This window comes from Pinus tabuliformis, chromosome 2_2, assembly GCF_031772625.1.
Source record: "Pinus tabuliformis cultivar Carrire ecotype Pingquan chromosome 2_2, CPIR1, whole genome shotgun sequence".
Taxonomy (NCBI): Eukaryota; Viridiplantae; Streptophyta; class Pinopsida; order Pinales; family Pinaceae; genus Pinus; species Pinus tabuliformis.
This window is the reverse complement of record NC_142300.1, coordinates 1,168,186,060-1,168,330,238: the sequence shown is the minus strand read 5'-3', so window position 1 is coordinate 1,168,330,238 and position 144,179 is coordinate 1,168,186,060. Positions and strand designations below refer to the sequence as shown.

At 40.2% G+C, this 144,179-nt stretch overlaps 1 protein-coding gene across 1 annotated transcript; it reads right to left on the bottom strand.

Annotated features, from left to right (window-relative positions):
* Positions 1 to 112,981: 112,981 nt before the first annotated feature.
* On the bottom strand, positions 112,982 to 115,030 carry LOC149197605 (UDP-glycosyltransferase 74E1-like). Its single transcript, XM_089405900.1, has 2 exons — positions 114,315 to 115,030; positions 112,982 to 114,164 (listed from the first exon to the last, which is right to left on the bottom strand). Exons 1-2 carry the CDS (start codon positions 114,802 to 114,804, stop codon positions 113,188 to 113,190), a joined length of 1,467 nt encoding a protein of 488 aa, XP_089262026.1. The 5' UTR covers positions 114,805 to 115,030; the 3' UTR covers positions 112,982 to 113,187.
* Positions 115,031 to 144,179: the final 29,149 nt, after the last annotated feature.

Sequence of the window (144,179 nt, the reverse complement as noted above, 5' to 3'; positions counted from 1 at the left end):
TCAAAATGATGACAAGTGACCAAGATTTGTGTATGGTAGAAACTAGAGCTCAAGTCGTGGCCAACGAGAAGATCGAGCACCTTGAATAAAAGTTGGATTCTTTCCAGGGCCTAGTAGAACAGATGTAGAAATTCATGGCACAATTCAATATGAGCACGTCAGGGTTGCATCCAGAGGCACATGGTATTAATGAAGACCTTGAAGGAGAATATAGCCATATATTCAATTCCATGGAAATCACCAACATTCCCACCCTCAGCCACCCAAGTTGGACATGTATAAATTTGATGGCTCTAATCCGGCAGTATGGGTAGCACAAATGGAATAATATTTCATTCTGAATGATCTCCGAGATAATAAAACTAAAATACGTGTGGGATCCCTTTACTTGGACCAAGAGATATGGCAATGGTGGTAGTGGCATCGGAAATGCTATCCCGTGAACATAACTTGGCAGGTGTTCTCAAAATCTCTTTGTGACCGCTTTAACAAAGAATCTGATTTTTTGGGTCCTCTTACTAAGCTCTGATAGATAGGCACAGTAAAAGACTAAATTGCAGTCTTTGAGACATTGTCCATCCACACAGAAGGTTTGAGAGATGAATTCTACTTGGACTGTTTTATAAGTGGTCTCAAAGAAGCCATCTAATCCCATGCCTGGATGCACCACCCACCTACATGGATGGACACTTGCACAAAGGCTATCGAAGTGGAACATCCTTTAGCTGCCCAGTCATGTCGTCCAAATTTCATAGCCAAGGGATGCCCCACCTAGGCTTAGGGCCCTACCCAAACACTTATGGTTCAAACAGTGTCTCCAGCAGAAATGGATGAAAGAAGAAAATAAGGATTGTGCTACTACTGTGATGACAAATTCTCCCCGAGGCATAAATTCAAGGAACCCAAATACTTTCAAATTGATGTTATTGACCATAACTCATCTGAGGAAGCCCCACCCATTGAGGGAATAGAGGATGAAGTTGAGGAAACCCAACAAGACAATGAGCTCCCGGCTACGCCAGAGGAACCAGTTATCTCACCACATTCTTTAACGGGCATTTCTGCACCCCAAACTCTCAAAATCAGAGGCTTTATTAAACATGGCCTTGTATTAGTATTGATTAATAGTGGCAACACTCATAACTTTATCCATCATCTAGTCGTCGATGCTGCTCATTGTTTTGTCAGGGAAGTCTCTAATTTCCAGGTCTAGATTACTAATGGGGGGATAATGAAATGTGAAGGCCACTGCGAAAATATCAAACTTCAGATGGGAGACTACCACCTAAAGACCCACAGGTTTGTGATTAATAGGGGTGGTTGTGACATTGTCTTGGGTGCTGAATGCCTTCCTACACTATGTCCAATCACAATGGATTTCCAAGAGTTATATATGAGATTTAAGTAGAACGGTCACATGCATACCCTTCGTGGACTCCAGGAAGGTTCTCCTTCTATCATCAGCTTGCATCGAATGAAAAATTTGTTGAAAAAGGCCCATCATGGAGTTACCGCCCAGTTTAATGCCATCCAGACAATAGAGCCCACTACTCTTTATATTCAGCCTGAGATGAAACAGGTCTTAAACTTCCACCAGTAGGTATTTGACAAACCTAAAGAGATTCCACCCTCTAGAGGGGAATATGATCATAGCATCACTTTGGTCCCAGGGGCACAGCTCCTGAATGTGTGCCCATATCGATATCCTTTCGTCCAAAAGAATGAAATTGAAAAAATCATCAAGGAGCTCCTTGAAACCGGTGTTATTCGTCCTAGCATCAGTCCTTATTCATCACCAATGGTCATGGTGCTCAAGAAAGATGGGGAATGGCACATGTGTCAAAACTTCAGGGCCCTCAACAAGCTCACTGTTAAAGACAAATTCCCTATCCCGGTTGTTGATGATCTACTTGATGAACTACATGGTGCTCAATTCTTTACTAAGCTAGATCTTTGCTCTGGTTATCACCAAATACACATGAAAGAAGTAGACATTCCCAAGACTTCTTTCCGAACTCTTGAAGGCCATTATGAATTCTTGGTAATGCCATTTGGTCTTTGTAATGCCCCATCAAATTTTCAAAGCCTCATGAATCACCTGCTGAAACCATATCTCCAAAAATTTGTCCTCATTTTCTTTGATGACATTCTCATCTACATCCTAACCTAGGAAAAACATCTTCAGCATGTAGAACTACTCTTGCAACTGCTATGGAATCATAAATTATTTGTCAAATTGTCCAAGTTCTCTTTTGGCATGGAAGAAGTCGAGTATTTCGGCCACATTATGGGTCATGAAGGTGTCTGGGTGGATCCCAAAAAGATATAGGCAATGCAAGATTGGCCCCAACCAAAAACCTTGAAGAGTTTGAGGGGATTCTTGGGTCTCATGGGCTACTATCGCAAATTTGTCCACAATTATGGTCGCATTGATAGACCCCTCACTAAAATTCTTAAGAAAAATGCATTCCTCTAGACTGATGCAGCACAACAGGTGTTTATGGCTCTCAAACATGCCATGTGTTCCACTCCTGTATTGGCACTACCCGACTTCACCAAATCTATTGTGATCGAATGTGATGCTTCAGGTACTAGTATTGGTGATTTCTTAATGCAGGAATGTTGACCCTTGGCTTTCACCAGCCAACAACTGAGTGGGAAACATATGGGACAATATACCTATGAGAAGGAGATGATGGCCATCTTACATGCAGTAGATACCTGGCGACCATACTTATTGGGGCATCATTTCCAAATCCGCAGAGACTATGATCCAGGTGGATATTGGTGGCCACCTGCCAGGTCCACCTGGACCCCCACCATTGTCTTTCTCAGCATTTTCAGTTTCCTTAATTGTAGCACAGTTTACTATTTTTAGCAATTTTTCGGGTCCTGAACTTCCGGAGCCGTTTTGAGGCCCTAAACGACGTTTTTTTTGGAATTCTGGGGCGACCGAGCCCTATGTTGCCTCCCAAAGTGATAGTACTCGGATAGATCTTTCTAACGAGCTATCGTACGCGTCAAACGGAGATCGTATGCCAAAGTTACGACCCCGGGAAATTGATGTACCAATTTACCCAAACGGGGCCCACAATTTGGCGTTTCATCTTCTAGGGTTAGGTTTCGGTATGTGAAGGGTTTTCCATTGTTTCTCAACAATAAATAGGCCTTCGAGCCTCATTGTAATAGAGTTCAGAACAGTTTAGAGGCATGTAGCCATCACATCTCTTCTCAGAGATAAGCTACCATCGCCCTAGCTAGTTTATTGCCATTTCTGTTTGTAAGCATATGTCAGTATTTTCCATTAATGAAATGAAGTATTATTTCCGCTGCATCTTTGTGTATATGGTTATCTCTGTAATTTGTTGCATTCCTGTTTAAATCTGGATCAGTGGTATCAGAGCGGTCTGCTTTTTCTCTGTTTTTCTTTGCATGTCCCCAACAAGGTCGGGATATAAGGAGTTAGGGCTTGAACTGGTTGAACCTTTGCAAGACCAGCCTCGCAAATCCCGACGGCCTCCCATGGCGGACGAGAAGAAAGACGAGGGGGCAGGAGATCCCATCAAAATCTTGCTCGAAGAAGCGCTCGAGCAACAACGGAACGCGATGATGGACAGCTTTGCGCAGATCCTTCAGCGGCTACCCAGAAGCGGCGCATCGGCTTCCAGCAGCTCCTCTGGAAACGCCACACCCTTTAAGGTACAAGTTAATTTTGAAATCCCCATATTCGAGGGTCAGATAGACGCCGATGCCGTAGATAAATGGTTAAATCTGCTAGAGGGTTATTTTTCTGTTCATGAATTTTCGAGTCGGGAAAAGATTGTTTTTGCTCTTCTCAAAGCAGCCCCCCACGTCAAGGACTGGTGGGAAACCTACTGCGAGCAGAAGGATGAAAGTACTGGCTCACTATTTTCAGCCGCACCCACCTGGGATTCGTTCCGGGATGCCATCAAGGAGCAGTACTACCCTGTCGGAAGCTATGAGGATGAATACATAAAGTGGACCACGCTGTGGCAGGGAAGGGACCAAGATGTGCCGGAGTTCACCAATCTTTTCCATACCCTTCGCACAAAGTTGGGTATCAAGGATTCGGAGAAACATTTGATACTCAAATACCGTGGCTGCCTGCACAAGTACATCCAGGAAGAAATACAGTTCCTAAACATCCCCTCGCTCGGCGCAGCATACCGGTATGCCGTCAAAGTCGAGCAGAAGTTTAAACAAAAGAAGCGAGACTTTGGATCTGCGAATCCAAAGCAGGGGAAAGGTGCCCCTAAACCACAGAACAAAGGACAAAGCCAAGGCGGGACAGCCCAAGACAACCAGCTGAAGCTGCAAGCAAAGAGCAATGCCGAGAAGCCGAGAAAGGACACTGGAAAATGGTGCGAGTTCCATAAGAGCTCCACTCACAACACAAGTGAGTGTCGGGCCAAACAGTCACTGGTGGCTGAGCTAAAGGTTTCAGAATCAGATGCATGTTCCGACTCTGAGTCAGAACCCGATAAGGGGTATGAAAAAGGGAAGCAGATCATTGATGCGGATCCCAGCGCCACTGTTGCTACCGCAAAGATCCAGAAAAATGAACCCGAAGATCCAGAGGAGGAGGAGCGTCTCTTCCACTCCCAGATGTGGGTCAAGGGCTCCCCGATACAGTTCATTGTTGATAGCGGGAGTCAAAAGAACCTCATTTCGGCAGAGGTCGTGAAGCGGTTGGGCTTACCGACCACAGCACATCCACAACCATACACCATTGGGTGGCTTTACCAAGGGCGAGATCTTCGCGTGAGCCAGCAGTGTCGCCTTCCATACAACATCAAGCCCTTCACGGATGAGGTATTGTGTGACATTGCTCCCCTTGAAGTTTGTGATGTATTACTAGGACAACCATACTTGTGGAAGCGACATGCTGTGTATGAATCAAGGCCCCGTGCTGTTATTATTACATTGGGAAATAAGTTGTTCAGGATACCAGAGGTACCACCACCTGCCGCCATCTCTTTGATTACTGCAAAACAATGCAGTAAGATCATTTCCAAAACCAGGAAATTTGTTTTCCTGATGATACGCCCTCAAGGGAAGAAGAAGACAGTGGCCGCGGCCTCCAAACGAGGTCCCTCTGCACGGCAGCTACAAATGGACAAGATTGTGGAGGAGTACAAAGACATCTTCACCTCCCCGGCAGGGGTTCCTCTGCACTGTCAAGTCAAGCACTCCATTGATCTGACCCCAGGTGCGCCGCTACCCAATGGACCAATTTATCGGCGCTCCGTTCTGGAGAACAATGAAATCAAGAGGCAGATTCAGGAGCTCCTACAGAAAGGTCACATCCGTCCGAGTTCTTCGCCCTGTGGGAGCCCGATAGTGTTGGTACAGAAGAAGGATGGGACGTGGAGACTCTGTATTGACTATCGGGCGCTGAACAAGATCACTGTCCGTAATAGGTACCCGATCCCGCGGATTGATGACCTCCTAGACCAACTAAAGGGGGCGAAATATTTCAGCAAGATCGATCTGAAGTCAGGATATCACCAGGTACCAATTGAACCCTCAGATGTGTGGAAGACTGCCTTCAAATCCAAGGAGGGCCTCTTCGAATGGTTGGTCATGCCTTTCGGATTGACGAATGCTCCTGCAACCTTTATGAGGCTAATGGATGACATCTTGCGGCCATTCACCAACTCCTTTGTAGTAGTATACTTGGATGACATTTGATCTTCAGCCAGAGTTGGGAAGAGCACCTCCACCACATCCGACAGGTTCTCCAAACACTGCGGCAACACAAGCTATGTGCCAATTTGGAGAAATGCACTTTTGGCATGACCGAGGTCCAGTATCTGGGATACATCATTGATGAACAGGGGGTGCATGTCGATCCAGCCAAGGTCCAAGTCATTCGGGATTGGCCCTCTCCAACCACTCTAACAGAGCTCCGCAGCTTTCTAGGTCTTGCCAACTTCTACCGCAGGTTTGTGTTGGGATTTTCTCATATTTCTTGGCCCTTGAGTCAAGTCACCAAGGGCGGGGCGAAAGCAAAATTCTTTTGGTCTGAATCTCAACAGAAGGCATTCAGGGAGTTGAAGGATCGCCTCTGCACGGCACCAGTGCTCGCGTTACCAGATTTACAACAACCATTTGAGGTCGAGACAGATGCCTCTGACTATGCTATTGGGGCAGTCCTTACTCAACATGGACATCCAGTGGCATATCACAGTGAAACACTTTCAGACACAGTCCGGAAGTACCCCACTTATGATAAAGAGATGTATTCCATTGTACAGGCCTGCCGACAATGGAAGCATTACATTTTGGGGAAGGAAACGGTCATCCACACAGACCACCGACCTCTGCAATTCATACAGACCCAAGGGAAATTGCAGAATGATCGCCATCAGAAGTGGTCTACATACCTGCAACAGTTTCACTTGAATATCAAGTATAAAAAGGGCAGCACCAATAATGTTGCAGATTGCCTCAGTCGACCACCGATCATGGCGCTAACCACCGTGCTCAACTCTTGCGGGCACGAGACTTCTGATTGGCCACTTCTCTACAAAAGCGACCCAGAATTCGGCCACACATACCAGACACTCTTGGAGGGTCGGCAGGTTGCAGATTTTCACCTCCAGGATGCCCTATTATGCCACCTCGGTCACCTTTGTGTTCCTTCAAGCGAGCGTGCCAAGATGATTTGGGAAGCACACTACAGTCGGGCTGCTGGGCATTTCGGGGTCGAGAAAACAGTGGCAGTACTGCAAAACTATTTCTATTGGCCGAATCTTCGACAGGATGTTGGGAAGTACATCCGATCATGTACTGCCTGTGCCATTGCCAAACCGACCATTAAGAAGCAAGGCCTCTATACCCCGTTGCCTACCCCTAGTCGACCTTGGGAATCCATCTCCATGGATTACATGTCAGGCCTTCCTTCCACTAAGCATGGAAATGACTGTGTTTTTGTGGTCGTCGACAGGTTCTCAAAGATGGCCATTATGATGGCCTGCAAGAAGAATATCACAGCAGAAGCCACTGCTAAACTCTTCTTTGAACGAGTGTGGGTGCACTTTGGGATCCCACAGTCTATCATCTCAGATCGGGACAGTCGGTTTCTCAGCACATTTTGGTCCAGTCTCTGGTCAATGCTGGACACCAAACTCACGAAGTCCACAGCCTTCCATCCTCAAACTGATGGCCAGACAGAGGTTGTCAACAGGATGATTGTGCACATTCTGCGCATGTATAACTCAAAGCATCCACGCACATGGGACGAGAGCCTCCCCTATGTTCAGCACAGCTACAACCGAGCTCTTCACAGCTCCACTGGCCATAGCCCTTTTCAGGTGGGTTTAGGATTCCAGCCACTATGCCCCATTGATGTGGCCATGCCACTTGCAGCTACTCACATGAATTCAGCTCATGTCCAGTCCGAAACAGATAAGGCCACCAGCTTCATTGAGCGCATCCAACATATTCGCCAGCAGGTCCATGACATTCTTGAGAAATCAAATGCCAAGTACAAGCAGCGACATGATCAACACCGGGTGCCACACAAGTTTCAGGTGGGCGACAAAGTCTGGTTGCATTTGCAAAAGGAACGCCTTACTGGAGCCTATCGGAAATTGAGACCACTTCGATATGGTCCTTACACCATTACTAAGGCTATGGGAGACAATGCATTTGAGCTCAGCATTCCCCCATTCCTTGGCCTGCACCCAGTGTTCAATGTGGACCGCCTTCGGCCATACTTTCCACCATTGCTAGACACATCCGACATTGCAGAACAGCTCAAACCCACAGAATTAAATCCAGATTGCATGGAACAAGCTGCAACTGATCGGATCATGGACACACAGATCAAGAACACTCGCCAACAGCATATCCAACTGTATCGAGTTGTCAAAGCAGGCCAACTCCTTCAGCAGGGCAAGTGGCTCACCAGGGAACAAGTTCAGCAGAGGTTTCCTCATCTCATGGAGGAGCTCAACGCAATGGGGACCATTGCTTCCTAAGGGGGGAGGAATGATCCAGGTGGATATTGGTGGCCACCTGCCAGGTCCACCTGGACCCCCACCATTGTCTTTCTCAGCATTTTCAGTTTCCTTAATTGTAGCACAGTTTACTATTTTTAGCAGTTTTTCGGGTCCTGAACTTCCGGAGCCGTTTTGAGGCCCTAAACGACGTTTTTTTTGGAATTCTGGGGTGACCGAGCCCTATGTTGCCTCCCAAAGTGATAGTACTCGGATAGATCTTTCTAACGAGCTATCGTACGCGTCAAACGGAGATCGTATGCCAAAGTTACGACCCCGGGAAATTGATGTACCAATTTACCCAAACGGGGCCCACAATTTGGCGTTTCATCTTCTAGGGTTAGGTTTCGGTATGTGAAGGGTTTTCCATTGTTTCTCAACAATAAATAGGCCTTCGAGCCTCATTGTAATACAGTTCAGAACAGTTCAGAGGCATGTAGCCATCACATCTCTTCTCAGAGATAAGCTACCATCGCCCTAGCTAGTTTATTGCCATTTCTGTTTGTAAGCATATGTCAGTATTTTCCATTAATGAAATGAAGTATTATTTCCGCTGCATCTTTGTGTATATGGTTATCTCTGTAATTTGTTGCGTTCCTGTTTAAATCTGGATCAGTGGTATCAGAGCGGTCTGCTTTTTCTCTGTTTTTCTTTGCATGTCCCCAACAAGGTCGGGATATAAGGAGTTAGGGCTTGAACTGGTTGAACCTTTGCAAGACCAGCCTCGCAAATCCCGACGGCCTCCCATGGCGGACGAGAAGAAAGACGAGGGGGCAGGAGATCCCATCAAAATCTTGCTCGAAGAAGCGCTCGAGCGACAACGGAACGCGATGATGGACAGCTTTGCGCAGATCCTTCAGCGGCTACCCAGAAGCGGCGCATCGGCTTCCAGCAGCTCCTCTGGAAACGCCACACCCTTTAAGGTACAAGTTAATTTTGAAATCCCCATATTCGAGGGTCAGATAGACGCCGATGCCGTAGATAAATGGTTAAATCTGCTAGAGGGTTATTTTTCTGTTCATGAATTTTCGAGTCGGGAAAAGATTGTTTTTGCTCTTCTCAAAGCAGCCCCCCACGTCAAGGACTGGTGGGAAACCTACTGCGAGCAGAAGGATGAAAGTACTGGCTCACTATTTTCAGCCGCACCCACCTGGGATTCGTTCCGGGATGCCATCAAGGAGCAGTACTACCCTGTCGGAAGCTATGAGGATGAATACATAAAGTGGACCACGCTGCGGCAGGGAAGGGACCAAGATGTGCCGGAGTTCACCAATCTTTTCCATACCCTTCGCACAAAGTTGGGTATCAAGGATTCGGAGCAACATTTGATACTCAAATACCGTGGCTGCCTGCACAAGTACATCCAGGAAGAAATACAGTTCCTAAACATCCCCTCGCTCGGCGCAGCATACCGGTATGCCGTCAAAGTCGAGCAGAAGTTTAAACAAAAGAAGCGAGACTTTGGATCTGCGAATCCAAAGCAGGGGAAAGGTGCCCCTAAACCACAGAACAAAGGACAAAGCCAAGGCGGGACAGCCCAAGACAACCAGCTGAAGCTGCAAGCAAAGAGCAACGCCGCGAAGCCGAGAAAGGACACTGGAAAATGGTGCGAGTTCCATAAGAGCTCCACTCACAACACAAGTGAGTGTCGGGCCAAACAGTCACTGGTGGCTGAGCTAAAGGTTTCAGAATCAGATGCATGTTCCGACTCTGAGTCAGAACCCGATAAGGGGTATGAAAAAGGGAAGCAGATCATTGATGCGGATCCCAGCGCCACTGTTGCTACCGCAAAGATCCAGAAAAATGAACCCGAAGATCCAGAGGAGGAGGAGCGTCTCTTCCACTCCCAGATGTGGGTCAAGGGCTCCCCGATACAGTTCATTGTTGATAGCGGGAGTCAAAAGAACCTCATTTCGGCAGAGGTCGTGAAGCGGTTGGGCTTACCGACCACAGCACATCCACAACCATACACCATTGGGTGGCTTTACCAAGGGCGAGATCTTCGCGTGAGCCAGCAGTGTCGCCTTCCATACAACATCAAGCCCTTCACGGATGAGGTATTGTGTGACATTGCTCCCCTTGAAGTTTGTGATGTATTACTAGGACAACCATACTTGTGGAAGCGACATGCTGTGTATGAATCAAGGCCCCGTGCTGTTATTATTACATTGGGAAATAAGTTGTTCAGGATACCAGAGGTACCACCACCTGCCGCCATCTCTTTGATTACTGCAAAACAATGCAGTAAGATCATTTCCAAAACCAGGAAATTTGTTTTCCTGATGATACGCCCTCAAGGGAAGAAGAAGACAGTGGCCGCGGCCTCCAAACGAGGTCCCTCTGCACGGCAGCTACAAATGGACAAGATTGTGGAGGAGTACAAAGACATCTTCACCTCCCCGGCAGGGGTTCCTCTGCACTGTCAAGTCAAGCACTCCATTGATCTGACCCCAGGTGCGCCGCTACCCAATGGACCAATTTATCGGCGCTCCGTTCTGGAGAACAATGAAATCAAGAGGCAGATTCAGGAGCTCCTACAGAAAGGTCACATCCGTCCGAGTTCTTCGCCCTGTGGGAGCCCGATAGTGTTGGTACAGAAGAAGGATGGGACGTGGAGACTCTGTATTGACTATCGGGCGCTGAACAAGATCACTGTCCGTAATAGGTACCCGATCCCGCGGATTGATGACCTCCTAGACCAACTAAAGGGGGCGAAATATTTCAGCAAGATCGATCTGAAGTCAGGATATCACCAGGTACCAATTGAACCCTCAGATGTGTGGAAGACTGCCTTCAAATCCAAGGAGGGCCTCTTCGAATGGTTGGTCATGCCTTTCGGATTGACGAATGCTCCTGCAACCTTTATGAGGCTAATGGATGACATCTTGCGGCCATTCACCAACTCCTTTGTAGTAGTATACTTGGATGACATTCTGATCTTCAGCCAGAGTTGGGAAGAGCACCTCCACCACATCCGACAGGTTCTCCAAACACTGCGGCAACACAAGCTATGTGCCAATTTGGAGAAATGCACTTTTGGCATGACCGAGGTCCAGTATCTGGGATACATCATTGATGAACAGGGGGTGCATGTCGATCCAGCCAAGGTCCAAGTCATTCGGGATTGGCCCTCTCCAACCACTCTAACAGAGCTCCGCAGCTTTCTAGGTCTTGCCAACTTCTACCGCAGGTTTGTGTTGGGATTTTCTCATATTTCTTGGCCCTTGAGTCAAGTCACCAAGGGCGGGGCGAAAGCAAAATTCTTTTGGTCTGAATCTCAACAGAAGGCATTCAGGGAGTTGAAGGATCGCCTCTGCACGGCACCAGTGCTCGCGTTACCAGATTTACAACAACCATTTGAGGTCGAGACAGATGCCTCTGACTATGCTATTGGGGCAGTCCTTACTCAACATGGACATCCAGTGGCATATCACAGTGAAACACTTTCAGACACAGTCCGGAAGTACCCCACTTATGATAAAGAGATGTATTCCATTGTACAGGCCTGCCGACAATGGAAGCATTACATTTTGGGGAAGGAAACGGTCATCCACACAGACCACCGACCTCTGCAATTCATACAGACCCAAGGGAAATTGCAGAATGATCGCCATCAGAAGTGGTCTACATACCTGCAACAGTTTCACTTGAATATCAAGTATAAAAAGGGCAGCACCAATAATGTTGCAGATTGCCTCAGTCGACCACCGATCATGGCGCTAACCACCGTGCTCAACTCTTGCGGGCACGAGACTTCTGATTGGCCACTTCTCTACAAAAGCGACCCAGAATTCGGCCACACATACCAGACACTCTTGGAGGGTCGGCAGGTTGCAGATTTTCACCTCCAGGATGCCCTATTATGCCACCTCGGTCACCTTTGTGTTCCTTCAAGCGAGCGTGCCAAGATGATTTGGGAAGCACACTACAGTCGGGCTGCTGGGCATTTCGGGGTCGAGAAAACAGTGGCAGTACTGCAAAACTATTTCTATTGGCCGAATCTTCGACAGGATGTTGGGAAGTACATCCGATCATGTACTGCCTGTGCCATTGCCAAACCGACCATTAAGAAGCAAGGCCTCTATACCCCGTTGCCTACCCCTAGTCGACCTTGGGAATCCATCTCCATGGATTACATGTCAGGCCTTCCTTCCACTAAGCATGGAAATGACTGTGTTTTTGTGGTCGTCGACAGGTTCTCAAAGATGGCCATTATGATGGCCTGCAAGAAGAATATCACAGCAGAAGCCACTGCTAAACTCTTCTTTGAACGAGTGTGGGTGCACTTTGGGATCCCACAGTCTATCATCTCAGATCGGGACAGTCGGTTTCTCAGCACATTTTGGTCCAGTCTCTGGTCAATGCTGGACACCAAACTCACGAAGTCCACAGCCTTCCATCCTCAAACTGATGGCCAGACAGAGGTTGTCAACAGGATGATTGTGCACATTCTGCGCATGTATAACTCAAAGCATCCACGCACATGGGACGAGAGCCTCCCCTATGTTCAGCACAGCTACAACCGAGCTCTTCACAGCTCCACTGGCCATAGCCCTTTTCAGGTGGGTTTAGGATTCCAGCCACTATGCCCCATTGATGTGGCCATGCCACTTGCAGCTACTCACATGAATTCAGCTCATGTCCAGTCCGAAACAGATAAGGCCACCAGCTTCATTGAGCGCATCCAACATATTCGCCAGCAGGTCCATGACATTCTTGAGAAATCAAATGCCAAGTACAAGCAGCGACATGATCAACACCGGGTGCCACACAAGTTTCAGGTGGGCGACAAAGTCTGGTTGCATTTGCAAAAGGAACGCCTTACTGGAGCCTATCGGAAATTGAGACCACTTCGATATGGTCCTTACACCATTACTAAGGCTATGGGAGACAATGCATTTGAGCTCAGCATTCCCCCATTCCTTGGCCTGCACCCAGTGTTCAATGTGGACCGCCTTCGGCCATACTTTCCACCATTGCTAGACACATCCGACATTGCAGAACAGCTCAAACCCACAGAATTAAATCCAGATTGCATGGAACAAGCTGCAACTGATCGGATCATGGACACACAGATCAAGAACACTCGCCAACAGCATATCCAACTGTATCGAGTTGTCAAAGCAGGCCAACTCCTTCAGCAGGGCAAGTGGCTCACCAGGGAACAAGTTCAGCAGAGGTTTCCTCATCTCATGGAGGAGCTCAACGCAATGGGGACCATTGCTTCCTAAGGGGGGAGGAATGATCCAGGTGGATATTGGTGGCCACCTGCCAGGTCCACCTGGACCCCCACCATTGTCTTTCTCAGCATTTTCAGTTTCCTTAATTGTAGCACAGTTTACTATTTTTAGCAGTTTTTCGGGTCCTGAACTTCCGGAGCCGTTTTGAGGCCCTAAACGACGTTTTTTTGGAATTCTGGGGTGACCGAGCCCTATGTTGCCTCCCACAGTGATAGTACTCGGATAAATCTTTCTAACGAGCTATCGTACGCGTCAAACGGAGATCGTATGCCAAAGTTACGACCCCGGGAAATTGATGTACCAATTTACCCAAACGGGGCCCACAATTTGGCGTTTCATCTTCTAGGGTTAGGTTTCGGTATGTGAAGGGTTTTCCATTGTTTCTCAACAATAAATAGGCCTTCGAGCCTCATTGTAATAGAGTTCAGAACAGTTCAGAGGCATGTAGCCATCACATCTCTTCTCAGAGATAAGCTACCATCGCCCTAGCTAGTTTATTGCCATTTCTGTTTGTAAGCATATGTCAGTATTTTCCATTAATGAAATGAAGTATTATTTCCGCTGCATCTTTGTGTATATGGCTATCTCTGTAATTTGTTGCGTTCCTGTTTAAATCTGGATCAGACTATCAAAGCCTCAAATATGTTTTGGAGCAACGTTTATCCTCACCCCAACAAAATAAATGGTTGGCCAAAATGTTGGGATATTATTATGAGATAATTTACAAGAAATGGCGTGACAATGTAGTAGCAGATGCTTTATCACGCCAATTTGATGATGAAAGCACCCTGCTATCAATCTCTCTTCCCATACGAGACTGGATTGAAGAAGCCCTTAAGGAATGGTTTTCACACCCCTCTCTCTCACAACTCATTAATAACTCGAGAGCAGATCCTAATTCCTCAGTTGGATACTCTTGGGAGAATGAGATTCTTCACTACAAGGATAGAGTAGTTATATCATCGACATCCACCCTAAAAATGTGCATTTTGGTAGAGTTGCGCTCATCTCCCACTGCAAGCCATGCAGGCTTTCAGAAGACTTATGCTCGCACTCGTCATTCTTTCTTTTGGAGAGGCATGAAAAATGATATTATTACTTTTGTAGTTGAATGTGATGTGTGTCAACGCCACAAAGGAGAATCAGTCAAGTTACCAGACACCTTACAACCAATGCCAATCCCTGCCTCCATCTAGATGAATGTTTCTATGGATTTCATTATTGGTCTCCCAAAGTCAGGCGACAAATCAGACATCATCGTGGTTGTGGACAGACTTTCTAAATATGCTCATTTTTTCCCTCTACCCCACCCATTTACCCCCACTTTGGTGTCTCAATATTTCATGGACCAGATCTTCAAACTGCATGGCATGCACACTTCCATTATGTTTGATTGTGACTTAACTTTCACCACTAACCTTTGGTAAGAACTTTTCAAGCTACAAGGCACCCAAGTCCAACTCACTACTTCCTATCATTCCCAAACTGATGGTCAAACTGAAGTAGCCAACAAATGTTTGGAGACATACCTAAGGTGCTTCGCTTCATAAAAGCAACATCAATTGGTACAAAGGCTATCTTTAGTTGAATGGTGGTATAATACTAACTATCATGTAGCCACCAAGATGACTCCATATGAAGCAATGTATGGCCAACTTCCACCTTCACCTATTTCTTATATCCTTGGATGCTCTAAGGTGCAAGAAGTGGATAAAATCCTACAGAACCATGCAGCCATGCTAGCCCATCTCAAATATAATCCCCATCAATATTAGAATCGAATGAAGCAACAGGAACACCAACATCGTTCATAGTGCACATTTTAAGAAGGGTATTAGGTATTCCTACGGTTGTAACCATATAAGAAAATATCGCTCAAATTAAAGGGCTACCAAAAATTAGCTGCAAAATTCTACGGACCTTATCAAATACTTCAATGCATTGGAGTAGTAGCCTACAAGTTGGCCTTGCCACCAAATTTAGAAATCCATCCAGTCTTCCATGTATCATGCCTCATGAAACTTGTGGGGAAAAATTGCAGAATTCAAACCATTCTACCTAAATGGGATGACGAAGGTTCACTATGGCTCTAACCTGAACAGGTCCTCGATATGCAAGAACAATATCAGCGCAACCACAAGATCAAGGAATTCCTAGTCAAGTGGAAATACACCTCTCAAGAAGATGCAACCTAGGAACCAACCACTATTCTTCAGTAGTTTTTGCAGCGTCAGCCTTGAGGGAAAGGCTTCTTTTGATGGGGGAGGGCATGTTAGGGTCTAACCCCTTTATTTATCTAATAGTTTGAGTCATAGTTATAGTTAGTTAAAGAGTCAAAAAAGCCCGTATTAATAATTGTAAGTGGTGTTGGGTGTGGAGCCTGATTATCTTCTATAGTACCGGCATATTGGACCCCAGTTCAAAATGGGGCGGCAACGCCGCCTGTAAAATGATCGCTGCCGTGGGAGGTCCAGGGGGGGCGGCAGCGACTTTATGGAGCCCCCCCCTGGCGGGGGGTTTCGGGGGCAGCGCCCCCGAAGCTAAAAACAGCTGTAAAATTTCCTTGTAAAAGTATAGTAATTTCTAGTCAATCTGGGCCGTTCATTAGGTGGATGAAGATGAGAAACAGCCAGGTCCAAAGAGGAGTCATTGTCCAGCAAATGGAGCAGCGGTGGAGTTGCTACAATCAGTCTCCAAGTGGGAGATTGTTGGGTGTGGAGCCTGATTATCTTCTATAGTACCGGAATATTGGACCCCAGTTCAAAATGGGGCGGCAACGCCGCCCGTAAAATGATCGTTGCCGTGGGGGGTCCCCCCCCCCTGGCGGGGGGTTTCGGGGGCAGCGCCCCCGAAGCTAAAAACAGCTGTAAAATTGCCTTGTAAAAGTATAGTAATTTCTAGTCAATCTGGGCCGTTCATTAGGCGGATGATCTGACGGTAGAACTTATGTTTAGTTTAGGGTTTTTTTCCCTAGAAGGCAACCCCTCTCTTTATATGAGGGCATTGTATTTGAGGCTGTGATATAGATGTGTATTCGGTGAGCGAGAAACAAAGAGGTGAGACTGTGAGAGAAAACAGAGGATATTACAGCGGTTTTGTTGTAGGTTGTATCTCTTCATTTTGCTGGATAATAGAAAGGAAGGACTGGCTGTTCGGGGTGGACGTAGCCCAAACTGGGTGAACCACGTATATCTGTGTCTCTCTTGTTTTGTGCGTTTTCTGTGTTTATATTTCTGCAATATTATATGTGTTCCATTGCTCCGAAATATATAATTTTCTAACAACTGGTATCAGAGCCGAAGGTCTATTTGGCTGATAAACTCGCAGGAAAGAAGGGTTCCTGGTTCGAGTGGGAGCAATGGCGGAAGATGGTAAGTTTAGGGTCGAGAAATTTAACGGCCAAAACTTCTCGTTGTGGAAGATGCAGATGGAAGATTATCTGTATCAGAAAGATCTATACTACCATTGGGCGGAAAAACAAAGATGCCGACGGGTATGAAAGACAAAGAATGGAATCTTCTCGATAGAAAGGCACTCGGAACAATACGGTTGTGCCTTGCTGCGTCAATCGCCTTCAACATTTCGAAGGAAACCACGACAGAGGGTTTGATGCAGACGTTGTCGAAACTATATGAAAAACCCTCGGCCTCAAACAAGGTATTTCTTATGAAACGGTTATTTAATATGAATATGTCGGAAGGTGGATCTGTTGCAAACCATTTAAATGATTTTAATACAGTTACAAGCCAGTTAAGTTTTGTAGGGGTAAACTTTGATGATGAAGTTAGAGCTCTGTTATTCTTGTGCTCATTACCAGAAAGTTGGAATGGTTTGGTAATGGCCATTAGTAACTCCATTTCTGGATCTAGTACTTTAAAGTTTGATGATGTTGTCTGTGCTATCCTTAGCGAGGAAATGCGACGGAAAAGCTCCGGTGAGACATCGGGAAATGCTTTGAGTGCAGAGTCTAGAGGAAGAAAAATGGAAAGAGGAAAGAGCTCAGGATATCGCAGTAAATCAAGGAAAGGCAGATCCAAGTCCAGATCGGGGATAGTGTGCTAGAAATGTGGAAAGAAAGGGCACCTAAAGAAAGACTGTAGATCTCGGAAGGGAAAAGAAGGAGATGCACAGCAAGAAAACAATCATGAAGCAAATGTGACAGGTGAGGTGTTACAAGATGCTTTGATTCTTTCTTTCGAAAATATTACTGATTCCTGGGTGGTAGATTCAGGGGCTTCATTCCATGCCACACCTGATAAGAAATACTTTCATGACTATGTTCAAGGAGATTTTGGACAAGTTCATCTAGGTGATGATAAACCCTGTAAAATCATTGGAATGGGTAAGGTTCTTGTAAAACAGCAGAATGGAAACCAATGGCTATTAAAGGAGGTAAGGCATGTTCCAGATCTAAAGAAAAATCTGATTTCAACAGGGCAGTTAGGCGGTGAAGGTTGTGTGACAACTTTCACAGATAAAGCTTGGAAGGTCACTAAAGGAGCCCTGGTAATAGCAAAAGGCGAAAAGGTTGGTACATTGTATTTATGCAATGATATTTCTAACTCTGTTAATGCTTTAACTTCCAGAGGAGCAGATGCAGCATTATGGCATCATAGGCTCGGACACATGAGTGAAAAGGGGATGAAGATTCTTCACTCAAGGAATTTGTTGTCGGGTTTGAAGAATGTTGATTTGGACTTCTGTGAGAACTGCATTTATGGAAAACAGAAGAGAGTCAGATTTCTCAGAGTTGGGAAAGAAAAGAAGAACGAAAAATTAGAGCTTGTGTATACAGACGTATGGGGACCTGCTCAGGTATCATCTCTTGGTGGCGCTCGTTATTATGTTACTTTTATTGATGATGCAACTAGAAAAACTTGGATTTATTGTATTAAGAATAAATCTGATGTATTTGATACTTTCAAGAAATGGAAAGCTTTGGTTGAGATTGAGACAGGAAAGAAATTGAAGTGTCTTAGATCAGACAATGGAGGTGAATATTGCAGCAAAGAGTTTGATAGGTACTGTTCAGAGCATGGAATTCGCAGAGAGAAGACAGTTCCAAGAACACCACAAGAAAATGGTGTGTCAGAAAGGATGAACAGAACAATCATGGAGCGTGCAAGGTGCATGAGATTGCATGCAGGATTGCCTTTATAGTTTTGGGCATATGCTATAGACACTGTTGTTTATCTAGTAAACAGAGGGCCTTCAAGTTCCTTGGATGGTGGTGTTCCAGAGGAAGCATGGACAGGTAAAAAGGTAAACTACTCTATTTTAAAGCCTTTTGGTTGTGAGGCCTTTGTCCATATTGATAAAGAAAATAGAACAAAGCTTGAGGCAAAGTCAAAGAAATGTACCTTTATTGGATATGGTGTTAATGATTTTGGTTATCGCTTATATGATTACGAAAATCACAAAATCATTAGGAGCAGAGATGTAATTTCAATGAAAAGGTCTTGTATAAGAATCAATTGCAGGAAAAGAAACAGGAAAAGGAAAACAAGGAATACGCAGTCCTTGATGAAATCACTGAAAAAGTAAAGGTGCCTAAAAATAATAATAATCAACAACCACAACAACAACAACCACCACAACAGCAACAGGCACCCCAAACACCTGAAAGTGGTGTTAGAAGATCTACCAGGATAGGTAGACCTCCTGAACGATACTCTCCTTCATTATATTATTTATTGTTGACTGATTCCGGTGAACCTGAATGTTATGAAGAAGCAATGCAGGTTGAAAACAAGAAGAAGTGGGAGGTAGCCATGGAAGAAGAGATGGACTCCTTAATGCATAACCAGACTTGGGATTTAGTCAGGTTGCCTGCAGGAAAAACTACATTGAAGAATAAATGGGTTTACAGGCTGAAGGAAGAAGATGGAGGAAAGCAAAGGTACAAAACTAGACTTGTGGTGAAGGGGTTTGCACAGAAGAAAGGTATTGATTTTGATGAAATATTTTCTCCTGTTGTTAAAATGAATTCAATCAGAACTATTTTAAGTCTTGTAGCAGCTGAAGATTTGCATCTTGAGCAGTTAGATGTAAAGACAGCCTTTCTCCATGGGGATTTGGAGGAAGAGATATATATGCAGCAGCCACAAGGATATGAGGTGAAAGGGAAGGAGAAACTTGTGTGCAGGTTGAAGAAGAGCTTGTATGGTTTAAAACAGGCTCCAAGGCAGTGGTATCTAAAATTTGACAAGTTTATGTCTGAACAAGGTTATACTAGATGTCACTCTGATCATTGTGTTTACCTGAAAAAGCAAAATGATGGCAGCTATATTATATTGTTATTGTATGTAGATGACATGCTTGTTGCAGGATCTAACATGCAGAAAATAAATGTGCTCAAAAGAAAATTGGCAAATTCATTTGCAATGAAGGATTTGGGTGCTGCAAAACAAATCCTTGGTATGAGAATAACTAGAGACAGGAAAAATAGAAAAATAACATTGTCTCAGAATGAGTACATACAAAAGGTGTTGAAAAGATTTAACATGCAAAATGCAAAACCAGTTAGTACACCTTTTGCTAGCCATTTCAAACTTAGCAAAGAAATGTGCCCAAAGACCCAAGAAGACATGGATTATATGTCTAAAGTTCCATATGCATCAGCAGTTGGAAGTTTAATGTATGCAATGGTCTGCACAAGGCCTGATATTGCACATGCAATGGGAGTTGTAAGCAGGTACATGAACAATCCAGGAAAGGAACATTGGATGGCAGTGAAATGGATTCTCAGATATTTGAGAGGTACCACAAATCAGGCATTATGCTTTGGTGGTTCAAACATATCCCTACAAGGATATGTTGATGCAGATATGGCAGGTGACAGAGATAATAGGAGGAGCACTACAGGATATGTATTTACTGTCGGAGGAATAGCTGTCAGTTAGGTTTCAAAAATCCAAAGTGTTGTTGCACTTTCAACAACAGAAGCAGAGTATGTTGCTGCTATAGAGGCTAGTAAAGAAATGATTTGGTTACAAAGGTTTATGGGTGAATTGGGTAAGGAGCATGATATGGGCACATTATACAGTGATAGTCAAAGTGCCATTCATCTTGCAAAGAACTCATCATTTCATTCCAGGACAAAACACATACAGCTCAAGTACCATTTCATACGATCAGTATTGGAAGATGGAGAGTTGAAGCTGGAAAAGATACACACTAGCCAGAACCCTGCAGATATGCTAACAAAAGTTGTAACCAGGGCGAAACTGAGAATATGCTCAGTTTCAGTTGGTCTTCAAGGATGACGATGAAGATGAGAAACAGCCAGGTCCAAAGAGGAGTCATTGTCCAGCAAATGGAGCAGCGGTGGAGTTGCTACAATCAGTCTCCAAGTGCAAGATTGTTGGGTGTGGAGCCTGATTATCTTCTATAGTACCGGCATATTGGACCCCAGTTCAAAATGGGGCGGCAACGCCGCCCGTAAAATGATTGCTGCCGTGGGGGGTCCCCCCCCCCTGGCGGGGGGTTTCGGGGGCAGCGGCCCCGAAGCTAAAAACAGCTGTAAAATTGCCTTGTAAAAGTATAGTAATTTCTAGTCAATCTGGGCCGTTCATTAGGCGGATGATCTGACGGTAGAACTTATGTTTAGTTTAGGGTTTTTTGCCCTAGAAGGCAACCCCTCTCTTTATATGAGGGCATTGTATTTGAGGCTGTGATATAGATGTGTATTCGGTGAGCGAGAAACATAGAGGTGAGACTGTGAGAGAAAACAGAGGATATTACAACGGTTTTGATGTAGGTTGTATCTCTTCATTTTGCTGGATAATAGAAAGGAAGGACTGGCTGTTCGGGGTGGACGTAGCCCAAACTGGGTGAACCACGTATATCTGTGTCTCTCTTGTTTTGTGCATTTTCTGTGTTTATATTTCTGCAATATTATATGTGTTCCATTGCTCCGTAATATATAATTTTCTAACAAGTGGTTGACCTGCATTTAAGAAAGGGACTACAGTCAGTTGCAAATGGGCCATGGTATTATATAGATGGTATTGAGAGAACCATGGTAATGACCCATGGTACTGTATGTGCGAATCCTATAAAAAGGATAAAGACTCCCCATTGACAAATACCGAGTCTTATTTTGCAATTGAGCTCTGCTCTGCTAGAGGTTGCCCCCTCGAAGAGGCAAGTGAACGTTTCTTTCATCTTTGAACAATAAAATACTTGTTGTTTTTCTCCTTTTGATCTGTGTTCTGGGTTGTATTTCTTCACATATTTGGTATTCTGGAATTTCTTGCAAGTCACGAGCATAACACATTTGATCTACCATATCCCAAGTTACCTAATCTAGTCCAAAGTTTTTCCATTTCACTTTGACCTGCTCTATTACTCGAATCCACAACACAATTTTCCTCCAATATTAGATGCACATTGGTTCTAGTCAGAATTCTCCCTCAGATTCCACATGTGCCATTGATTAGTCAATGAAATGATTAGTTTCATATACATACTTTTTAAGAAAATAAACGTTAAATACTTTATGTGAATTTATATTAGGCGGTAAGGATAGTCTATAAGCCATTGGTCCCATTCTTTCCAAAATCTAAATGACCCACAAATATTTGGTGCTAACTTAGCACAAGACCAAAATTTCAGTGAGTTCTTCCTTAGTCTGATGTGGAGATACAAATTCTCTCTAACTTGGAATTCTTTGTAAATTCTCCATTAAACTGCTTAACCCTTTTTCCTATCCTAGGGAACCTTCAATTTTTGCTTGATATTGAGCACTTATTTCTCCATTTTCTTCCACATGTCAAGTCCAAGAACCACTCCATTCACTTAGTCATTGTAGTTAATTGGATTGTTACACTTTTGGTCAAAATGACTCATCTTTAGTGACTGATGATACCAATTTGTAGGAAAAATAAACTAATGGTAGGAATTAGTCCCACCTCATTGGATGATGCATAGAATACATCCTCAATATGTCCTATAAAATTTGATTTACCATTTTTGTTTGACCCTTTGTCAAATGGTGATATACTATACTAAAAAATAGCAGAGATCTAAGGAAAGAAAACGATGCCTTCCAAAAATTTGATCTGAATTGAAATTCTCAATCTAAAATGATCTTCTTAGGTATGTCATGTAATCTAAATATTTATTTCATGAAAGTTTGAGTTACAACACTAGATTTGTGGGTGGACTTGACAACTATAAATTGGGCTTCTTTGCCTAACTTATATACTATCACCATAATGGCATCATGTTTTTTGGATGTCTTCAACAATCCTATAATGTATTCCATAGATATGACTTTCCATTTTCACTCATGTATTGGGATTGGTTGAAATAATCTCACTAGGTGCTTGCATTCTACTTTAGCATGTTGGCACTCCAGACACTTAACAATGTACTCGTCAATATCCTTTTTATTCCAATCCAATAATACATTTTATTTATGGTTGTTACCATTTTCTCATAACTAAGATGACCTAAATAAGGTCTCTTATGAAATTCATCCATTATGAGTTTCTTCAAGTCAACTACACAAAGCACATGATTTGGCCAATCTTGGAACAACAACATATCATCATTGTGACCGTGCAATCCTTTCTTATTGTTCCCTTTGGTGCTTGTTGTAAACATTCCTTCACATTCTTGAAATTCTCATCATGCATCGATTCCCCTTTGATCCTATCTTTTGTTTCAACTTGACAAGTACTCATAGCTAGAAAGTCAACCACTTGTAGACTTCTACAAAGTATATATGTTACTTTGTTTTCCTTGCACTTAATATGCTTGACCTCAAAATCAAACTCAATAATAAGGTATAACTATATGGCTTGTCATGTGTTCGAATTGATTAAGGAAAATAAGTATATTTGTCCTTTATGATCTAACATCACAACAAACTTTCTTGCAAGCAAGTAGTTCCTCCACATCTATAGTGCATTAATGATATCTTCTAGCTCCAAGTCACGAGTGACATAATTTTTCTGGTAATCATTTAGTTTCCTTGATTCATAATATTTTACATGTCCTTCTTGCACATGGACTCCACATATTTCTTCCTTACATGCATCTATGTAGACCAAGAAGTTTTTTCTTTGTTTTACTATGTTCAAAATAGGTGACATGTGAGAAACAACTTAGGCTACACACTGTCATGTCCATTGAAATTTGAATCCTTTCCTTTGTAATGTTGTGATTGGATGCTCAATCTTCGAAAATATCAAATGAACCACCAGTAATATTCAACCAATCCCACAAAGGATCTAACCTCTATGACATCTCGAGGAGTTGGCCACTCTATTATGGCCTTAATATTTTCAAAATCCACTCTACTCCTTCCCTTGAAACAATATGTCTCAAGTATTGAATTTGTTATTAAAAGAAAGAACATTTTTTGAGCTTGGAATACAACTTATGCTTCCGCAATAAATACAACACTGCCTTCAAAATCTCTTCATTCTCTCTAATATATTTTTAGTCAGGAGGGATTTCATCAACAAAAACCAATACAAACTTTTCTAAACATGGGCTAAGTATGTTGTTCATCGGGAACATAAGTGTGGAAAGGGAATTTGAGAGCCCAAATGGAACCACAACAAACTTATGGTGTACATATATTTTCCTCAATGCAATCTTGTGAATTGATTCATCTTTAATTTGGACTTGATGATAACCAAATCTCATATATATTTTAGATAACATTGCATCCCATCTTATTTGATCGAATACACCATCAATTTTGGCAAGTGGGTACTTGTTTTTCACCGTAGATTTATTTAGCTTCTAGTAATCAATGAAAAACCACATCGTGCCATCCTTCTTCCATAGGAGAAACATTGGGGTTCCATGGGATGATACGTTTGGTTTGATATACCTATTATCCATCATCTCTTTTAGTTGCAACTTTAATTTTACTAATTCTGGTGTGCTCATAGGATATGGAGCTTTTAAACTTGGCACTATATAGGGATTCAACTCAATGGAGAAGACAATTTCCCTCTTGGGTGGTGATCCTAATATTTCTTCCAAAACTTGGTCAGTAATCTATTCCAAAATGGGGTTATCTTCCATTCTCGACTCATTATTCTATGTCATGATACTCACTTGGACCACATATAGGGAACATCCCTTCTAGTTGCATTTCTTTACTTATTTCACTGAGTTGTTCCTAACTAAGGCAATATTCCTTACTCATTGAACTACTCTTTCTTTGTCTTCATTATTTAGGCATTATGATGACTTATTATATAAATCCACCTTATTTAATGGGTTGATAGCTAGTCCATTCCATCGATAAATGATATGAACTCAATAGTAACAAAGTGAGGGTCATTGTTGTGGACATGCCACCCAGTTATAGGTGTCACTATTCCACCCAATATGCGACTTTCATTTTGGTCTTCATGTCTATTTGGATCAGACACAACTTTGCGTGGTGCTTTCTTTGCAATTTGCACATGCCTACAAATTTTGGACTGATATAATTGAAATTTGAACCTAAATTTATTAAACTTGAAATAGATATGTTGGTGATCATACCTTCCCTTTCAATCATCAACGCTTAATGATTTTATTTTGTGTTTTTCCATTTCCACATAAATATGAGGTATGTTTTGTGTCGCATCGTTCATTGCCTCTTGGACATTACACAACCTCTTGTTGTTTTTTTGTTGGAGAGGACAATCCTTCTTCTTATCAAACTATAATGGCCTTCTCTTGGGATCCTCATCCTCTTACCTCACCATTTAATAAGAAGATATCTACTAGCAACAGTGAAACCCTTACCAGGAGTGGGGAACTTAACATTTTTCCCTCCTTTCTTATGTCCTAAGGATTTTGGTCCTTCTCTTTTAAAACTAATTTTGTCCTTCTTCTTCAAGTCTATTTCAAATACAACCATATTCTTGGATTGATCATAACAATACTTAGCCTTTCGGATAGTTTCCTTAAATGTCCTTAGCTCATAAAAATCAATTCTATATTGGAAGGACTATGGTAATCCACTAAGTTACTTATGGATGTTCACCTTCTCATATTTAATATATTGCAAATACCTCAACAACTACACAAATCTATTGGTAGAAGCATCCAACATAGGCTTCCCTAGCTTATGTTCATGGGAATATTTATTTTTGTTGTGATAACACCTTTCAAACAGGTAGTTATAAAAAACAAAAAATCAAATTTTCTCCACGACAGTTAATTTTCTCTAATGCCAGGTTTAAGTGTCCTACAATTTGATCGACCCCGGGGCATGAAACCTAGCTCCGGAAAGTGGGCGAAATTGTTGCCTCTTTAATTCGTCTAATAACCCTTATGTTAGAAAAAATTTTAAAAATTCCCCATTTTAAATAAAAATAAAAATAAAAAATTATTAATGGGGTGGCGGGACACCACCCTCGCCACCCCCAAACTACATACCAAATTGTATTTAAATTTGGCCGATGGGACATGACCTTCATCGCCCCCCCCCCGGTTCACATCTAAATTGTATATATATTAAACATTTTAAATATGGGGTGGGCGCAGGCCAACTCTGGTGGACCTGGCCCATACGCCAAAAACTACCATTATATATATGCCGAGGGTGGCGGGGCTCGAACCCACCTGACTCGTGCGGCCAGCCTGCCTCTCGAGCACCCTCACACACTCCCCCATACACCATGTTCCATGACCCATGTACAACCCACGATACACCACAAAAACGAACCCCCAAAATATTTAATGCACCATTTTTGAAATGCGGGAGTTAAGGGGCGAGCCACCCAATGCAGACCCAACCCCCACCCAAAACAAAAATGCGGTTGTGTTTTAAAACAAAAAAATGATTAATATGGGGGGGTCAAGGTTTGACCACTCGACCTCCTCCTCATAATTCAAACCTTATACCAATCCATCCACAATAGATTCCTTGCTTCATCTACCCAAAAAATTTTATATTAACCTTCATTTCATCAGTGCTCAAAGGCATGGAGGAACCAGGAGCTAGCATGGAATTCGAGGCGATATTTTTTTAATTAATTTATTGCAGGTGGAACCATGATTAAGTGAAATTTCCAAGAGGGTGAAACTTTTGCAGTGTCCAAAGTGGACAAACTTTATGTCGATCTTACACCTCTCAGTGACACGAACCTGATGGAACAATTAGTTTCTTGATCTGAGCAGTGATTTGCAGAGGACTCGGAGGACGGAATCTTTAAGGAATCTATGGGGAATCCAAAAGATTGCTTAAGCCCTAGATTTCCACTTTCTCAGAATTCAAAAATTTGACAGTTGATCCTGCACTATTGGACACCATAAATCTGATGGTGTGTTTAGATTTTCCATTTTCTCATTCAATTTTTCGACCACTTTTCTAAGTGGAATGCACGTGTTAACATTCATGAGCGAGCAGTCATTTCCATGCGATCCGATGCCGTGAGGTTGATGGCACAAACAACTTCAACAATTTGACATCCTCTTCTTCAGATGGCCCCTGGATATGAGGTATATGCAGTGTGTTCATGTACTTCTTTTTCTATGCCTTGTGCTGCACAGATCCCTATTTAATGCTTGATGAGGGATCTTGTTTCTTACTTGTTTTCATGATTCCTGCTTGATGTGATGCAGAATCATTTGTGTGATGTACTTGTTGTCATGATTTGTAATGTTTTGTTTGAGATCCCTTTGTCGTTATGTTGATGGGATAGTCATGTGTCACCATGTATGTTTGCATTGAGATCCCTTTTATGCCATGTTAGCAGGATTCTCATTATCATCATGCATGAGTTTGTATCATGCTGATAGGAGTCCTTTTTCACTGAGATTTCCTGTAGCAGAACATCTCTCGGAGCCACTCCCGCATGAGGGCATTTTTCTTGTATCATAGTGACATCACCTCTTATGTACATCATCACTATTGACCGCACTTAATGTAGTGGCCTACACCATCTTGACATCGGGGCCTGGAGACGTAGTCCCTCCTGGACGAACTCCATTATCAACGGCTTATGTTTTCATGTGTTGATGAATGTCATGTTCGTATTCTTTATAGTATGCAGATGTATTCATTTATGTTCTTTTAAAAATGCAATTTAACACATCACAGAAGTAAAAGGTCTTGGAAGGGTCCTTTCTCACACCTGAACCGGGATCAGCTAACCCATAAGATGAAGAAGTCTCATCATTTTATATATCCATGCCATCATCCTCATCATCATTCATCCAAATGTTTTCCAGCTCGACCAATATCCTATGTTAACCTAACCACCATGATATTCCTTGACAAGATAGTCTAGCTATCCCACATGGCCTATTTGACATTTGGTCCATATTCAAAATATTTTCTAACAGTTTCTTCTCCACGCACCAACTTTCCTATTTTAGTAAATATCTTTCAATAATGCCTCATCATGTAGATTCTATCCACTCTTTCATAACACCTTTAGATCTTAACTTTCGTGATTTGATTCTACATAAAATTTTATATAGTTCAGGCTCTAATTTTTCTGCATGGTATTCCTCCTACATAGTGTCTACCTATCCCATATAATATGGAAACTTATCTTGTAGTGCATTGTATCCTCATATATAGGTAAAATTTAAGAAATTCTCAAATTTTACTCCATGGCGCCGACTAATACCCTCAATAATTTTAGAGCTAAATTGAGAAGTTATATGGATAAGAATGAAATTTTCATTACAGTGTAAGGAAGGAAATCATAGATGAATTTAGACCTTATCATATCTACAAATGAAAAAGCAACATAAGCTTGGTGCTCAATCCATCTAAACTATTAAATCAGGGATTAAAAACTAATAAGCATGAAAGTAAAGCCACAATGAGTGGAGAAACCTTTTACTTTCGTGATGTGTTAAATTACATTTTTAAACGAACATAAATGAATACATTTGCACGTTGTAAAGAAGAGGAACATGACATTCATCAACACATGAGAACATAAGCCATTGATAATGGAGTTCGTCCAGGAGGGACTACGTCCCCAAGCCCTAATGTCAAGATGGTGTAGGCTGCTACATTAAGTGCTATCAATAGTGATGATGTACATAAGAGGTGATGTCTCTATCATACAGGGAAATTTCCCTCACGTAGGAGTGGCTCCAAGAGATGTTTCCTTATAGGAACTCTCAGTAAAAAAGGACTCCTATCAGTATGACACAAATTCATGCATGATGATAATGAGCATCCCACCAACATGGCATAAAAGGGATCTCAATGCAAACATAAATGGCGATGCATGAGTATCCCATCAACATAACGACAAAGGGATCTCAAACCAAACATGACGAATCATGACAACAATTACATCACACAAATTATTCTGCAGTGCATCAAGCAGGAATCATGAAAATAAGTAAGAAACAAGATCCCTCATCAAGCATCAAACAGGGATCTGTGCAACACAATGCATAGCAAAAGTAGTACATGAACACACTGCATATACCTCACATCCAAGGGCCATCTAAGGAAGAGGATGTAAAACTACTGAAGTTGTTTGTGCCATCAACCTCACGGCGCCAAATCGCCTGGAAATTACTGCTCGCACATGAATGCTAACACTTGCATTACACTTAGAAAAGTGGCTGAAAAATGAAATGAGAAAACGGAAAATCTAAACACACCATCAGATTTGTGGCGTCGAAAAGTGAAAAATCGAATGTCAAATTTCTGAATTCTAAGAAAGTGGAAATCTAAGGATTAAGGAATATTTTAGATTCCTTAAAGATTCCCTCCTCTGGGTCCTCTTCAAATTGGCTGCTCAGATTAGGAAACTGACTGTGCCATCAGGTTCTTTTCACTGAGAGGTGTAAGATCGACATAAAGTTTGTCCAATTTGGACAATGCAAAAGTTTAACCCTCCTAGAAATTTTTCTCAATCATGGTTCCACTTGCAATAACTTAATTAAAAAAAATATCACCTTAAATTACGTGCCCGCTCGTAGTTCCTCCATGCCTGGGTGCACTGATGAAATGAAGATTAATATAAAAACATTACGGCAGATGAAGCAAGGAATTTGTTGTGGATGGATTGGTATAAGGTCTAAATTATGAGGAGGAGGTCGAGTGGTCAAACCCTGACCCCTCTATATTAAACATTTTATTTGTTATAAAACTCAACTGCATTTTTGTTTAGTGTGGGGGTTGGGTCCACATTTGGCAACCCACTCCTTAACTCATGCGTTTCAAAAATGGCACATTAAATATTTGGGGGGTGCGTTGTTGCAGTGTACCATGGGTTGTACATGGGTCATGGTACATGGTGTATGGGGGAGTGTGTGAGGGTACCTGAGAGGTGGGCCAGACGTATCGGCCGGGTGGGTTCGAACCCTGCCACCCTTGCCATCTATATATATATATATATATATATATATATATATATATATATATATATATATATATATATATATATATATATATATATATATATATATATATGGTAATTATTTGGGGGTGTGGACTGGGTCCACCTGAGGTGGCCCGCATGCACTCCATATTTAAAATGTTTAATATATATATGGTTTGGATGTGAGGTTTGGGGGCTGACGGGGGTCATGGCCCATTGGCCAAATTTAAATACAATTTGGTATGTAGTTTGGGGGTGGCAGGGGTGGTGGCCCGTCACCTCATTAATAATTTTTTTTATTATTATTATTTAAAATGGGGAATTTTTTAAATTTTGTCTAACATAAGGGTTATTAGACAAATTAAATAGGCAACAATTTCACCCACTTTCGGGAGATAGGTTTCATGCCCCGAGGTCAGTCGAATTGTAGAACACTTAAACCTGGCCCACAGTCCAACTTTGACCAGAAGTTTGATTAGCTCGTTCTCCCTCATACGAGCTCAAATTGACGAACCATTTGCACTACTACAATCAGGACGACGAGATCTACGCTCTGGTCCTAGTTCGAAATCATTCTGATGACTTTGATTTTTGAGCTTCCATAAGCCTTCTTTGTCCCGTGTGCATCTCTGGAGCCACCTGGATCAATCCTCCCTACTGAGGAGCTTTTTGTCCTCCAAAAGCATGAAAAATAATATGAAACTTCTCTGTACCTTGTCTACGTCACAACCATCCTGAAAGGTCTTGCTTCCATCTCCTTCACATTTGTTCTTCAAAGCCTTAAGCGATGAGTCAAAACCTACAACCTCTAGTACATTAGTTTGCAAATTACATGCTTGAATTTCATGACCAACTAATGAACCTAGCATCCCACACATGCCACGAGTTTATAACACATACTCGGTGGTCAAGTTTACATCATGATGGACACAATACCCCAACTACAAAAACAAGGCCAACATATCATTCTTTCTTCAACAAGTGATGGAAAACACATCATCACTCCAACACATGATTTACAAGAATAAGGCCAAACACAATTTTGTTTTGACAAGTGATGGAAACATGACATCACTTTCATAGTTTATCATGCAACTCAAAATAAGACTAGACATCATTATTGCTTAACAAGTGATGGGAACACATCATCATTTTTACATTTTAAAATGCAACAAATGATTTACAAAAGCATGACCATGAAAAGCTAACATATCTAGAAACCCTTTTTCACTTGTCAAGGTGAATGGGTCATCCCCCTGTGGTGGTTTTTCTTGTAAAATAATCGTTTCACTTGGTTCATGCACCGAGGCTTTGTCTTTAAGGCACTGCTTTGGATGGAGCCTCCAACATGTGGCCCTTTTATGGCCACTTTTGTCGCAATCACTACAATACATATTCTTCCCCCAGATCTGCTTAACATGTTTCTTTACATGTTGTTGAGAGGGTCTTTCATGTCTCCTCCTTTTTTGTGTTGTTATTCTTTTCCAACACTCAGAAAATGTATGGTTATGTAATCCAGAAAAGGTACATGTTTTTCGATGCCATGTTTTACATTCATTTTTAAAAAAATGATTGTAATTGAAATTGACATTCGAATGTTGAGAGTGGTTATAACTTTCCTTGTTGTCTCTGGTGTAAGTATGGCGATGAGAGCTTGCCTCAACTCTTTCCTTACGATGGGCACTACCATGCATTGATGGGGATGTGTTCCCATCATTCTCTTTCCTTGACGATTTCAACAATGTCTCGGAAGCATCTTACACCTTTGAGCATTCTCCCTTGGTGTATCTCAAGCTTGTAAATTGAGGTCCCAGCATAACCTCCAATGGTTGAGTTATGCCTTGCTCATTAACACCAAGTTATTTTTCCTCCCGTGTCTGTAATTGGGATCTCCAAATATCGAACAAAAATCATACTGTGTGAAGACGAAACCGAAAGGAAATCAACATCTTTTACCTCCTCTGTCAATTTATAAAGAATTGATGAGGGCTGCTCATCATCTATTGTTGGTGGTTCGCTAACGCATTCCCCAACTTATTTTCTCACATACCCAAGTCCTGTTCCACAGGGTAATTCTTCTACTTTGATGGGGTTGACAATGCCTTGTCCATTAATGCCCAAGCCTTTCCCTTCATGCTGAAATGTGACAACAAGAATATTCCAATTTAATTTGTCCTTGAATTAAATTGTGAATTAAAATCGAATTTAGTCTTAACAACTACTTGGAAATAATTAATCAATTCATTTTCAATTAATTGGTTGGAGAAATTCAAGTTAGAAGTCTTTCTAAAGTCATGCAACAGTTATCCCTTAAATTAAGGAGATAAGATTGAGTTATTTGAGTTGTAATTAGTTATATCAATTTACTAAGTTAAGTCCATTCCAATTAGTTCCAAATTGTTTTAGGAACTAATGGTGAGTTATCAGTCAGGGTATGCATGCATGCACTCAACTAGTGTACTCCAGTTAACTAAAGATTCCCTCATCAGTAACTCATGCATGTCTATTCTGAGAAGGACCTAGTTGAGATTAAAGACAAGGATAGTGTACTATCAGTTTCTTGTGTTTTCTTATAAACAAAACTCATGCATGCAATCAAGGAATCATTCCTTGAGGATTGCGCAGTTCAGAGAGTGTGTGAGAGTGATCATCCACCTGGTTGAGGGAGAATCATCCCAGAGGAACAATGCAAGGAAATAAGAGCTTGGAGGGTAGAAAGAAAGGCTTGAGAGAAGCTTAGATTGTCTGTGAGCATCTATGAGGATTTCACTTAGAGCTGGCTCACTGTGAGAGCTAAGGCTTTGTATAATTCCTATGTATTTTCACCTTGCATGATAATACATATATTGGGGATTTTTAGCTGAGGCTTTCCCCGAAGTATTTTCATGTGTATTGTGCATTGATTCTTCTTCTTCTAGTTATATTTGTTCAGCTCGATCTTTAAGCTTCTGCAAATTGATAGTAGAAGTAGGTTATAGTATTCTGCTTTGATTTATATTGCATTATCGAGTTAACCTACCGCATATTTTCTACATGGTAGCTCGGATCTATATTTATCCGAGTTGGATTTGTAGATAATTTCTACATGGTATCGGAGCCATGTTTATCAGATCTGTGAACAATATACTGAGAAGAGAATTCGAAGTTTGAAGTTAGGGGTTGCAGGTGCAAATCGAATTCATATCGTACTTCAAATTTAGCCAATGGAATTCTATGGCTTGAGACTTGAGTATGCCTTGGAAGGTAGCTCGAATTACATAGCATGGAAATATAGAATGGAGGTTGTATTAGAAAACAATGGCTTGAAGGATTTCATTCATCAAGAAATCCCAAAGCCAGCTTCAACTAATCCACAAGAGTTGGCTGAGTGGAAGGAGTTTGTGGTGAAGGCGAGACGGATCAGCCTTGAGGGAGTTCGAGACCATATTGTCTCGAGTATCCATGGGAAGGATACTCCGTTTTCAATGTGGAAGACATTGAAGGACCTCTACCAGAACAATAGTGACCAGAGGAAATTGGCGCTCAAGGATAAGCATCAAAGAATCAAGATGGAGAAGGGTGATACTATTTCCACATATCTGAACAAGCTCACCACCTACAGAGATGAGCTGGCAGTGTGGGAATAACTATTGCCGATGATGATATGTTAAGCCTCACTCTCCTTGGCCTTCCAAAGAGCTAGAATAGCTACGAGGACTCTATGAATGGAAGGGAGAAACTGTCAGATTGGGAATGACTATGGTCAGATCTTATGCAAGAGGAGATCATGAGGAGCACACGATATGGTTCTTCATCCAAGAATGATGATGAAGAAAATCTAGCCTTAGCAAGTAAGGCAAGGAAAGGGAAAAGTGAGGCTTCCCATTCCAAATCAAATTCCTCTCATGGAGGGAAGAACAGTGACATGTCTAAAGTGAGATGCTTTAATTGTCACGAGATGGGACATTATGCAACTAAATTCCCATCGAAGAGGTCCAAGAAGGGATCCTCAGAAGGATCGGAAGGTGAGGCATTAGCCTCTCAGTTCGAAATGGACTTTACCCTCATTGCATGCATGGTGTCATCGATGATGGGTTGTGTCTGGTATCCTCACAGTGGAGCCTCATTCCACTTGACCTACGATAAAATTTTATTCAGTGCCTTGGAGGAGAAAGACCTCAAGATGCGCATAGACATGGGTGACGATGGAAGGTATAGTGTTTCAGGAGTGGGCATAGTCCCTTTTCAGAGGGAGCATGGAGCTCCTATCACCTTGAAAAATGTGAAATATGTGTCTAGACTAAAGGAGAACTTGGCATCGGTCACGATGTTGGAGGACAAGGGATATGATGTTGTCTTTAGTAAAGGAAAGGCCTTCCTAAGACACATAGCCATCGGTTAGACCAAGAGGATAGGGATTTGGGTGAAGAATCTCTATAAACTAGAGGTAGATGATTGTGCAGCATTGAGTATGAAAGAAGAATTGGTACAAAGCGAAGATATTCGCGAGTTGTGGCACAGGTAGTTGGGCCATTTGCATCATGGAGCTTTGAAGATAATGCAACAGATATCTATAGGACTTCCCAAAGGTAAACTTGAGCAATTTGACAAATGCAAAGGTTGTACCTTGGGAAAGTACACCAAGTCTTCCTTTCATGATCGAGACAGTCGAGTAGAGGCTATATTAGAGCAAGTTCACACTGATGTGTGTGGACCATTCTCAATGGCATCCACAGTTAAGCAAAGGTATTATGTGATTTTCATTGATGATTATTCTCGTAAATGCTGGATTTATTTCATGCAGAAGAAGAACCAAACCTTCACAAAGTTTTGTGAGTTCAAAGATTTGGTCAAGAAAGAGTCAGGGAAGAAGATCAAGGCCTTGAGAAGCGAAAATGGTGGAGAATATGTCTCTCAAGAGTTTAATTTTGAAAATAGCAACAAGAAATGCTAAATATAGAAGTGCTAAATATAGCATTGCTATAAATAGAATTTCGGGATACATTCCAATTTTAGTTAGTCCTTGAACTAAAATTGAGAATTAAAATTCGAATTTGATCTTAGCGGCTGTTTGAAAAATAATTAATTAATTCATATTGAGTTAATTAGTTGGGTAAAATCAAACATGAAGTCTATGTGAAGACATGCAATAGTTTCCCCTTTGATTGAGGAAGTTATCCCTTGATTAAGGAGACTAGGATGAGTTGTACTTTGAGTTGTAATTAGTTAGCTAAGTTAACTGAGTTAAGTACATTTAGATTAGTTCCAATAGTTTTTTGAACTGATTGTGAGTTCAGGTAGTTAATGCATGCATGCATGTAACTACTGCACTTCATATAACTGAAAATTCTCTCATAAATAACTCATGCATGTCAGTTTAGTCAGAGACCCATTTGAGATCAAATGATGGGACAATGTACTATCAGTTGTAGGAATATTCCATTGAGGATATCTCTTGCATGCAGAAGGAATTCATTCCTTGGAGATTGCGCAGTTATTCTGAGTTTGGTGAGGTGTGTGAGGGGTGAATTCACACAGGTAGCAGCCAGAGGGCCCAAGAGAAACTGCGCAAGTAAATAGGAGGCTTGGAGGACTGAGGCAAGGCATATTTTTTGTCTATTCAGTCTATGAGCAGCATTTGAGGGATTGTACTAAGAGCTGGATAGCTTTTGAGCTAAATCTTTGTGTAATTCGAACATATTTCCACTTGTATGATAATATAGAGATCAGGGTTTTCAATTGAGGCTTTCCCCAAAGTATTCTTCTGTGTTCATGTGTGATTGATTTCTCATTCTCTGTTATATGTGTTCTATTTGATCTTGCCCAAATCGATTAAGCTTCTGCAATTTTGTTTATAGAAGTAGATCAAGTATTTCTCTTTAGTATATTGCATTATCAGGTGATCTATAGTGGGAAATTCTACACGGTATCAGAGCAAAGGTGATCAAAGCGAAGAACAATATACAAAGAAGGGAGAAGTTCAAAGTTTGAAGTTCCTGATTATAGAATTTGAATTCTTATCACATCTCAAATTTCACTAATGGCGTTCAACGATTTGAGACTCGAGTATGCCCTTGATGGCAGCTCAAATTATATAGCCTGGAAGGATCACATGGATGTGGTATTAGAGGACAACGGTTTGAAGGAATTCAGTTATCAAGAAGTCCCCAAGCCAGCAGCTGCTAATGCCTAAGAATTGGCGGAATGGAAGAAATGTGTGGCTAGAGCGAGGAGAATCCTTTTGGAGGGAGTTCGAGACCACATAGTCTCAAGTCTCCATGGGAAGGAGACACCATTTTCAATGTGGGAAACATTGAAGGATCTATATCAGAATAGCAACAATCAAAGCAAGCTAGTGCTGAAAGACAAGCTTTGGAAAATCATGTGTGAAAAGGGCGACACGATCTCTACATATCTGAACAAGCTCACCACCTGTAGGGATGATCTTGGAAGTGTAGGGATCACGACAGCTGATGATGACATGGTGATTCTTGCTCTCCTTGATCTTCCTAAGAGCTAGAATAGCTACCAAGACTCGGTAAATGGAAGAGATAAACTGCCAGATTGGGAAAGACTTTGATTGGATCTTATGCAGGAGGAGATAAGGAGAAGCACCAGAGATGGATCTTCATCAAAGCAAGATGATGAAGAAAATCTAGCCTTAGTGAGTAAGGTGAGGAAAGGGAAAGGGAAGGAATCCCATTCCAAATCTAGTTTTTCCCATGGTGGGAAGAAGATTTACAAATCGAAAGTGAGATGCTTTCATTGTCATGAGGCGGGCCATTATGTGAGGAATTGTCCATAGAAGAAATCCAAGAAGGGATCCTCAAAGGGATCCTCGAAGGGATCAGATGGTGAGGCACTGGCCTCGCAGCTCAAATTCGATTTCACCCTCATCGCATGTATGGTTTCATCGATGGTGGGGTGTGTTTGGTACATGGACAGTGGAGCTTCATTTCACATGACCGGCGACAAGAATATTTTCAGTACCTTGGAGGAGAAGGACCTCCAGATGCACATCAAGATGGCTGATGATGGAAAGTATTATGTTTTAGGTGAAGGTACAGTTGTGTTTCAGAGGGAGCATGAAGCTCCTCTCACCTTGACTGATGTAAAGTATGTGCCAAGTTTGAAGAAGAATCTTGTGTCTGTCACTATGCTCAAAGAAAAAGGTTATGATGTTGTATTTAGTAAAGGAAAGGCATATCGGCATTGGATAGACCAAGAGGATTCGGACTCGAGTAAAGAATCTGTACAAGTTGGAGGTAGATGACTGTGTTGCATTGATTTCTAATGCAAAGTTGGTGCAAAGCCAAGATATTGGCAAGCTATGGCATAGAAGATTGGGCCACTTGTATCATGGGGCCTTGAAGATCATGCAACAGATTTCTAAAGGACTTCCCAAGGGAAAACTGGAGCAACTGGATACATGAAAATGCTGTACCTTGGGTAAGTATGTTTAATATTCCTTTCAGGATCGAGACAGTAGAGCTGGAGAAAACCTGGAGCAAGTTCATACAAATGTGTGTGGACCATTCTCTACAGTCTCCACCGCTAAACAAAGGTACTATGTTATTTTTATTGATGATTTTTCTAGTATATTTTGGATCTAATTTATGCAGAAGAAGGATCAAACCTTCTCAAGGTTTTGTGAGTTCAAAGCCTTGGCAGAGAAATAATCTGGAAAGAAAAGAAGGGCCTTGCAAAGTGACAATGGTGGAGAGTATGTCTCCCAACAGTTTAAGGACTTCTGCGTAGCAGAAGGAATTAAACAGGAGTTGATGGAACCCCATAACCCACAGTAGAATGGGGTGGCTGAAAGGAAGAACAAATTGATTGTGGGAGAAGCTCGGGCAATGTTTCATGACTAGAGCCTACCACTACATTTGTGGGCTGAGGCATGCAATACAGTAATATACTTGCAGAACAGGAGCTCACCTCGTATACTGGGAATGAAGACACCAATGGATGATTTTTTCGAGAAGATACCAGATGTGAGTCACTTCAAGATCATTGGATCATCGGTTTATTTCCATGTGACCAAAGATCCTTGGAAGAAGCTAGATCCAACAGCTGAGTTGGGGATACTTGTGGGGTACACTGATACACCCCACAATTGTTGAGTGTTCTTGCTTACCAGTCAGAAGAAAGTGGTACGCAGAGATGTGAAGTTCAACGAGCAGAAATCCATGTGAGTATCACTTGAGAGGGAGCTCAAGTTGAATGCAGAGGAGGAACGTTTAGTTCCTAAGGAGGAGAAGCCTTAGACTGATGCAGAGCAGCTGCATGCAGAGGATCTAGGATTGGAGACATCCACTCATGTAGAGTCTTACAGATATGGGAAGAAACGCTCAAGGGAAGCTAACAGATCATCGGTGATGGATGCGAGAGCGAATGTGGGATAGCCATCCTCTCAGCACAGACAGAGGAGATCACCCGAGCGGTACACTGGTTACATGGCCCTGGTTGGGGAGTGTGTAGAGATCGAACCTTCTTCTTTTGAGGAAGCAGTGCAGCAACCAATGTGGGTTGATGCAATGGTGGAGGAGTACGACTCCATCATTCAAAAATATGTTTGGGATGTTATCCCAAGACCGGAGGACAAGTGAGTGGTGAGTTCTTGATGGCCTTACAAGGTAGAGTAAGTAGCTGATGGCAGTTTTGAGAAACATAAGGTAAGGTTTGTTGCCCATGGTTCCTCACAGGTTGTTAGGGTCCCACCTTAACCCCCTTATTTATGTAATGGGATCATGTCATAGTCAAGAGTCAATAAAGCCCATATTAATAATTGTAAGTGGTTAATCCGCAATTAATGATGGAACCACAGTTAGTTGCAAATGGGCTGTAGTATTAGATAGATGGTATTAATAAAACCCACGGTATTGGTCCATGGTATTGCATGTATGAGTCATATATAAAGGATAGAGACTCCCTGTGAGGAGTATCATGTCTTATTTTGTAATCGAGCTCTGCTCTATTGGAGTTTGCCCCTTCGAAGAGGCAAGTGAACATTACTCTCTGAATAATAAAATCATTGCTATTCTGTGTTATGGGTATCTTTTCTTCGCATATTCTGTATTTGGGTATCATTTTGCAGGTTAAGAGCATAACAAGTGGTATCAGAGCACTTTCCAAGGCCGGTGGGATCTCCATTTCTTAGCAATTTTTTTTTTTTTTTTGGCTAGAGACGTGTTCCGGCGTCTTTAAACCACGGGATCTGTCATTGAGCGCATAAACCTGCGGATTTGGGGAGGCATGCACGCAGGAAATACAAGAGGTGGTCACGTCTGTTGGACTCCCTTGTAACCCCTGTGGGTACCCCTTCGAGTAGTAGCGCATTAGACAGAACCGTGCACGGACTGTCTTCCATGTACCCTCTGGGTATATCAGAAGCCCCCTAGGCTCCCTTGAAACCTCTCCATAGATAAACCGTCGGCCGTCTTGCGGCTACAGTACACTAAGAACAGCACTCGGAGAGATTACTCGCCCGTACGATAGGGTAGTCGGGTTGTACGGCTAAGGGTACGGTCGATCCTCCTTAGTTAGAGCCCTGAAACATTGGGCCGAGTACTACTGCCAGACCCTTATGTATATTGCGATCTGTAGCACCTGACACTCCTCAAGACCATAGTTCCCTTTTCTATCGGGGGATAACACATCATCTCTTCCAGGTCCGCTTGTGCAAAGGGGTGCAACAGCAGCAGACATCAGTCCCGCAGTCTCAAGTTCGCAGATCAGCCATTCCTATCTATTAGATCCATTAGATCCACAGAAGCAGTCTGTTCCGCCACCCAGAGCTATCAGATCCACCATTCAGATCTCTCAGATCCACCAGATCAGAGTTGTTGTGAAGGGTTCCTATACCGGGGTATAATTTTCGCAGGACTTTTGGCCGCATTGACATTTTGAGGATTTGGCGACTGCAGTATTCATAAGGAAGGAGTAAAACTCCATTAGGAGTTTTCAGAAAAAAAAAAAATTAAATAAATAAATAAATAAATAATAAAAAAAAAAAATCAGGACGACGAGCTGAGCATGGTGGTACCATTCACTTCTTAGTGGAAATTTTTTTTAGGCGGTCCCAATTTTAAAAAAATCAGGTTGGTGTATGGTAGAAACTAGAGCTCAAGCGATGGCCAATGAAAGGATGGACAAACTTGAAGAATCAGTGCAAACCCTCCACATTCAGCTTAGCGGACTATGTAGCATGGTCGAGAAAATAATCCCGAAGGGCAAGGATCAAGCCCAGGAGGAGGAGTATAATGGCAATGGACACAATGAGGGTGAGTCTAGCCACTCTCCTCACGTCTGGCACACCCACCAACAACCCAGTCAGTGACCTCCCAAGTTGGATATGCATAAATTTGACGGTTCTCACCCATCGGCATGGATAGCACAAATGGATCAGTATTTCAAACTGAATCACATCTTAGATGATGAGACTCAGCTTATGTTGGGGAGCATGTACTTGGACAATGAAAGGTGGCAATGGTGGGAATGGCATCAACATTGCACTGGACCTTTTAGGACTTGGACCAAATTCACCAAAGCTCTTCAAGACCGCTTTAACCAGGAATCATCTTTTTTGGGTCGTCTTACTAAGCTCCAACAGACTGGTACAGTGGATGAATATATTACAGCTTTTGAAGCCTTAGCCTTCCGCACTTGGGGTCTCTCAGATGTGTTCTACACGGAATGTTTTATCAGCGGTCTTAAAGAAGCCATCAAAGCTCAAGTCCTACTACACCACTCTCCCAAATGGACGGAGGCTTACAAGGTAGCTCGTAACGTGGAATGTGCATTAGCAGCCCAATACAGTCGCCCAAATTTCGCTGCTAAAGGTCGCCCCCCACAGGCTCACAACATGACTCAAACACTTAAGGTCCAAAAGGTGTCCCCTACGGAAATGGCTGACAGAAGAAAGCAAGGACTATGTTACTACTGTGATGAAAAATACTCCCCAGGTCATAAATGCAAGGAGCCCAAATTTTTTCAAATTGATGCCACTGACTACAGCTCAACAGAGGAAGATCCACCACTTGAGGAACATGAGCTGCTAGAAGAAGACAACCAAAAGGACAATGTCTCTGACGAGCCAGTTATTTCGTTGCATGCTTTGGCAGGGATTTCTTCCCCTCAAACTCTCAAAATCAGAGGTTTTATTAAACATCGCCTAGTAGTATTCTTGATTAATAGTGGAAGTACACATAATTTCATCCATCAAAAAGTCATAGAAGCAGTGCATTGTTTTGTATGAGCAGTTTCTAACTTCCAAGTTCAAATTGCGGATGGAGGCACAATGAAATGTGAGGGCCGCTGTGGAAATGTCAAACTTCAAATGGGGGATTATCAGTTGAAAACCCACATGTTTTCCATACACATGGGGGGTTAAGACATTTTCCTCGACACTGAATGGCTCCGCACTCTTAGGCCAATCACAATGGATTTCCAGGAGTTATATATGAGTTTTAAGCAGAACAACTACACACATACCCTCCATGGACTCCAGGCGGGAGCCCCCTCTATCATCAGCTCGCATAGGATGGAAAAATTGTTAAAAAGGGGAAATCATGGAGTTGTATCTCAATTTAATGCCATCTAGGCAATCGAAACCAAGCCTCTACCAATTCATCCTGAGATGCAACAGATTTTAAATAACCATCTGCCAGTCTTTGACAAGCCTCATGAGCTTCCACCCTCACGAGGGGAACATGATCATAGCATCACCTTGGTTCCAGGGGCCCAACCCCCAAATGTTCGCCCATACAGATATCCATTCACCCAAAAGAATGAAATAGAAAAAATCATCAAGGAACTTTTGGAATCAGGGGTCATTCATCCCAGCATTAGTCCTTATTCATCCCTAGTGGTCATGGTGCTCAAGAAAGATGGGGAGTGGCGGATGTGTTCCGACTTCAGGGCCCTCAATAAGTTGACAGTCAAAGATAAATTTCCCATCCTGGTAGTTGATGATTTGCTGGATGAACTTAATGGGGCTCAATTCTTCACTAAGCTGGATCTTCGCTTAGGCTACCACCAAATTCGCATGAAGGAAGTCGACATTCCCAAGATTGCTTTCAGAACTCATGAAGGCCATTATGAATTCCTGGTCATTCCATTTGGTCTTTGTAATGCGCCCTCTACTTTTCAAAGCCTTATGAACCACATTCTCAAACCATATCTCAGGAAATTTCTCCTTGTCTTCTTCAATGATATCCTCATCTATAGTTGCACTTGGGCCGCACATCTTCAGCATGTATATCTACTCTTGCAACTGCTCCGCAAGCATAAATTATTTGTCAAGATGTCCAAGTGTTCGTTTGGCATGGAAGAAGTAGAGTATTTGGGCCACATTGTGGGGCGTGATGGTGTCAAGGTGGACCCCAAAAAGATCTAGGCAATGCAGGAATGGCCTCAACCTAATACCTTGAAGAGCTTGAGAGGATTTTTGGGTCTCACAGGATATTATCGTAGATTTGTCCACAACTATGGTCGCATAGCGAAGCCCCTCACCCAACTCCTAAAGAAAAATTCATTCTTCTGGAATGAGGAAGCACAACAGGCCTTTACAGCTCTAAAAAATGCCATGTGTTCCACTCCAGTCTTAGCACTACCTGACTTCACCAAATCTTTTGTCATTGAATGTGATGCTTCGGGTACAGGTATTCGGGCGGTCTTAATGCAGGAAGGGCGACCGTTGGCCTTCACAAGCCAACAACTAAGTGGGAGGAATCTGGGCCAATCTACCTACGAGAAGGAAATGATGGCCATCTTACATGCAGTCGAGACCTGGCGACCTTACTTATTGGGGTGACATTTCCAAATCCGCACAAATCATCACAGTCTTAAATATTTTTTGGAGCAACACCTATCCTCCCCACAACAAAATAAATGGCTCGCCAAAATGTTGGGATATGATTATGAGATCATTTACAAGAAAGGGAAAGACAATAGTGTGGCAGATGCATTATCTCGCCAATTTGAGGAGGAAAGTACTCGGCTAGCAATTTCCCTCCCCATTCCAAAATGGATTGAAGAGGCTTGCAGGGAATGGTTTTCACACCCCTGGCTCTCCCAACTCATTTCTCAATTGCAGGTAGATCCAAATTCCACCAAGGGCTACTCGTGGCAGGGTGATATTCTTCGCTACAAGGATCGAGTCGTAATATCACCAACATCCACCCTCAAAAGTCGCATTTTGGCATAATTGAACTCATCTCCCATTGCAGGACATTTAGGCCTTCAGAAGACGTATGCTCGCACCAGAAGATCATTTTTTTGGACAGGCATGAAAAAGGACATCCTTACTTTCGTAGCAGAATGCGATGTCTATCAATGCCACAAAGGGGAAACCGTCAACACACCAGGCACATTACAACCATTTCCCATTCCGACATCAATTTGGACGGAGGTTTCTATGAATTTCATTACAGGTCTTCCAAAGTCAGGGAACAAGTCAGTCGTCATGGTGGTTTTGGACTGACTGTCGAAGTATGCTCATTTTTTCACCCTACCCCACCCGTTTACACCAACTTTGGTCGCTCAATATTTCATGGATCAGATCTTCAAATTGCATGGCATGCCCACTTCTATTGTGTCCGACCGCAACCCGATCTTCACTAGTAATTTTTGGCAGGAACTCTTCAGGATACAAGGCACTCAACTAAAACTCAGTACTTCCTATCATCCGCAAACAGATGGTCAAACCGAAGCTGTCAACAAATGTCTAGAAACCTACCTTAGGTGTTTCAATTCAGAATAGCAACACATTTGGGTACAGTGGTTACCTTTGGCTGAATGGTGGTATAACACCAACTATCATGCCACCACCAAAATGACTCCCTATGAAGTAGTATATGGTCAACTCCCGCCTTCACCTACTTCGTATCTCAAGGGGTGCTCAAAAGTAAAAGCAGTGGATCAACTCCTACAACACCACGCAACCATGCTCGCCCATCTTCGAGAGAATCTTCATCAAGCTCAAAACCGCATGAAGCAACATGTAGACCAGCATCGCTGCGAGCCACAATTTCAAGAAGGGAATCAGGTCTTTTTATGGCTACAACCATATAAGCAAACATCACTCAAAGACAAGGGGTGTCAGAAGCTATCTCCCAAATTCTACGGACCATATCAAGTACTTCAGCGCATTGGAGAAGTGGCTTACAAGTTGGCCTTGCCACCTACTGCAAAAATCCATCCAGTTTTGCATGTCTCATGCCTCAATAAAGTGATTGGGAACAATTGTAGAATTCAGACCAGTCTACCTGAATTGGACGAAGAAGGGTCCATCTGGCTTCAACCTGAACAAGTCCTAGACACACGAGACAAGCAACTGCGCGACCGCATGATTAAGGAAGTCCTCGTCAAATGGAAAGACACCTCTCTGGAAGATGCAACATGGGAACCAGCCACTATTCTTCAGTAGTTTCCGCAGCTTCAGCCTTATCGACAAGGCTATTCTTAAGGGGGAGGGCATGTTAGGGTCCCACCCTAACCCCCTTATTTATGTAATGGGATCACGTCATAGTCAAGAGTCAATAAAGCCCATATTGATAATTGTAAGTCGTTAATCCGCAATTAATGACGGAACCACAGTTAGTTGCAAATGGGCCGTAGTATTAGATAAATGGTATTTATAAAACCCACAGTATTGGTCCGTGGTATTGCATGTATGAGTCATATATAAAGGATAGAGACTCCCTGCGAGGAGTATTGTGTCTTATTTTGTAATCGAGCTCTGCTCTATTGGAGGTCGCCCCCTCGAAGAGGCAAGTGAACATTACTCTCTGAATAATAAAATCATTGCTATTCTGTGTTCTGGGTATCTTTTCTTCGCATATTCTGTATTTGGGTATCATTTTGCAGGTTAAGAGCATAACACAGGTTGAGGGGATCGACTATGATGAGACTTTTGCTCCTGTAGCAAGGTACTCATCTCTCAGATTGATGTTTTCACTATCATCTCAGATGGGATGGAAGATCCATCAGATGGATGTGAAGACTGCGTTCCTGAATGGAAATATTGAGGAAGAGGTGTACATTGAGCAGTTGGAAGGATTTGAGACCTTCGATTGTGAATCGCATGTGTGCTAACTCAAGAGAGCTTTGTACAGGCTGAAGCAAGCACCTCGTGCTTGATACACCAGGATCGATAGCTATTTCACTGGGTTGGGCTTCACCAAGAGTGAAGCAGATGTGAACCTTTACCACATCATGGTATAAGGTAAGCCATTGATAATTGTTATTTATGTTGATGATTTGATATTGACAGGTGATGATCAGTTGATCAAGTCTTGTAAGGAGGACCTTGCAAGAGAGTTCGAGATGAAAGACATGGGTCTTATGCACTACTTTCTAGGCATGGAAGTGTGGCAGAAGGATGGGGAAGTGTTTGTGTCTCAAGGAAAGTATGCCAATGAGATACTGAGGCGATTCCACATGGAGAAGTGCAAGCCCATGCAGACTCCTCTAGCTAATAACTGGAGGAAGGAGGATGCTACTTCAAGTGAGGTGGTAGCTGCTACTGTTTATCGATAGCTTGTGGGTTCATCGATGTATCTAGTGAACACACGACCAGATTTGTGCTTTTTGGTGAACCAGCTGAGTTAAGCTATGGTTCAGCCTACCAAGCTGTTTTGGAAGGCGATGAAGCATGTGCTGAGATACCTCAAAGGTACATCTCAGTATGGATTGTGGTACAGATGGACAGAGGGAGTGAAGCTTCAGGGCTTCACAAATGCAGATTGGGTGGGAAGTCCATAAGACAGGAAGAGCACTTTAGGAGGAATTTTCAACCTTGGTACAACAGGAAAGAGAGGTTAGTTGCACATAGCAAAATAGAGGCTGAATACATGGCTGCCAGTCAAGTAGCATGTGAGGCCATTTGGATGCAGAAAATTCTAGTTGGATTGTTTGGTCAGAGGATGGATCCAACTGTGATCTATTGTGATAATCAGAGTTGTATCAAAATCTCTGAGAATCCAGTATTTCATGATAGGTCCAAGCACATCGATATCTGGTATCATCATCTTTGGGACTAGGTGGTGAATAGGATCATGTTGTTGTTGTATGTTTAGATCGAGGAACATGATGCAGATATTTTGACTAAGGCATTGTCAAAATGCAAGTTTGAGTTCCACAGAGATAGGATTGGGGTGATAGATAATCCCTTTCATGTTGAGAGGGAGTGTTGAAAATAGCAACAAGAAATACTAAATATAGAAGTGCTAAAAATAACATTGCTATAAATAGAATTTCGGGATACATTCCAATTTTAGTTAGTCCTTGAACTAAAATTGAGAGTTAAAATTCAAATTTGATCATAGCAGTTGTTTGAAAAATAATTAATTAATTCATCTTGAGTTAATTAGTTGGAGAAACTCAAACATGAAGTCTATGTGAAGACATGCAACAGTTTCCCCTTTGATTGAGGAAGTCATCCCTTGATTAAGTAGATGAGGATGAGTTGTACTTTGAGTTGTAATTATTTAGCTCAGTTAACTAAGTTAAGTCCGGTTAGATTAGTTCCAATAGTTTGTTGAACTGATTGTGAGTTCAGTTAGTTAATGCATGTATGCATGTAACTACTGCACTTCAGATAACTGAATATTCTCTCATAAATAACTCATGCATGTCAGTTCAGTCAGAGACCCAGTCAAGATCAGATGATGGGACAATGTACTATTAGTTGCAGGAATATTCCATTGAGGATATCTCTTGCATGCAGAAGGAATTCATTCCTTGGAAATTGTGCAGTTACTTCTGAGTTTGGTGAGGTGTGTGAGAGGTGAATTCACACAAGTGGTAGCCAGAGGACCCATGAGAAACTGCACAAGGAAATAGGAGGCTTGGTGTCCTGAGGTAAGGCATATGTTGTGTCTATTCAATATATGAGCAGCATTTGAGGGATTGTACTGAGAACTGGATAGCTTGTGAGCTAAAGCTTTGTGTAATCCAGACATATTTCCACTTGTGAGATAATACAAAGATCAAGGTTTTTAGCTGAGGCTTTCCCTAGAGTATTCTTCTGTGTTCATGTGTGATTCATGTCTCATTATCTGTTAGATGTGGTCTATTTGATCTTGCTCAAAATCGATTAAGCTTCCGCAAGTTTGTTTGTAGAAGTAGATCAAGTATTTTTCTCTAGTATATTGCATTATCAAGTGATCTACAGTGGGAAATTATACATTTAAGGACTTATGTGTAGCGGAAGTGATTAAAAGAGAGTTGATCGCACCTCATAACCCACAGTAGAATGGGGTGGCCGAGAGGAAGAACAGAACTATTGTAGGGGTAGCACGGGCAATGTTGCATCACCAAGGCCTACCACTCGACTTGTGGGCTGAGGCATGCAACACAAGTGGTCAATTTGCAAAATATAATCCTGCATCACATACTTGGGATGAAGACACCATAGGAAGCTTTCTCCAGTAAGAGACCAGATGTGGGTCACTTCAAGATCTTTGGCTCATAGGCATATTTCCATGTGACAAAGGATGGATGGAAGAATCTTGAGCTGACAACAGAGTTGGGGATACTTGTGGGATACACTGATACACCTCACAACTATCGGGTGTTCTTGCCTACCAGTCGGAGGACAATGGTTAGCAGAGATCTCAAATTTGATGAGAGGAAGGCCATGCGAGTTTCCCTTGAGAGGGAGATCCAACTACAGGCTATGGAGGAACTATTGGATCCTAAGGAGGAGGAGCCTCAGATTGATGTGGAGAAACTGCATTCAGGGGTTCCAGGAGTGGAGTCATCCACTCAAGCAGAGTCTTCCATAGATGGACAGAAGCACACAAGAGAAGCTGACAAATTGTTGAAGGATGCGAGAGATAATGTGGGAGAACCATCTTCTCAGTGCAAACAGAGGAGGTAACCTGAGAGTTACACTGGATACATCGACCTTGCTGGGGAATATGTTGAGACCGAGCCATATTCCTTTGACGAAGTAGTGCAGCAGCCGATTTGGGTTGATGCTATGGTGGAGGAGTATGACCCCATAGTTTGTAACAATGTTTGGGATGTGGTTTTGAGACCGGAGGACAAGTCAGTTGTGAGCTCCCGTTAGATTTACAAGGTAAAGCAAGCTGGTGATGGTACTGTGGAGAAGCATAAGGCAATATTTGTTACCCGTGTCTTTTCAGAGGTCGAGGGGATTGACTATGATGAGACTTTTGCTCCTATTGTAAGGTACCCATCTATCAGATCTATGTTGGCACTATCAGAACAGATGGGTTGAAAGATCCATCAAATGGATGTGAAGAATGCATTCCTCAATGGCTAGATTGAGGAAGAGGTGTACATAGAGAAGCTAGAAGTTTTTGAGACCTTCAATCATGAGTCACATGTGTGCCGACTTAAGAAAGTGTTGTACGGATTGAAGAAAGCACCTCGTGCTTGGTACACCAGGATAGACAACTACTTCACCAGGTTGGGCTTCACAAAGAGTGAAGCGGATGCGAACCTGTACCACATCATGGTGAAAGGTAAGCTATTGATCATTGTACTTTATGTTGATGATCTCATATTGACTAGTGATAATCAGTTGATCATGTCTTGCAAGGAGGACCTTGCAATAGAATTCGAGATGAAAGACATGGGTCTCATGCATTACTTCCTTGGCATGGAAGTGTCGCAGAAGGATGGGGATTTGTTTGTGTCTTAGGGAAAGTATGTCAACGAGATACTTAGGAGATTCCACATGGAGAAGTGCAAGCCCATGCAAACTCCTCTAGCAAGTAACTGGATGCTACTGCAGGAGAAGTAGTGGAAGCTAGTGTTTACAGGCAGCTTGTGGTTTCACTGATGTACTTAGTGAACACACAACCAGATTTGTGCTATGCAGTGAACCAGCTGAGTCAAGCGATGTTTTAGCCTACCAAGATGTTTTGGAAGGCGAAAAAGCATGTATTGAGATATGTCAGAGGCACATCTCAATATGGGTTATAGTACAGACGGACAGAGGGAGTGAAGCTACAGGGCTTCATTGATGTGGATTGGATAGGGAGTCCATTATATCGGAAGAGCACATCAGGAGGGATTTTCAACCTTGGGTCAACGACAGTTTCTTGGTACAACTAGAAACAAAGATTAGTTGCACTCAGCACGGTAGAGGCAGAATACATGGCTGCAAGTCAAGCAGCATGTGAGGCCATCTGGATGCAGAAAATCCTAGTTGGTTTGTTTGATCAGAGGATGGATCCAACTGTGATCTATTGTGATAATCAGAGTTGTATCAAACTCTCAGAGAATCCAGTATTTCATGATAGGTGCAAGCACATCGACATTCAGTATCATCATCTCAGAGAGTGTGTAGCAAGGAGGATCATGTTGCTACAGTATATTTTGATAGAGGAGCAAGGTGCTGACATTTTGACAAAGGCATTGTCAAAGTGTAAGTTCGAGTTCCATAGAGACAAGATCAGGGTGGCAGATAATCCCTTTCTTGTTGAGAGGGAGTGTTGAAATGTGGCAACAAGAATATTCCAATTTAATTTGTCCTTGAATTAAATTGTGAATTAAAATAGAATTTAGTCATAACAACTACTTGGAAATAATTTATTAATTCATTTTGAATTAATTAGTTGGAGAAATTCAAGTTAGAAGTATTTCTCAAGTCATGCAACAGTTATCCCTAAAATTAAGGAGATGAGATTGAGTTATATTTGAGTTGTAATTAGTTAACTCAGTTTACTGAGTTAAGTGAAGTTAAATTAGTTCCAAACTATTTGAGGAACTAATGGTGAGTTATCATTCAATTGATGCATGCATGCACTCAACTAGTGTACTCTAGTTAACTGAATATTACCTCATCAGTAACTCATGCATGTCTATTCTAAGAAATACACAGTTGAGATTAAAGACAAGGACAATGTACTATCAGTTGCTTGTGTTTATTCATAAGAAAAACTCATGCATGCACTCAAGGAATCACTCCTTGAGGATTGCGCAGTTCAGACAATGTGTGAGAGTGATCATCCACTTGGTTGAGGTAGAATCATCCCAGAGGAACAGTGCAAGGAAATAGGAGCTTGGAGAGCAGAGAGGAAGGCTTGAGAGAAGCCTAGATTGCCTGTGAACATCTGTGAGGATTGTACTGAGATCTGGCTAGCTGTGAGAGCTAAGGCTTTGTATAATTCCTATGTAATTCCACCTTGTATGATAATACAGATAATGGGGTTTTTTAGTTGAGGCTTTCCCCAAAGTATTTTCATGTGCATTATGCATTGATTCTTCTTCTTCTGGTTATATGTGTTCAACTCGATCTTTAGGCTTCCACAAATTGATAGTAGAAGTATGTTATAGTATTCTTCTTTGATTTATATTGCATATTCGGGTTCACCTACAACAGATTTTCTACATGGTATCTCGGAGCTAACTTTATCTGAGCTGGATTTGTAGAGAATTTCTACACTTCGTACCCCATTCTCTTCAACAGTTTGGAGCCAATTCGTGTGGTATGATTTTCAAAAAATATAAAACCATCATCAGGAAACATACATGAATTAAGAGAACTAATTTTTGTTGAAAAATGTACAACAAGAAATACTAAAAATAGAAGTGCTAAAAATAGCACTGTTAAAAATAGCAGTTTGGCCAATGAGCATTTTGGCCACCTTGGGTGAGAGGTGACACTGCTAAAAATAGAATCTTATAAAAATAGCATTTCTGGGTCCCTTCATATTTATAGTAGTCCCTAGTTTATCTATAGGAAGTAAAATCAAATTTGGTCTTAACAACAATTTGGAATATTAATTAATTAATTCTCCATGAGTTAATTAGTTAAGGAAAAGCAAACTTGAAGTCTTTGTGAGAACATGCAATTATTTCTCCACTGATTGGGGAATGTGTCCTTGATTTGCTCCACTGATTTAGGAATTAAGGATGATTTCTATATTGCGAGGATCAATTGACTTAGTCAAGTTCAGTTAGATTAATTTAACAAATTGTTAAATTAATGAGATATAGTTTGTTGATGCTTGCATGCATGTGACAACTATTATTTCAGATAACTGAGCATTTTATCATGGATAACTGATGCATGTCAGTTCAGATAGAGACCTAGTTGAGATCAGATGTGGGACAATGTACTATCAGATGCTAGGATATTTCTAGTAAGTATTCCTTGCATGGGAAGGAAGCTTCTTCCTTCCATGACTACGTAGTTGGACCTGAGGTGACAACAGGTATGATCAGGCCAATTTACATGTGTTTTGTGACTGGACCCCAATCAAAACTGCGCAAGGAAATAGGAGCTTGGACCTGAGGTGCAGCCTTTATATATAGGGCTAGGTAGTCCATGAGCTACATCATCAGAGTACAGAGAGAGAAGGATAGCTTTTGAGATGATTCTTTTTGTATGTTGTTGAGGATTTCCACTTGATTGATAATACAGAGATGGAGTTCTAGGCTGGTGCTTTTCCCGGATAAATTTTTCTGTGTTATGTGTGATTGATTCCTTCTTATGAGTTATATTTGTTCATGCTTGATGTTGCTCATGGTTGATTAGCTTCCACAAATTTTATGGTAGATGTAGATATAGTATTATGCTTTAGTACATTGCATATATCAATTTGATCTATAGGTGAAATTTCTACATGATATCAGTGAGCTAGCTGATTTGTAGAGAAAATTCTACATGGTATCAGAGCACAAGTGATCAAGGAAGAATAATATACAAGAAGCAATTCAAACTTTCTTATTCAAGATATAGATCTCAAGTTCTTATCACATCTATTTCACCTATGGCGTTCTATGGTTTGAGGATTGAGTATACCCTTGGTGGCAGCTCAAACTACATAGCTTGGAAGATTGCATGGAGGCAATATTGGAAGATAACAACCTTAAGGAATTCATTGATCAAGAAGTCCCTAAGCCTACTAATGCTACTCAACTGGCGGAATGGAAGAAGTGTGTGGCTAGAGCTAGGAGAATTCTCTTGGAGGGAGTGCGATATCACATTGTCTTGAGCCTCCATGGGACGGAGACTCCATTTGCAATGTGGAAAACATTGAAAGATTTATATCAGAATAGCAGTGATCATAGGAAGCTGGAACTGAAGGACAAACATCGAGCGATCAAGTGTGAAAAATATGACACGATCTCTATGTATCTGACCAAGCTCATCACATGCAGGGATGAGCTTGCAAGTGTAGGGGTCATGACAATTGATGATGACATGGCGAGTCTAGCACTCCTTGGCCTTCCTAAGAGTTGGCATAGCTACCAGGACTCGGTTAATGGAAGGGAGAAACTGCCAGATTGGGAATGACTATGGTCAGATTTAATGCAGGAGGATATCACACGGAGAACCAGAGATGGTTCTTCATCCATGGAGGATGAGGAGAACTATGCCTTAGCGAGTGATGCAAAGAAGGGGAAGGAGAAGGCTTCTCTTCCTGAATCCAGTTCTTCCAATGGTGGGAAGAAGGTTGACAAATCAAAAGTGCGATGCTTTCATTGTCATGAGGTGGGCCATTATGCTACAAATTGTCCACAGAGGAAATCCAAGAAGGGATCCGAGGAAGGATCTGAAGGTGAGGCACTTGCTTCAAAGTTTGAGTTGGATTTCACACTCTCTGCATGCATGGTTTCATCCATGGTGGGAAGTGGTTGGTTTCTTGACAGTGGAGCTTCTTTCCACATGACCGGTGACAAGAGTTTGTTCAGTAATTTGGAGGAGAAAGATCTCTAGATACTCATAGCGATGGGTAATGATGAGAAGTATAGTGTCTCAGGCGTAGGCACGGTTATTTTTCAGAGTGAGCATGGAGCTAAAATTACCTTGACCAATCTCAAGTATGTACCAGGACTAAAGAGAAACTTGGTGTCGATTGCGATGCTGGAAGATAGATGCTATGATGTAGTCTTCAGTAAGGGAAAGGTTTTCCTTAGACACATCATCACTAGATAGGTGAAGCAGATTGGTTCATGGTTCAAGAACCTGTATGCTCTTGAGGTTCAAGATGCATGCAAAGCCTTGAGCAGCAAGACAACTGATGGAGACTTGGTGGTTGAGAGGGAGGGTATATTGCCTCTCAACATGTAGCACCAGAAGAAGTCTTAGACGATTGTGGAGGAGCCACGATTGGTGCAGCAGCTTCAGGAGGTCGTGGAGCAACCACAATAGGGGAAGCTGAGTGGAGATCAAGTAGAGACATCTACTCATGCACAGACCTCTAGTAGGGGGAAACTTCGAGCTAGGTGGGCATATGGATCACATGAAACCATACCTCTAGGGTAGGAGGTGGGGTGATCTGGATTGATCGTTCCAAGGAGGAGGGGTAGCATCCTTGAGGTACCCAACCTCTTAGATGAGACCTTGCTACAGGAGCTCTGATGTGGAGTAGCAAGAACTGACTGATTGGGTAGAGACAGATGCAGATGGAGCAGCAGGGAGAGCTATAGTGCAGGGAATCCCAAGACAGTGCATAACATGCAGGTTGTAGCAATGCAAGAGGCACAAGTGTTTTGCACAGTGCTAGGTGGCATAGAGAGGTTTGCAATGGTGTGAGATGCATGGAGATGCTGTAGTAACACAGATGTTAGAGAGGGAGCACTTATCAGCAGCAGGTATAGCTTCAGCATCAGAGTATGTTTCTAGTGCAACAGAGTGGTCAGTTGGGAGTGTTTTTGTTCCAATAGTTGTTGGAGCAAGTAGACCTAGTGTATGTGTTGCATGCAAAACATTCTAGAGTTACAAGATTAGGTTCGAGAGGAAGCCTTTCTTGTTGACAGGGAGCGTTGAAAAATGTACAACAAGAAATGTTAAAAATAGAAGTGCTAAAAGTAGCACTGCTAAAAATAGTAGTTTGGACAATGAGCATTTTGGCCACCTTAGGTGAGAGGTGAAACTGCTAAAAATAGAATCTTATAAAAATAGCATTTCTGGGTCCCTTCCTATTTATAACAGTCCCTGGTCTATCTATAGGAAGTAAAATTGAATTTGGTCTTAACAACAGTTTGGAATTAATTCTCCATGAGTTAATTAGTTAAGGAAAAGCAAACTTGAAGTCTTTGTGAGAACATGCAAGTATTTCTCCACTGATTGGGGAATGTGTCCTTGATTTGCTCCATCAATTGAGGAATTAAGGATAAGTTCTATATTGAGAGGACCAACTGACTTATTCAAGTTTAGTTAGATTAATTTAACAATTTTTTAAATTAAAGAGATATAGTTTGTTGATGCTTGCATGCATGTGACAACTATTATTTCAGATAACTGAGTATTTTCTCATGGATAACTGATGCATTTTAGTTCAGCCAGAGACCTAGTTGAGATCAGATGTGGGACATCGTACTATCAAATGCTAGGATATTTCTAGAAAGTATTCCTTGCATGGGGAAGGAAGCTTATTCCTTCTATGATTGCGTAGTTGGACCTAAGGTGACAGTAGGTATGATCAGGCCAATTTACATGTGTTTTGTAATTGGACCCCAATCAAAACTACATAAGGAAATAGGAGCTTGGACCTGAGGTGAAACCTTTATATACAGGGCTAGGTAGTCCATGAGCTACATCATCAGAGTACAGAGAGAGCAGGATAGCTTTCTAGTTGATTCTTTTTGTATGTTGTTGAGGATTTCCATTTGATTGATAATACAGAGATGGGGTTTTAGGATGGTGCTTTTCCCGGATAAATTCTTCTATGTTATGTGTGATTGATTCCTTCTTATCAGTTATATGTGTAAATGCTTGATGTTTGCTCATGGTTGATTAGCTTCCGCAAAGTTTATGGTAGATGTAGATCTAGTATTATGCTTTATTACATTATATATATATCAATTTGATCTGCAAGTGAAATTTCTACATGATATCAATGAGCTAGATGATTTGTAGAGAAAATTCTACATTTTTTACCTCACATGGGTCACGCTGAAGCTTTTCCAAGGCCTCATCCCTTGCTTGCAGCTATCGTAGCAAACTATGTTTCTCCTCTTTCTCTTCATGTAGAAGCATAATTAATTCAATGTTCTTGGCTTGAAGATTCTGGTTGTTGTGCTTCAGTTCTTTCAGGGCCTCATACATGGCTCGCAACTGACGCTACAATCACTCCTTTTCCTTTATCTCTTTTTGTAGACTTTCATACATTATTTCCACCCTTTTGGAAATTTTGAGCATGGTCTCTGTTGCGCTCCAGTATTGTAGCAATAATGCTACAACTCCTGGGGCTTCCTATCTCTAATTTTATCAACCCAGTAGTTCGTACAAACCTGGAAGCGACGGTGATGTATGCACAAGTACTAGCTCTTGTCGCAGCTATCACTTGGTCAGCTGGCACAAGTCCGCTAGGGCTCAAGCCAACTTCTATATGCTCTCAGAAGAAGCTTTCTAAACGATGGACGAAGGCTATTTCAAGGGAAATTGATCTACTTTGCAAAAATGAACTGAAAGCCAACCAAAGCATGGAAACCCTAGTAAACCCTAATCTGACTAGTTTAACCTCTATGGTGCAATAGTGAGAGTGAAAATGTCTACAAATGATGCCATTACTTCTAATGATGTGAAATGCATGAACTCAAACTACTTCTATGAAAAAGAACATTGTTTTTGTATTTTTGCTTAAGTGGATGGAGTGATTATGAATTTGTTTCTTATTAGGGTTTGGCTGTGCAGAGGTGGTGCGAAGTGAGAGAAAGCTTGGGAAAGGTCAGGAGGGCTAGGAGAGGTTCTAGAGGGTCCCTAGCATTAGTCCACAGACGTCTACAACGTTCGGATGCTCGACAACCAAGTTTGTAGGCTTGTACAGGATGTCTGCAGGGGATCCTACAGGAAACTAAAGAATTCTACAGGAAGTCTGCTAACTTCTACAGGATGTGCTGTAAGTGGAAGTTTTGGGTGATGGTGAAGTGATGGAACGGTATGGGTGGATAGGTGAGGTGGAGATGGAGCTTGTGATGACTCAGGGGCAGAGAAACAGGGTGGAGAAAGAGTGCACGGAGTTGGTTGGTGGATAGAAGGATGGCAGCAACGAAAGGTCAAGAAGATGGAGCTACGTGGCAATGGATGAGTTGGAAGGTAAATGAGCTGAACAGAGGTCAAGTAGGTGGCTTGAGGAGAGGTTAAGAAGAAGAAGAAGGAAGTAGAATGATATGGAGCAGTGTAAATAAAACAAATTGCTTATGTCTTGCACCAAAAACGAGAATTCATTAACCAGTGCTACCTGTGCTATTAAATCAATAAACAGTGATGTAAATCATGAAGAAAAGTCGTGCATGGAATTGCAATGACGAAGTATGGCTCAAGAGAAAAAATGCATGGAAAGATCCACGATTAAACCGACTATGTTGCAGCTTGCATGAAAGTAGAAAAGACTTCGTTTTTTTGGTGGTTGGTATAGACTGCACCCCAATCTCTAAACAGAGATGGCAGTGGAGGCACTAACAACCTTTTCTTGGAGCTCCCGCGGATTACAAACCTCCTATCCTAATCTAAGTAACTGAAATTAATTCAACCATAAGCTAATCCTAAGTAACTGAAAGTAATTCAACCATAAGCTAATCCTACTCAATCTTATTACAGGAATCAAATCAGCAAACTGTGTTCTTGAAATGCATATCAAAACAAGGAAACAAGGTGCTGGAAGGAAAGGTAAATAACACTACAAGAAGAGGAGATCTATTGCTCTCAGGTTGGGCCCTAACCTGAGAGCTATAGCTCCCTTAAAATCTCTGAATTAGATCCAAATCTGCTTGCCTCTATTCATAATCAAAAGTCTAATGTCATGCCAAAACTGGCTTACAAAAACAAACACCGAGCTATGCTAAAAAATTACAATATCAGTCCAAAAGTTCAAAAAGCTCCTAACAAAGGCTGCGGCCTCCATATTTATACAAAATGAAGATCAAGCTGGCTTCCTCCATTCGTGGAGCTTGGCTGTCCAACTGAAAGTCAAACTGCTATAAAACGGTTGATCCTCTAGAACGTGTTGGCTACCTTTAAGCTCGGTGGGGAGAGCTGTTAGAGCTCGGAGTTAAGGTGAAAATCATGAGGAGGGTCATCAAGACTGTGGAAAACCTCCCTATGAACCTGCAATGTCACCTTTGCTGTCTCCTTGTCTCCATTTACGTGGTCTTTTGCTCTCTTTAATGCCAAAAACCTGAAATCAACATGTATTAGTAACATAGATATAATGTCTGCCCTTCTTCCTACAAACAACACGAATATACTAAGAAATGAATGCATAAGTGGTAAAAGATGAATGGTTGAACAAGGTAAGTAGGCCAATATGAGCCCAAATTGTACCAAAAATTGGGGCTCATCATCACCCCCCAGCTAAACTATTTGCTCATCCTTGAGCAACTTTTTTCCGGCTCCTTGTCCTTGGCCGAGAACTAGAGCCCGGAGCATGCTCTTCCTTTCCTGTTCTTGGTGGCCCTGCCTCTTCTGCCCTTGGCGGTGACGATGGTGGCTTTTCCTCCCCCTTTTCTGTTTCCTTGAGCCGAGCTTCGGAAGCCGATTGGCCTATTTTTCGTGTCCAGGAAGTTATTTTTGGGCTTCCCTTCTCAGGGGTGGCTGATCTTTTAGAGGGGGATCTTTTACTGGGTGAAGTAGGGACACCCCCTGAAATGGTTTGGCTGCTGGGTGGAGGCTGCGGCTTGCCCGTGTTTATTCTCTTACTTCTCCTAGCTTCAAAAGGTAGAGGGATCTCCCTCTCTCTCTTATCCTTCGGCTTTAGAGGTGTACTGAGGGCGGCCAGCGCAGCTGCTGCTTCCTTTTCGAGAATACCAGCCTTCTCTTTCATGCGTTTTGCTTTCTCAAAGCTCCTTGTAGAGGGCCCCTTCTTTTCAGATTTCAGGCTTCCTGTAGAAGACCCTGCTTTGCCCACTTCCAGGCCTTCTGTAGAAGATCCTTTCTTTACCAATTTTGGGCTTCCTGTAGAAGACCTTGTTTTAGCCACTCTCGGGCTTCTTGTAGAAGCCCCTGCTTTGGTAATCTTTGGGCTTCCTGTAGAAGCCTCTTTTTCAATGATTTTCGAGCTTCCTGTAGAAGCCCTTTTTGCCAATTTCGGGCTTCCTGTAGAAGACCCTTTCTCTGTTTTCGGGCTTCCTGTAGAAGCCTGTTTCTGCTTTCCTGTAAACACGGGTGTCACCACCTTTTCTTGCTTAGCTGCATGGGTTTTTCTTTTTGGTTTGCTTGCAGGTGCTGACGAGGTACTTGGGATGATGTGGACCACCTCAGCTTTGTCCGTTCTGCTCTTCAACCTCTTTTCTCTTGCTGACAAGATGGGTGTGCCACCTTTTTCTTTGTCATCCTTTTCCTCATGCTTCTTCTTTTTTTCTTTCTTTTGCACTATGGTCGGGGTCTTCTGGCCTTTTTCTCTCTTTCCCTCGGCCACTGCTTCTTGTTCCTCACTGCTGGAGGAACCCGTTTCTTCAATCAACATTTTTATGTCTCCATCTCTTGTCAAATTCCAGAATGATTCCCATGAGAGGGGAACTTTATATGAATGAAGCGCATCCTCCACAAGAAGTTTGATCAACCCATGGTGGGCTACCTGATCTGGTATGCCCTCTTTTAGCTTTGTGGCACACTCAATTAGAGACTGTAATAGGAAATAAGGAATGCTCAGTTTTTGTTCTATAGGAAGATCAACCTGGTGCCTCAATTCAGTGAGCAACCGAAAGTGATATGCGTATACGATGCTAAAACAACCTTCACAAGTTATATATTTCATGATTTGCAGGCTGACTTCATTCCATGGTGGCAGCAAGCTGGTTCTTCGCACCCCATTTTTGTCCTCCGAGAATTCCTCCTCAGGTGGAAAGAATTCTTTCTTGGCTTGCTGGCTCAACTTCCTTTCTTCCTTATCCCATGGAAAACCCATCAGAAGTTCAGTAATCTGACTGATATATTGCGGGGTGAGCTTGAGGCTTAGACCTCTGAAGTTCACTGTGGCCAGTGTCTTGGATTTCGGCTTCAGAGCCTGCAAAAATTCTTCTTCCACTTCATCATCGTACCCCTGCAATTTGTCACAAAAAGATATCCATTGAACCCGTGTGAAGAGCTCTACTACTTCCCGGTTTTCCCTTAATTTGGTTGAATCAATGGGTTCTCGTCTTATAAACCCACTCGGCATGATAAAACAGTTTTCTTGACCAGAGGTGGTGATTGTGGAAGAGATTTTGGTTTACTGAGACAGAGCGTAGAATGTCATGCACATAACCCACAAAACTTATCCCTGAGGACTTAACACAGTTTAATTACTCGACATCCTGTAGAATGACAGTATAGGCACAGCAGACAATAATTTCACCGGTTCTCTATGACCAGACTGTGGACGACAATTCTGCCACCTTTAATAACCAGTTGCATGAAGAGTTCAGGGTCACCTCTTTAATTGGCCACCTTTTTACGTGAGGCACCCGCTTTCCTGTAGAAAGTGGCTTCCCTGTAGGATGACAGCGTTCCTGTAGAATGCAGCGTTCCTGTAGAAGATCTGCATCTTCCTGTAGAAACTCTGCATTTTCCTGTAGAAAATCTGCGTCTTCCTGTAGAAGACTCAAGCTGTAATAAAATTGCACATACCTTGGAGAAAATGAGGATTCTTGGAGGAGGTGCTGGTGAGGTGTCCCGGCTGCATGATGAGGACCCTTGGCTTTGAGTTGAGAGGCTTCCTCTCCTCCATAGAACACCTGCATGCAATTTTACATAATGAATATGTTGACCTTGTTTTTCTTTTGTTTTTTTTTCTTTTTTCTTTTTTCTCTTTTTTTTTTGAAAGATAAGAGGGGCGCCTCATTGAGGTTTTCACCCCTACTACTTGCCTTGGGCACCTTAGAAAGCTTTTCACCCAAGGATCTTTATTATATATATATATATATATATATATATATATATATATATATATCTATATATATATATATATATATATATTAGATTCTTCAGGGTATGCCCAAAGCAGAGGCAGAACCCTTCTCTATGACCAACACTGCCTTCTCCATAGTTTTGATGAACTCTTGTCTTGAGGGAGGCTTCCTGTAGATCTTCAATCGATGCCCATTGACAAGCATGGGGATGGCTTCCTCATCAATGGTCCGAATAAGAACAGATCCATTGTCATGACATTTTTCCACTAAATATGGCCCTAGCCATCTGGTTCTCAGCTTCCCCTTGAAATCTTTGTATCTGGAGTCATACAAAAAAGCCCAATCTCCGGGCTGAAATTGCTTGTCATGGAGATGTTGGTCATGCCACACCTTTCTCTGAAGTTGAACCACTTCTGAGTGAAGGAGGGCTTGCATTCGGTGCTCATCCAGTCCATTCAGCTGCAATAGCCTTTCTTGTTGTGCATGGCTGAGATCTAGGTCCAGCTGAGCTGCCATCCTCAAAGTGTTGTATTCAAACTCAATGGGCATCAAAGCTTTCTTCCCATAGACCAGCTCATAAGGTGTGAAGCCGGTGGTGGTCTTCCAAGTGGTGTTGTAAGCCCATGTGGCTTCAACCAGGCGATTTGCCCAGTCCTTTCTGCTGCTGCTCACCACCTTAGTCAAGATCGCTTCTAATGCTCTATTGGTGACTTCCACCTGCCCATTTGCTTGAGGGTGATAGGGGGTGGAAGTCCTATGCTTGATCTTGTGATGAGCTAGTGGATCTTCAACCAGGTTGGAGGTGAACTGGCTCCCTTGATCGGTGACCAGCTCTCTTCGATAGCCAAACTTATAGAAGATGTTTTCTCTTAGGAACTCGGCCACCTTTTCTTCTGTTGCTGCTTTGATTGCTTTGGTCTCTGCCCACTTTGTCAGGTAGTCAGTGCACACAATGATGTAAGACCTTTGCCTCGAAGGAGGGTTGATTGGGCCCACAAAGTCCATACCCCACTTCTCAAATGGCTCAAGAGTCACCTGAGGTTGGAGAGGCATCTCATCCCTTTGGGTCGGTTTCCCCATTCTTTGGCATTGGTCACACTGGCTGACATATCTTCTGACATCTTGATGAAGTGTGGGCCAATAGTAGCCTGCCTGCAGGATTTTGAAGGCAGTTCTCTTTGCTGCAAAATGTCCTCCACAAGGCCCATCATGACAAGTGAGGAGGATATCAAAGACTTTCTCCTCCCTTACACAATGCCTTAGGATCTGATCAGGGCCAAGCTTGAAGAGATTGCCCCCGATCCAAGTAAATGAGGCACTTTTTCTGATGATTCTGCTCTTCTCTCTGGAAGATAGGTGCGGAGGGAACTGTGCTGAAACAAGGTAGTTTGCTATATCAGCAAACCATGGAGAGAGTACTGAAATAGCAAACAGATGTTCATCGGGCATCTGGTCATCCACCGTTCCATCCTCATCTGCAGATAAATCCAATCTAGATAAAAAATCAGCAACAACATTTTATCTACCTGGTTTGTCAACAATGGTCAAATCAAACTGCTACAATAAAAGTAACCATCTCATAATACGAGCATTCACATCCGGTTTATTCATTAAATATCTAATTGCAGCATGGTCTGTATGTACAAAGGTTTGATAGCCAGTAATATAATGTCGGAACTTGTTCAGTGCATGGACCACAGCCAATAATTCTTTCTCGGTTACAGTGTAATTCAGCTCAGCTTTGGACAAGTTTTTGCTAACAAAGTAAATGGCATATGGAAGTTTTTGCTCAACTTGTCCTAAAGCTGCACCTATGGCTTTGTTCGAGGCATCAGTGTGGATGTGGAAAGGTAGGGCCCAGTTTGGACCTCTCAGGATTGGGGCTGACACCAACTTGTCCTTCAATTCATTTAAAGCCCTCTGATAATTGTCAGTCCATTTAAACTCCACATCTTTTGCCAACAGGCCAAACAATGGCGAGGCTAGCTTGCTGAAATCTTTAATGAATCTCCGGTAGTATCCTGCTAATCCCAAGAAACTCCGAACATCCCTTACCTTTTGAGGAGGTGGAACCTTCTTGATGAGAGCAATTTTGTTAGGATCCACCTGCAACCCTTGGCAAGAAATGGTATGGCCTAGCACGGTCCCTTCAGTCAGTAGGAATTCACATTTTTCGGGACTAAGGGACAAGTTCATCTCAATGCATTTGGTTAGGACTTTTCCCAGGTTGGACATTGCTTCCTGAAAGTTGGCCCCATAAGGAGTGAAGTCATCCATATAGATTTCCACTGCATCATGGACCAGCTCCGGGAAGATGCTTAAGACAGCACTCTGGAAGGTAGCAGGAGCATTGCATAGCCCAAAGGGAAGGACTCGGTAGGCAAAGGTACCCAAAGGGCAAGTGAAGGTGGTCTTATCTTGGTCTTCCGGGCTGATTTGGATTTGGTTGTACCCGCTAAACCCATCCAGGAAAGAGAAGAACTTCTTTCCTGCCAGTCCATCCAACACTTGATCTATGAAAGGTAGAGGGAAATGGTCTTTCTTGGTAGCTTTGTTCAGTTCCCGGTAGTCCACACAGATTCTCCATTTCCCATTTTTCTTGGGAATCAACACCAGAGGGGACACCCATTCACTATCTGAGATGGGGTAGATGAATCCGGCATCCAACAGTTTTTGCAATTCTTCCTTGACAATGTCCTTAAGAGCTGGATTCATTCTCCTCTGGGGTTGCCTAACCGGCTTACAATCCTCTTTGATGTATATGTGATGGGTACAAACCGAAGGATGGACTCCTTTCATCTCCTTATAGCTCCAAGCAAAAGCATCTAGGTGACTGGCCAACAGGCTACACAGCTCCTTTTCCTGGGAAGGAGATAGGGAGGAGCTGATCTTCAACGTTCTCTCAGGGCCGAACTCCACATTCTTGACTCTGGGAGTGACAGGGTTGGTTGTACAAAGATCCACTAAGGTGCTAGCTTGGGCATCCTCCACCAATTTCTCTAAGGATAGTGCACTGGAAGGTGGATTCTGGATCAAGGTCTCAATCAAGTCATCCTCGGTTGGGGGGTATCTTCTAGTGGTCTCTAAGGTGCACAGAGGTGCTAAGTACACCTCATCTTCCTCTCCTTCTTCTAACCAGAGTGGTAAGTCATTCTCTACGGAGGGTTGGGCAGGAGGGTATAGGACTAGCTGTTTGGACATAGGACCATTTTTGATGGTCATATTTCCTGCATGGCAACTTATGTAAGCATCTGCAGTAGCTAACCAAGGCCTTCCCAAGATGAGAGGATATCTAGTAAGCTTTGCCTTGGGTTGCAGAACCAAGAAATCTGCAGGGTATTCCCAAGAGTCGATAGAGACCAAGACATCCTCCACAATCCCTTCGAGAGTCACAGTGGAGCGATCTGCTAATTGCAGTACTGTCGAGGTTTTCCTCAAGGAACCCTGAAGATTGAGTTTGAGCATGGTATCCCTGGTCATCACATTAATGGCAGCCCCAAGATCAATCAAGGTGTGAGGTATGATGGTGCCATTGATGTGGACATCTACTACAGGACTTCCAGGATCTAGGTACTTTGGGCAGATGACTTGTCCTAACATAAGGTCAGAAAGTTGTCCTATGACATTGATGGTTGAAGCATCTTTCTTCCGCCTGCCTGGGTGTTTGAAACACTTTTCCTTAACCAGTTTGTTGTATATTGGTACATCCTTGATGGCTTGGAGAAGTGGTATTTTTACACACAACGGCTTGAGCTCACCCAGAAGCTCATCCTCTTCTGGGTTGGGTTGTGTGGTGGCTGTCAGTCTCTTAGGAAAGGGTGGAATAGCCTTCGGTTCACTTTCCTGTTTATCTTCCTCATCCTCTGGGGGAGGAGGTTGGCGATCTGGTAGAGTATTTCCAGATCGAAGATTGATCTCCTGGATCTCCACAGCATAGGTAGGGCATGAGGTTTCCCTAGTGTATACCTGTCGGGCCTGTCTATTGTTAGGGTTCGGGTTCGGTTGAGCAGGCATTTGAGGTTTCCTTGGAGGAGCAGGAGGTAATGGTTGCGGTTGAACTGGTGGTGGAGGCAAAATGGCGGGAGGAGTATTGTACTGGGGCCTCCACCCCGACTGAGGTGCATTCCACTGAGCCTGTGGCTGGGCATGTGAATGATATGAATGAGAAGTAGGTTGAGTAGGGTACTGAGGTGGATAAGACAATGGAGGAGGCATGGACCAGGAAGGATAAGCAGGGGGACCCCAGGAAGGCATAGGAGTCGATTGATTGGGGCTATAATAAGCTTGAGGTGCCCCTTGCATTCCCTGCTGATAAGGTCTAGATCCTTGTGGCCTCCTTTGGTTGAGGTAATAGAGAGGTTCAGTGGGAGCTTCTGTCCCTTGGTACATGGCTTTAAACCCAGGTAAGGTTGGACACTGATTTGTGGGATGGTCCTCCTCACAAACGAAACATACTTCAACCGAATGCAATGGGCATTCGTTCTTAGGGTGTCTCCTTGTGCACCTAGGGCAGAAGACAGCCAAGGCTCTCTCAGCTTCTTCTTTCTTCTGTTGGATCCTGAATGTGTCCAGCTGCATGGCAATGGTCTGTCTCACCTCACTCTTGAGATCTTCTAATTGATTTGCAAGCTCATGTTTGGAGAAAGGGACACTAGTTGAGAGGAGGTTTCCCCTACCTCATTTTCGAGCTGCCCTGGAGTGGTTTCGAAACACAGTCTTGATGTCTTCATAAGGCAGTTGGTAAATGCCCCCCCCCAGCTAACATGTGAAGGGTATCTAAGAGGTCTTCAGGGACTCCTCGGAGCAGGACCAACTTGAGGGATTCAGGGTCAAGTGTGCACCTGGCCCGCTTATAGCTAAGTTGGAACCTCTCCTCATAATCCTCTAAGGACTCATCATTTCCCATGGTCATCCGAAAGATTTCTCCCTTGGTTTCCTTAGACCTACAATAATCCCTGTACTTGGTATTGAAAGCTTGCTGCATCTGAGCCCAAGTGGTGATACTATTCCCAGGTAAGCCCATGAACCAGCGTAATGCTACATCCTTAAGAGTTGAAGGGAAGAGTTTCAGCTTTTGCTCATCTTCAGTATAGTCATAGGTTCTACAAAGGACAGCAAACTCAAACAGGAAGGTATCAGGATCTTCAGTAGTCAGTCCATGGAAGTGAGGTAAGGCGGAGGGGATAATGTTCTTCATTTTCATCTCTCCATTGGTCTCTCGGATGGGGAAGGCACCTTCTATTCTCTCACCTTCTCTTCTATTGTCAGCCATAGCTTCAGATGGAGTGGTCTCTAACTCTTCTTCTACTATAGGATCTTTGTATATCTCGGGATGTTCACCTATAGGTTCTTCTGGGTCACTGTCACAAAAGAAGAGAGAAGGGTGACTCAGTGATGTGGTGGGGGTGTTGGGTAGGAATTTGCCTGATTTATCTCGGTTCCTACGAGGCATGAAATAGAAAAGACCTTTTTTTTTATTGTTTTTGTTTTTTTTTCTTTTGGTACCTGCAAAACTGAAACAGATTAATCTACAACTAACTGTAAAGATGCATGAAAGAACTAATTTACTTTGCTCAAATGAAATTGCAGGAATGGAAAGGCTAGTCTACGCTTGCAGAATTGAAACACTAGTCTACGCTTGCAGAAATGAAAGGCTAATCTACGAAAGCAGGAAATGCTAATCTATGAAAGCAGGAAATGCTAATCTATGAAAGCAGGAAATGTCTATGCTACTTTTGCAAAATGGAAATGAAATAAACTACTTAGCAGAAGATTGTAGTGGAAAATAGAAGAAAAGCAACAATTACTAATACTCTGACGCTTCCCCGGCAACGGCGCCAAAAAGGTGGTGGGCTCCAGTATTGTAGCAATAATGCTACAACTCCTGGGGCTTCCTATCTCTAATTTTATCAACCCGGTAGTTCGTACAAACTTGGAAGCGACGGTGCTGTATGCACAAGTACTAGCTCTTGTCGCAGCTGTCACTTGGTCAGCTGGCACAAGTCCGCTAGGGCTCAAGCCAACTTCTATATGCTCTCAGAAGAAGCTTTCTAAATGATGGACGAAGGCTATCTCAAGGGAAATTGATCTACTTTGCAAAAATGAACTGAAAGCCAACCAAAGCATGGAAACCCTAGTAAACCCTAATCTGACTAGTTTAACCTATAAAGAGCAATAGTGAGAGTGAAAATGTCTACAAATGATGCCATTACTTCTAATGATGTGAAATGCATGAACTCAAACTACTTCTATGAAAAAGAACATTGTTTTTGTATTTTTTCTTAAGTGGATGGAGTGATTATGAATTTGTTTCTTATTAGGGTTTGGCTGTGCAGAGGTGGTGCGAAGGGAGAGAAAGCTTGGGAAAGGTCAGGAGGGATAGGAGAGGTTCCAGAGGGTCCCTAGCATTAGTCCACAGAGGTCTACAACGTTCAGATGCTCGGCAACCAAGTTTGCAGGCTTCTACAGGATGTCTGCAGGGGATCCTACAGGAAACTAAAGAATTCTACAGGAAGTCCGCTAACTTCTACAGGATGTGTTGTAAGTGGAAGTTTTGGGTGATGGTGAAGTGATGGAACGGTATGGGTGGATAGGTGAGGTGGAGATGGAGCTTGTGATGACTCAGGCGCAGAGAAACAGAGTGGAGAAAGAGTGCACGGAGTTGGTTGGTGGATAGAAGGATGGCAGCAACGAAAGGTCAAGAAGATGGAGCTACGTGGCAATGGATGAGTTGGAAGGTAAACGAGCTGAACAGAGGTCGAGTAGGTGGCTTGAGGAGAGGTTAAGAAGAAGAATAAGGAAGTAGAATGATATGGAGCAGTGTAAATAAAACAAATTGCTTATGTCTTGCACCAAAAATGAGAATTCATTAACCAGTGCTACCTGTGCTATTAAATCAATAAACGGTGATGTAAATCATGAAGAAAAGTCGCGCATGGAATTGCAATGACGAAGTATGGCTCAAGAGTAAAAATGCATGGAAAGATCCACGATTAAACCGACTGTGTTGCAGCTTGCATGAAAGTAGAAAAGACTGCGTTTTTTTGGTGGTTGGTATAGACTGCACCCCAATCTCTAAACAGAGATGGCAGTGGAGGCACTAACAACCTTTTCTTGGAGCTCCCGCGGATTACAAACCTCCTATCCTAATCTAAGTAACTGAAAGTAATTCAACCATAAGCTAATCCTAAGTAACTGAAAGTAATTCAACCATAAGCTAATCCTACTCAATCTTATTACAGGAATCAAATCAGCAAACTGTGTTCTTGAAATGCATATCAAAACAAGGAAACAAGGTGCTGGAAGGAAAGGTAAATAACACTACAAGAAGAGGAGATCTATTGCTCTCAGGTTGGGCCCTAACCTGAGAGCTATAGCTCCCTTAAAAGCTCTGAATTAGATCCAAATCTGCTTGCCTTTATTCATAATCAAAAGTCTAATGTCATGCCAAAACTAGCTTACAAAAACAAACACCGAGCTATGCTCAAAAATTACAATATCAGTCCAAAAGTTCAAAAATCTCCTAACAAAGGCTACGGCCTCCATATTTATACAAAATAAAGATCAAGCTGGCTTCCTCCATTCGTGGAGCTTGGCTGTCCAACTGAAAGTCAAACTGTTGTAAAACTGTTGATCATGTAGAACGTGTTGGCTGCCTTTAAGCTCGGTGGGGAGAGCTGTTAGAGCTCGGAGTTAAGGTGAAAATCACGAGGAGGGTCATCAAGACTGTGGAAAACCTCCCTATGAACCCACAATGTCACCTTTGCTGTCTCCTTTTCTCCATTTACGTGGTCTTTTGCTCTCTTTAATGCCAAAAACCTGAAATCATCATGTATTAGTAACATAGATATAATGTCTGCCTTTCTTCCTACAAACAACACGAATATACTAAGAAATGAATGCATAAGTGGTAAAAGATGAATGGTTGAACAAGGTAAGTAGGCCAATATGAGCCCAAATTGTACCAAAAATTGGGGCTCATCAGTCTCGTACATCACTTTTTCATCCTCTATCACTGCACATTCCATTGTTCATGCTTTCAATTCACATCCATGCAAAGACTGCTCTGATACCACTTGATCGAGCTCCAGGTGTGACAAAGGAACCTTCCAAGACCTTTTACTTTCGTGATGTGTTAAATTACATTTTAAAAAGAACCTAAATGAATACATCTACGTGTTGTAAAGAAGAGGAACATGACATCCATCAACACATGAAAACATAAGTCGTTGATAATAGAGTTCATCCAGGAGGGACTACATCTCCGAGCCCCGATGTCAAGATGATGTAGGTTGTTGCATTAAGTGTTGTCAATATTGATGATGTACATAAGAGGTGATGTCGCTATCATACAAAGAAAATGTTATGAAACTAGCTCACAAAAAGATAGAAAAGATATATGAATGCCTTAGAAATAATCCTCTTCGAGGGGGCAAGCCCCTTTCCATTACACAAATGAACAATTCTTGTATGATACAAATGACAAGACCTCATTTCTATATATAGGAGTCTAAGGGGTCATAATATAATCAAAGTCATCATAACAATAATGATCTAAGGGCACAATAATAAAAATAGTGGGATTCTATGGGGCACAATAATAACAATATGGGGACTACATGGGCAGAACAATATAATAAGGGGTTGTACTAATAACAATAATGTTATAGACATTTTTGGGCACTGCAACCGCAATCATAAATGTCCATAAACCAAGGGCTATTAAGTCCCTAAAAGTGTTGTTCCAACCCCTAAAAGAACAAGGTCAACTGATTACATCATCTCCCAGAAGTTCTCCATGAAAAACTACTCATAACTGGTCAAAATTGGACCATCTCACCTGCTCCCTGGTCAAAGTGCGTTGCATCCCATCTAAATGCACACGGGAGGTGTGATGCATACTGAAAAGCCCTTCTACGGGGTGCGATGGGCGAGAGTGCACAAATGGCAGGGTCAATCTGTGAGGTGGAGGATCATGGAATCTTCCAGAAACTTCTCCTGTGACACTTGCCTCTCTGCATTCGCCCAGGGATAAGTAAGAGATCATCAATCTCCAAGTGGAATCAAGAACTATCAGAGAAAGGACACTAATCAAATCTCAAAAGCTGACTCACCCCCCTTGTAAACATCTATATATGGATCCCTCATCCCAGAGATCCAGAGGCTGGAATTTTGTATCTTGTAAGGAAGTGTTGTTGGTTTCTTGGTGTAACATCATAGTGTTGGGTGATCTAAGCTTTTCATGAGGTGAAGAAGGGATTTCTTGCTGAGAGGATGACGCTGGGTCAGAACATTTGGTTGTAATCCTCTTTGCTATTCTTGATTATTAATAAAGCTATTCAAGTTTTCCTCCACATTCTTATATGATTTATGATATATGCATTTGTGTGGTCAATATATATCTTGTCCTATATTGTTTATGATAGTAGATCTCTATTCTTGGATAGTGTTATGCTGCTTTGATTCTACAGGTGCTCTTTGAAGCTGGGTAGACGAGGAGGCGAGTGGAAAAGATCTATCAGAAGGGAGAGGAATCAAGCAAGGAACCAAGCGCAAGACACAGGTTGGTCTCCTTTGTTCCCCTCTTATCTACTTCTTATAAAGGAAAACGAAAGTGGTTTTAGTTTTTTTGTTTCTAAGGTAGCTACCAGCCTTAGTGGGACTAGCAGCTCTGCATAGACACTAGATTTCCCGATAAAAAAATGGCGACTCCGATGGGGAGCGAATAGATTGTTTGTTTGTCTATATTTGTTTGCTTTATAAACTTATAGATGGAGCCTGAAGTCAAGCTAGCTAGCCTTCAAACTACATTTTCTATGCAAGTGCAAAGTAGATCAATGGTGCTTCAATCTATCTCCAAGTTTTGTTTATGAACTGAACAATCGATTTACAAGCTCTCTAATTGCCCTTGTGGTGGCTCTAGTAACCTCCTTAGATCTACCCCTGTGATTTGTTTACTGATTACCACTTGCTCGGCCTAAATCCCTGAACTGTGATGCAAACTGTGCTCAAGAACTGGATCATAAGTCTCACACTGTACCATCGCACCCTCTCTTCAAGGATATCAGTATGCATCGCACTTCCCGTGCGCTGTAGGTGGGATGCAATACTGGAATCCCTGTGTAACAAGTGTGCTGATCAGAAAGGGATAATTTTGCCTCCAGACTTTGGTTTTTTCACTCTTTTCAGCTCTATTCAGGAGTTTTACTGTCTGTAGTCTGTACACCTCTGTTGGAAACCCCCTTCCTTGCCATTATTCTGCCTCCATTGTGCAAAGATTTGTAAATGTTTTTATGTATTGTGAGCCATTTTCAATTCTCTTTTACAAAGAAGTAGCGTAATTGAACTGTCGTTTCTTGATTTGGAAGTGTCGCAAGTGTCATTTTCAGTCATAGAAGAGAATTCGATTGTTCTTGATAGTCGATTGCACTGTTACTCTTGTATTTGATTTGAATTAGTAGTTTTTTCAAGTGTCGAAAGCAAGTTTTCAATTCCAAATAACAAAGTGTCGTCATTGTCTTCATTTTGTTTTGAAAAGAAGCTTGTTAGTAATGTCGCTTTGAAAAATAATTCAGATTTTCACTTAGCTTTCTTTTTATCATTCACACATTAAGAAGGCTGAAAACAAATACATGCATGTGCATTTGCATTTAGACTGTTTGTTGGTTTGATTTAGGACAGTGCATATAGTGTGTGCTCTCTGCTCTATGTTGAAAGAATATCATCTCTCTCTTTCCTTAGTAGCTAGGATTTTCATTGCAAAAAGAAGATTAAATGATTGTTTATCATCTTAGATTTCATTTTAGGAATTGTATATCTACATCACGCGGTGAACCTGAAAGGCAAATTTCTTAAGCAAGATCAACTGTAAAATAAATTTAATGAATCTAAAAATGCTTTGGAACCTAATGCACAACATTTAGAAGTATAGGCTAGAGACGTATTTCAGCGTCGTAAAGCCTGGTAACTGTTGTTTTCATTGCTGGTTGGGTGATTCCTCCACTTTGAGACGATAAGTGCCAGTACGGACTTGTGCTCCCACGTACTGTCGAGTATATATTGGGAGACCACTATAGGCTTTATCCTTTATCCATAGGAAGCCGTGTCTACCACCCTATTGATCGCAATGCACTGAACACAGCATTCGGGAGGATTGACTGCCATACCGTAAAAAGTATTCTGCGGTTTTGCGATTAGTTTGGTAATCCCTCTGTCTAGATTTCCAGAGTAGTATCTTTCGTTCCTTTTCAGACTCCTTAAAGGAAAAGGTCCATTTGAGCACTTGTCACTTCAAGCTCATTAAAAATTGAAGGCGACTAGAGTCATCTTTTGTTTTGTCTCGACTCTTAAAAATTGAAAAAACAAGTTGTGTCAAAGTGTCTAAAATTTATTTTAATCGGAATAAACATCACCTTTCCTACGTTGGTCTTAGGTTGAGAAAAATGGAGTCCACCAACCAAGGATTTCCCCTTGGAGGAAATCCTAGTCCTTTCTCCTCTTAGGGAGATGTTGGTGCACCCCATACGGCCACGTTGTCACTTCTAGGATTGACAATTGGCTTGCCCGTATGGCTCTTCTCGACCTCTGTCATTAAGAACACCTTAACTCCTGAACAATCAAGTCAGCAACTAAATGATACCAGAGGTACCCCCCAACCTTCTACTCCATCTAGTTCTCCCTCTCCTCCTTCCTCTTTGCTTGATGAAGCTGGTAAAGCCAAAAATCAAGTGACTGAGAAGAAGAAGGAGAAGAAGAAGAAAGAGAAGAAAAAGAAGGAGCCAAAGGCGAAAAGGGGTAACCAAGCATTGTCTAGCGAAAATCCACACACTGCACCGTCCAGGCCTAAATCGCCATGTGTCATTTGCAAAGGAGACACTATCATCGTGATTGTCCTTGAATCCCTCAGATCTTAAGGGACTGGTCTCCTCGTTTGCACAATCCGGTGTCATCAACCTCTGACGATCATGTTGAGAATACATTGTCAACTAGTGAAAGTGAAGCCCCTGGACAAAAAGGAAAATGTAAATTTCCTTGTAAACTATGTGAAGGCGATTACGCCGTCCACCATTGTCCCTTCTTAGACGAGCCTAAAAGAGTTTTGGATGACCATCCGGTTTCACCATTGCGGCTTCCTCCTCGATATAAGAAACTCTTGCCGAGTCCATCACTAGTTGAAAATCCGGCTGACACGCCATTGTGGTCGGCTGAAGCATCTATCATTGAAGATGAACCCTCTAAATCCACACCAGATGAAAGTCAAAAGGTCGAGGCGGAAATTGACCCAGTCTTGCCTTTAGAAGGTCCATCTTCAGATGATATAGTCACCGGAGAGAATAAGAACAACACCATCCAAATTCTCTTCATAAGCACAGACTCCGATGAACATGGGGGCAGTCTACCCGTTCCTTTACCATAGGAAGGAAGTTCGTTAGAGTCATATCTGGCCATCTATTCGGTCCAACCTCCAAGCAACCTAGTTGTCTCATTCGATTGGAATCTACTAGGCAGACCCCGCTTACTGGCTAGTGTACCATTTCGAATCATTGCTCAAATATATAGAATGGTCATGGCTGGTACCATCATAGATGAATGGGCTTCTGTGAGTATCCTTTCCTCAACTACTTGGAAAGCGCTTGGTTCGCCATCGCTTTTTCCTGAAATGAGAAATCTAACAGGCTTTGACAAAGGAACCAGTCGACCGTTAAGGATCCTTCCCAATGTGCCGATAACATTGAGAAGGAAAACCGTTCACATGAACGTAATGGCAGTCCAAGGGCCCCTGGATTATAATCTACTCCTTGGACGCGACTATATTTATTCCATGGGAGCCATTGTCTCCTCACTCTTTAGAGTAATGTGTTTTCCGCATGAAGTAAGAGTGGTCAATCTCGTAGACCATCTTTCATTCCCCAGCTCACACATAGAAAATAGTCAAATACCATCCTTGAATGGTCTTTTCACACAAGGAATGTCTCATCAATCCCCAGTCCGTCCACCTAATGAGCGCGAGTGATTCGGAGGACATGACTGAAACCCAGGGGGCATGCACCCTGGTCTGTTTCGGAAGGAAAACCTAGGGTAGGTTTTCGCGAAGGATATATGACTAGTTTATGAGATTAGACTGGAATAAGATTCCTTCATCAAAGTTATGTGAGTGGAGCCAGTTGCGCCACTCACTTTTGTTTATTTCGGTAGACATCGCCTAGGAAGTGTTTTGTCCGTAGTGTGGGTAGAACAATCTTTGGTAACCTAGAAATTTTTTGCTATACCTAGGGGCATGCAAACCTTTTGGCATGGAATCAAAGAGCGACCATTTATTTTTTAAATTTGTAGGTCCTCTAACCCTTTAAACTCATAGGAGTGGTCGTTTCCTAAATTGCATAAAGAAAGGATCCGGGGCAAAGCTTTGTAAGGTGCAAGCTCCATAAAAAATGGCATCTTAGATGAGACATCCTTATTATACGACTGGATCGAGCAGTTTTAACGTGGAATTCAGGCTCATTAAAAAATAAACATAAGCAATGAGCTAACGTTCCCCCAGATTTTAATCTCATTAAAAAATGAACCAATTTCTGGTAAATAACCATTGTGAATGCATTATCATCAGCCTTTTAAGCCTTGGTCGTGTTCCCATCATCACCTCCACTCTGTATTGGCCGATCATTCACCTCCATTTGATCGCTTACCCTTTTTGAGGAATAGCTGTGAAGAGTGATCCTGTTAGCTATCCTCGTGACACTGCCGTGATTGGAAAATTCCAAACCTTACATGGAATTAGTTGCTACCCGAACTTATCACTCGTTCCTCGAAAAACGAGTCTCCTTTAAGCTCTTTTCATCTAACTCGTAAAATATGAAAAGATTTCCGAGCAATTGGCCTCTATAGCTCGTTAAAGTGATTGGAAGTGCTATCCCTCCTTTAGTTTTTCATCTTTTTGGACCTGAGGGATTATTACACAAAAAGATCGAGCGCTTGTTTTGTTCGGCTCGTTAAAATTACCGAAAATTCATCCCTTTTGTATTATTTTATACTTTTTCGGACTTAAGGGATTATATGACGAAAAAGGATTGTTGGAGTTTTCTTTACGTCCCTTTTTAGACTCTCTAAAATTGAAAAGGACCAATTTATCTTTGTCGTTAAACTCGTTAAAACCGAATAGCGACAAACTTGTCCATACAGACAAGAACGAGTTTCACTATCGCTAGGCTCGTTAAAACGTAGCGATGGGCTTTCCCGAAGGGAAAATTATAGAACAACCATATGTTATCCTCCTCAAGCTTGACAAAAATAATTAGGTACTGGTTAGCAATGACTGGGGAAAAATTGGGAAGAAAACTTGAAGAAACTTTATTGGTAGCAAGTCGCTCTTGAACATGACACTTTCACTCCGCATCCGAGTCAGGTTGGGTTGTTCCGTTCACTGGTCATATTACCATTGGTCCATCACACCATCCATATTTGGGGTTAACGCTACCAATCCATCATGTCAGTTTGGTCGATATGTTCAAGAGAAGTCGCTCAAAGAATTCACATGTGTCTCATCCGCTGCAATACATTTACGCTCCATTCTTTCATGACCACCACCCTGAACCTTATATCATCAGATCATTTTCACCTCCATTAAAATCATTTGATTCATTCTGTGTCATAGATGTGGGATTCACTAAGGCCCTCCTATGACAGATCGCTTCTTGTCGACATCAGCTCATTATCTAGGAAGTCGATCTAGGAACAACCCTTTCAGTACTTTGAAGCTTGCATGCCTCAATGGCAAGTTTCTCACTTCCAGCAATAGCTTTACATCAATGGCCTTCGACCGAAAGATTTTGCGTGGTGTTCGATGCCAAGTCCCTTATTCACACCACGTGAATTTTACTATAGTACCTTGAGGGTCATCATCATTATCAGTGATTCCTCTCGCACCTGTAACAACTTACAAAATTGGTTGGTAATCAAGCGATGCCTTTCCATGTTCGACTCCAGAACATCTCTCACATGGATCGACTTGTACTTTGAGTAAAGATCGAATGGGATTGAAGACCCTGGATCTAGTTTCATCCATTCGGGCTCCGATATATATTCAGGAAAATAAAGACATCAAATGTACATCATTTCTGCACAGATAATCGTCCAATCCAAGGGATGATGGCTCTACCAGAATCATCAGTCTGCACTCAGACGATTGTCTGTCTTATGTACATGAAAATGAATTTATAAAGCTAAGCATGGGAATTCCCACCTCAGCTAGATCATGTAAATATTATGAAGATAATGTATTGTATTGTATCTTATTACAGGTCGCCTTCCAGCTCGAAAAAACTTGGGATCCTCATGATAAAGCATTTCACCCGACATCAAAAGATTAATGATCTCATGATTTAGGGGGCAACTGTTATAGACATTTTTGGGCACTGCAACCCCAATCATAAATGTCCATAAACCAAGGGCTCTTAAGTCCCTAAAAGTGTTGTTCCAACCCCTAAAAGAACAAGGTCAACTGATTACATCATCTCCCAGAAGTTCTCCATGAAAAACTAATCAGAACTGGTCAAAGTTGGACCATCTCACCTGCTCCATGGTCAAAGTGCGCTGCATCCCACCTAAATGCACACGGGAGGTGAGGTGCATATTGAAAAGCCCTTCTATGGGGTGCGATGGGCGAGAGTGGACAAATGGCAAGGTCAATCTGTGAGGTGGAGGATCATGGAATCTTCCAGAAATTTCTCTTGTGACACTTGCCTCTCTGCATTCGCCCAGGGATGAGTAAGAGATCACCAATCTCCTAGTGGAATCAAGAACTATCAGAGAGAGGACACTAATCAAATCTCAAAAGCTGACTCAACCCCCTTGCAAACATCTATATATAGATCCCTCATCCCAGAGATCCAAAGGTTGGAATTTTGTATCTTGTAAGAAAGTGTTGTTGGTTTCTTGGTGTAACATCATAGTGTTGGGTGATCTAAGATTTTCATGAGGTGAAGAAGGGCTTTCTTGCTGAGAGGGTGATGCTGGGTCAGAACAATTGGTTGTAATCCTCTTTCCTATTCTTGATTATTAATAAATCTATTCAAGTTTTCCTCAACATTCTTGTATGATTGATGATATATGAATTTGTGTGGTCAATATATATCTGGTCCTATATTGTTTATGATAGTAGATGTTTGTTCTTGGATAGTGTTATGCTGCTTTGATTCTACAGGTGCTCTTTGAAGCTAGGTAGACGAGGAAGCGAGTGGCAAAGATCTATCAGAAAGGAGAGGAATCAAGCAAGGAAACAAGTGCAAGACAGAGATTGGTCTCCTTTTTTCCCCTCTTATCTACTTCTTATAAAGGAAAACGAAAGTGGTTTTAGTTTGTTTGTTTCTAAGGTAGCTACTAGCCTTAGTGGGACTAGCAGCTCTACATAGACACTAGATTTCCCGATAACAAATAAGGGGTTACACTAGTAGTATAGGGACCTAACATGCCCCTCTCCTTCAAAAAGTATTGTCCTCAATGCTTGAGTAGTTCTTGTTGCTTCTGTATAAAATTATTGTCCTCCCATGTGGAATATTCAGCGAGTAAGTTATTCCACTTGATGACATACTCTGAAATTGATTGATTTCGTAGCTGTTGGGTTCTTGTTTCTTTGACTGCTCCAGGTTCCAATATGACTTTTCCTTCCTCCTCAAGTTCTGGCAATATTGTTTGAACTGGGATCTTCTGCAACTTTTGAATGAGTGGCGACACTTCTTCATCCTTCTTCCATTTATCCCTTGCTTCGTTTATCTAATCTGGTTGGATAAAAGAAATACCACAAAACAATGCTTCCACATCCTCATCCCTTCTTGAGAGTGCATCTGCAACAAAATTTGGCTTCCCGTTTTTGTAAATGATTTCAAAATAATAACCCAAAATATTTTTGACCCATTTTTTCTTTTCTTCTAAAGATAATTTTTGTTCTAAAAAGTATTTCAGACTATCATGATCCAGTTTTACCATGAAGTGTCTTCCCATTAGGTAAGGCCGTCATTTCTTAAGTGCATGTAGTATTGCCAACGTTTCCTTCTCATCAATATCTTGGTTGAGATGTAGCCATAAAAATACCCAATCGCCTACATCAGAACTTCTTTCACTACGATGTTCATCTGCCTCTTGTTTCATTCGATTCTATACCAAAGTGGCATTATCCTTTAAAAGTTGGAGAACTTGTTGTTGATGCTTGATTTGATCTTTCACTACTTGAACCTTTTTCTTCTTGATAGGTCCTTCTATCTTGAGAGTTTGAGTGGTAATTTCTTCCAATGCATTACAAGATATGGTCGGATTCATTTCTTGATGCTCAATGTGATCTTTCACTTCTTGACCATTTTTCTTCTTGATATGTCCTTCTATCTTGATAGTTTGAGGAGTGGTAATTCTGGCCATTGCATTACAAGATATGATAGGATTCATTTCTTCTTTCTCGATGTGATCTTTCACTTCTTGAACCTTTTTCTTCCTGATATGTCCTTCTATCTTAAGAGTTTGAGGAGTGGTAATTATTTCCAATTCTTCACAAGATATGGTCAGATTCATTTCTTCTTTCTCTAGGGTTGGTTCCTAGTGTATATACTCTTCTTTTTATGTTGCTTGATCCTTTTGTTCCTCCTCTTCATAATCTATGTAAAATAATTTCTTCTCATCACACTTATGACCTTTAGTGTATTTTCTATCACAATTGTAACAAAGCCCTTTTTCTCTTTTTTCTTCCAATCGTTGTGGTGTAAACCTTGTAGGTTGTGGAAGGCTAGGAGAAAAAACGCTTCCATAATTATAGTCATGAGTGGTGTGATTCCTTGTTTCCATAATTTCGCTTCCAATTTTTCTTGCCAACCTGAATGCCTTTTCCAATGAATTAGGTTCCCAAAGACAAACCTGATGTTGAATGTTATCCTTTAAAGTCCCTATGAAGACATCAATCCTTTTCTTCTCTGGAATATCATTTACCCTTATATTAAATTTTTTGAAATCCTCAATGTGCTTTGCCATTGAACCCTTTTGTCTGAGATTTATAAATTGGCTAAAGAAGGTGTTACTTTTTGTATCCTCATAATGTGCTATCATTTCTTCCGTGAAAATTGACCAAGTGACAAGTGCTCTATGAGAACACAGCCCTTTATACCATAAAAATTGATCTGGTTCTAAATATGAAGATGCAATATGTACCTTTTGTAACAGTTGCACCTCATGTACATCAAAATATTTCTCCATCTGTAGTATCCAATTTATCGAATCCTTGCCATCAAATTTCCTCATATTGCCTTTTCTTTATTTTAGGAGCTCGATCTTGAAACAATTGTAACTCTGTAATTTTGGATCTCCAAGTTTTGAAATTTCGTCATGTAGTAGCCCTCTGAGTCTTATTTCTAAACCCAAAATTCTGATCAATATTGGATTCTGTAAGGAAGCGTTATGTCAAATCTCCCACAATGACCTGATTATAGACTGGTTCAGTAGATCGAACTTGTACGAAGTGCCTTGTGTCAGTTTTTCAACCTTAGGACCTTAAACTAATACACATAAAACCAAATTCCATCCTATTTCTACAACTTCTTACGAAATTTCAATTTGATGCTCATATAGAAAGTTATGACGATTTTCCCAAGGTCACCTGTTTAGGATGTAATTTGGTAGCCCGCAGAAACCCTAAATGTCTTAGATTATATCTCCGAAAATATAGCAAGACAAGATTTGAAATTCGAACCTGAGCTTCAACAAGCTTTTAGTTCAAATGGGTTTTCATTTCAGATTCTAAACCTTCGTAGAACAAATCTTATAGTGAAAATTTCACGATGACCTGTTTGAGATGAAATTCTGGAGCTTGCAAAAACCCTAACTTCCTCAAATCATATCTCTGAAAATATAGCGAGACAAGATCTCAAATTTGGACGCATGGTGCAGACTGATTTCTTCTCAAATTGTTTTTTTTTTTAGCTTCTGAAACTTCGTAGTGAAAAATCTATAGCGAAAATGCCATGATGACCTATTTGGAGCAACGAAACCCTAGAATCCATAGATAGATGAATGCCTTAGAAATAAGCCTCTTCGAGGGGAAAACCTCCTTTACATTACACAAATGAAAAATTCTTGGATGATACAAATGACAAGACCTCCTTTCTATATATAGGAGTCTAAGGAGTCATAATATAATCAGAGCCAACATAACAATAATAATCTAAGGGCAAATTAATAACAATAGTGGGCTTCTATGGGACACAATAATAACAATATGGGGACTACATGGGCACAACAATATAATAAGGGGGTTGTACTAATAACAATAAGGGGTTACACTAGTAGTATAGGGACCTAACATAAAATGCCCTCATGCAGGAGTGGCTCCAAGAGATGCTTAACTATAGGAACTCTAAGTCAAAAATGACTCCTATCAGTATGACACAAACTCATGCATGATGATAATGAGAATCCCGCCAACATGGCATAAAAGGGATCTCAATGCAAACATACATGGTGACACATGAGTATTCGATCAACATAATGATAAAGGGATCTCAAATAAAACATGACGAATCATGACAACAAGTACATCACACAAATGATTTTGCATCACATCAAACAGGAATCATGAAAACAAGTAAGAAACGAGATCCCTCATCAAGCATAAAACAACGATCTGTGTGGCACAATGCATAGCAAAAGAAGTACATGAACAAACTGCATATACCTCACGTATAGGGGCCATCTGAGGAAGAGGATGTCAAATTGATGAAGCTATTCGTGCCATCAACCTCGCGGAGTCGAATCACATGGAAATGACTGCTCACACATGAATGCTAACACCTGCATTCCACTTAGAAAAGTGGTCGAAAAATGAAATGAGAAAATGGAAAGTCTGAACACACCATCAGATTTTTGGCGTCTAATAGTGCAAAATTGACTATCAAATTTCTGAATTCTGAGAAAGTGGAAATATGGGGCTTAAGGAATCTTTTAGATTACCCGTAGATTCCTTAAAGATTCCCTCCTTCGGGTCCTCTGCAAATCGGCTGCTCAGATCAGGAAATTGACTGTGCCATTGGGTTCATGTCGCTGAGAGGTGTAAGATCGACATAAATTTTGTCCAATTTGGACACTACAAAAATTTCACCCTCCTAGAAATTTCGCTTAATCATGGTTGCACCTGCAATAAATTAATTAAAAAAAATATCGCCTCGAATTCTATGCCTGCTCTTGGTTCCTCCATGCTTGGGCGCATTGATTAAATGAACATTAATATAAAAAAAAAAATTGGCAAATGAAGCAAGGAATCCGTTGTGGATGGATTGGTATAAGGTCTGAATAATGAGGAGGAGGTTAGGTGGTCAAACCCCGACCCCTCCATATTAAACATTTTTTTTTTTGTTTTAAAACTCAACTGCATTATTGTTTTGGGTGGGGGTCGAGACCGCATTGGGTGGTCTGCCTCTTAACTCCTGGATTTCAAAAATGGTGCATTAAATATTTGGGGGGTGCATTGTTGCGGTGCACTGTAGGTTGTACATGGGTCATGGCACATGGTGTATCGGGGAGTGTGTGAGGGTGCCCGGAAGGTGGGATGACCACATTGTTTAGGTGGGTTCGAGCCCCGCCACCCTCATCATATATATATATATATATATATATATATATATAGTAATGATTTGGGGGTGTGGGCCGGGTCCACCAGAGGTGGCCCACACCCACCCCATATTTAAAATGTTTAATATATATAAAGTTTGGATGTGAGGTTTGCAGGCTGACGGGGGTCATGGCCTGTCGGCCAAATTTAAATACAATTTGGTATGTAGTTTGGGGGTGGCGGGGGATTTCACCCACTTTTGGGAGCTAGGTTTCATGCCCCGGGGTCGGTCAAATTGTAAGACACTTAAACCTGGCCCATAGACCAACTTTGGCCAGAACTTTGATTGGCTCATTCTCACCTGTACGAGTTCAGATTGACGAACCGTTTGCACCACTACGATCAGGACAACGAGATCTATCCTCTGGTCCTAGTTCGAAAGAATTCTGATCACTTTGATTTTTAAGCTTCCATAAACCCTCTTTGTCCTATATGCATCTCTAGAGCCACCTGGATCATTAGCCCTCATTTATTTTAGCCAGTCACTTAGTGGAGAATATTTTGGTCAGCTAGTGCTTTGTCGTTGCAGATTGTTTCCATTTGACCAAGTCGCTTTGATAGTTTTGTGTCTAAATTTTTGTTCTCAGCAAGTTGGTCTTGTGTCTGAATTTTTGAAGTGCATAGATCCAATTGATACTCTATTGTGTTGAAGTTTGTAACTTTCTTTACTAACGTGGATGTTAGGCTGGTGACCCACTTATGGAGTATCTCTTTGTCGCACAATGCACGTCCTTTTTATGAAGTAATGGAAGTTATGATTGGGTTGTTCTATATATTTTTTTATGGTTTTATTGGTTCCAAAAATATGATTTATGCATGATCTTTGTTATTGCTTCTCTTTATAATGAATTTTGTTGGATTTATGCTTTCATAGAGTATTGCATAGCATAGGAACTAAGTTCACTTTTCATAACCATGTCATGTGTATTTTAGGAGTTTAGAAAAACAACTTATAAGTCTCAGAATGTATGTGTAGCGCTCCCATTTGATTTCAAAAACTTAGTTCTAGCAGTCCCTCATAGGCACCTTGGGTGAGATTTCATCCACTTTGTGGGTGATGCCGAAAGGACCGGTGCTAGGGAAGGTTTTGTTTGGCAATACTACATGCCAAATCAAGCCTAACTAACCTGGTGTCAATAATTATTTCCATTGTTGAGACCAAGATCATTGTATGATGGGATTACCACATAATAAGGATGTCATAGCCATGGAATCCGAAGAAGGAATAAATCGCATGGTGGTTTAAGTAAAAGCAACATGAGTTTAGGGTCAGTGAGATAAAGGACCAAAAAATCAACACAGCATATTGTTTGTAGAAATACATGCTCACTGAGTTCCATGAGATGCTTTTGCAAAATTTATGATGATATCGAAAGAGTGGATTCAATGGCTACTAGATAAGAATAAAACCTACCAACATGTTGGGCTATGATAGTGGAATCCAACATAGGTCAGCCAGTTGAAAGTGTTAAGAAACAAGATTTCTCATGTTCTGGATTTTTGGTTTGAAATTGTACTCGAAGGATACATTGTTGAGTTTGTAATCAAGTCAATAGTATCACACAACATAGCATAAAGAAAATTATTGTAGGGTCCCTAAGGAAGATATATCTAGTTGATACCTCTAGCCATGAAAATATTATTTTATTATCATGAAAATTTATTGATGGTATCTGATGTCTTCAATGGCTAAGTCGTTTGCATGTTATGGGGATGTTGGGGGAGAAACAAGAGGTGGGCCTGGGATGGAAGTAGAGAGAGGGGAAAGGATTGGGAAGTTATTGGGAGACTATTCTGGAAGTAGAAGGTGTGTGGAGGAGCCATAGATGGGAAGGAACCATCCAGATAGGATGGAGGTAGAGGAAATGGATGGTGGGATGCTGAGAACAGGACGGAGGTTTTGGAAAAGTGATGTGGACAGAAGCTAGTCAATGTTAATGCCTTCCATAAGGAGAAGTCTAAGGAGATGGGTAAGAAAAAACCACTAGAGGATGACAAGTAGCGCAAGTGACCAAAGTCCTAAGGGAATGTAGTTCATCACACTTTTCATTGAAGCATAGGAGGAACAATACCAACACCTTAGCTCGAGGAGTATAAAGTTCATGCATCCCAATAAACCTAGTCAAACCATGCCTTGTGTCGATCCCACGACCTTGTTCGCTTTTACGAATATTGAGGTAAGTACTTAACATACTATCATGAATATTGTAGTAGGTAATCAGAGTCAAGGAAGCATAGGTAGTAGTAGTACTAGAGTTCGAAGGACATCAAGAGGACTATTGTGATGCAGGAAAGTGTTCCCTCTGCGGATAGAGGCAACCTCTCTAGCCCTAGAGTGGGTCTAGTCACAAACAAGGACATATCAACAATAGCTTTCCTTAAACAGTCATAGTTGGAGGCCTACCTCAACCGATGGTCGATGGAGTTCCGTTGCACTGCTCCAACTTCCGCTTCTTTCTCCTAATGAGTGATCAACCTGAAACAATGCAAACGAAACACAACAAAGCACGTAAACAGAAAACAACAATGATCTATTTACTCACAAAGTCAAGAAGTCATGAGCTATCAAGTAACTTACATACAAGACATAGGAAAACATCATTGATTGTATTAATAATGAAATAAGAGTAAGCTTACAACCAAAGTCTTGACGTCACAAGCCTTCTTAGAGGGATCCAGCCAGCCTGTTCTTCAAGAATTCACTCTTTGAAGATGGATCTCTCAACATACAAGTCTCTCTCACTCATAAGTTTTACACAAGATTAAGGGCACTTCAAAACCTTCCACAAGCTATCAACAATCCCACACTTGTCACACTCACACCAGCTATCTAGAAAATTCACAAACACTAACAGCACTGCTCAACTAGCCAACTATCAGAAACTAGCAATGCATAGCAATGGTGAGATTTTAAATAGGAGAAGGAGTCTCCATGAAAGAGTGAGCTTATCTCCAAGGAAGGTAGCACAAATGATGGAACAACCACGCCAGAGAAAGGAGGGCGATACAAACTATGCCAACAACCAGGTCTGGAGTCATCTGGAAGGCCAACTGTTGGAACAAATTCGCCCAATCTGGATCATCGCAGGGGCATAACTGGTCTATAGCACTGCCATTGCTATTGAATAACGTAGCTAGTCAAATCATCACTAAAGATTACAAGTAACCTCGTGCTGGGATATGAAATCGGACGATCACGGGAATCAAGTGTACTTCCACAATGGTAGTGCTTTTGGACTGTTTATGAGCGCCCTTCAGCACGTATATTTAGTCCATAGTCGCGATGACACAGATAACTTAAGAAATGTGGGTCATTTGGCAACATCAAAGAGCATTTTTCTAATATGAGCATGTTTGACTTGGACACATGACACAGTAGAAGGACTGGAGTGAAGACAGTGACAAATTACTGTGTAAAACAGATGCCCCCTAAAGTATGAAGCCCGAGAGAGTGGGTGGGCTGAAATGCTTTACGAAACTGATTGAGTTGTAACACCATCTGGAATAACTTGCATGCAAGTATAACTAATATCTCTGATGATGAAGTACATGTAGTCTAGGCATGGGCAAAACCATCCAAAAGACATACGAACTAGGTCCGTGGTATGGGCGCAGCCATCTAGCTAATGAGACCATGATAATAATAAAGGTATGGCCGCAGCCATCCATCAATGAGTCATGTAATCATAAACCAATCCACGTAGCCTGAACATATGTAATTTGAGTTCGGGGTCTTGAACCCATCCGATCGTAGTACAAATTCTAACATGCGAATAGATGTGTTGAGGTCGAGCATGATAGAAATTTTCTTGATTACCGGTCAATGATGAAAACCATTAACAAGCACGAGAGAAGCCACCAATAATGCCAATGGTTCTTAAGGTACTAGCTAGTACAATCCACAAAGTGTGAAGAAAGAGCTGAAGTCGAACACTCGTGGAATCACCCAATCGATGACCAATGATGAAAGTCAACCGTCAGGTGCGAAGAACTTTCCATTGAGACATGCAAGCTCTAAGGTACCAAAGGGGATCTCTAGATCGATCTCCTAGATAATGAGCTGATGTTAACAAGAGACGATCTACCGCAGGAGGGCCATAATGTTTCCCTCATCAACGACACGAGATAAGGAACAAGTGGTATATGGTTGAACAGAGTATCAGAGGGGATAAAGGAGGTAAACTGTAGAAGGATTATACTCTTGAACATGTCGGCGACACGACTATGGAGGGTGGCAGCATTCAAGTACCAAGAGACCAGAGGCTCAGCGAAGATGGCGTGAATTGGATGGAATGAGGCCGAATGGTAACCCAAACCCACGGAAGGCCAAATGACGATGTGTGGATGTCCCAACCCAACAAGAAGCAAAAGTGTTGATGTTCAAGAGTGACTAGCTGCCATAGACGATCAATGACAAACCTGCTGTTGAATCCAACCTAGTAAGAGTTTAACGAGCCCTAGGGAGGAGAATCTCGAGTCACATCATGGTGACGAGTCCAATGTCATCAAGGTTTAACGAGTCCGACATAGGTAAAACTCGGAGTCTTTTTCATGTTTAGAGAGTTTGAAAAAGACAAGGAAAAGAAAACTCTAGGGGGGTCCTTTTTCATAGATTTATGTCTCTCGAGCCACAAAAGCTATAAAACGATACTCGAAAGAACTGCTCGACTATTATGATCGAGGAGTGCTTTTCATGATTAGTGACCTCGACCTGAAAAAGTAGAAAAGCGATCGAAACCACGTCATTTCGTAGCCAATAACGAGCATGAAACGACAAAATCTTGACAATCTTTTCACGTTTATACGGTCAGAAAAGAGCTTAAAGCAGACCACCTCTTGTTCCATTTAACAAGTTAAAAGGAAGAACTCGGAAATCTTTTCATCTTTTATGAGTCAGAAAAGGGCTTAAAGGTGACTCATCCTAGAGGAATGAGTGGTATAAATGGTAGCAACTGGTTCTGGCAATGGTGGAACTGCTCAAAACATGTAATGGTCAAGAGGTTGGCTAATAAAACCACTCTTCACTACGGTTCCTTAGGGAGGAAAAACAACCAAGTGAAAGCATATGATCGGCCAAAGAGATGGTGGCAATGGAATGAAACAACCAAGGCTTGGGTTCATTTTTACGCAAGCTTGAACCATGGAGAACTTTGCTTGGATTCAGTTTCATGTTAACACAAGCTTGAAATGAAAAACTATGCTTGTTATGAGTTTGCATGCCCCCAGCATAATGACGCAAATCGAGGTAAATGCCCCCCAAGCTTCATTGCATTCAACGAGGTGGATGGAATGAAGGTTCACTTTTGAGATCCTAGAAAGACTCGATTTGGATTTGACGAGATCTTAACCAAAGACTTGATTTGGAAAGGGGATTTGTTTCATTTTTTTAATGACGTTGACACAGTGAAAAGAACTATCCTCATAACCCTTGTTTCATCTTTTAACTCGGAGCTTGACACAAGATCGGGAACTATGCTTGAGACTCCTTGTTTCATTTTTTAAACGAGGTTGACACAGGAACAAACTATCCTTGGGACACCTGTTCATGGGCCATATGAGAACATGGCTCCTAAGAGGTCTTCGTGGGATGGAAGAAACACACTCTGGGAGGAATACATGTCATGATGCACCAATGACAGATCGGGTTCCAATGCCCCCAGTACATGATGGACAAGACCATCTGCATAATCATCAGCAGAGGTGGAGACGGAATGGGTAGCCACATAATTGACCTGTGGCAAAGAAGGTACTGCTTTCGAGCAAGAATCGATAGGGGACAACGGCTGCACAGGAGGCACCTAGGAACTAAAGAATGATAATTGATCTATGGTCACCATTCTTCCATTGTGTGGAAAACAAACCACAGGGAAAAGTGAAGAGATGAGGGCCCCCATGGCATAAACATAGTCATGACTAAGGAGAAGACTAAAATCTAAAGCACCTTGGAAAACCAGGATGTCTATATAGATGGTTTTGCCCCCCAAAGTAACAGGAAACTTTGGGAGGATCCCTAAAGGTTGACTGGTTCCTCTGTCAAATGCCAACAGATTCTGTGTGACTAGCATAAGCTGTGGGGAGCCCAAAGCCTGCCAAGTAATGGAAGGCATGAGATTGACAGACACACCCTCATCCAAGACAATGCCAGGTACTGCCTTATCATAGGCATGTACTGTAATCTGGAAAGGCACATAGGATGGAAGGCGGAATGCAGTCAAATAACTCCAGTCGAAGGAAACAACAGAACTACTTAGTGGGGGAATCGTATGATTTCCCCCTTCTCTACAGGAACCGAAGAAGGAATCTCATGATCAGTAGGGATAGGAGGGTCGTTTTCAGACTTAGATCAGTGGGGATAGGAGGGTCGTTTTTAGACTTAGGAGAATCTGATGAGATGAGAAGAACATGAGCATGACACTCTTTCAAAGTAGAGCGATCAACAGGTGGTGAACCCAAGTCGACACTCTTTACAACCAATGTTTGGTCTGGAACAGGCTGAGCATAGCTTGTCTCAGAAGAAGGAGGATAGACAAGAGAAGAATCTAATTCAATCTCTTCATCAACTGGGAGAGGGTCTGAGGAGAGCCTCTGATAACCAACGGGAAGTTGGGGTGAAGAAGCTGTAAGAATTTCCAAAACGGCGGAAGCTCTATCCATGAGTGGACAAAGGTGAAGGGGATGGTTTCCTTCACATAGCCTACAAGGGGAATTGAATCTTCCCTTTCTTCTTACTGTTGCCAGTTGATAGGGTAGCATTGCCATGAGCTTCAAAGGGCGATGAGTGACGAGCCGGATCGTGAGACGATACTTCTAAGATCCTAGGAATGCCAGGACAATCATGAAGAAGATGGTCACCCTTGCACAATTTAGAAGGAAACTTAACCTTCCCCAGAGGAGCAGAAGGTGGTTCGACCTGAGATGTACTCAGAGCAGTAACTGCACAGGTGGCCTTGCATTTATCAAACTTCTTCTTCTTCTTCGTCTTCTTCTTCTTCTTCTTAGTCTCCTGGTTACTAGATGTGAAACTTTCACCAGGCGAAGGAGGAGAGGAGGAGGAAGAAACAGGGGAAGAAGGCGTAGGCTCAACCTTGGAATCATCGTGTCGTGGTTTGGACGAAGTAGATGATGGAACAGGAGTTATGACACTCGGGACCATCGAGGTTGAAAATAACCATACGGGCAAACCGATGGCTAACCCAGGCAAAGACAATGTTGCCATATACAAAGCACTGGCATTTCCAAAAGAAGGAAGTGGACTAGGATTCCCATCTGGGGAAAGACCTTGGCCAGTAGACTCGGGGAATGTTGCCACCAAGAACGAGCCTGAAAACACTCGAACTATAATGAAGAACTCTAACTGTTACCAGGAATATTTCATGGGCAAATAAATTTTATGGCACATGAACAAAACTTGACCTTTTCATGTTTCAAGAGTCGAGAAAAGGACAAAAATGTGACTCTATCTCTTTCGAGGTTTAATGAGCCTGAAAGGACAAGTGCTCAGATGGACCTTTTCTTTTAAGGAGTCCGAAAAGGAACGAAAGTGACTACTTTGGAGAACTAGGCAAAAGGTTTACCAAACAACCCGTAAAATTGCATATACACCTTGGAAGTCATATGAAAACCAAGGACTTTCCGTACAGTAGTCAATCTTCTCGAATGTTGTGTTCGGTGTGTTACGGGTTGCAAGGCAGTAGACACGGCTTCCTAAAGCTAAAGGATGATAACCTAGTGGGGTCTCCCAACATATACTTGACGGTACATGGGAGCACAATTCCGTACTAGACCACTATTGAGTCCCAGAAGGAGGAATCACCGAACCTTGATTGGAAACAAAAGTGACTAGGTTTAACAACGCCAGAGCATGTCTCTAGCCTAGACCTCTAAATAGTGTGCATTATGTTCCAATGTGTTGTTAGATTTATTCAATTCATTTTCGAGTTGATCTTGGTTTATGTTTCAGTTTTCAGGCCTTACCATATGTCTACAACAAATCCTAGGATGCGACTAAAATGAATGAAAAATCATTTTTCTTCAATGAACACCTACCTACAACAGGGTAGAGAGATCATTCCATAACCAAGAAAACCAAGACAACAAACGCAATCACTCAATTCATATAGAAATCAATTCCCAAAGTGCACGGATACTACTAATGAGAGATTTTAATATTCTCTTTCCAATATGCAAGCTTAAACTGCAAATTCAGTTTCACTTTCGTATACTAAATGAATGCAATCTCTTCGATTTTGATGTCTTTAAATCTAGAAGAAACAAATAAGAAACAAGCAAGTGTGGAAAAACCCGGTTGATCCAAACAATTGTGATCTATGTTTGGTAGCGAAAAGAAATCGAATCAATACCAAAGATTGGTTCAATAATAGTCACTAAACAATCAACCAAAAACAAGCAAAGGGGAAGGCTCAATCAAACTGACAAGAAGCTGCAAATGAACCTTGAGAAAACAAGCAACCAAGCCAAACTAATCCAAAAGACTTAAAAAAATGAACTAGGTCACATAAGCAAAAAAGCAAGATTCATTCAACAAAGCTCACAAAAGAGTGCCTTAACCATGAACAGTGAAAAACAAGTTATCAAGCAAGTGAGAAAAGCAAGGGACTAGCAGGACTGATGGACTCAAGAGGCAGAATTGAGAAAATAAACTCTATAGCAATCAGCGCGAGTAATACACAAGCAACAAGTGCTGATAAAGAACTAGCTACAACAACAAAGCGATGTCAGCGTGGAAGTACACGACTTTTCCACGATGGTCCAATTTTCAGAACCGTCGCAACTGTGAGGCGTAATTATGTGATGCACAGGATATTACAAAAGGGTGAGTGCGATGACAGCGCGACTGTTAAATTTAAATCCACGATGATGTTCAAAACAATGACAAGCGAACAAAAACTCCCAAATCAAAAGCAGTCAACCCTTCAATCAAATAGAGATACTTCCCAGATCAAGCTAGAAAACTCAAAAGGTTGATAACTAATCCCAAACTTCAAAAGAGACCAAATCAAAAACCAAAAACAAGAGCAAACAAAGAAAGAACAAAGGTCAAGCTCCCCAGCAGAGTCGCCAATTTGTGATGCAGGAAAGTGTTCCCTCTGCGGACAGAGGCAACCCCTCTAGCCCTAGAGTGGGTCTAGTCACAAACAAGGACAGATCAATAATAGCTTGCCTTAAATAGTCATAGTTGGAGGCCTACCTCAACAGGTGGTCGATAGAGTTCTGTTGCGCCGCTCTAGCTTCCGCTTCCTTCTCCTAATGAGTGATCAACCTGAAACAATGCAAAGGAAATACAACAAAGCATGTAACCGGAAAAAAACAATGATCTATTTACTCACAAAGTCAAGAAGTCATGAGCTATCAAGTAAATTACATACAAGACATAGGAAAACAATATTGATTGTATTAATAATGAAATAAGAGTAAGCTTACAACCAAAGTCTTGACATCACAAGCCTTCTCAGAGGGATCTAGCCAGTCTGTTCTTCAAGCATTCACTCTTTGAAGATGGATCTCCCAACATACAAGTCTCTCTCAGTCATAAGTTTTACACAAGATTAAGGGCACTTCACAACCTTCCACAAGCTATCAACAATCCCACACTTGTCACACTCACACTAGCTATCTAGCAAATTCACAAACACTAACAGCACTGCTCAACTAGCCAACTATCAGAAACTAGCAATGCATAGCAATGGTGAGAGTTTAAATAGGAGGAGTCTCCATGAAAGGTGGAAGAGTGAGCTTATCTCCAAGGATGGTAGCACAAATGACAGAACAACGATGCCAGAGAAAGGAGGGCGATACAAACTATGCCAACAACCAGGTTTGGAGTCATCTAGAAGGCCGACTGTTGGAACAAATTCGCCCAATCTGGATCATCACGGGGGCATAGCTTATCTATAACGCTGACATCGCTATTGAATAACGTAGCTAGTCACATCATCGGTAAAGATTACAAGTAACCTCACATTTGGATATGAAATCGTACCATCGTGACAATCAGGTGTACTTCCGCAATGGCATTGCTTGTGGATTGTTTATGAGCGCCCTTCAGTGCGTATATTTAGTCCATAGTCGTGATGAGACATATAACTTAGGAAAAGTGGGTCATTTGGCAACACTATAGAGCATTTGTCTAATATGAGCATGTTTGACTTAGACACATGACACAGTAGAAGGACTGGAGTGAAGATAGTGACAAATTACTGTGTAATAACTATCACAAGGAATTCTAGTATAGTTTGCTACATAGAATAACATGCATTTGTCTGAAAGTGCAGCAGGTATAGGAGGAAACCCTTTGTTTGGAATCACTGCACAGGGCACAATAGCGGGAGTAAAGTTGAGGATGCTATGTTCCATGCTGCTAGGAAGGAGGAACCAAAAGAACATTTGTTTTTTCTACAAAGCTGTTTGGATTGTAAAGCAAGTCTAGGACAAGGAAACTAGGATCATGCAACTAGAGATTACATTTAGGGACTGTGTGTTAACTCGATCAATGAAGTATAAAATAATGACTCTATATGGGAAGACTAGGTCATTGGATGATATCAAGAAGTATCTTATCAAGGAATTTTAGAAGTCAAAGTTAGAATATCAATGCATTACAGAGATGAAAGAGATTAACTAGGGTCTAGATGAGTCTTTCTGGGATTTCAACTAGAGATTCCAAATTTTGAAGGACGGGTTAACCTTTGAAATCCCAGATGTGTAGCATAAGGAGTGGTTCATTTCTAGACTACCCCACACATTAGAATTACCTTAACACAGTAACGGATTAGTTCATAATCAAAGGAAATCAAAATTGCACTAAAGCTAGAGACCTCTCCAGCAAAAACTGGGGAAAGCACTGGAATGGTGCAAGTTCAAACTAAAATTTTCGTGCTAACTCTTCAGCTACAAGATTTCAGTAAGGATAAGGAGAATCGCAAGGAGGTGTGGTGCACTATCTACAAAATGGAAGGAAACCATAGAAATGAGTGTAATCTGTTAACAAATTACATGGAAATGTGTGCATCTAACCTGCATTTGCAAGGAAGAGGCCTTTGGTGTAAGGTCTTCGAGTTTAGGGTCAAACCTGACAAAAATTCCCTATGATGTAGAAGTATGAAACTTTAATGTGCAATTTATTATTATTATTATTGCATATCTATTGGACATGATGTACATCATTGCCATGCACTTGAGCCAATGCACAACTGTACTTTTGACTCATTTTGAGTGCAAGGACAAAAGGGAAATGAACCACTGACAACAAGCTACAACCAACAACGATATAGTTAGGTTGGTTAATATAACGAGCTAGGTTGAAGACAAGGAATGACCACTAATGGTCTAGAATGACCAACAAGAGTGAGAGAACGATTTTGAAGGGGTCAAGGGCCCATTGTATGTTACAATTGTGGGCAATAGGGGCACCTTGCACATGAAATTCCTAACCTATTATGAACATGCACCTATTAGAGGTGTTGGACCATGCAACAAAAGAATGCAGCTAGTTGCTTGCAAAGTGGTGAAAAAAGAAGGGGCAAAATGTTCATATGATCGTTATTGAACCGTCAATAAATCAACCATGGGTAGGAGTTGCAATGCAAGGTGGCACCAGCATAGGGGATGATGCTACAAAGAAGGGGACCCATTAGCCACAGTCAGTAAGGAAGGTTGTTGAACCTCCTCTGAAGTTTTATCCAGTCAAGGAGAAGGTGAAGTATAAAGAAGCGTGAAAAGAAATTATCAGAATAGGATAAACAGGAGAAGGTTTACGGGTATGATGTGCCTTTTTCATATCAAAAAGCTACTCATAGAGAACCAGAGGCAAAGATTGTATGAAGTATGAAAAATATTTTTTATTTTAATTTTTAATTATCCATTTATAGAGAGATAGATTATTTGTTTCTAAGAACTTTAATTTTATAGCCTAAAAAATATGTTAATAAAAATTTCCACATACACAAAGTGACTAGCTATTTTATGTATTATATATTCAATTGTTTAATTTAAAAAACTCCAAAAGATAAATGCTCACTTATATTTAACAAAATAGTAATACCTCTATCCCCAAGCAATTTTATTTAGTGAAACTATATACACATCGATTTGTTTTAGAAATAAATAGAAGAAAAATAGAATAATTTAACCTAAATTTGTCCATAAAAAGTGTCATTTAAACAAAAATTAAATTTAACTCATAAAAACAAAATAAAATGATGAAATATTAATATTATTAAATTTCATAATAATTGAGAATTAAAGAGAAAACAAGTTTTTCCCATTTAATTAATGTCAAACCTCAAACTATATAAATTATTAAAATAACTTAATGAAAATACTAGTGACACAATAATAAAACCACTAAATTTCATAATGTTTCATTATGGAAGGCAGCTTTTTTTCATTCAATTAGTGTCAAAGATCAAAGTATTGAAATACCAAGACTAACAACTCCATCTCACTTTAAAAAAAGTGAGATTTTGCCAATTTTACAATCCAATCCTTGCTATTTAATGATGCGAAATTATTATATTATTTTATATATTGTGTAAATATAGATTTAAAAATAATAGAAATAAAATTTGTAAAATCATAATTTTTAATAATTTATATTGATTATTAAAATTTAATTATCAATCTGAAGTATCCATTACTTTTTGTTATTAGTTTAAATTTTAATATATTACAAATTTATTGATTCATTTACTTTAGATACTGTACTTATTATGATAAGTTTTTCATCTTGAAATAATTCTATAAAATATTAATTTAATTATTAAGTATAAGCGGTAGGGATTTTGTAATATCTTTAAGCACATATTTCAAAACATTTATTTTTTTTACATTTTTAATTAAAATAGTTATTATTTTTTATAATTTTAATTCAATTTACTTATTAAAAAAATAAACATGTATACATGTAATATAAATTATTACGGTGAAATGTGTTTGTTCGTAAACTTAAAGATACTCATTTTATCTCTTTAGAAAAATGGGACAACTATTTTAAGAAGTTGTATGACTTTCAGGACACTATGGGCACCATCTTAAACACTCTTATTAAGGAAAATATATTTTCCCTAGAAAATGTTGAGTATGGGATTAATAAGCTCGATAATGGGAAAGCTAAAGATATTGAAGGATATAAAGTTGAAATCTTTAAAATAAGAAGATCTATCTTCATTCCTCATTTCCACAAGCTTCTCAATTTGGTTGCACAACATGGCTTCCCTAAGCTTTGGATGCAAAGTCTTATTATGCCTGTCTTTAAGAACGAGGACGAAAGTCTTCCCTCTCAATACAGGACCACTATGATTAGCCACATCTTAGCCAAGCTAAATGAGCTCATTTTGGAAAAGAAACTTAAAAATCATGGTAAAAGAGCTAAAGGGAACGCTGCTTTTAGGAGACATCACTCGACTATGGACCATTTTGTCACTCTCAAGATAATTGCAGAGAAATGACACAATAGTAAATAAAATCTCTTCTGTTGTTTTGTGGACTTAAAAAAATCTTTCAACATTGTTCCTCGAGATAATCTTTGAGAGACTTGAAGAGATCATGGTTCCTCCTAAACTGCAGATTGTTGTGATCCGCCTCTACAAGATTGTCGTTGCCAAGCTTAGGACCAGCAAAAAGTGATCTAAAGATATTAAATGAAATATCAGGGTTAGGCAAGGGTGTCCCCTATCTCCTACCCTTTTTGGCATTTACATCTATAAGCTTGTTTCAGGGAAAACTAGTGTCAATTCGAACTACTAGTCCCACTAAGACGGGTAGCTATCTCAGAAACAAACAATGAAAGCTTTTCAAGAGTTCCTTTAAGTGTGATAGATGGAAGAGAAGAAAAGAGGACCAACCTGGATCTTCTTCTTTGATCCTAGCTTGATTTCTCCTTTCCTTGATAGAATTTGCCACTCGTCTCCTACTTGTCCCACTTCAAAGAGTACCAGTAGAGTCAAAGTAACAACAAACTATCAAAGTATCTCTATCTAAAACATCATAAATAATGCGGAATCAGAAACACATTGACCATATAATTGCATTCATAAACAATAAGATTCACAAATACAAGATCATATGGAGGAAAACTCAAAGAAATTTATTAATAGTAATGTAAGAGAGGATTACAACCTAGCTGTCTGATCCAACATCATCCTCATAGTTGTAGAAGCCCTCTTCACCCCATGAACAAGCAAATCACCCAACAATGCAATGTCTCTTCTCAACAAACCAACAACACTTCCTTACAAAATACAGAATTATAGCCTCTAGATCTCTCAGATGAGGGATCCATTTATAGATGTCTTGCAAGGGTGTAAGTCACCTCTGGGTTTTTGATTAGTGTCATTTCACTGATAGTTCTTGGTTCCACTTGGATATTTCATGATCTCTTACTCATCCTTGGGTGAATTCAGAGAGGCAAGTGTCATAGGAGAAGTTTCTGGAAGATTCCATGATCATCCGCCTTGAAAACTGTCTCTGCCATTTGTCTATTCTCGCTCATCGCACTCCACAGAAGGTCATTTGAGTACGCATCGCACCTACCCAGTTAGGCAGTCAGTATGCATCGCACCTTGCCCATGGAGCAGTCTGTATGGTCCAGTTTTGGCCAAGTCCGAGTAGTTTTTCAGCTGGAACATCTGGGAAATGATGTAATCAGTTGACCATGATCATTTAGGGTGTGAAGCAACAATTTTAGGGACTTAAGGAGCCCTTATTTTATGGACATATGAGTTTGGGGTTGCAGTGCCCAAATATGTCTATAACAGCTGCCCCCTAAAGCATGAGGTTGTAAATCTTCTTATGTCGGATGAAATGCTTTATTCATGAGGATCCGAGGTATTCGAACTAGAAGGTGACATATATAAGATACATCATCATCATATTATTTTCATGATCTAGCTGAGGTGGGCATTCCCATGCTCAGCTTTATAAATTCATTTTCATGTACATAGGACAGACAATCGTCTGCTGTTGTAGACTTGTGATTCTTCGCATGAAGATTCATGTTCCCTGGATAGATTACTATCTGTACAACTTTTGTGTACAATTGATGTCTTTATTTTCCTGAATATATCGCAGCTCAGATGGATGAAACTAGATCCAGTGTCTTCAAAACTCGTGCAATCTTTGCCCGATGTACAAGTTGATCCATGTGAAAAAAAAATTTGAAGTTGAACATGGAAAGATATCGCCTGATTGCCAGCCAATGATGTAAGCTGTTAACAGAAGTGAGAGGAATCACCGATAATGATGATGAACCTCAAGGTACTACAGTACAATTCACATGGTGTGGATATATGAGCTGATGTCGAACACCACGCAAACTCTTTTGGTCAAAGTTCATTGATGTAAACCTGTCGCCGGAAGTGAGAAAGTTGCCATTGAGGCATGCAAGCTTCAAAGTACTGAAAGGGTTGTTTCTAAGTCAACTTCTTGGATAATGAGCTGATGTCGACAAGAAGTAACATATCGTAGGAGAACCTTGATGTATCGATTTTTTGTGGAAGTGAAAATGATCTAACGATATGAGGTTCAGGAATGGCGGTCATGAAAAATGAAGCGTGGATGTAATGTAGTGGATGAGGCATTTGCTAGATGGTGAATTCTCTGAATGACTTCTCTTGAACATATTGGTGACACTGATATGGACTAGTAGCGTTAACCCCATGGATGGCATGGCGGACCAATGGTGACGGTGAATGAAAACCCAACCCAACTCAATCACGGTGATGGAGTGAAAGTGTGATGTTCAAGAGCGACTTGCTACCAATAGAATTCTTCAAGTTTTCTTCCCATTTTTCCCTAGTCATTGCTAACCAGTACCTCTTTATTTTTGACAAGCTTGAGGAGGATAACATATGCTTGGTCTATAATTTTCCCTTCAGGTAAACCTGTCGCTTTTTGTTTAGCGAACCTAGCGTCAGTGAGACTCGTTCTCGTTTGGGTGGACAAGTTTGTCGCTATTGTTTTAATGAGTTTAACAACAAAGATAACTCAGTCCTTTTCTTGTTTAGAGAGTCTGAAAATAGAAGAAAATGAGACTCCAACAGCCCTTTTTCGTGGCATAATCCCTTAAGTCCGAAAAAGTGTAAAATAATATGAAAGGGATGACTTTTCGATAGTTTTAACGAGTCAAAAGAGACAAGCGCTCAATATTTTTGTTTAATAATCCCTCAAGTCTAAAAAGATTAAAATATATGAGAGGGATAGCGTTTCCCTTACTTTAACGAGCTGGGAAGGCTAATAGCTCAACGATAGTTTTATATTTAACGAGTCTAAAAAGAGTTTAAAGGAGGCTCGTTTTTTAGGAACGAGTGATATTTCTAGGTAGCAGCTGGTTCGAGGTAAGTTTGGAACTTCTCAAAACATGGCAGTGTGAAGAGGATGGAAATCAAAATCACTCGTCGCAAATGTTCCTCAAAAGGGTATATAATCAAGTGGAAGCGTATGGTCGGCCGTATGAAATGGAGGTGATGGAAGGAACACAACCAAAGTTCATAAGGGCAGATAGCAAAGTGATCACAAAAGGTTATTTACTAGAGGTGGGTTTATTTTTTAATGAGCTTGAACCTTGTGCCAACATGTGTTCAGTGTGGGTTGATTTTTTAACGAGCTTTAACCTTGCAGGAACATTGCTCTTAATATTGATCAATGATATTCAGTTTACCGTTTTGACACGTTAGATTCTTTTCTTGGTCGTTCAACCTGCTCAATTGCTCCATAAAATTGATCAGAAATACACATATATATGCTTGAAAAATGAATTAAAAACTAACATTTTACTTGAAGTACATGAATAGTAACATAAAAAGTAGTTTTACCCCTCATTTTTACCATTTCATTTCAAATTTGGGATTTGGAGCTCTAGAGTGGTTTTCTGCCTCAAACTTCTTCAGCTGATTGTGGGGGATCTGGTGGACTATTCTCCACGCCGTCAGGACAAGGTAGGAGCTAACCCTAAGCTCTTCATTTTCATTCCATCCTTTTTTGATGTTGAGCAAGTTTTCCCCTTTTTCTGAGCCCCTGGGGTTTGAAGAAAACGTTCTCCCATCATCACACCTACCCTATATCGAAAGGTGTGATGCATACTGAGCTATGCATTGGCCAGTCAGTATGCATCTCACCTAGTCCAAAGGCAGGGTGCAATGGGCGCAGAAGGGAAACTTTGTACAGTGATTTCTCATGAAATTTTTGCTTGTTTTTGCTCAAATTTGGATCCTAATTCATATTTTGTCTGTGACTCAGATATTTGTTGGATCAAGATGGTCATCACGTGGAGTGAACGTGAGCATGAAGAATAATACATGATTTCCTTACATGATCAGTGTACTGTTATTGCATTGCGAAACTACGGTTTACTCAAATTCTTCTGTATGTCTAGCATGAGGCAACAAATTAGCTTGTTGCATTATTTCCTCGATGCATGCGATCCGGTCAACCAAGTGTTCCATATTATAGGTAGATCCATCCCACTGACAGTTGAGGACATCTACTTTTTGACAGGATTATCGAGGCGTGGTGCCCCTCTTTCACTACCGTGATCCGCCCGTGAGGGCGAATCGGTGAGAGATTATATCCGCCAGCTTTGTACAGATGGATCTCAGCCTAGTAGAGACGGTAAGATCAATATCCGGGACGTCACTGATCGGTCTCTGAGGACCATTTTATTCACCTTTTCTAGATTGGCTAGTAGCGCAGCTCTTCATTTAGCGAACAGATCTTGTGTGTAGTATGCTTTAAAATGCCTGGAACCAAAGGTATTCAACTGGTGTGAGGCAATACTTCTGGTGATAAAAGAACAACTCTCTAAGGTAAAGAATGGAATATCCAAGAACTTCGGATACGGTTCCATTTTGACTGCCTTTGCCTTATAGAGGATCCCACTGATGCAGCCACAACATATTTCACTAGGATTTCCAACACCGAGGGAACCCAGGATGCAGAGATGGGTCGATCTCATGGCCAGACATGCTGGTCAGCCACATATTACTTTCTCTGATGCCTTCTTTAAGTGGTTAAATCGTAAAGAGATGGTCTTCTCAGAGTATCCATATGTCGGGATGGACTTCCGAGGTGACCTGGATTTGGCATTACTGGCTGGTGAGCAGTGGGGTGTGATAGGTAAAGATTTTGACCATATCTTTGTTTATCTGTTTTATAATGTTTTTTTTTTAATTTATCAAGACTAATTGAACTCATGTACTTATGTAGATTTTGGGCCAGTGAGACCAGCAGCACGGCCAAGGGCGGCAACTGGCGTTCCAGTAGGAGAAGTTGTAGGGAGGGTTGTCCTTCATGATTTGGACATAGCATAGACCCTGGCAGTATTGCAAGATCAGATCGAGGGTCTTACCCTTGGTATTCAGGATGCGAGGAACGACGAGTTACCTCTGAGGCTACAGCGCCATACTACTAGCGTTCCGAGTCGATGGACTAGGCTCCTGCGTATGATTGCATAGGCAGTGACATGTTATCACTAGCATCATTAGTATAGGATGCTTTTCTGCATTTACTTTTGAGTTTCTTGGTTGCATGACCGATTTTTCCTTGTACACAAAACATTATATGAAACTATAAACAACTATATATTTTTTATTTTCAGAGTTTATCTCAGTTAATTTATGTGATCCAGATGCAAATGTTGATGTGAAATGCTTTTCTTTACAAATGTTTCAAATGTCTGTCGAACACATAATTCGCTAATGAATTAGTTAAGGTGTTTAAGTTTATAGAAATGTGTTGATATTGAATGGAATCAAACTGCCTTTCCAAAATCTTGACTCTTAGGAACATACGATAGATAGTTGGGTTTAGAACTGAATAGACACTAGTTAGATGTAGAATGACGAGTTGTGATTCTAGCCTGACAATAAGTCGGCGTATGCCATGCAAAATGGTATTAGAGAGAAGCTCTATCAACGTGGTGTACTCAGCGATGTTGTTCGTTGATTGACCAATACATATCCCCCTGAAACTCACTAACTTGCCGCTTGGATCAAAGATGGCACAAACTGCAGAAGACAGGTTCCGCGTCCTACGACTAGCTCTGTCGGCATACCCGACGAACGTTTCCAAAAAGTCCGACATCTGCAATAAATGAAAACTGAATTACTTAACCAAAATGAAAACTCTTGACGAAAACAAATATGAAACAAAATCATTTAAAGAGATAACTACACTTGATCAAGCATAGCATCACTTAAGATACAACCCATTCTGAGGTTGTGATAGTGGAATTCCATCATAATCTACTAGCTCGTAGGCTCCTTTTGCTAATACCCATTTAACAATGTAGGGGCCCATCCATATTGATTGGAACTTACCTGCTCCCAATTTATCAAAGTCCTGATTGTAGAGCAAGACCAGGTCACTTTCAGAGAAGACACGAGGCTTGACATTTTTATCAAATTGCGCTTTGACATGTTTCTTATGCGTTTCGTTAGCCAGCGTGACGTCACAACGGGTTTCATCCAAGCGGATTAGTTCCAAGAAACAAGCCTCTTCCTCTGAAGTTTCAACGAGAAGATCGATTGCGAGCTTTAGAGATGAAATCTCACACTAAATCGGTAAGACAGCTTCCGGGCCGTACACCAGCTGAAAAAGCATAAATCTAGCCGCATTTCTCACCGAGGTTCTATATGCCCATAGAGCTGAGTACATGATTAAATGCCAATCCCATTTGTGGGCTCTAATAATTCTCTGCAGCATATGCTTGAGGACTTTGTTGATCGCTTCAACTTGTCTGTTAGCCTGTGGATAATATGGAGTAGAACTGTTGTGGGACAGTCCTAATTTGGCAATCAATTCAACCATCATGTGATTGCAAAAATGCGATCCATGATCTATGACTATAGCCTATGGAACACCGAACCTAGAGAATACATGATTGAAAAAGAAAAGAGCAGTCGTTTCGCCACTGTTGTTTAATGTAGGCATCACCTCAGCCCATTTTGTAAAATAGTCGACAGCGACTATGATATACCAATGCCCCTCAGTGGAGGTGGGGTTACATGTCATGAAATCTATGCCCCATTTGGCAAATGGCCCAACAACAACTACTGGATGCAGTGGTGTGGGTGGTAATCTGGTTTTGCGATCAAAAATTTGACAAGCATGGAAACTTCTTACTGCTATTATGCAATCTTTGAAGATAGTAGGCTAGAAGTAGCCAACTCACAATATTTTCTGTGTAGTAGCGTAGCCAGATAGATGCCCCCCACATGCGCCTGAATGATATTCATTCACGACATTTTCGGCCTCCTCATGCATGAGGCACCTTCGCAAAACTATATCGACACCACAACGGTAAAGTATATCACGGACGATCATGTAGTCTTTTGCTTGGTATCGAGTACGTCATTGTTCTGAGCGAGAGGTGTTAGGCCTAAAGGTTTGGGTTTGGAGATAGATTAGTATATTTCCGTACCACGGGTCGCTTGATGATATCAGAAACAATGTTTCATCCACGATCGATGCTTGACATGTTAAATCATTGGACGACGATGGGAGGTCACAAAGTAACTCCGCGAAAACTAGAGATTTCTTTGATTTGGATTTGGCGAATTCTAGATCAAACTCTTGCAAAATGGCTATCCATTTTGAATACTTGCCCCCTAGTAATTGACGCGACAAGATGTCGGTCATAGGGTTTCAATCTGACAAGATGGTAGTTTTGCCAAATAGTATATAGTGTAGAAATCTCTATACTTCTTGGACAACTGCCAAAGCCAGCTTTTCACCGTAGGAGTAGTTACTTTCCGTTTCATTTAAATTACGGCTTAAATAATAGATAGGATGTTCCATTCCATTGTCTTCTTGTACTAAAACCATTGTGATGGTTGTATCTGTGGCAGTGAGATACAGGTTAAAGTCTTTTTGATAATCAGGAGCATACATTAATGATGCTTTTACTAGGGAACTTTTCAAAGCATCAAAGAAAGCTTGTGCAACCTGATCCCAGTTGAAGGGAACTTATTTTTTCAAAAAACGTGTATAACCTTTAGCAAGTTCAGCATAATTTAGAATGAGCCTCCTTAGAAAGTTTGCTTTCCCTTGGAGTTTCAGAATCTGAAGCAAATTTGAAGGTGGAGACATGTCTATGATTGCCTGAACCTTACATGGGTCGAGTCGAATTTCGTCCTTAGAAACTACGAAACCAAGTAACCGACCAGAACCAACACAGAACACATACTTGTGTGGATTGAGTCATATCTTGTAGTGTCAAAAACGTAGAAATATAGCTCTCAAATGCTGCGGATGATCAGTCCACTTTCACGAATGAGCCGGTAAATCATCGAGATACTGTTGAACGATGTGTTTGATGTCGTGGAAGGCGTAGTTCATTACCCTCTGAAATGTTGCCCGTGCATTCTCCAAAACGAAAGGTAGTTTGCGGTACGCGAACGTGCCCCATGGACATATAAATTCAATCTTTGACTGGTCCTATGGGCAGATATTGATTTCATTGTATCCGAAAAATCCATCCATGAATGAAAAGACTTCGCATCCAGCACATTCATCAATTATTTGGTCGATGAAGGGAGTAGGGTAGTTGTCCTTCGGACAAGCCTGATTTACATCCCTGTAATCGACGCACACTCTAATTGGTCCTTTCTTTTTCATCACGGGAACAATATTTGATACCTATTCAGTGAGAGGATCGGGGTAAATGAAACCAGCATGCAAATTTTTTTCAACTTCTGCTTTAATGGCATCGGCTTTCTTCGAGTGAAGCAGTCGAAGTCGTTGCCTTACTGGTCTGAAATCAGGATACATCTTGATTTCATGTTCAACGATGCTTGAGTCAATGCTTGGCATTTCTTCGTATGACCAAGCAAAGACATCTCTAAATTCGAGAAAGAGAGCGTAGTATATTTCCAGTTCTGAAGGAGAACAAGATTTGCCAACATGTATATTCTCTACAACATTTGGTTTGGTCGAGATATTAATGGCAGTAGTTTCTTCAATATTGGACAGATATTGCTTTGAATCCACCGTATTTACAGTATTTGATAGACAATAAAACACTAAAGGATGATTAAGGTCGTTAGAGTAATCCTCGTTGTTATCTTGAGGTCGGGAACGATGGTGGTGATCTTCCCATGGTGTTTCTCTTGTCATCATTGACTGAATGATTCCTGCGTCTGTAGAATGTACATGCAACCAAGGATTAGAAGAGGTACCATACTCTAGAGACCTATCTATCCAAACGCTTGCCGAGCGTTCATTGGGTTTGCCGCCCATGCCCAGAATATTGATTGCTACAAAAATTCTATAGGGCTTGGGGGCAATACCTGGCGATGATCCATGCTAACAAAATGTTCCGGATTCTTCTTAATCTTTGACGATGTAGAAGATATCATGTGATAGGTTTCCACTGTGTCCACTTCCGCTAGATTACTCGGAGATGGAAGGGAAAAAGTGCCCATTAAAGAAGGTTCTTTTAGAAGACCTACTCCAATATTTTGAAGTGGTTGAGAGCTTCCATGGATCAATGGAATGCTTCCAGTAACTTGAGAACTGTTGCGGAGGAAGGTGAGTTGTTCAATGATTGTGATTCCTCCTTGAAAGGGGAATGCAATCTTTCTAAAATATGTTGGCACAACAGCAGCCATAGCATAAATCCAGGGCTTGCCCAGTAGTATGTTATATTCAAGGTTTCCATCAATGACCTCGACTTCAATTTCTACTGTCTTGCCCCCCAGTTCGATTTGCAAGTTACTTAATATCCCATATGGCGTGTATGTTCTTCCATCAAATGCTTTCAATGTCGTTGATGATCGTGACAAGGGTGGTGAGCCTAAATTTTTCCAACAACTCATTGACATAATACAGGTAGATGCTCCCTCATCAATTTATTCAATGAACAGTTTTGTTGAGGGCTTTTACCTGTATGAGGAAAGCGAGCTACGATGGTAACTGAGGTTCGTATCCTTTATGATTAGAGGCCACTAGATTGGAATCTGTTGGATCAATCCCACCTATCGCTGATAACAAAGCTTGTTTTTGGGATGGACAATTTTGTAGTACATCAAGCGTAGACATGGTGGATGGAAATTGGGCCATATCCTCCATTATATTATAATTCTGTGCTGCTCGAGCACAAGTATTAAATGTCGATTTATGTACTACTCCCTTAGGCAGCTTTATTGTTAATTCAGGAATGATTGCTGGAACAACTTCTGACGAAGTTGTTGTTGAACTGCTTGGTTGATCAATAGCCTTGCCATTCGATGATTGTGGATTTCCATAATCCTTATTCCTTGTAGATATCAAAGCGTCCTTTTGCTGTTTTGAGATGGATAGCATAAGCACTTTGGATGGGGAAGCATGCTCGCTAGAAAATAGGTTAGTTTCTGGATTTGGAAACGGATCAGTGAATACTACTGAGGTATTTGAAGTCTTTTTGAAAAACTTCTTAAGTTCAGCTTGACGTGGACAATATTTTGTGTAATGGTCCTCATCGCATATGAAGCATGGCCGATTAGGTTTCTTGTTTCTAGTAGGGTTTCCAGAAGGTTTCTCAAGAGTCAAATCCTCATGTTTCTTCTTTTTGTTTGTCCCTTTCTTCTTGCTTCCTGGTTGCTTAGCATTTTTTCCTTTGTCGGTTGACACGGCATTGACCTCCGAGGTGAGAGGTTCCTCATCTGCTTTTTCACTAGAAACTTTACGGGCTTTCTTAGATGTAGCCTTTGCGATTTTCATGCTTGTCGTACCTATCACGCCATCGCTGGCGTGAGAGTCTTTATATGATTTACGAGGAGGAGGAACAGAAAATTCTAGCCTAAGAGCATCAGGAATTTTGTCGTAGAGCATGCCAGACTGAGTATAGATAAAGTCTAAATATTGCACATGAGCAATGACTTGCTCTTCAGTGACAACTCCTCCCTTAGCCACATCCACTGTATTATAAGGTAACAATGACTTTATAAACCATTCAGCTAAAAGCTGATTAGGAATGTACGTCTTCACCATTCTTTGATGACACTGCCAGTCATGAATATGATCAGATATGTGAGTGGTCGTCGTCTGTTTAAATTTGGTAAGGAGTTCTGTCCCTGTTTCGTACCTTATGGGTAACTAAAACTGGATTAAAAAGGTAGTGGAAAGGGTGTTGAAGTTATCAAATGAGGCTCTAGGAAATTCTATATACCATTTAACTACCGGACCAGTTAACGTTCATTGAAAAAGGTGAAGCCTAATCGAATCATCATTGAGGGTGTTGGATGAACACCACAAATGGAATGTCATCACATGATTCGATGGATCTTCACCTGGATTTCCATTGAATTTAGTAATATCATAGGGAAGTTTATGAGGAATCGCAGGTCAGCAAGGAGCGTAAGCAATTGGATCATTCGTCAAACGGTTTAGATCTGATAATTCTAGAGTTGCTACAAAGGGAAACTCTTCACTCAGGTTAGGTGAAGCATACCCTGGATAAGATGGAATCGCCTGAGCACTAGGTCTTTTCATACCAGCATAATGTATTTGATGCTGGTAACTTTGATAAGGTTGATGGGTGTAACCATTATAGTATGGTTGTTGATAACCGCTTTGGAAATGCGATTTCCCATTACTTACAAAGACCTGTTGCTCAAGTCCTTGGTATGATTGTTGGAATTGCGGTTGTTGGTATTGAACTAGCCATGGTTGTTGGACCATTTGCTATTGTCCAATACTGAATGATTGACCAAGATGCCGAGTCATAGTGCTTGTTTGAGCCTGAGTCGCTCCAGATAAGGAGGCACTAACCTGAGGTTGTGATTGAATCATTGAGACGAGAGGTTGTTGTATTGTAACCTGAGAAACTTGAGGTTGAAGTATAACACGTAGCGCTTGTACTTGCGATATAGTCACAATAGCAGGTGTAGTGGGAATATTAGACACGGGATGGACTGTTTGCATTGAATATGCAACCCTTGGTTGTTGTGTCAGTATTGGTACCCAACCACTAGATGTAATTCCAGTTTGACTTGAACTTTGTTGTAAACACTCATATGGTTGTTCTCCAGGAGGGAACAATGAAAAGAAATACTGCCCCCCATATGGTGGAAATCTAGTACTTAAAGGGTAGATTGGCCTTTGAAGACACATTGGATCAACTTGTTGAGTTTCAACATAAGAAATACTAGATGAGAATCCGAATGAAGAAATAGGAACCGACCATGTCGTCGAAACATTCCCTGATTGGACTCCGACTTGTTGTTGATAACTCGCCGGGACAGATGGTATACCAGAAATCATTGTAGGAATGTCAGCAGGAAGCTCCGCCGCAGCTGTGTCTGTTGACACAGTGTTAGATGTTGATGGTTTTCGAGACATGTTTAGTCTATCCAAAATATTTCCTAGCGATTCGATAGGAACTTGCGACAAAAAAGAACTAACTTCTATAGTAGAAGGATGTAAGTGGATCCCAGTTCCAAAATTCACTGGAGTACTGGGTGGAAGATCCTCTACTATCTCTTCTATAGCAATCAATCCAGGTGGAAGAGGTAGACCGTCAGGTCCATAAAATATTTCTAGAGCCGAAGAAAGTGTAGCTTCTGCAGTAACAAATATTGGAGGGGTGACACCTTTTGAATTCTGGAATTCAACTTCCAGATGTTCAGGTAAGTGAACTTCAGTTTCTTGATTAGTCCTAGGTGGAGCTGCATCAGGAATAGAGGTGTCTACCGTTACACTAGGATCATTTCTAATGTCCTCTTGTAACTGCGGAACTTATTCTGTAAAGGTAGGTGTACTAGAGATAATTGGAGTAACTGTAGTCTTTGACGATGTTGAAACGCAAGTTTCAAATAAATCAAGTGAATTGGACTCAGTTAAACAAGAACGCTTTTCCTGGGATGGTTTCGTTTCCGGGGTCAAATATGGTTGAATCATTAGTCTCCTTGAACGGCAGGGTTTTGATTGACTTTCTTCAATGATTGTGGATTACTTGATCAACTCAAAATTAAAGGGGAAAAGTGTTATTCCGATTTAAATGAATTTTAAGACACTTTGACACAACTTGCTTTTTCAATTTTTAAGAGTCGAGAAAAAGCTAAAGGTGACTCTAGTCGCCTTCGATTTTTAATGAGCCTGAAGTGACAAGTGCTCAGATGGACCTTTTCTTTTAAGGAGTTGAAAAGGAATGAAAGTGACTACTCTGGAAGTCTAGACAGAGGGTTTACCAAATCGATCGTAAAACTACAAAATACACCTTGGTGATAAATGATAGATAAATTACCAAGGACTTATTTATGGCAGTCAATCTTCCCGAATGCTGTGCTCAGTGCATTACGATCGATAGGGTGGCAGACACGAATTCCTAAGGATAAAGGATATCAGCCTATTGTGGTCTCCCAATATATACTCGACGATACGGGGAGCACAAGTCCGTACTGACACTTGTCGTATCAAAGAGGAGGAATCACCCAACCTTCGATGAAAACGATAATTACCAGGTTTTACGACACTGGAACACGTCTCTAGCCTAGACTTCTAGATGTGTTGCGTTAGATTCCAAAGCGTTTTTATGTTCATTGAGGTTTATTTTAGATTTGATCTTTCTTAGAAGTTTGTCTTTCACGGTTCACCGCGTGATGTAGATGTCAAATTCCTAAATATGCAATCTAAAATGATAAACAATCGTTTATGTTCTTTTAGCAATGAAAATACTAGCTACAAAGGAAAGAAGATAACGATTTTTCTTTCAGCAGAGAGCATAGAGCACACACTAAATGCACTTTCCTAAATCAAATTTCGCAAACAGTCAAAATGCAGATGCACATGCATGTATTTGTTTTCCACTTTCTTAATGTGTAAATGAAAAAATGAAAGCTAAGTACAGATCTGAACTATTTTCTTTCAAAGTGACAGTACTAACAATTTTTTTCTTTTCAAAACGAAAGGAAGACTAAGACGACACTTTTTGATTTCGAATTTAAAACTGTTTTCGACACCTGAAATACTAATAATTTCAAAATCAAGTACAATTGCAAAAGTACAATCAATTATCTAGAAGAGGTAGACTTTACAACACTCTTCTTTTGATTCAAAATGACAATTACGACACTTGCATCAAAAACGACAGTTTGATTAGGCTACTTTCGGCAAAGGAAGATTGCAAATGATTTACAAATACACAAAAACATTTACAATTCCTAACTAATGGAGGCTGAAATAATGTGAAGGAAGATGGTTACAACAAGAAGGTACTAATCAAGAACAGCAAAACAACTGAATAAAGCTGAAAACAAAGAGAAAAAAACCAAATTTCAGAGAAGAAAACACAGTTTACTCAATCATCGCACCTGCAACATAGGGAAACAGGGTTGCATCTCACCTGCAACACATGGGAGGTGCGATCAAGGATAATTTTAGGGGCGAATGTTCGCCCTTATGGTAAATTAATAAAAATATAAATAAATGAGAGGTATGGTAAATAAATAAAACATTTTTTATATTTACTCCATAAGTCACCTTATATACATGTAAGGGTGTAAAGAAATAAAAATATAAGTAAAGTGGAGGTATGGTAAATAAATAAAATGTCTTTTTATACTTTCTCAAAAGGTATGGTAAATAAATAAAAATATAAATAAACTAGACGTATCGTACATAAATAAAACCTCTTTTTATATTTAGCCCATAACCCTCGTTCTATTTATGAAGGCTCAAGAAAGAGGTTTTATTTAAGTGAATCCTATGGGCCAAATACCATATTTGTAAAAGAGGCATGGTAAATTAATAGAAATATAAATAAACTAGAGGTATGGTAAACAAATAAAACATTTTTTTATATTTACTCCATAAGTCACCTTATATTTACAAACACTCAAAAAATGGTTTATATTTAGGTGAAACCTATGGACAAAATACTATGGGACAAATACCATGGACTAGATTGTTATTAATACCATGCAAAAAACCATTACTAATGCTAATATTAGAATTAATAAAAATAAAAATGGCACATGGTATTGACCCATGGTATTCACCAAAAGGGCACATGGTATTGACCCATGGTATTCACCTGGAATGTAGCCTATTTAAATGGGGGAATTAAACCAACATGTAGCCTATGCTAAGATTCACTAGGACTTTACAAAGTTTTATTATTTAGTGAAAGACTCGCCAAGATCTTACAAGATTTTATAATTGAGTAAAGTATTCGCCATGCCTGGTGAGAGATTTGCCAAACAATTATATATACATATTATATTATTGATAAAATAGCCTTCCATTTTTCCTATATACCATGGAGATTCGCCCATTTATTATATTTATAAATTTAGGGGGCGTTCCTAAAATTTTCCCTCGGTGCGATGCATCCAGGTTGCACAGTTACAGACAATGCGATGGGCCATGGAGTGAAACTGAGCTTGGTTTTTGCTCAAAACTTGCAGCTAAGTTCAGTGATTTAGGCTGAGTAATGATGGATAGTAAACAAAAAGCATAAGGGTAGGATCTGATGAGGTTCTGAGCTACCACAAGGGCACTTAGGATGCTTTGTAAGTTAGATGTTCAGTTCATAAACCAACCTGGAGATTGACTGAAGCAACATTTATCTACTTTGCAATTGCATAGCAAAGGCGTTTCGAAGGCTAGCTGGCTAACTTCAGGCTTTGTCTATAGTTTATAAAGTAAACAATAAACAAACAAAACAAACTATTCGTTCCCCAGCGGAGTCGAAATTTTGTTTCAGGGAAGGCTAGTGTCAATTCAAACTTCTAGTCCCACTAAGACGGGTAGCTATCTTAGAAACAAATAATGAAAGCTTTTCAAGAGTTCCTTTAAGTGTGATAGATGGAAGAGAAGAAAAGAGGACCAACTTGGATCTTCCGCTTTGATCCTAGCTTGATTTCTCCTTTCCTTGATAGGATTTGCCATTCCTCTCCTACTTGTCCCGCTTCAAAGAGTACCTATAGAGTCAAAGTAACAACAAACTATCAAAGAATCTCTATCTAAAACATCATAAACAATGCGGAATCAGAAACACATTGACCATATAATTTCATTCATAAACAATAAGATTCACAAATTCAAGATCATATGGAGGAAAACTCAAATAAATTTAAGAGAGGATTACAACCTAGCTGTCTAATCCAGCATCATCCTCCCAGTTGTAGAAGCCCTCTTCACCTCATGAACAAGCAAATCACCCAATAATGCAATGTCTCTTCTCAACAAACCAACAACACTTCCTTACAAAATACAAAATTCCAGCCTCTAGATCTCTCAGATGAGGGATCCATTTATAGATGTCTTGCAAGGGTGTGAGTCAGCTCTGGGTTTTTTATTAGTGTCATTTCACTGATAGTTCTTGGTTCCACTAGGAGATTTAGTGATATCTTACTCATCCTTGGGCGAATTCAGAGAGGCAAGTGTCACAGGAGAAGTTTCTGGAAGATTCCATGATCATCCACCTTGCAAACTGTCTCTGCCATTTGTCTATTCTCACTCATTGCACCCCACAGAAGGCCATTTGAGTATGCATCGCACCTGGCCAGTTAGGCAGTCAGTATGCATCGCACCTTGCCCATGGAGCAGTCTGTATGGTCCAGTTTTGGCCAGTTTTGAGTAGTTTTTCAGGTGGAACTTCTGGGAAATGATGTAATCAGTTGACCATGATCCTTTAGGGTGTGAAGCAACACTTTTAGGGACTTAAGGAGCCCTTAGTTTATGGACATATGAGTTTGGGGTTGCAGTGCCCAAATATGTCTATAACAAAGCTTGAGGAGTGTTTGGAAACTGTAGGATGCAAGGGCACCGAGCTCGCTGGTATCATCATTACTCTTCTCCTTTATGCTGATGATATTGTTCTTCTTGTAAAAATTCATGATGACCTAGACAAGAAGCTTAAGACTCTTCATGTCTACTACTCCGAGATGGGTATGACAGTATTCATGATCATTAAATAAAAGAAGATCACCCATGGTAATTTCATATATGATAACCATTGTTTAGAGCAGATTTCTTCTTACAAATATTTTGGAATTGTCTTTCCTCCTCAGCTCAACTAGAAATATAGCATTGAGAAAATGATTATTGGAGGTTGGAAAGCTTATTATGATCTTGAAAACAATTGTAAGTCTGTCAATCTTTGCATTTGGAGTAAAAAGAGGTTCCTCTTTGAGACTCTCGTCACCCCTATTGTCTTATATGGATTTGAAGTTTTGGGTTGTAATATATCCAGAGAGTCGTGGAGAAAGTTTGAGATGATTCAAAAGCAATTCATAACCTAAAATCTAAGGATCAAGGGAAATACTCCCTATCCTATCCTCTTTATCGAAGTTGGCCTGTCTCCCATTGAAAGTACTACTATGCTTAGATATCTGATGTATAAAAAGAAGCTTTACAACATGGAATCCAAGAGGCTCCCATAAATTTCTTCTAGCTTTAGTCAAAACCCCCACCTTCGCCTCAAGTGCCGGTGGCATAAGGATTCCCAATATTTGTTCAACCATTGGGGGACTAAGGAGGAGACCATCATGTGAAGGAAGGATAGTGACAAAGATACTATTACCTCTAATTTTAAGGACAAGTTGTGGGATCTTAAGAAGCTGGAGGGTAAAAGAAATCTCAGATACTATAAGGAGGTGACCAACCCTACCCTTGATAACCATAATTATCTCTCTGTGTTTACCAACACTAAGAAAAAAATGAACCTTGCTAGGACAAGAACTAATTCTCGTGAGCTTCGAAGTGAAACAGAGCAGTGGTCTACTCCTAAGGCTCCTTTAGATGATAGAATATGTCATATTTGCGATACAAAGAAGGTGGAAGATGAAAAACACTTTCGTTTAGACTATGTTACTAGAAACGGGATAGTAGCCACCATTCCCGTTTAAAAATGCAATAGAAATGCGACGACACAGAAAACGTCATTTTGTACATCCATTCTCGTTTTTAGCTGTGAGAAATTGGTTTTTTAGAAACAATTCGTTTCTTAGAGTGGCCTGATGCAAAACATTCTTTGGTTTCCCTGCAATGTTTTGGTTTCTCCTTGGTTTCTCCACAATTTCACGTTTTCCTATCCAAACTCATACAAAGTCATGTTAACTATGGTTCCAAAAACGAACTGCATGCAAACTAGTTTCATTTTGTGGTAAAGCAATTTCTAACTATTGTTCAAAAACAAACTGCATGCAAAGGCACTGTAAGCACACTATTTCATTTTCCAGTAAAGTAAGTTTTGGGGCGTATTTAAGCTGAAGAGAGGAGAACAATTTCAGTAGATGCAGCCGAGGTTTGGATCGAATCTAAGCAGAGGAGAGGAGGAAGTGAGTGTGCCAAGGAGCCAGAGTTAGCTTCTCGCCCTCGTCAGTTAGCTTCATAAATATTTGGTAAGATAATTAAAAGGCTTGTGATTTATTTGTTTTTTTTTCTGCCTGATTGAGGTGTTTATGAATGCCAACAAGTGCATATATTTTAAATGTAACTCCATCTTTCAAATCGTGATGCCCAACAGCTAGCACCCATTTGGATGAATTGCTGATATTTTATCACAAGAGATATCGACATTTTTGCCCACAATTTTCTCCATTTGCATATGAATTTTCCACGATACCGGATATTGTTACTTCCAATCCATTACAAACAGATTTTGTTATTCTAGACTCTAGCAGGGTTTATGGTTTCTGTTTTAGAGTTTGCATTACTTGAATGCTTCAATTTTATGGGTTTTATAGCTGATATATTTGTAGAACCTGCCTCTTTTTGTGCCTTTCAAGGAGAGTTGTTAATACTACCCACTGGAACCTGCACAAGGAGAGTTGTTAATACTACCTACTGGAACTTGCACATTTTTCTCTCTGAAGTTGGCATGCTTCACTGCAAAACTACTACTTTTAATCACTGGCCAGTGATCAAGAGCATAGTTTTGCAGCGAATTCCTATTCTTCCTTCCAATTTTGGTGCTAGAATCTACAACAATCATTAAAAAACTTATTAGACTATAAACATACATCATTCGTCTAACTATGGACTAATTTATAAAATGACATAGATGACAAGGATCCCTTTATGAGCTAGGCTAACTATGGACTAACTTATAAAATGAAATCCCTTTATCAGCCATGGACTAATTTATAAAATGAAATCCCTTTATCAGCGAGTTTGTTTGTTTGTTCGTTATTTTTATTTTTACATTAATTTACATTTCCTCATTATTTCTTTTTATTAATGTGGTGTTTGGGAAATTTTAATTGTTCAGGCCTTTATTAGAATTGTTATATTTCTTAATATAAAATATATTTTTAATACATAATTAAATTCAAAATCATGAAATTTTTTGAAGGCATTTATAAAAGTTTAATTAAAATTTGTTTGAAAGTTTAAAATCTATGTTTCTTTGTCATGGGTTATGTTTATAATTCAATTTGTGACATTGCAATGTAATTTTTGCGATCCCACAAATAAGCTTGTAATGTGTTTAGATAATGAATTTTTTGTTTTATGTTTTTTATCCAAAAAAAAACTTTTTTCTCTTTCTTGAATACGAAACCTCTAAACATCTTTTCTTGTCCGGTTCTCGTTTCTAGTTTCTGGTAACATAGCTTTTACAGTGCATGACTCTTACTCACATCCCCTTTCAATTCACTAACATCTGCCACATTCTTGACTTATTAAGCCATCCCAATTATAGTTTCTCTTCTTTTTATCAAAGAAACAAGATTTTGAAAAATTACACTTAGATTCTTTTTCTTTTCTTGAACTCTGATAGACCCCATTAGTCTTAATAGATGAATCATCATCATTATCATATAATATTAATCCATCAGTGTATTTATCATAATATTATAATAAAAATTATTTATAAATTAAAAATAAAAGTATTGAAATAATCTAATAATATAATTTTTCTTAATGCATATTAGCATATAACAATTTATATCACTGTAGTTGTACGATTATATCAAAACCCATAGCTCGTTCATTCTATCATTAATCAAAATGTATATGGAAAACGCATTGACCACAACCAAAATCGGTTTTCTAGATTTTCATCTGAGCAACAATATGGAGTACAAAACGCAAACCAAAATTTGCTTTTCGCAATTGCCTTCACTGATAAAATGAAGTGCAAATAAATATAAAACGAGGAAGTGCAATTGATGTAAAAGTTGCTCCCTCAGTTACTATGCGCATATCCACCTTCTTTTCCTTAAGGAATCACATCAACCGGATGACAATGACAATGCCAATGACGATGTTCTGCCAACAATATCTTTAACAAATTCTTCAATATTTGCATTGGAAGATCCGCCTTCTCCCATTGCATCCCTTAATAATTTCTTCCACCGTAAAGCGTTCTCCCTGAGCTCAGCACCCAGTTCGCCTTCCATAACCATCCTTATACAGTTTTCCACAGCCTCCTTCCCTACGAGTCCGTCAGCTGATCGTTTATCTAATCTCAGTCCTGTCTTCCATTCCTCCCCAATGTACCGTGAATTCGTTGTCTGATCGGTCCATTGAGGCACAGCCAAAAGGGGCACCCCCATAGTGAGGCTTTCCAGCGTCGAGTTCCACCCACAATGCGTCATAAATGCACCAACGGACGCATGAGAAAGCACTTGCAGCTGTGGACACCACGGAACAACTAACCCTTGCCCGGAGATTTCGGCCAGGAAACCCTCCGGCAAGTTTTCTTCACTGTTAATCTCCCCATTAAAAGAAGATGGACGAATGACCCATATGAAGGAATATCCACTGGCCTTCAGCCCAAGAGCTATCTCTTCAGTTTGTTCTGCCGAAAGAACAGCAACGCTTCCAAAGGAAACGTACACAACGCTTGCCGGTTTCTTCGTATTCAGCCAATCCATACAGTTTGTGGTTTTCCACATATCTGCGCCGAAGTCTGTGTCGTCGTCGTTCTGTACATCCAAGAAAGCCGAGGGTATGAGAGGGCCGACGGTGCGAATTGGAGCTATCGATTTCATCGAGTTAATTTCTTCGTACTCAAGTCCCTCAAACGAATTTCCCAGTATCCACGTTGCTTCAGATAAAGTATTAAACTGATCAAGAAAAATCCGTGAGAGAAACCCATGGGAATTAGAGGGTTGCAGAAATGACGGCAAGTCTGATACTTTCAGCAGGGGCAAGCCGGGTATTTTTATCAGGTCCGTCGGCTTCTCTGTTCCCTCTCCCGTGATTGCTGAAAAGAAGAAATAAGATTAAATCAACCCAAAATTCAATAAGAACGGCTACAAATAACTGGTCTGCCATTCGGAAGTTAATGTGTGGGGTTGTTGTATATAACTTATGCATATTTACCAAGCTATAGGTCTATTAATTCAAAGCATACCTAGTCCTCTCTTGAAATGGTAATAGATGGAGTAAACTGCACAGGATTGCGTCCAGAAAAAAGCGAGGGGAATATTAAATTTCTTTGCGATTTCAGGAACAAAAGAAAGGAGGGCGTCATATACGATGCAACAAATATTGCTGCCTTTAGCGTTTAGCCTCTCTATGAGATTTGCTAACGTAAGTCCTCCCATTCTGCACAGCATGTCAAACCTCATCTGGCGGTCCTTGGACCGATTGAAATCCAGCGGAAGTCCATCCGAGATTGTCTCAAACTGAAGATTCACAGACTTGTTTGGCGCCCTGGGCACTGCATCTTGCGCCCGTAACATGCGCTCTTGGTTCTCTTCGGTCGTCACAAATGTGACCTGCAGATTTTTAGATGCGAGCCGCTTGGCAAACTGCAGCATTGGATTGATATGACCCTGCGTCGGATAGGGCACCACCAAAACGCGAAGATTGCTGTACAGGAGCCCCCCTGAAGATTCCATTCTCCTTAGCTCTAACCACAAGCGATCACCACAGAAAGTCACCAATATAACGATACATGTAGGAACCGCAACCGCCTTCCAAATTTAAATGATATATTTTCGCTCTACTGGAGAGGTCGTATGGCAACCGCAACAATAATGTCCCATCACAGGAACGTGCCAGTGCCAGTGCCAGTGCCAGAGTGATCACAGTTGGGCGAGCCTTATTTCCCACAGTTTGCTCGTAGTGGAATATGACGGTGAGGAATGACGGATGCAATGCTTCAGTCTTGATCTGAAGATGCGGATACCTTAATCTAATTTTTCTCAAGGAGTAAAGCGACAAAAGATATTACAAAAGCGCTGACGTAATATTTTGGTGGCAGTGCTACCCAACCCTTAGAAAATTAAAAATTCTTCGAGAAGGACAAGTGACGGTCGAGATAAGATTCCGCGTGCATCGCACCGAACTTTGATCGCGTGAGACAAATAATTGAGGTGGGTTACTCCGTGTGAACAGAGCGTATAAAGGTTTAAAACGGAAGTCCAGTTGAAAATAAAATGATAAATATTTATTTTGGCAATTCATCACATGGTAAAGGCGCAAGTTTAATTAGAGTTTGAAGTTTTTCAAAGTTATATTTATAAGTTTTTGAGTAAATTTTTTGTTAACAAAGTATCTATGAAATGAAAAGTTTTGTGTTTCTTATTTAAAGTAGAGTTTGTATTTATGATTTGAAAAGTTTGTGGTTTTTTTACCTTTAAGTGGAGTATATATTAGAAATTTGTCTTTGGCTTGTTAAGAGTGTTTTTTTTTGAGTTTTTTTTTTTGTGGATATAATGAAATAGTTTAAGATTTAGCATCTTTCAAAAGCGAAAGTTTATTTTTTTAAGGATGACTTGTGAAATTATCTAAGACATAGTATTTAGCAAAAGTGAAAGTTTACTAGTTTAAAGACTGATAGATGGTATAGTTTTTTTTTTAATAAAGTCAATCTACATTCTTAAATAACCGCCAATAATAATTATCTCACAAATTTACAAATAAATAAGAATAAATTTTCCCACTCCAAACAAAAATAAAATATTCACTAAAAATATCACATGTTTTATAATTTACACCATTGTTTTTTTTAATAAATAAATATATATTTATTTGAATTTAATCCCACTAAAATATTAACACTTCATTTTGAATTTAAAATTAAGCAAAGCGGTGAATGTGTTTGTCTGGATTTCATCGGAAGAGTAACGGCTTCGCGTTGCCTTTGAGTGTTTCGAGGTGGTACTCCTCTGTCTCAATTATCACTAGGCTACACATGCACGAGGACGAACCTAAATGTGATTATGTACACTTTCATCATGATAAAATAAAATAAGGACTTCTTTGAAGTTTTGTTTTCTTCTCGTATTCTTTTGGATTAATATTTTAATTATTTAAATATAATTTAAGTGATCCAGTAGATTGTATTTATTTATATTTGAAATAATGAGGACTTCTTTGAAGTTTTGTTTTCTTCTGGTATTCTTTTGGATTAATATTTTAATTATTTAAATATAATTTAAGTGATCAAGTATATTGTATATATTTGAAATAATGAGGACTTCTTTGAAGTTTTGTTTTCTTCTGGTATTCTTTTGGATTAATATTTTAATGATTTAAATATAATTTAAGTGATCAAGTATATTGTATTTATTATATTTGAAAATTTGTAATTATATTGAAGTTGAGTTTTGATCAGGAATATAAAAATTATATTTATGTATATTTTAAGAGGATTGAAAATAAAAATCATTTTATCTTATTTTTTTATTTTATTAGATTTAATTATTAAAATATTTTTCACAATGTCAATTTTCTTGCTTTAAAGATATAGAAATAATAGACAAAAAAATGTTAAAGCATTTAATAAACCATATAAATATTATAATTTTTTTTTTTCATAAGCTTGTGAGGACTACAACTTTCATCTTTAAACTGGTGTCTTCACATTAAGGAGTGCCTTAATAAAACACCTTATCACGGTCTACCCAAAACCTCATAGACATTTTATATATATATATATATATATATATATATATATATATATATATATATATATATATATATAAAATCAAATTTGAAGGTCACGACCAAGCGAGACACCAAATTGGTGTAGAGATCTTTTTGTTTGTGGCGCAAGAGACCCACCTCCGTGCAACAATTTGATTGCTAAGCCTATATATATATATATATATGACAATATAATTCTTTTTATAAGGTAAATTTTTCATTAATTTGTAAAAGTTGAGGATTGTATATCAGATTACATAATACCACTCAAACTCTTGCAAGGGAGACCAGAACAAAGTTAAAATCGGACCCCCCTTAAAGAAATAAGAACCAAATGGAATGTGACAACAAAACTAGAACAAATACTACTAATATGCAAGTCAAGTTTGCCAAGTACAAAGAGACGCCAAACATAGAAAACATAGCTTTTAGGCCACAACTTCCAAATTTGATCCTTGTACCATGGCAGGGGCTATAGGATCGACTAAAGTCTTATCAACTTTTGAATCATTGACCGGAGAATCCACAGTTTGAACATTTTTATACCAACGTTTCGAATCCCAAATGGGATCCATCATCAGGATAGGGGGACGCCAAGTTGACTCTCAAGTGACTCCATTGTTTAATCCAGCTTTCACATATCACTATGGTTATGCTCGAGAGGGCGAAGAATATCTAACCGTGATTCTTGAGAAAACATAGCTTTAAGGCCATAAGTTCCGAATTTGATCCTTGTACGAGGATGGGGGCTCTCGGATCGGCTAAAGTCTAATCGGCTATAAGGGTAGGCCAAGTTAACTCTCAAGTGACTCCATTTTTCTGTCCAACTTGTAGATCACTATGGATATTCTTGAGAGTGGAGAACATCTAACTGTGATTCATGGTGGTCAAAAATTGTTCTACCCATTTAAGGTTCCCATGGCAAAATACAATTGAAATATATATATTTTTTTAGCTAGGATAAACACTCCATAATGTTAGCTACTTCAATGCTTGTAAGTCAAATTAACCATACAATGTGAACACTTCATAAATCGATCACTTCAAGTGTTTACGTCATATGAGGCATACAATTTATTTAATCAATTCCTTCAAAGTGTTTATACCAAATGGGTCATACAATGAGTAAATGGCATATGATTATTTAATTACAATGACCCACCATGCCAAGGGAATTGGTTCAACCTTAAAGGTAACACTATGCAAACCCGAAATAACATTGATCTCCGATCCTGTTAAAATATAAGTATACCAAATTCCGTAGGCATAAATCCCTTGTAGGGCAGTACAATGTAACTCCACGAGCTTCCAAAAAATCAAATGGAAATAAGAAAATATATAGTTGCATGCGACCTATTGCAATTCCATAATTAGTCAATCCACAAACAAATATGTCTGCTACAACTATGTGCTGGAATGAGCCCATAGGGATGATTCTGCGCCTAGGATGTCAAGTCCCTCATCCTAATCGCCTAGCATTTGGCATGTGAAATGTTTTTAGCCTCTTCGACCGTTGTGTGGATGGTTTGACTCTAGGAAAGGCTCTCATGAAACCAGCCCTGCTACATTATTTACGACTCCCTCGTCCAGGGCACCGTCAAATTTATGGATTGGTTCTCACAACCAATTGTTTGGCACAACGTTGATGAGTGAGGTCTCACGGGTTGACTGGTTGGCACCACAATATTTTCAAAAAAAATTACGTGAAGGTTGAGGAGAGGAGTCTTGCTAAGAATTCAGTTGCGCCAAGGATATCACAACTACATAGAGGCTTAATAAAACATGGAATTTACTCACGACAGAATAGAGTAAAACATAGTAAAGCTTGGAGCAACACAATAAAACTGAGGGTTAAATTCTAATTCATAAAAATACATTCATATGAGACTGTAGCTCAATCACCAAGTAAAAACAAAGGTTTACAACGATTTACACTTCACCAGGGGTTGTGGAGTAACACACAGTAAAACACAATAACTGTTGTTTTCACGCGCCCACCAAAATTAGCTCCACAATTTTCTCCTCACTGCCTCATAGACTCTCTCTCTCTCTCACTTTCCCCACAAAACTATTACAAATGACTTTTACATCCATATTTATCTCAACATACAAATTTGACATTAATACATGGCAGAGCAAATAATTAATATGTAGGTGTTGTGGAGTGTGGACAATAATCACGCAGGTGTTGTGGAGTGTGGGAAATAGTCACGCAATGAATGCTTGCCCATATCTATTTACCAAAATTCATTAAATGTCTTAACTTCTGTGATGTATTGCGGAATGGTCGATGTTGTACTCATGTTCTGACTTCAGTCCTTCCATCTTCACTCAAAAAAGCAACTGTGTAGTAGTTGGCTAGGCAAGCATGGTGTTTGCCAGTGTGTTTAAGGCCATCGTTGGGATTAATATTTCGAAAACTCCCCCTTAATAACAGCTGGCCCCATTGAAAATTCCCAAACAATCTCTGAGATAAACAAAACTTTCATGTGCTAATAGCTTTATGAAAATATCTACAAATTATTTCTGTGACCTTCAGTGCTGCAACACAATTTCATCATTATTAATCAACTTTTTGATAAAATTATATTTAGCATCAATATGATTGGTCCTCTTGTGAAAAACAAAATTCTTTGATAATGTAATTGCGGATGTGTTGTCACAGAAAATGGTTGTCGTCCCCTCTTGGTCGTGACGAAGATCCCTCAACATCCTTCTCATCCAAACTGCCTGACACGTTGCTGCTATTTCGGTGACATATTCAGCTTCTGCTATTAACAGTGACACTATTGGCTACTTCTTGGAGGCCCATGGAATGGCTCTGGAACCCAAATGAAAAATATATCTTGTTATGCTCTTTCTTTCATTGACACTTCCTGCCCAATCACTGTTAGTGTAACCATCCAACCTAAAATCACTTGTTGCAGTGTATAAAACGCCATACTATTTTGTCCCATTGAAATACCTTAGAATCCTTTTCGTTGTTTTCCAATGTGTCTCCTTGGGTGTCTCCATGAATCTTGACACCAAGCTTACTACATACATTATATCCGGCCTAGTGGTGGTCAAATACATCAAGTTTCTTATCATGATTTTGTATCATGTCGGATTGACATTGTTGCTACAATCTTCTTTGCTCAACTTCAACCCCATGACAGTTGGAGTTGGTGCAAGTTTGTTGTTATGCATCTTAAACCTCTCCAAAATGTCTGCTACATACTTTAGTTGAGAGATAAAAATGCCATTTTCTGGTTTCTTCATTTCTATGCCCAAAAAATATCTTAACAACCCCAAGTCAGTCATTTCAAAATCATTCTTCATGACTTGTTTGAAATCAGCGATGAGGAAATCATCACTACCCGTAAAATCAAATCGTCTACATATAAGATGACAATAAGAATCTTACCATCACCCTCTTCGATGTAGAGAGTGGGTTCACTATCTTATCCAACAAGTAGGCATCTATCCTGCTAAACCATGCACGTGGTGCTTGCTTCAACCCATAAAGAGATTTCCTCAACTGGTACACTTTGTCTTCTTTGCCTTCTACATCATAACGAGGCAGTTGTGCAACATAAACTTCCTCTTTCAGCACTCCATTCAAGAATGTTGATTTTATGTCCATTTGAAACACTTTCCATTAATGTTGCGCAACAATCACCATAATTGTACGCATTGTCTCCATCCTCGTGATTAGCGCGAACATCTTTGCATAATCTCTTCCATGTTGCTGCTTGTATTCTTTGACAACTAGCCTTGTTCTGTGCCTTTCAATCTTTTCGTCGAAACTGCTCTTGGTCTTATAAACCCACCTCACTCCAATGACATGCTTTCCTTTCGGAAGGTTCACTAACTCCCATGTGTCATTCTTCTCTATTTCTTCTATTTCTTCCTCCATTGCTGCAACCCATTTTTCTTCTTTGACTACATCTTCAAAATGGATTGGGTCATTTACATGACAAAATAATGCAAATAAGGAATTCAGACCAGTGCTACTATCAACTTCATCTTGCTCATAAATTTCATTTAAATTTCTGAATTTTGGTCTTCTTGTGTTTGTTGAATATGGGCTTGACATGTCACTTGGTGTTGCACTTTGCGACGTGCTTGGAGAAGCACTTGCTTGACTGTGTGATGCTTCCCTATTATTTGTTAATGGTATTACTTTTTGCCTGCTTTGTTGTGCTTGAATAGGAGTAGAGGGAGTCACTGTTGAGGAATTACTTGTTGTTGTCAATTCCTCTTTGTCCTCATGTGGTATACATGCTTTCACATTGACTGTCTTCTCTAAAATTCCATCCCATGCTTCTTCTTCTATGAACTTCACATCTTTGTTGATTCTGACCACCTTTGTTAATGGATTGTAGAGTTTGTATGCCTTGGATTCATCACCATATCCAAAAAATATACATTTCTCCCCCTTGCTGTCCAAATTCTTTCTCAACTCATCTGGGACATGTGCATACGCCACACATCCAAAGACTCTCATGTGAGTGACACTATGATTCCTTCCACTCCATGCCTCTTCAGGAAGTATGTTCTAGACACTTTTGGTTGGACATGTATTCAAGATATATGCTGCACATGCGACAGCTTCAGCCCAATAATCATTTGGAAAATTCTTTGCCTTCACCGTACTCTTTTCCATTTTCATAATGGTCCTATTCTTCCTTTCCACCACACCATTTTTCTCAGGTGTATACCCTATTGTAAGTTTCTTGTGAATTCCATGCTCCCTGCAAAATTGAAGGAAGTCATTTGAGATGTATTCGCCACCTCTGTCAGTCCTAAGGACTTTGATGTAGTGTCCACATTGCTTCTCAGCAAGAGCTTTGTGTTGGCGAAAGCGTTCACACACTTCACTTTTCTATTTTAGGAGATAGATCCATGTCTTCCTTGTGTAGTCATCTATGAAGGTTAATAAATAGTGGTTACCACCAATTGATAGTGTCTGCATTGGTCCACATAAATCTGAGTGGACAATCTCCAAAGGTGCCTTTGCCCTTATTGACTTTCCTGCTGGAAATGTCTCTCTATGTTTCTTGCCTAAGATACATCATGCACATAGGCTGTTGAATTTTTCTACGAGTGGTAATCCCTTCACCATGCCTTTCCTATGCAATAAATTCAAACCTCCGAAGTTGATATGTCCAAATCTCAAATGCCATAACTAATTTTCATCTTTGACTTATGCTTGAAATTTTACTTGTGTGACAGTTGCCTCTTTTCTTCCATCCTCTTGTAAGTTCATTAATATTTGTGCTTGTGCACCTTCTTCCTTCAAATCTGATGGGAAACATTCTACTGTTTGTCATATGAACCTTTGCAATCAACTGTCTTCTTGGAGGCCTATCCAAAATTGTGCACACATGATTTTTGAAAAAGACATTATAGCCCTTTTGCATGAGTTGTCCACTACTTATGAGGTTATGCTTCAGACCGGGGATAAAGTAAACATCTGATATGTACTTCTTCTCCCCCTTCTTTGTTGGGATATTAACTCTTCCTTTTCCCATGACAGAGACTTTGCTATCAGTCCCTAATGTCACTTCAGATTTCACACTTTCATCTATATTGGAAAACATTTCTATGTTCCCTGACATGTGGTTGCTACACACTGAATCTAGATGTACCATATATCACTTTGTTTTTCTTGTGCTATGTTACAAGCTAAAAACATGCTATCATGGTTCTGATTTTCTTTTGTGAAATTTACACTTGGTTTGTTTTTAATGTCATATTTCTTCTTTCTACATTGATTTGCATAATGACCATACTTCTTACAATAATGACATTGAACTTGAGACTTATCATACCTCTCGCCTTGTGCTTGATTTTGGCTTGGGTGTTGACTTGGATTTTGATTGTTGCATCTTCCACTTGAGCTTGAAGGGCTACTTCTTCCACCTCTGTTTGGGCTTCTTCCTCTTCCTCTACCTTGACCAAATGAAACTTGTGTCTTGAAGGCACGCTCCAATGAGGAGCTTGTTGCTATATTCAGTCTATGTTCATGAGAAATAAGTGATGCATGAAGCTCATCAACTGAGAATTGTGAGAGATCCTTTGTCTCTTCTATGGCCACAACAATGGTATCAAACCTTGCTGGAAAATTTCTCAAAACTTTCTCAACTATTCTCCTTTCTTCTAGTGTCTCACCATGAGACCTAATTTGAGTAACTAGCCCAATTACATGTGTAAAAAATGAGTCTACATTCTGAGACTCTTTCATACAAAGTGTTTCAAATTCTCTTCTCAACATTTGCAACTTTGTTGTCTTGACTTTTTCCATGCTTTGATAGGTTTTATGGAGGGTGTCCCATGCTTGCTTTGACTTCGTTGTTGTTGCAACCCTTGGGAAAACACTTTCATGAACTGCTTGAAAAATGTAGAAGAGGGATTTTGCATCCTTCTTCCTGTTTTCCCTTAAAATATTTCTTTCTGCTTGAGACAGGACATTCTATGTTAGATATCGTTTTTTGGGATTCAACTGCATTAAGTAAGTCATTAACGTATGACCATTTCCATGAGAGGTAGTCATAACTGACTAATTTCTCATGATTTTTGAATTGTTCACTTAGCACTCATTACATCGGGTGATGCTCACAGGGGTGAAGAAGTGGGATTGAAACTAGTGAAATGAATCACATAGCGTCAATCATCACTTCCGGGGCTTGCACCCGGTAACTAGGACTTCCGGGAGGTCACCCATCCCAGATCTCCTCTGGCTCAAGCACGCTTAACTATGGAGTTTTCCCCACAATCAAGCCCACTTAGCTTGCTACCCCATTTGCAAAACCTTAGCAAGTATTGTACCTCATGAACCATTCAAGTAGAGATCCCTTCACTCTTTTTGAATTTAAGTATTAGGGGTTTACGCAGTGCATTATATTAGATATCGTTTTTTGGGATTCAACTGCGTTAAGTAAGTCATTAACGTATGACCATTTCCATGAGAGGTAGTCGTAACTCACTAATTTCTCATGATTTTTGAATTGTTCACTTAGCACTCATTACATCGGGTGATGCTCACAGGGGTGAAGAAGTGGGATTGAAACTAGTGAAATGAATCACATAGCGTCAATCGTCACTTCCGGGGCTTGCACCCGGTAACCAGGACTTCCCGAGAGGTCACCCATCCCAGATCTCCTATGGCTCAAGCACGCTTAACTATGGAGTTTTCCCCACAATCAAGCCCACTTAGCTTGCTACCCCATTTGCAAAACCTTAGCAAGTATTGTGCCTCATGAACCATTCAAGTAGAGATCCCTTCACTCTTTTTGAATTTAAGTATTAGGGGTTTACGCAGTGCATTATATTAGATATCGTTTTTTGGGATTCAACTGCGTTAAGTAAGTCATTAACGTATGACCATTTCCAAGAGAGGTAGTCGTAACTGACTAATTTCTCATGATTTTTGAATTGTTCACTTAGCACTCATTACATCGGGCGATGCTCACAGGGGTGAAGAGGTGGGATTGAAACTAGTGAAATGAATCACATAGCGTCAATCGTCACTTCCGGGGCTTGCACCCGGTAACCAGGACTTCCCGGGAGGTCACCCATCCCAGATCTCCTCTGGCTCAAGCACGCTTAACTATGGAGTTTTCCCCACAATCAAGCCCACTTAGCTTGCTACCCCATTTGCAATTCAAAAATCATGAGAAATTAGTCAGTTACGACTACCTCTCATGGAAATGGTCATACGTTAATGACTTACTTAACGCAGTTGAATCCCAAAAAACGATATCTAATATAATGCACTGCGTAAACCCCTAATACTTAAATTCTATGTTGTTGCATCTGCTAGTTCTTGAAAACCATTCTCCACCAAATCCCAAATGTCTTGAGAAGAAAACATGGTCATCATTGTAAAAGCCCAATAATCATATTTTTTTCCATCAAAATGAGGTATTTGAGGGTTAGTCAAGCTTTTTCTTGATGTTGCCATTTCTAATTGAGAAAAAAACTTTCTACCTGCTGGTAAATATGCTAGAAAATAATCTGCCCTCAAAACAATTTTAACTACTAATAAAAACACTTGTTTTTACACTAATAGAGTTTATCCTGCTATGATACCATGTCAATTTTTTTACTCGAAGACAGAGGAGAAGAGTCTTTCTAAGAATTCAGTTGCGGCAAGGATATCGCAACTACATAGAGGCTTAATAAAACATAGAATTTACTCATGACAGAACAGAGTAAAACACAGTAAACCTTGAAGAAACACAATAAAACATAGGTTTAAATTCTAATTCATGAAAATACATTCATATGAGACTGCAACTCATTCACCAAGTAAAAACAAAGGTTTACGATGATTTACACTTTACCAGGGGTTGCGGAGTAACACACATTAAAACACAGTAACTATTGTTTTCATGTGCCCACCAAAATTTTCTCCACGATTTTCTCCTCACTGCCTCATAGACTCTCTATCTCTCACTTGCCCCACAAAACTCTTACAAATGACTTTTACATCCATATTTATCTCAACATACAAATTTGACATTAATACATGACAAAGAAAATAATTAATACGCAGGTGTTGTGGAGTGTGGGCAATAATTGCGCAGGTGTTGTGGAGTTTGGGCAATAGTCACCTAGGTGTTGTGGTGTGTGGGCAATAGTCGCGCAGTGAATTCTTGCCAATATCTATTTACCAAACTTCATTAAATTCCTTAACTTCTGAGATGTATTATGGAATGGTCCGCATTGTACTCCTATTCTGACTTCAGTCCTTCCGTCTTCACTAAAAAACGGAACCGTGTAGTCGTTGACTGGGAAAGCATGGTGTTTGTCTATGTGTTAAAGGTGGTGGTTGGGATTAATATCTCCAAAAAATACTTGGCTCATACATAATCAACTTCACGTCTAGTGCCTCGATCTATGGCCCAAACCCCTGACATTGGAATTTATGGCCTCTCGACTTTCTTGCTTTGGTGTATTGATTATAAGGCACCATGGCCTTTGGTATTCCGACACTATGGGCCTTCGACCAACATATTAGATATTTCCTTTTAATGTGAAAGTTGTCAACGTAGGTTCATATGGTTAGACACCTAATCCTTTTGATTGATATTTGGGTTAGTGTGTTATGAGATTATTTATTAGAGTCCAAGAAAACCTAAAAATTAAATCAACTATTTTCATATTGTATTGATATGTACACATTGTATGATTTTTATATTTTATTAATATGTAGACATTATACATCATTTTGTGTGATTATTATAATAAAGTTGATTTCATTTTCAACCAAATTGTGTGTTTAACCATGGGGTCAGAGAGGAGGTTCATCTTCCCTATTGACTAAATTGAACCACAAGTCTTGTGACCTTCCAGAATTGAGCCACTAGTTTTGTGTCCAAGAGCATATATGTCGGAGCGTTTTGTAGAACATTCATTGTTAAGTAGCTGTTTTGTGTGAAGAATCTTTGTTTCCATTTTTTGTTTGACAAGAAAGCACACTCTGCATATTGCATGAAGGAAAGTCTTTGCTTGAACTCGTTGGAAACGTTTGAGAAGATATTTTTTTATGAAAAGTAAAGCCATCCATGTTGCTTGGGATTGGGACCTATTGAACAAGTTGTTGCTCTACTGGTTGTTGACTCCAACATTTTTTTAGGTATAAACTTCAAAATTATTGACTCATGATTGTTGACGTAGTTTTTTTATTTTAAATTATTTTAACCACACGAAAATTATAGAAGAAAGGTTTTCTTAATTACTGTAGAAACTGAAATTTGGATTCGTTGTTCGTTCAAACCTTAGTTGTTGTTTAAAGGCCTATTTACTCTTTAAATTTGCTAAGAAATGCGCTTATTGACAGGCCTCTTGATCTTAGTCCTTTTCCATTATTTGGTTGGTAATATGTTATTCATATCAGTACAACCTACATACTCAAATGCTATTAAATACTGAGAATTTAGCACATAGATCTATATTATTCTAAACTGAGATGTGACAAGCATATTTATGATAATGTTCCTATAACCTGGAGGTTACAATGGGAGAGTTCACATAACATTTGTCCAATGCAGAAGCATCCAGTATGATAGTGAGAAGTGCATTCAATGGAAAACTCACAGAAAAATCTAAGAAAACAATAGGAGAAATGTTACAGCTAAAAGCATGTGGTCACAAAGGTAGAGGGAAAGAAAACCTTGATTTCTCAAACGAAGGTATCGGACCCTCAACCAATTGTTTTCAATTTTTTTTTTACTTTACATATTTGCAAATGTTGGTTGCAATTTTTCTAATTAAGATCATTGGAAGAAGTTAGTATTTGAGGTACATTTATTGATTTACAAAGCGATTGAAGTGATTTGGTTGTTCGTGGAGTTGTTTTTGTTGTTTGCTATATAGCGATCAAAACAAAGGGAAGCCATATAATGAGTCTGTGCATTTACTAAACGTTATAGTTGCAGAACTTCTAAAGTTTTGATATATTATAATTAGAGAAGTGCTTTGGAAACCTGTAAGGCTTGAAAATCCTCTTGCTCAGCCACAAGAAATATAGCCTGGCATTGAATGAATATGGTGAAGATTGGAGTGACAATGTGATTGTTGGAAATAATACTGAGAGGGGGGTGAATCAGTATTATCTAGCAATTTACCAAATCTTCCTTATTTGATCTTTTGAATTATTCTTGCATATCAGTACCATAAAACAATGAGCATGAATAAAGAAAATAGACAGTCACACCAAAGAACACAAGATGTAAGGTGGAAACCCAATGTGGGAGAAAACCACCTGCTGCAATATGTCTCTATCTTCTTTCAAGAAATTCTTTTTACAATGATTTTGTACTGGTGCAGTCCTTTACCAGCACGCAGGCTGCAACCTGCAGAGAGCTACAACTCTCTCTCGTTTTCCAATCTCTCCTGGAAGGGAGCTACAACCCCCTACTTCTTTTCATGAAGAATCAAATGATCAACAAGTATACAACAGATACAGTCTACTACAGATATCAGATCAATAATTACAGAAACAACCCAGAACACTTTATGAACAGAAATATACAGTCAACAGATCATCTTAAGACAGGGACGCATATTTTCTTTCTGTGGCCTGCGACTGGACGCAGTCTACCTTCTTCTGTTCTGCGTGCAGACGCACTGTTCCTCTATGCTTTGCTGCGACCGACACACCCAGCATAACTATCACGCCGCGTCTTTCGCTTCAGAGACGCACCCAATAACACAGTCGCGCCACGTCCTTTGCCTCAGAGACGCACCTGAGCCTTTACTGTACTGCGTCCCGGCGCACTTGCCCTTCACTGAACTTGCGTCCCTTCAGATATAAGAAATATGAGGACTTCAGAACCAACCCAAACTCTCAGATCCACAGATCAGATCATGCGCCATAAAGATCATAGTCCATTAGAAGATTCGCCCTTATAGATCTGGACTAGATCTCACCAAGAGATATTCAACCAAGATGATCCTTAATCCAAATGAATTCCTCTGCTTTATATAGGCAAGCTTCTCCCCAAAACATGGAACAATATCACGAGCCGACACCATAGAAACACAAAACCGTCGGCTAGATACCACACAAGAAACCCCCACGTGCTTTTCTCTGCCTTGAAATGTGTGCACTGGGCGGACGCACCTCCTGAACGGCTGGCCTACGTCCCTGGACGCGGGTTCTGCATGGTATGCCTGCGGGGACGCACTTGCTGAACATATTTCCTGCGTCCTTCTTGATTTATCACCTGAATGGGTTTGCCATCAAGGACAACACCTGAATCATAATGCCAACAATCTCCCCTTTGGACTTGATGGCAACCATATAAACTTCAGCTTCATTCTCCCCCTTTGACATCAAGGGCAAAGGGTATGCTCCCCCTATGCTCATGCTTCTCCAGATCTGTAACCAGAAATCCATCATGAAGGAGATAGAGACATATTGCAGCTATTTCCAAGATCTCCTTCTCCATAATGCCAACAATGCATTATGTGCTCCCCCTGAGCCTATACCACCAATAGGAAGATGATCAACAATAGGATGATGCATCAACAACCCCCAGCTTTTGCCTGAGGTATTCAAAAGTGTCCCTGGGCAACGGTTTGGTGAAAATATCAGCAACTTGTTCCTTCGAAGGAACATACTCCAACTTGACCTTCTGTTCAAGTACTTGTTCCCGGAGAAAATGGTACTTGATTGGTATGTGCTTGGTTTTTGAATGCATAACCGAATTCTTTGAGATGCTGATTGCACTTGTGTTGTCACATAAGATAGGGATTGGAGGTGTACAAGTGATTTGATAATCCTGCAAAGTCTGCATCATCCAAAGGAGTTGGGTGCAACAAGATGCAGCAGCAACATATTCTGCTTCAGCTGTAGACAAGGCAATTGAACTCTGTTTCTTGCTGAACCAAGATACCAGTCTGGGACCCATAAAGAACGCACCACCACTTGTGCTTTTCCTGTCATCCACGCTTCCGGCCCAATCTGCATCTGTATAAGCATGAAGAGTGAGATCTGTATCTCTAGGATACCATAAGCCATAATTTTGAGTCCCTTGAAGATATTTGAAAATTCTCTTCACTGCTTGAAGATGAGTCTCCTTTGGATTTGCCTGAAATCTTCCAACTATTCCAACTGCATGCATGATGTCTGGTCGGGTACCTGTTAAATATAGTAAACTTCCAATCATAGATCTGTAGGTTGGTTGATGTACTGCTGCAGACTCATCATTTGCACTGAGACTACATCCTGTGACCATGGGCGTACATACTGGTTTTGCATCTTCCATGCCATATTTCTTCAAAATCTGCTTGAGATACTTGGTTTGAGATAAAAGGATTCCTCCTTCCTTTTGTTGGATTTGCAAACCAAGAAAGTATGTCAGTTCTCCTAGCAAGGACATTTCAAATTCTTTCTGCATGACTGAGGCAAAGCTTTGACTCATAGCTTCTTCATTGCTGCCAAAAATAATGTCATCTACATACACAACAAGTATTAGCAATTTGTCATTTTCAATTTTTATATATAGATTGCTATCTGCTGAACCTTTTGAAAAACCTTGTTGATGAAGATATTTGTCCAACCGGTAGTACCAAGCCCTTGGGGCTTGTTTGAGACCATAGAGAGCCTTTTTCAATCGGCATACAAGATTTGGATCATTTCCAAGAATGAACCCATCTGGCTGTTCAATGTACACTTCTTCTTCCAAGTCTCCATTCAGAAAGGCTGATTTTACGTCCATTTGAAATACTTTGAAATTCTGAGAACTTGAGAGAGCAAGGAACATTCGGATGGCCTCAAGTCTTGCAACAGGAGCAAAAGTTTCTTCAAAGTCTATTCCTTCTTGCTGTGCATACCCTTTACAAACAAGTCTGGCTTTGTTTCTAATTACTTCTCCATTTTCATTCAATTTATTTTTGAAGACCCATTTTGTTCCGATAACATTCTTATCCTTTGGTCTAGGAACCAGCTCCCAAGTGTTGTTCTTTTCGATTTGCTCAAGTTCTTCATCCATTGCTTTCACCCAACATTCATCTTTGCATGCCTCTTTCACATTTTGTGGTTCAGTAGAGGAGAGTAATGCCAAATAACTTGAAGCTTCTGCAACTGTTCTTCTAGTTTGTATACCTGCTTCTTTCTGTCCCATGATCTGAGATTCTGGATGGTTCTTTTGAACATATCTGGATGGAGTCTTTTCTTCTATTCTTGTTCGTTCTTCTGCTTCTTCGTGAGGTTCTTCTTGAGATTGTTCTTGCGGTTCTTCTTCTTCATCATTCTGTCTTTGAGGGTAGCTTTCATCTTCTTCGATGTCTTCACGATGTATTTGCCTAGGAATGTATCCCTTCTCATCAACCACTACATCAATGCTGTCAACAATTCTGCCAAGTCTTTTATTGTAGCATTTGTATGCTTTGCTATGTGGAGAGTAGCCAAGAAGAATACCTTCATCTGCTCTAGGATCAAGTTTGCCAAGCTGCTCCTCAGTATTCTTGATATAGCATTTGCTCCCAAAGATTTTGAAGTGCTTTACCGAAGGCGTTTTACCACTCCAGAGCTCATGAGGAGTTTGAGTGCTGTTCACTCGGACATTTGTTTTGTTGAGAATAATAACCGCAGCATGTGCAGCTTCACCCCAGAAGGTTGCGGGAGTTCCTGATTCATCGAGCATAGCACGAGCCATTTGTTGGATTGTTCTGTTCATTCTTTCAACTACTCCATTTTGCTGAGGAGTTCTAGCTGTAGAGAATTCTCTCCTTATCCCATGTTCATCACAGAAATCGAAAAATTCATTTGAAGTAAATTCCCCACCTCTGTCAGATCTGAGGCACTTAATTTTGTGACCTGATTCATTTTCAACCAAAGCTTTGAAGGATTTGAATTTTTCGAATGCTTCATCTTTGTGCTTCATAAGTCCTAACCAAACAAACCTGGAGAAATCGTCAATAAATAATATCAAGTATTCCTCTCCTCTAGGTGTTCTTTTTCTGAATGGTCCACATACATCTGTATGTACTAGCTCAAGAGGCATGCTGGCTGATCCTTCTTTCTCTGGAAAGTTAGTTCTGGTTTGTTTTCCAAACTGACATGATCTGCATATGGTGTTGTCAGGAATTTTGATATCTGGAAGATCGCGAACTGCCTGATATTTGCAAGCTTTCCTTATTTGTGAGAAGCTTAGATGTCCCAACCTTCGATGCCATAACCAGTGCTCTTCATCCTTGCTTAGATAACATTGTTGTTGTCCTTCATCAAATATGTATAGATTATTTGGAGTTCTTTTTCCTTTGAGAACTGTTTTACCTGTATCAAGATCACGAACAAGACATCCATTTGATCTGAATATAACCTCGGTTCTTTGATCACACATCTGGCTGACACTTAGTAGATTATGCTTCAGTCCATCAACAAACAAAACATTTCCAGCCTTAACATCTTCTTTTAAAGGAGCAATACCTTTTCCTTTTATAGTTGCAGGAGTATCATTTCCAAAAGAGACTTTCTTTCCCTTTTCTAAATTAGAATAAGACTCAAGTTTTTCTTTATCACCTGTCATATGCTTCGAACATCCACTGTCAATGTACCATAGATTTTCTTGTCCTTCTGCATAAAATGCTATCCCACATCTTTCTGTTTGAGGTTCCTTTATTCTCCATGTTTTGGTGCCTGAGGCTTGTTCCTTTTTCTGTTCTTGTACCTTTCTTTCCGGAAACCTGCTTCTGCATTCAAAGTCTTCATGTCCAAAATTATTGCAAATAGAACATTCAACTTCATTTTCAAGAGCTGAAAAGTTGTTATAGGTCCTTTTTGCAATCCCTGTCATACTTCTTTGTTTTTGAGCTTCCCTAGTCATGATTGTTTTATACGCAACACATTGAGCTGCTTTGTGACCAAAGTTATGGCAAGAAAAGCATTGTCCATTGAAGAAGCTTCTGCGATTATTGGATCTACCAGCCAACTGATTGTAATTTCTATTTTCATCTATTCTTGAACCAAATTGAGAAGATTTTACCTGTGGCTGGTTGTGGCTTTTGTTCACCCTTAAGCTGGATTGCCCCTGATAGTTTCTGTTTGACATTTGTCCCTGCTTTACCTGATGATCTTCCTTGTGCTCTTGCTCATTTCTTCTTGTTGCATCAAGATAACTTTTTGAAGTGGATGCTTGAGAAGTTTCTCCATTATAGCCCAAACCTGTCTTATTTAGTGGAGACCGCTGCACACTGATAATCTCATCCAAAGTTTCAGATCCTTTGACAAACTTGAGATTAATAGTTTTTGTTTTCTCAATTTCTTTTCTAAGACCAACAATTTCACCTTCTAATTTTTCAAGATGTTTTTCCTTTTCATCAATTTGGAATTGTAGAGTATCAATAATCATGTTCTTTTCTTCTATACATCTCTTGAGTCTAGTAATTTCATCATAAAGGTTATCCACATCTACAGCATCCTCATAATCATCATCTTCAAATGCCATTAACAGTCTATATTTATTACCTTGTTCATCTTCATCACTGTTTGATAAGCCATCACTATCTTCATGGGTGTAGTAGCTTTTCTTATTTGCACTTTGTTTCTTGTTCCATCTAATTGGTTCCTTTCCTTTATCCTTATAAGAGCATTTTGCAGCATAATGACCTACTCTTCCACAAGCAAAGCATTTGAAAGGTAGCTTACCTCTGAACCTTCCAGAACCTCTTTGAAGATTTCTGACAAAATTTGATTTTTCTTCTTCTTCTTCTGGATCATGGCTTGCTTCATAGTAATCTTCTTTGCCTGATGCTTTAAAAGCAGCCTCCCTTCTGTCTGATGGTCCTCCCTTTCTCATTTCATAAGCAGTTAGAATTCCATGTAGCTGAGACATAGTAAGAACACGGAGATTTTCTTTTTCTTCTATTGCAGATACTTTGGATTCAAACTTGGGGGATAATGATCTTAGAATCTTTTGAACTACTATAGACTCCTTTACTTCTTCACCCAAATTTTTCATACAATTTACAATCTCATCTACCCGAAGAAAATAATTAGCCACACTTTCATCATTATACATCTTGAGAGTCTCATATTGAATCCTGAGAGTTTGAAGTTTAGCTTGTTTTACCTGTTCATCTCCTTCATAGCTTGTGATCATTTTGTCCCATATTTCTTTTGCTGATTTGAAGTGCATTACCTTCATGAATTCTGTTTGGGATATACTTCCTAATAGAGTACTGACTGCTTTTGCATTTGTTTCATACTTCTTTTTCTCAGCTGGATCTGTAGGAGTAGCTGAAGGAAAAGCATAGCCTGTTTCTACAATGTCCCAAACTTCAGTACCAAGAGATTGAAGATATGCAGTAACTCTTACCTTCCAATAATTGAAGTTTGTCCCATCAAAAACTGGTGGCCTGATTGATGCTTCTCTCTCGTAGTTGCTCATGATGAACGATCTACCTTCAAGCGATCAAGCTTTTCTGAAGGACCTGCTCTGATACCAATTGTTGGAAATAATACTGAGAGGGGGGTGAATCAGTATTATCTAGCAATTTACCAAATCTTCCTTATTTGATCTTTTGAATTATTCTTGCATATCAGTACCATAAAACAATGAGCATGAATAAAGAAAATAGACAGTCACACCAAAGAACACAAGATGTAAGGTGGAAACCCAATGTGGGAGAAAACCACCTGCTGCAATATGTCTCTATCTTCTTTCAAGAAATTCTTTTTACAATGATTTTGTACTGGTGCAGTCCTTTACCAGCACGCAGGCTGCAACCTGCAGAGAGCTACAACTCTCTCTCGTTTTCCAGTCTCTCCTGGAAGGGAGCTACAACCCCCTACTTCTTTTCATGAAGAATCAAATGATCAACAAGTATACAACAGATACAGTCTACTACAGATATCAGATCAATAATTACAGAAACAACCCAGAACACTTTATGAATAGAAATATACAGTCAACAGATCATCTTAAGACAGGGACGCATATTTTCTTTCTGTGGCCTGCGACTGGACGCAGTCTACCTTCTTCTGTTCTGCGTGCAGACGCACTATTCCTCTATGCTTTGCTGCGACCGACGCACCCAGCATAACTATCGCGCCGCGTCTTTCGCTTCAGAGACGCACCCAATAACACAGTCGCGCCGCGTCCTTTGCCTCAGAGACGCACCTGAGCCTTTACTGTACTGCGTCCCGGCGCACTTGCCCTTCACTGAACTTGCGTCCCTTCAGATATAAGAAATATGAGGACTTCAGAACCAACCCAAACTCTCAGATCCACAGATCAGATCATGCGCCATAAAGATCATAGTCCATTAGAAGATTCGCCCTTATAGATCTGGACTAGATCTCACCAAGAGATATTCAACCAAGATGATCCTTAATCCAAATGAATTCCTCTGCTTTATATAGGCAAGCTTCTCCCCAAAACATGGAACAATATCACGAGCCGACACCATAGAAACACAAAACCGTCGGCTAGATACCACACAAGAAACCCCCACGTGCTTTTCTCTGCCTTGAAATGTGTGCACTGGGCGGACGCACCTCCTGAACGGCTGGCCTGCGTCCCTGGACGCGGGTTCTGCATGGTATGCCTGCGGGGACGCACTTGCTGAACATATTTCCTGCGTCCTTCTTGATTTATCACCTGAATGGGTTTGCCATCAAGGACAACACCTGAATCATAATGCCAACAGTGATCATGAGTATCCGATGTTTACATGTCATGACATGCATGGTTAAAAAATCTACATATTTGAACCACTTAGATGCAAGCAAGTAAAAAATTGGTGATGAGGTGAATGCCAAATTACAAGCCACGTGAGCCACAGAGGGCCAAGACCTCACCGCCATGCTATTGTTCTAGCCAAGGACCATGCACACTTCTATGTTTCTTTAAGGACATCTTTTGAATGTCAAAGTTCTTTTATGTTTCCTTGCCTCTATTTATATACATATTCTCATCTTATTATGAGTATGTAAGGAAGAAACAATTAAAAAGTGGTTGTTGAAAAGTAGAACGAGTCAACTTCTAAATAGTGGTCGATGAAAAGTAGAACGAGGAAATTTCAATATAAAATCATCTTGTGCCCATAGTGGACGTTGGCATTACTATCATGTGTCCACAAATGGAACTCTAGGCAACATGTTTTATGTTTACTGATTATCACCAGTGGGGAGGCCTGTCAAGAAGAAATGCAATGTTCCCTGGAGCTCTATAAAATAATTATAGTTATCTAAGTATAGCTATGTGATTGGAACATATATTGTTATTAATATGAACTATATACTATTGATGTTTTTTTGTTGTAATTGCTACGACTTTGATTTGGAATTCATAAAGGAATAGTATTATATGTATTGCTTTTAAGTTTTGGATGTGGAATCTGATTTTCTGGGATTGTTGGCGCAATGTAAGTGTTGGGATTATAATTTGTTTCCTTGTAAAAGTTATTGTAGCTAGGGGCGAATGAGGAGAAAGTTATCAGGATGTATTGTTGATCAGTTAAGTGAGGTTGCACTGATTTCCCTATCACTGATGATTTTTATTAAATAACGCTCATGTTGGAAAACCCACTGAATGATGCCATGGTCATGCATCATGTTTTGAGTTTTGTTGAGCTTTGAATTTGGTTAAATTATAAAATTTATGGGTATACAATCAAGAATAGGAAAAAAAAAAAGGATATTGTGGTTAGAAAAGTTTATTTGGTATATTAAAGGTCATAAGTTCAAATCCTTGAGGATGATAATTTTGGAGGTTGTTATACTCACTACACTAGTTGGGCCACAAGAAGAGGACATTTTGTTTGTAAACAGGTGCATTTTCAGTTGAAGCTGACACCATTTTCAATTTGATTGCAAGTTTTCTTTAATAGGAAGCTGCAAAAATTGCTACACTCAATGATTTGTTACAGTTATTAAGCAATATAACGTCGTCTACTATTCGTAATGTGTCCAAATCAGCATGGACGCTCTTTCTGACATTAAAACATGTTTCCAAAATGCATAAGAGACATTTGAATTTCTCCAAATAGATTTACAATTGTAAAAGTATGAATTACGTGAGCTAAATATGAGTTGTAATTCTGAACCTGTTTTTGTTTAGAACAACTTGTTTGAGCATAACTCAGAGATTGATCAATAATTAGAAAATGACAATGGAGCAGTTCATTGCACTAACAAAGAAAGTGTATGTAAGGGTCATTTGCATATAGATGTTAAACCTACAGTTTCCAAGACATTAGTTAGACCTTGGGAAGAATTTGTGCATAGCAAAAATAGAATTGGTGTTGGATATGATAAAGATGTTTATTTTCATGTTCCTAATTTTTCAAAGCATATATGGTTTCATGGTGTTGGATTTCTGAATGATGTTGTTACACAACCACAACAAATTACAAGATGCCAACATTGTGATAGAGTTGGACATGAGAAAGATCAATGTTATGATCTTGATCCTTGTGAACATTGTGGAAAGAAGAATCATCATTGAAACGGATGTTTCAAGCATAAGGCTACTACAATAGAGAGAATTGGTTTTGGATGGACTTCTTCTCGGGATTGGTATAAAAATGCCAAGAAGATTTACAAGTAATACCACATGTTATGTTTGAGATTATTCACAAGCCTTGCAGTGAAGAGTACTTCATCTTTTCACCATGTATTTGACAAGGGGGGATTTATGGAATTGATGGTCTGCTACAAGTTCAAAGATTTGTCAAGTGAGCCTGTCTCAGAGGTAATTGGAATTTACTGCTACAACCTAGAGTCCGAGTTCAGAAATTAGATTCAGAATTGTAGACATTTTTTTTTACTTGTGCTCTATGAGAATGATTACATGTTTTTGGCATGTTGATATTTGTGAACAAATGCTTCCACTAGAAACACATGCTAGAATAGGAATTGTTCCAGGAACTGATTTGATAGTTCGAAATTTGGTTTGTTTGAGGAACTGCTATGATAGTTCTAGAGTTGGTGGTCATCCTTAAACCATCACTGGTCAATACCTTGATTTCTCCCATATTTTGTATCGTTTGTGGTTTTCTCTTAAAAACCACCATATAGCTTACTCAACCATTCGTTGTCATGAATTTTTTAATTTTTAGCTCTCATTCTTGGACTTTGATACATCCCTTCGAATTAAAGGGGGGATGTTAGACACCTAATCCTCGTGATTGAGATTTGGGTTAGCGTGTGTTATGAGATTAGTTATTAGAGTCCAAGAAAACTTGGAAACTGAATCAATAATTTTCATATTATTTTAATGTGTACACATTGTACGTCATTCTTTGTGATCATTATAATAAAGTTGATTTCATTTTCCACCAAATTGTGTGTTTAACATGTATGGCCTCTCAGCCTTGAGACAATGAATACACTATACCTCCCAACAATCAATCTCATGACCTTGTTGATGCCCACGATAGCCAAGGGTTGAGCTCCTCATCTATATATAGATATATATCTATATATATATATATATATATATATATATATATATATATATATATATATATATATATATATATAGATAGATATAATGGATCTACTTCCTAAGGGACTTGATCTCTACAAAAAGACTTAGATTTCAGCGTAATGGACAAATCATGTAATACCTCCATTAAATCAAATATATGGGAAGAATTGAACCATATAGGGTGATATTTGGTACCACCGAAGTTGGGTTTCCAACTAGGGTGAGACTAAATCCCATCGAAGCTAGCCTGAGGATCTCACCTAAAACCCTCACTTGTAGAAAACTCACTTCAGCTCCCAAATCAAATGGCAAGAAAAAATCCAAATCCATGCCTTCCCTTCCTCCTTCCTTCTTATTTTATATCTTTTGGTTGGGCCTTTTCCAAGTTTCTAGAATTGACCATAATACCATTGACTAATACCACCAAAAAATACCATCAACAAATACGTTAGGAAAATACCACTTCTTACCTAATTATTTATTAAAATCACCTTTGTTGCTCATTTTTTATTATAAATCAAGGGTCCCCTTTTTCCAAAACTCTCCCTGTCACTAGCCTAAGGGAACAAAGGGCTAGTAAGGGTGACATATTCCAATAATCAGTTGGTTGGGGATATTATATTCCTCGCCACCCAAAATTGCTTTCCCTCAAGTAATTTAAGTGTTGAGTGTTGTAAATCATCTCTCCCTTCTACTTCAAAGTGCACTATCAATAAGGTTGTAGAAGTAGATACATTATATCTCCCACTTTGAAATTCCTCTCCACTCTTTTAAGTTTCTCAAATGCCTCATGTGTTTCCTTTGACCATACAAAGGCTCCCTTCTTACTGGGGTCGATAAGCAGGGCTGTGAGCTATGAATGCCCTTTGAAAAACCTTCTATAGAATGTGTAGATACCCAAGGAGCCACTCAAATCTATTAGATTCCTAAGATAGGGCCAAGTAAGGATAGCCTCAATCCTTTATTGATGCACTTTGACCCCCTCCCCTTGGATCACATTCTCTAGATAGAACATATTTGTTTGGTAAAGCCCACATTTGAATCTTTTGCAATAGAAATGTTGCTTCGAATGTCACAGATACATCTGACTGTAGATCAAGATGACAACTTAGACCCCTTCCTCTAGCTCGAATCTCTTATATGGTGACTAACCTGGTGGCATATCTCTGAAAACCTTATGGTGCTTCTGTAATAATGTCATAATGTTAGGATGATACTTACTATGTTTCTTTGTTGGCTTCCTCTGCATAACACGACATTCTACCACCCACACAACATCCCCATGCCGAAGATCTTCCTCCATTCTGTTCGATGTCACGATTTTGGGATGGTACAAATGCATCCCTCTCAGCAGCAAATTCTTACCATCTGACCCAGTAAATCCAAATTCCATCTTCTAATTGTTCATTGTATGTGTCCTAATTGAATATAGCCATTGGACCCCTAATACCACATGGGAATCTAGGCAATCTACTACAAAGAAGTTATCAGTAACTATGTAATTTCCCATTGTTAGACTCATGTTGGGAACTATTTTGGTGCACGACATGCAGTTGTGCTCCTTCTTCATAGAAATCAAGACTATGAATCCTCCAAATTCTTTACTTTCCAACCCCCTTCTAACTATAAAATTTGCATTAATGAAATTTTGGGAGGCCCCACCATTAATCAACGTAGTCACATTTTTCCCAAATATGGTACCCCTAATCCAAACAATGTGATACCTTGGAACTCCTATAAGTGAGGAAATAACTCCTTCATGGGTCTCCTTTGGTAACTGCTCTACCCCCATTCCTTGTGATTCTCCCTAATCCTACTCTGGTACTTCTCCCTCATCCTCACTATCAAAAAATATTTCGATATAAAAGGATTTCCCTTTGGGACAATGATGCCTTGGGGCCTAAAGCTCCTAACAGGAGAAGCACATTATCGTCCTTCTCGGGTCCCCTCTAGTCTCATCATCCATCTGGTTCTTCCTTGACCATTCCTTCCGTGGCTATCTAATCTCTTCTTCCTTCTGAGGAAAGGCTAGTTTCAGAGTGGACATAGTCCTTGGTACTGCACCCTACATATCCCTTGCCTTGCTCGTTTCATCTTGTAATGTTGTGGGCTATAGTATCTTACCCATCCATGTAAGGGTTCTGACAAACCTTCTATGGACAACATACCTATCTAGGTCGTTGAAAGATTATTGACCATTACAGTGAATATCTAAAAAATTAGCAATATAGGCTTTGACACTTCCTATCTGTTGAAGCTGAGTTAACTCCCTAAAGTAAAACTTAGGGTCCTTTCTATCAAATATCGCTATCAACCTTTGTGTGAACTCTTTATAGGAAGTGATGTCCATATGTACTAATGTGCTCATTCTGTGTTGTCACCATCCATGTACTTCTCCATCAAGATGTAGAGTGGTGAAATTGATGGCATCCATCTCATGCGTGGGGTTAATCTGTAAAAATATGTCTAGCTTCTGCACCCATGATCTAGTTGAACGTTTTTCTGACCCATCAAAATAGGAAAGAGTTAATTTCGCCATAGCCTTCTACAAATCTTAGTTTGATTGAGAACCTCCATACATTGTTGCCTTCTTCTGTTGTTTGCTACTCATAAAATAATATTCTTTTAAGGTCAAGGTCACCTTAACTTCACGAAGTAATGTTTGGTACACCCTCATACAAGTTGTGACTATTCCTGCTATGAGTGAGAAGGTTTCCTGATACCTGGAGGAATCATCCAAAAATTGTGGCATACTTGGTTTGTTGCCATAAATCTGTCGGTTATTTTGGGGGTCAGTATGCATATGTATATGGCCAACCCCATTGGAATGTGGACCACCTTCTCTAATGTTGCTTTCCTGGTTAGAATTTTTTAGTTGAGCATGGGACATTTTGATGAGTAGCTACATGATTTATTCTTGGGTTGAGGAAATCTTATCAAGAGCATCCCCAATTCTTGATTCTTCATGGTCTCAATTTAGTTATTCTTTGTGACCTTCAGGAATGTCCTCCAAATCGCTTTTAATCTTACATATTTTTCCTTAGCATCTAGATTTTCTCCCTTTCCAACCAATGTAAATGCCTTGTGGTTTCCCTTTGGCTTTTCTTGGCATCACATCCCACAGTTGGCCAAGAATGTGGCTTTGATACCACAATAAGATTCCCAAGGAAAAATATAATTGATATATATATATATATATATATATATATATATATATATATATATATATATATATATAGATATATAGATATTATAAAAAGTTCATAATGTTAGCTAAATCAAGGCTTATTAGCCAAATGAACAATACAATGCAAACACTTCATAAATCAATTACTTCAAGTATTTACATAATATGAGGCATATGATTTATTTAATCAACTACTTGAAAGTGTTTATATGAATTGGACCATACAATAAGAAAATGGCATACTATTGTTTAATTACAAAGACCTAACATGCCAAGGGAATTGATTCAACCTTAAAGGTAGCACTATGCAGACCCAAAATAATATTAGCCTATGATCTTGTTAGATTATAAGTCTACCAGATTCCAAGGGCATAAATCACTCATACTGAGGTTCACTATAACTCCACAAGCTTCTAAAACAATGAATGGAAATAAGAAAATATAACTTTTCCTATGACCTGTTATAATTCCATGATCACTCAATCCATGAAAAAATATGATTGCTACAACTACCTGTTGGAATGAGCCCATAGAGAGGATTGTCTCTGCACCCAACATGTCAAGTCCCTCATCCAAATCACCAATAGCTTAGCATGTGACAAATATGTGGCCTCTACAACCGTCATGTGGCCCATTTGACTCTGGGAAAGGCTCTCTTACAACCCACCCTACTGCAATATGTATGGCTCCCTTGATCGACACACCTACAAATTTATGGATCAACCCTCATGACCAACTATTTGACATGACATTGATGAGTGAGGTCTCATGGGTTTAATGGCTAGAACTACAGTCTTTGAATCATCTCCAATCTGCTTCACGTACAACAACTTGACATGTGGCCGAAAACTCCAACCTTGGATTGTATGGCCTCTCGAGTTTCCTACTCTGGCATATTAATGAGGCACCACAACCTTCAATGCTCCCACACTATGGGTCTTCAACCAATGTATTAGTTCTTTCCTTTTAATTTCAAAGCCACTAACATAGGTTTTGTATGGCCTCTCAGCCTTAAACTTGTAGGAATTTACAGGAAATGATAGACTTAGGACACTTGCATTATTTTCTTGGTCTTCAAGTCTTTCAATCCAAGGAAGGTACTTCCCTTTCCCAGTCCAAGTATGACTGTGATCTTCTATGCCACTTTCACATGGAAGACTGTAAGCCAACCCCTTCTCCCTTTCAGTCTGGAGCCAAACTTTCAGTCACTTGTACTTCCCCTGAAGTTGATGCTACCTTATACTGTCAGCTTGTAGGATAACTTTTATATCTGACCCATACCTGTCCTAACCTTTCCTTTGTTGTTGGCCTTATTTCTCGGTTTATGAAAAACCCACATGAAATTCATTAGAAAGAAGCTAAAAGAATATTTTGTTATGTTCGAGATATAATTCAGTTTTGGATTCATTACAGTGCAAAAGCATCTCCTCTATCGGTTGGCTTCATTGATTCTGATTGGGTTGGTGACCTTGATGATTGAAAGTCCACTGCAGGTTATATCCTCACTCTTGGTTCTGGACCTATTACACTGGCTTGCAATAAACAAAGTGCCATTTCTCTTTCTTTAGCAGAAGCAACGTATCGTGCTAAAGTAGAAGCTAGTAAGGAAGCCTTGTGGCTTCGTCAGATCTTGTCAGAGTTTGGCTTTCAGAAGCAGCATCCGACTACACTTTGGTGTGATAATCGAAGTTTGATTAAACTATGCAAATATCCATTCCAACATCCGCGTATCAAACACATTGAAATACACATGCACTTCATCAGAAAGCTGATTCATGACCATGTTATTGAAGTGCAATATTGTTCAATGGATGATCAAGTTGTAGACATCTTTACAAAGGCTCTCACAGAGGCGAAGTTTACTAAAATTCGATTTATAGTTGTAGTTCATGAAGTTTTCACTAAGGGGGGATAGGCTCTACTACCTCCTTCCTTCTCCTATTGTGTCATATTTGTACATCTTTCAATCCTATCCCAAGTTGTTCTTAAGGAGGGATGTTAGGATATTCCGACACTTAGGAAATATTTAAGTATAACTTGGTCTAGTGTAGAGTTAGGTAAAGTGTGTTTCTTTACTATGTACTTTTGTAACTTACAATCTGACGGTCACAATATGTTCTAGACATGAAGTGATCCAACGGTTCATTCTCTCATCGATATTACCGAAACTTGATTCGTGGCTTAACACTCTATTGGTCCATGATATCTATTTAAAGAGCATGGAGGGTCATTTGTAAGGTGATCGTTCATGAGAGAAGTTTATCTATTTTTTCTTTCCTTTACATTAATAAATTGCCTGAAGTGGCCGCATTGGCAAAGCATGCTAATGTGTCTCATTATATGGCAAAAGAAAAAAAGTATTCAAATGAAAAAAGATAAAAAAAAATAACATAAAAATATCAATAAAATGAGTTGAGTTTCATACTTGTTAATTATAAAAAATAAATGCTAAATTTGGAACAAAGCTAACTCACAATAAATTTTGGTAAAAGCTATAGTGAACCTATTTAATGGGTTTAGAAAATATAAATAATGTTATAAAAAGTAAATACTAAATTTGCAAATAAGTCAATTGATAGTAAATATTGGTAAAAACTATGGGTAATCACTCACAAAATATAAATAACTTTATGTAAAGTTAAATGAAATGCTAAAACTCTTTAAAAATATATATAAAAATAGAATTAGAATTTCTAAACAAGTAATTTTATATATTATATTTTGAATAATTTAAAATATGTCATTATAATCATAATTAGAAATTTTATTATAAAAAATTTAAAATATATTTTAAAAAATTTCAAAAAATAATTTTAACGCTTCGTTATATGTTATTTTCAAATTTTTATTAAAAAAATTGATTTTATAAACTTGAAAGGGTAGTTTCTTGGGTCGCGGTTTTATATATACGAAAAGATGATAATTTTTACTAGTATTTTAATAATAATTAAAAAATATGCTTACCTTTTATTTTTAAATTTGTTTAGCAATATTTAGAATGTTTACAACACATCTCTTAAAGAAATTGGAATTAAAAAACATAAATCAATAGAGAAATGGGGGGTCGCAGTTTTTTAACTACTTAAAAATTTATGTAAAATAATAATGATGTCTTTTAAAGAAAATGAATAAATTAGATAAAAGATATATATTAAATTTTAGAAAAAATATGACATGAAATTAAATTTAAATTGACATGTTTTGTCTTCTTTTACCACCACCTCAT

Excerpts from the sequence above, each read along its gene's own strand:
- LOC149197605 (XM_089405900.1), bottom strand. The coding sequence starts at position 114,804 with ATGGAATCTTCAGGGGGGCTCCTGTACAGCAATCTTCGCGTTTTGGTG. Across the intron at positions 114,165-114,314 it reads CCATTTCAAGAGAGGACTAG|CAATCACGGGAGAGGGAACA; the intron begins GTATGCTTTGAA and ends TCTTCTTTTCAG.